This window comes from Opisthocomus hoazin, chromosome 26 (assembly GCF_030867145.1).
Source record: "Opisthocomus hoazin isolate bOpiHoa1 chromosome 26, bOpiHoa1.hap1, whole genome shotgun sequence".
Lineage (NCBI taxonomy): Eukaryota > Metazoa > Chordata > Aves > Opisthocomiformes > Opisthocomidae > Opisthocomus > Opisthocomus hoazin.
The window spans coordinates 1,019,719-1,141,614 of record NC_134439.1 but is presented as its reverse complement, the minus strand read 5'-3'; the positions used below and the strand labels follow the sequence as shown (position 1 = coordinate 1,141,614).

General features: G+C 54.7%; 4 protein-coding genes, 1 long non-coding RNA gene and 5 other non-coding genes across 12 annotated transcripts; 7 read left to right on the top strand and 3 right to left on the bottom strand.

The window, feature by feature from the left end:
* Positions 1-1,721: 1,721 nt before the first annotated feature.
* On the bottom strand, positions 1,722-1,812 carry TRNAI-UAU (transfer RNA isoleucine (anticodon UAU)). Its single transcript is given in 2 exon segments — positions 1,722-1,757; positions 1,775-1,812. It is a non-coding gene; the product is annotated as a tRNA-Ile (tRNA).
* A 4,020-nt stretch (positions 1,813-5,832) lies between these two features.
* Positions 5,833-5,904, top strand: TRNAC-GCA (transfer RNA cysteine (anticodon GCA)). The gene has a single exon. It is a non-coding gene; the product is annotated as a tRNA-Cys (tRNA).
* Positions 5,905-6,693: 789 nt separating this feature from the next.
* Positions 6,694-28,238, top strand: PLXDC1 (plexin domain containing 1). Of its 2 annotated transcripts, XM_075443630.1 has the most exons (14): positions 6,694-6,888; positions 8,381-8,529; positions 11,330-11,473; positions 11,837-11,906; positions 12,326-12,448; positions 13,503-13,621; positions 13,814-13,913; positions 15,769-15,864; positions 17,987-18,068; positions 20,371-20,431; positions 21,362-21,497; positions 23,115-23,150; positions 24,678-24,838; positions 26,013-28,238. In XM_075443630.1, exons 1-14 carry the CDS (start codon positions 6,834-6,836, stop codon positions 26,130-26,132), a joined length of 1,452 nt encoding a protein of 483 aa, XP_075299745.1. In that variant the 5' UTR covers positions 6,694-6,833; the 3' UTR covers positions 26,133-28,238. The 2 variants fall into 2 exon arrangements, with proteins under 2 accessions (XP_075299745.1, XP_075299746.1); XM_075443631.1 differs by lacking the exons at positions 6,694-6,888; positions 8,381-8,529 and adding an exon at positions 8,538-8,667.
* A 9,276-nt stretch (positions 28,239-37,514) lies between these two features.
* LOC142364347 (uncharacterized) lies at positions 37,515-59,056 on the bottom strand. Of its 2 annotated transcripts, XR_012766248.1 has the most exons (4): positions 58,581-59,056; positions 57,893-58,003; positions 42,134-42,231; positions 37,515-37,939 (listed from the first exon to the last, which is right to left on the bottom strand). It is a non-coding gene; the product is annotated as an uncharacterized LOC142364347 (long non-coding RNA). The 2 variants fall into 2 exon arrangements; XR_012766247.1 differs by lacking the exons at positions 37,515-37,939; positions 42,134-42,231 and having other exon boundaries at positions 57,630-58,003.
* FBXO47 (F-box protein 47) lies at positions 42,388-53,832 on the top strand. The gene is made up of 11 exons (XM_009935952.2): positions 42,388-42,499; positions 44,253-44,459; positions 44,882-45,052; positions 47,934-48,010; positions 48,575-48,652; positions 49,786-49,894; positions 50,812-50,988; positions 51,553-51,699; positions 52,313-52,455; positions 52,855-53,014; positions 53,714-53,832. Exons 2-11 carry the CDS (start codon positions 44,279-44,281, stop codon positions 53,830-53,832), a joined length of 1,362 nt encoding a protein of 453 aa, XP_009934254.1. The 5' UTR covers positions 42,388-42,499; positions 44,253-44,278.
* Positions 59,057-60,666: 1,610 nt separating the features above from the next.
* Positions 60,667-97,033, bottom strand: LASP1 (LIM and SH3 protein 1). The gene is made up of 7 exons (XM_075443648.1): positions 96,871-97,033; positions 91,699-91,793; positions 75,765-75,849; positions 68,070-68,177; positions 64,507-64,657; positions 64,274-64,368; positions 60,667-63,490 (listed from the first exon to the last, which is right to left on the bottom strand). Exons 1-7 carry the CDS (start codon positions 96,937-96,939, stop codon positions 63,317-63,319), a joined length of 777 nt encoding a protein of 258 aa, XP_075299763.1. The 5' UTR covers positions 96,940-97,033; the 3' UTR covers positions 60,667-63,316.
* A 230-nt stretch (positions 97,034-97,263) lies between these two features.
* On the top strand, positions 97,264-97,335 carry TRNAC-GCA (transfer RNA cysteine (anticodon GCA)). The gene has a single exon. It is a non-coding gene; the product is annotated as a tRNA-Cys (tRNA).
* A 2,019-nt stretch (positions 97,336-99,354) lies between these two features.
* On the top strand, positions 99,355-99,426 carry TRNAC-GCA (transfer RNA cysteine (anticodon GCA)). Its single transcript has one exon. It is a non-coding gene; the product is annotated as a tRNA-Cys (tRNA).
* A 240-nt stretch (positions 99,427-99,666) lies between these two features.
* Positions 99,667-101,655, top strand: RPL23 (ribosomal protein L23). The gene is made up of 5 exons (XM_075443726.1): positions 99,667-99,751; positions 100,043-100,126; positions 100,403-100,531; positions 101,183-101,296; positions 101,525-101,655. Exons 1-5 carry the CDS (start codon positions 99,739-99,741, stop codon positions 101,605-101,607), a joined length of 423 nt encoding a protein of 140 aa, XP_075299841.1. The 5' UTR covers positions 99,667-99,738; the 3' UTR covers positions 101,608-101,655.
* LOC142364419 (small nucleolar RNA SNORA21) lies at positions 100,701-100,833 on the top strand. Its single transcript, XR_012766275.1, has one exon. It is a non-coding gene; the product is annotated as a small nucleolar RNA SNORA21 (small nucleolar RNA).
* Positions 101,656-121,896: the final 20,241 nt, after the last annotated feature.

The window sequence follows — 121,896 nt, the reverse complement described above, 5'->3', positions numbered from 1 at the left end:
GGGAGGGGACACGACTCGGTGTCACTGCCTGCCAAGTGCTTTGAGACCCCCCTGCCCCGGTGCTCACCCCCGCTGAGGCCAGGGTCCGGGCGGTGGGACCCCCTCCCGCGGGCAGAGAGACGCCCCGTATTTATGTCACTCCACAAACGTTTAAAGACCCGACAAAGTGTATTTTATTTATTTATTCTCGTTGGTGCGTGGGGGGGACTCGCCCCGCTCGCTTGGTTCTTTGTAATAAACATTTCGGTGAGACCTGGCCCCACGGCCGTGCCTGAGGGGGGCTGTGGGGGGGTCAGCGGGGCAGGGCCACGCTGAGAGCGGGCACAGCTCGGCTCTGCAGTGACCCCGCGCCTCTCCCCAGGGACGGAACCGGGGCCTGCCCGGCTCCTGGGTGGCGGCCAAGGTGCGAAGCCGGCCTCGCCGGGCCTCCCGCCGCCCCGCTGCCGGGGCGATGGTCGCCGGCCGACGCAGCGGGGCTCGCCGTGGCCCTCGGCCCGGTTTATCGCCGCGCAGCCGGCTCTGGACGCGCCGTTCATGGGGGAGAAATCCCGCGGTGCCGGCTCAGGGCTGCCGACACCGCCACGCGCTCCTCTCCGGCTGGTGCTCCAACGCCTTCCTGTGGAGAGGGCACGGGGACGTCGGTGGGACCTCGGTCCCATTCCCGCATTCCCCAAGCCGGGGTGGGACCCCAGTGTCCCCTGCTGTCCCCCAGTGTCCCTCGCTGTCCCCCCACCTCGGGGTCCCCCGGCAGGCCCATACTCACTCTGGCCCAGGCGTGGGGGGCCGGCAGACCAGCCCAACCTGGCAGGGGCAGACCTGGTTGATGCTGAAGGCGAGACCCCCGGGGGGGACGTGGCAGCTCTGCGCCAGCGCCAGCCGCCGTTGGCAGACCAACTCGCCGTGCCGACGCGCGCAGCAGCCACCCACGCCGCAGTCCTCGTCCCGCTGGCACCGGGCTCCTGGCGGGGCGGAAAGCGGGGTTAGGGGAGCGGGGACCCCCTGCCCCCATCCCCAGGCTGGGGACAGAGCTGCTGGGAGCTATGGGGGTGGGTGCCCCCAGCACCCATTGGCTTTGCACCATCGGGGGCTGATGCCGGAGTTTGGGTATCGCGTTGGGCATTGTGTTGGGCGTCGTGTTGGGCGTCGCATTGGGCGTCGCGTCCCCAGGCTCCCAGGGTTGGGGCTGGGTGGGGTGTCTGTCCCTCGTGTCCCCCCCTCCCCAATGCCATTGCAGCCCCCTGCTCACCCTCCTGCCCGTCGGGCACGGGCTGCTGGCACTTCCCGAAGAGGCAGAGCAGGCCGCGGGCACAGTGGGTGTCGCGGCGGCAGTACTGTCCGGCGGGGCGTGCGGGCAGGCACAGCCCGAAGTGCTCGTCGCAGAAGTGCCCGTGGGCACAGGGGGTGGCCGGGCCACACTCTACCACCTGTAGGGGGGGGACGCAGCACCTCAGGGGACCAGACCCCAGCCCCGACCCCAACCCTTGACCCCGGGACAGGCCAGAAACCGCAGCAGGGGGCAAAATCTGTCTGGGGTGGAAAGCGATGCGGGGCTGTGCCTGGGTGCGTGGGTGCGTTTTGGGGGGGGCGAAGGCCGGGGGCCGCTCAGCTGCCCTCGGCGACCCATCCCCGCGGGAAATTCCCCCCCCCGGCTCCAGGGTTTTTTTTTTCATCTCGGGAAAAGAAATCCCGGCGGGGGCGGCGGCTGGAGCCGGTAAAAGCGCTGCTCCAGGTGAGGCTCGAACTCACAACCTCGGCATTGCTCCGCGGACTGCCCTATAAGTACCGCGCGCTGACCGATGGCGCCACTGGAGCGCCCGGCGCCGCCCGCTCCGCGCGCGCTCCCTCCCGACCCCGCCGCCCCGGCACCCACCCCGCTGCAGACCCCGGTCCCACCCCGGCGCCCACCCCTGCTCCCACCCTTGCTGCAACCCTGGCTGCAAATTCTGCTCCCACCTTGGCTGCAGACCCAGCTCCCACCTTGGCTGCAGACCCCAATCCCACCCCTGCACCCACCCCAGCCACAAACACAGCTCCCACCCCTGCTCCCACCCTGCTGCAGACCCCGATCCCACCTGTTCATCCACCCCTACACCCACTCTCGTTGCAACCCTGCAAATTCAGCAACCACCCCCCTTCATCCATTCCTGCACCCACCCTGCTGCAGACCCAGCTCCCACCCCTGCTCCCACCTTGGCTGCAGACCCCAGTCCCACCCCAGCCACAAACACAGCTCCCAGCCCTGTGCCCACCTGGGCTGCAGACCCAGCTCCCACCCTGCTGCAGACCCCAATCCCACCCCTTCATCCATCCCTGCACGCACCCTTGCTGCAACCCTGGCTGCAAATTCTGCACCCACCCCTGCTCCCACCGTGCTGCAGACCCTGATCCTACCCCTGCGCCCACCCCAGCCACAAACCCAGCTCCCACCCCTGCTCCCGCCCTGCTGCAGACCCCTGTTCCCACCTTGGCTGCAGACCCTGATCCCACCCCTGCACCCACCCTTGCTGCAACCCTGGCTGCAAATTCTGCACCCACCCCTGATCCCACCTTGGCTGCAGACCCTGATCCCACCCCTTCATCCATTCCTGCACCCATCCTGGCTGCAGACCCCAATCCCATCCCTGCTCCCACCTCTGCTGCAGACCCTGATCCCACCCCTTCATCCATTCCTGCACCCACCCTTGCTGCAGACCCAGCTCCCACCCCTGCACCAACCCTTGCTGCAGCCCTGGCTGCAAATCAAATTCTGCACCCCTCTCCCCCCGGACCCCCCCCCCGGGGGGGGCACCCCCCACTCACCCCCTCCGGGTTGTCCCCGGGGGCGGCGTGGCTGGGCGGGTGCTGGGGCAGGGCATACATCCAGGCCCAGAGGTAGCCGGCGGTGGCGGGCAGCAGCGAGGCGATGAGGCAGAGGATGGCGGCGGCCGGCGGCATGCTGCTGGCTGGCGGCGATGGCTGCCGGGGCCTGGGCCGCGGGGTTTATGTAGCCCACTGCCTATCTTGGCCCCTGCTGCTAAAACTGTTTGCCCACCTGATGGGGAAGGAGGAGGCCATCAGGGGTTAAGGGATTAACATAATTGCCAGCCTTCCCCTCGCTGGGCGCAACAGCCCCAAAGCAAACGCTCCCCTCGGAGCAGTCTGGCTCCGGCGTCTGCTCGGCTCCAGCGCCGGCCCCGCAGGGCTTGGGGTGCAGCCCTGGGTCCCCGCTGGCCCCTCGGGTCCCCCCACGGCTGGGGGTGACGGTAGGTGCCAGCACCCGGCCGAGCGCCGAGTGGCTCTGTGTGATGGCGGGCTTCGGTTCTGGGGTTCGTCCCCCGCTTTGGGGCGGTGGGACGTGGTGGGACATGGTGGGGCGCGATAGGACGTGGTGGGATGCAGGGATAAGGGGAAGGCGGAAGGAGAGAGCAGGGGACAAACGCTGTGACCCCCGGGAAGGGCAGCGGTGGGCACATGCTTGGCATCTGACCTGTGTTTTGTCCATGTCCCCCCCTCCCCGGCCGTGCCCAGCTGGCACCCCCCGTGCGCACACAGCCCCCCGGGGGGGTGACGGGCTTTGCGCCTTCGCTGATGGCTTTTGCAAACGAGGTGTTTGCGCGTCCTGGCCCTTATCTGAGCTGGCACCGGCGCTGGGCAAACCCGTGAATGGCCTCCCCTGAGCAGATCCCCTGGACAATGCCACTGCCGTGCCCCCAGACCCGGCGGGGGGGGGGCCAAGCCAGGGCCACCCCGTGCTCCCCAAGACCGCAGGTCGAGGGAGGTTCTCCTGCCCCTCTACTCTGCCCTGGTGAGGCCCCATCTGCAGTGCTGTGTCCAGTGCTGGGCTCCCCACTCCAAGAAAGATGAGGAGCTACTGGAGAGAGTCCAGCGCAGGGCTACGAGGATGAGGAGGGGACTGGAGCATCTCTGCTACGAGGAGAGGCTGAGGGAGCTGGGCTTGTTCAGCCTGGAGAAGAGAAGGCTGAGAGGGGACCTTAGAAATGCCTCTAAATATCTGCAGGGTGGGGGTCAGGAGGATGGGGCCAGACTCTTTCCAGTGGTGCCCAGCGACAGGACAAGGGGCAACAGGCACAAACTGAAGCAGAGGAAGCTCCATCTGAACCCGAGGAAGAACTTCTTCCCTCTGAGGGTGATGGAGCCCTGGCCCAGGCTGCCCAGGGAGGCTGGGGAGTCTCCTTCTCTGGAGATATTCCAGCCCCCCTGGCCGCGGTGCTGTGCCCCCTGCTCTGGGTGACCCTGCTTGGGCAGGGGGTTGGGCTGGGTGACCCACAGAGGTCCCTGCCAACCCCCACCATGCTGGGATTCTGTGATTCTGTGGGAAGAGCCCAGAAAGCCACCCATGCCCTGGGCTGTGTCAAGGGAAGCGTGGGCACAGGGCGAGGGGTGGGATTCTGCCCCTTTGCTCCGCTCTCATGAGACCCCCCCTAGGAGTCCTGCGTCCAGCTCCGGAGCCCCCAGTTTAGGAAGCACATGGAGGTGTTGGAGCGGGGCCACGGAGATGATCCGAGGGCTGGAGCACCTCTCCTACGAGGACAGGCTGAGGGAGCTGGGGCTGTTCAGCCTGGAGAAGGCTCCAGAGCGACCTCAGAGCAGATACTGGAAGTATCTGGAGGGGCTGACAGGAAGGGTGGAGAGGGGTTTTTCACAAGGGGGTGCAGTGACAGGACAAGGGGGGACGGCTCTAAACGACAAGAGGGCAGATTTAGACGAGATATGAGGAAGAAATTCTTCTCCGTGAGGGTGGTGAGGCCCTGGCCCTGGCTGCCCAGGGAAGCTGTGGCCACCCCCTCCCTGGCAGGGTTCAAGGCCAAGTTGGACGGAGCTCTGAGCACCCTGGGCTGGTGGAAGATGTCCCTGCCCATGGCAGGGGGGTTGGAACCAGATGGTCTTCAAGGTCCCTTCCAACCCAAACCACTCTATGGTTCCCAGTTGCCAGACTGGGGCACCGGGGCTGCGGCAGCGCTCCGGGTGGGTTTTGTCCCCGGGTGGGTTTTGTCCCCAAGGGCTGTGGGAGAAGGACGGGAGCCGGTGGGCTCGCTGGGAGCGGGGTGCACCGGGGTCTCCCCTCCTTCGGGCTCTGGGGATGTGTGGGGGATGTCCCCCTCCCTCGGGGGTCCCCGCTTTGGGACTCTGCTCCCTCGACCTGCGTGCCTCAGTTTCCCCATACGGCTGAAGGGAGGTGGGGGGACGCAGGGGCAGCGAGGCGAGGGGACCGTTGGCAGGATGACCACAGAGGGCGATGCTCTGGGGTGACCCCAACCCCCCCCCTTGCCCCCCGTGGCTCAGGGGGTACCAGTGCCCAGGGCAGGCTGTGGGCCAGGGTGCAGGGATCGGGCCCCCCCCCTTGCCGCCCCCCCCGCTCCCCCCCCCCGCGCGTTTGCAGAGCGGCTTAGGGAGCAAATATTGACCCCGCTGGGTGGGCGCGACCACCATCCGACCCCCGCTGGCTGCTGCCGCCTCCGGATAATCCCCCCCCGCTCCCCGACCCCCGGGGGTCCCCCAGCCCCGGCAGCTCGGTGAGGGGGGCGCGGGGGGGGGGCTATGGGCTATCCCGGGGTTCGGCTCCGTCCTGCTCCCCGCACATGGTGGGGGGGGGAGATGCTGCCGGTGCCGCGACCCCCGCGACTGAGGACAGCGGGGACGAGCGCGGGGGACAGGTCCTGCCCCTGCCCCCCCCGCGCTGTGCGGGGAGCGCCGTGCGTGGGGGCTGTGCGGGGCAGGCGACACTGGGGGGGGTGCGGGGGCGGTGGGGGGCTCGGGGCCGCGCGGGGGGCGCAGGATCACGCGGGGGTGCTCAGAAGTCCCGCACCACGGACAAATACGCGTGAGCGCTGCGGGGGTATAGCTCAGTGGTAGAGCATTTGACTGCAGATCAAGAGGTCCCCGGTTCAAATCCGGGTGCCCCCTTACCTTTTTTCTTCTCGCGGAGGGGGGAGAAATCCCCATTTTTGCCCCCCCAGGGTTTTATTTGCCCCCCAGCCCCGCGGCAGCGAGGGGGGGGTCTCGTCCTGCCCCCCACAGCAGCCCCGCTGCCCGCCGCTGTCTCTCGCAGAAGGACGGATCCAGCTCCCCGGCTGCACCCCCAAGCAGGGCCCCCCCAAAGCTCCCCCCCCCCAGTTTCCTCTGTCCCGAGGGTCGCAGGGCCCCGCGTTGCGTTTTGGGGCGCAGGGCTGGGGGGCGGGGGGGCCGGCATCTTGCCCGGGGGTCCCCGGGGGGAGAGGGGGTGGGAGGGGGCGCTGGACACCCCCCCCCAGCACGGGGGGTGCCATTGCCGGGCACCCGCTCCGGCCCCTGGGCAGCGTGCGGGGACGCGCACGGCCACGCATCCCCGCGGGGGGGGGCTCGGTGAGGCTGGGGGGGGGGCTCAGCCAAGCAACCCCCCCCCCCGCAGCCCACCGCAGGGGCAGCGGCCCCGGGCTCCCCGCAGTGGGCACAGCCCGGCGGGACCCCCAGCCTCGCTGGTGCCCCCCCCCCACCTCGCCGGGGTCCGGGGGAGGGGGGGGCTCAGCACATGGAGCCCCGTTTCCCTCCGGGGAGCCGGGGGAGAGCGGGCTCGGGGCAGCTGCCCGGCGATGGGGGGGTCCTGCCCGAGACCCCCGGGCGCGGAGGGGGTCCTGCTCCGGCCCCGCTGCCCGCCCCCCCCGGCTCCATCCCCACCCCCGGCCCCACCCCCGGCCCCACCCCCGGCTCCCACCCGGGCTCCGGCTCCGCTCCCGCTCCGGCTCCGTGCGCGGCTCCCCGGGGGTGCGGGCCCATGGCCCCCCCCATAATCCCCCCTTAACCCTCCCGACCCGAGCCGGGGCCGAGCGGGGCCCGCCGCCCTTCCCCCCCCCACCATGCGCTGGGGGGGCCTGATCCTGCTCTGCCTGCTGCGCGGGGCGCTGGGCGCAGGTAGGGGGGCCGGGGGGGGCGAGGGGGTGTCCCGGCAGTGCGGGGCCGGGGGGGTGACCCGGGTGCGCCGGAGGTCGCGGTCCCGCGTGGCCGTGGGCAGGGGGAGCGGAGCCGGAGCCCGGGGCCATTGGTGGGCTCCTCGGCTCCCCGGAGCGGGCTGCGCTTTGAGGGTGTCTTTGTGGCCCCCCCCCCCCGTCCCCCCAGAGCACGCAGGTGGGTGTCACGCTGCACCCCCCAGCCGGCTGCAGCCCCCTGCGGCGTGGGACCTGCCGTGGGGGGGGGTCCCCCTCCCCGCCCCGCCACCCCCCCCTGCAGCCCTGGCATCTCCGTGGCGAAGGTGCCCAGACTCGCCCCCAGCCGTGTGGGGCAGCCCTGGGGCGGAGGGAGGGCTGCAACCCCACCCGGGGTACCCCCACCCACGGCACCCCGTGCCGGCCTGGCTGTGGGTGCAGCCGCCCGGTGAGATTTTGGGGAGGACGCCGGACCCTGCAGGAGGAGCTCTGCTCCCCACGGCCCCCCAGGCCTCCTACAGTGGCGGGGGGCCGGGCCCCACCAGTTCCCCCAGTGAAGGCCAGTGCTACCCCCAACCACAGAGCCCCTTCCCCGGGGCATCCCGCTGGCTGCCAGCTCAGCCCCGCTCCCCCCTGCCTCAGTTTCCCCTCCCGGAGGTGCTGGTGATGGAAACCAGCCCCACAGGACGGCTCCGGAGGGGACCGGGAGCTCGTTAGGCACCAATTAGCTCCCTGTCCCCAGAGGACCCGGAGGTGGGAGCCCTCCCCAGGGCGAGTGGAGCAGCCTTCGGCCTCGCCGCGTGTCTTTGCCGTCCCACTCGCTGGGGACGGATGTGCTGGCTCTGTCCCTGCCCGTGGGCGAGCGTGTGCCGGCCGCGCCGCCTCCGCCCGCGCTGAGCTGCCAGGAAATCGCACGAATCTTGGCGGATTTGGTCCTGAATGGCTTCTTCATCCCCTCCCCAAGGCTGTGCTGGGTTTGCAGCCTCCGCTCCCTCCCTGGGGCTGGAGCCGGGCAGGAGGGGACGAGGGACGCGTTTCTTTCGGAGACGGATGCTTGGCGTCTGCCCCGACACCCCGACCCCACGCTGGCGTGGAGGAGGGGACTGATGGCTGGGGACACGGAGGACACGGCCACGCTGGTGCCCCATTGCTGAAGCCGCATCTTCCCCATCCCCGGGGCCTCGCACTCCTCGCCGTGCATGAGCCGAGCCGGGGGGGGGGGGGGTTGTGGGTGTTTTGCCTTCTTTCACCCCCCCATCGCAGCTCTCCTCCCCTGGCCGTGGGTGTCTGTCACCCGTCCCTGCACCCCGGGGCCATCCCTGACCCAAGACGGGGGTCTCCATCGTTGTGGCGATGCTGCTTATCCAGGCTGACACCCCACAAACTTGTGACACCCCAGCAGAAGCTGCTTTGCTGGGGGAGGGGGCTGATCCCAGCCCATGGGTGGGACCCCACTGACCCATTCCTGTGCCCCCCCCCAGGACGCCCACCTGGGAGCCCAGCGACGGGCGAAGGGCGACGGAGAGCTCGGGAGACCTCGCCGCGGCCGGAGGGGACCCGCATCAGCCAGGACCTGGTAGGGGGTAGCCTGGCCATCGACACGCTGCCGGCCAATGAGACGCGGATCGTGGTGAGCCGGGCCCCCCCCCCTGCTGCCCCCCGGATGGGATCCGACCAGCGCCTGACCGCCGGGAGCTATTTCCAGGCTGGGCAGGGCACTGGTGGGGACGCTGGCTCTGATTTAATGCGCAGTGCTGGATCCCGAACGGTAATTACTGCCCAGCGCCGAGGCGGCCGTGCCCTGGGGATTGCTCCCAGCCCTGCAGCCGTCTCTGCCCACCGGCCCTGCCAGGTCCCAGGGGTGCACCCTGGCCAGCCTGGGCCAAAAAACCGGGGTTGCTCTGCTTGCCGCGATGCCACGCGCGCGGTGGGGACGCGGCTGCCGAGGTTGTTGAGGCCGTGGCGGGGCGAGGGGCTGTGCAGCTCCGGCAGCGGCAGTGTCACCTCCCGGGAGATCTTGCTTGGTTCTCACACCCCGGCTGTGCCTAATTACCCACCCTCAATTAGCTCCTGGTTATTTGTGGTGGGGCCGTGGGTTCTTTGGCAGCTGGAGAGGTTTGCCGGTCTCTGAGGTCTTCAGGATGGTGGGGGATGCGTGGCCGTGGCCGGTTTCTGGAGGACGTGCTGGCAGCAGTGATGCATCCTGGCGTCTCTGCTGGCAGTGGGTGCGGTGGAATCGGTGCCGCTGTGGCATGGCGCGCAGCGGAGCAGCAGTGGTGGCTGTTCCCACCCTGCTTGAGCTCCAGCTTGGCCTTGCGCGTTGACCATCGGGGACGGAGACAGACCAGAAGACTCCCTGATGTGGAAGGGTTTTAAAAAAAAACCCTGAACCAGCCCAAAACCGCTGACGGCCACCATGGCATGTGGAGACGCTGGGGAGCCACGGGGAGGGTGCGATGGTGCTTGTGGTTCCCAGGAGGAAAAGGCAGCAATTTCTTGGGGTTCGGTGCTGTCGGGGGGCATGGAGGGTCCCCCTGAGAGCGGGGCCACGTTTGAGCCCGGGGATGCTGCTCCCCTGCGCCTCGCTGTGTCTCGCTGTGTCCGACCCGCAGAAGGTGCGATCCTGCCACGGGGTCTGGAGGGGTTTCCCCTCTCCCCCCGCAAAGTGTTCCAGGTTTGGGGTGCGGGGGGGGCTGCTCTGGACCCAAAGGATGAAGGGGGCGTGGGATGCCGGGCAGCACCGCCGTCCCTCCCCGAGCTCTGCTGCTTGTTCGTGTGTCCAGAACTTCCCCTCTCGTACCTCCTGCTGTAACCAAAGCGAGGGGACGGACTGGGACCTCCTAACGAGGTCGGGAGCTTGGTAGCAGCCCCCCTGCGCTCCCGGCCCTGCTTATCCACCCCCCAGTTTATCTGGCACAGAGGGGATGAGGGCAGGGGGGGTTTTGCCATTTGTCACCCAGCAGTGGCCTGGTGGCCTGTCCCTTCACGCAGGTGGCGTGTGCTGGGGTGCTGCAGGTACCGACACGGCCTTCCCCGTGCCTCAGTTTCCCCATCCGTAGGGATGCAGCAATCCCTCTGAGCTCCAGAAGTGAGAAGGGGCTACGACTGGGAAGAGCTAGGAAAGCTTTCCTGGGAGTCGGAGCTCATGCAGGAGGCAGAGGAGCGCAGCGGCTCTCCCCGAACTTCGCTGAAGCAGAAAAAGTGACGCGTTACGGGGTTTCTCTAAGGGCATTTTATTCCCGCCGACTCCCGCTGATGGGCACTGCCTCTCTGGGGAGCCGCACGGGGCTGTTCAAAGCGGGGGGCTCTGCTTTCTCCCTTTCACCCTTCCCTGCCTCCAGCACCTGGGCTCGTGTGCAGGGAGCGGGTCTGGGTGCCAGTCCCGGGGACAGCTGGGGTCTGGGGGAAGAGGCTGGGGGTCCCGGGGGTGAGCAGCAGAAGCGCAGCAGCTGGGGACGAGTGGTGAGCGTGGTGGCACACTGGGAGCTGGCATGGAGCGCTGGAACAGCGCTTTCCCACGGAAAATTGAGATGTTTCCTGTCCCCCCTGGCACGAACCGTCCTCCCCTGACAGGCGACGGTTCCCGGCTGGGTCCCCGGCCGACCGCATCGCCCAAGACGTTGCCTGCTCTGCCACGGTCCCCAGAGCTGCCGCAGAGCCACACGCAGGTCCCCGGCCAGGATGTGCATCCTTCAGTAGATCCTTGACCAGTTTGAGATCCAGTTTGAGATGGCTCTTGAAGTAGCTGCCCGGTGGTCCTGTGGTCTGCCAGGGCTCGGGGAGTCTGGGGGGGATGCTGGTGGCTCGGGGAGTCTGGGGGGGATGCTCAGGGTCCCGCTCCGTGCTCTGGGTGAGAGCAGCAAGGGGGTCTGATGGCTCGTGCAGAGCTGTGCCCCGTCCCGTGCTCCGGGGATGGCACCCGGAGAGCAGCCCGTGCCCCACAGAGCCCCGCTCCCCCCTGGTGACCTCCAGCCCCTCGCCCCTGCTCGGCTGGCAGCAGCGGCTCGGCCGCCTTCCTGGAGCTGCCTGTTCCAAGGTCAATCATTTCCTCCGGGCTGCCGCGTCTCCAGTTGTTTGCTTCGCTTCTTCGGGGTCGCTTCAGCTGCAGCTTCCAGCCCCTGGCTCTAGAGCAGGAGATTTTCTTCCCAGGAAGGTTGCGTCTGCTGCGCTGCAGTCTCTCGTGACTCACGTCTCTCGCCAGCCAGCCCGTCCTCTCCGCGCTGAATCGGTCTCGTGGGTCTTCTCTGCACCTTCCCCAACTGCTCAGCATCCTTTGCTGGCTTCGCACGGGGGTTTTTTGTGCTGATTTTGTTGCCGCTTTGTGCTGAGATCAGGTCCCGGCCGCTCTGAGCCGTGCCTGGGGGTTTGCGTCTCCACGGAGCGAGCTGGGTAACGCTGTCCCCTGTCACCCCCTCCCTCCCCAACTGCAGGAGGACAACCACAGCTACTACGTCTCGCGGATCTACGGGCCGGGGGATGCCCGTCTGAGGGGGCTGTGGGTCGACATGGCGGCGGCCAACAGGAACCAAGTGAAGATCCACGGGATCCTCTCCAACACGCACCGGCAGGCCTCGGTGAGCCCAGGGGCTGTTCCGCAGCCTGGGGTGTCCCCCGGGGCTCCTCTCCCAGCAGGGATTTCCCAGCGGGGGTCCTTGCCTGGGGAGCAGCAGCCCCTCCACGTCCCTGTGACAGCTGAGTGGAGACTAAGGAAGCGTTTGGTCTCCCAAGTCCAGGGCTGAAGGGGATGAGCCGTGGGGACCGGGCACCTGCAGGACCCCCGCTCCCATCCCTCTCCCACCCCTCCATCCACCAGCCCGGGGAGCTTGCTCCGAGCCCGGGCAGAGCCGGTGCTGGAGAGCACGAAGCCGGCCCCCCGCATCCCTAGCCGGTGTTTCCCAAGGGCTGAGTGTGGTTCTCACCCCGTCTCCCTCCCGCAGAGAATCATCCTCTCCTTTGACTTCCCTTTCTACGGGCACCTCCTGCGGCAGGTCACGATAGCGACGGGCGGTGAGTTGGGATGGGACCGGGTGCCCGTGCTGGGTCGGCGTTCCAGTGGTGGAGGGCTGGACATGGCTCTGGCGCAGGCTCCAACCTCACCCTGCGTCCCAGAGCCCAGGGAGCTCTGATGGAGAAGTGGCTGCAGCCCTTCTCGCTTTCTCCCTGCGCCCCAAGCCGAGCCCCTGCCCTGCTGCTGGTGCTCAGCGAGCCGGGTGCTGCTGGTGCCTCGGCTTCTACAGCAGCTGAGGAGCTGCAGGGGACGCAGGGGGGTCCCATGGGCTTGGGAGAAGTCTGGGAGGGGATGCTGGGGGTAAAAAAAAGGGATGGGTGAGCCAGGGCAGGGTGGTGGGAGGTCGGGAAGAGGAAGGGAGCATCCCGGGGCGGCGGAGGGGAGCATGCGCTGCTTCAAACCTGCTCTGCTCGCTCAGGTTTTATCTTCATGGGGGACGTCATCCACCGGATGCTGACAGCCACGCAGTACGTCGCACCCCTCATGGCCAACTTCAACCCCAGCTACTCCCGCAACTCCACCGTCCAGTACTTGGACAATGGTGAGCCCTGCTCCGGCCGTCCCGGCTGCATTTTTACCCCCAGCGTCCCCTCCCAGACTTCCTCGTCCAAATGGGCCAAGCTCAGCTCTCTGGAGCTCACAGAGGGGCCGGAGCTGGGTGAGGGTGTGGGGAAGGGGAGCCCAGGGCAGCAGGGGCTGCTCAGCCCCCGGGGGGACTTTGGGTAGGGGCAGCGGGGCTGTTTGGCAGGGGCTTGTTCATGGGTCAGCCCAGAGCAAAGTGCTGGAGGTCGGGGGGGTGAGGTGGCTTGGAGCTTCACCGACAGAAGAGGACAGAATCCCAGAATCCCAGCATGGCAGGGGTTGGCAGGGCCCTCTGTGGGTCACCCAGCCCAACCCCCTGCCCAAGCAGGGTCACCCAGAGCAGGCTGCACAGCACCGCGGCCAGGCGGGGCTGGAATATCTCCAGAGAAGGAGACTCCCCAGCCTCCCTGGGCAGCCTGGGCCAGGGCTCCATCACCCTCAGAGGGAAGAAGTTCTTCCTCGGGTTCAGATGGAGCTTCCTCTGCTTCAGTTTGTGCCCGTTGCCCCTTGTCCTGTCGCTGGGCACCACTGGAAAGAGTCTGGCCCCGTCCTCCTGACACCCACCCTGCAGATATTTAGAGGCATTTCTAAGGTCCCCTCTCAGCCTTCTCTTCTCCAGGCTGAACAAGCCCAGCTCCCTCAGCCTCTCCTCGTAGGAGAGATGCTCCAGTCCCCTCCTTATCCTCGTAGCCCTGCGCTGGACTCTCTCCAGTAGCTCCTCATCTCTCTTGGAGTGGGGAGCCCAGCACTGGACACAGCACTGCAGATGGGGCCTCACCAGGGCAGAGTAGAGGGGCAGGAGAACCTCCCTCGACCTGCTGGCCACACTCCTCTTGATGCACCCCAGGATCCCATTGGCCTTCTTGGCACCGAGGGCACACTGCTGGCTCATGGTCAACCTGTTGTCCACCAGGACACCCAGGTCCCTCTCCGCAGAGCTGTGACCAGTCAGGCTGTCGAGGCGTGGGGCGAGGAGAGATGAGAGGGCTGATCTGCTCTGGTCTCTCCCCCAGGGACAGTTTTTGTGGTGCAGTGGGACAAGGTCTACCTTCAGGGGAAGGAGGACATGGGCAGCTTCACCTTCCAGGCGGCCCTGCACAGCTCCGGGAGAATCGTCTTTGGGTACCAGGAGGTGAGGGGTGTTTCTGCTGGGGAAGGCACGGCAGGAGGGTCCCTGCGGGGGATCCCTGTGGGTCTGGGGGCGGGGGGAGGGTTTGCTGTTACAACCGTTCACACGCTGGGTCTGGGCATTCCCAGTGCCGCCAAAGCACTGGAGACCTGGGGCAGAGCTGGGCTCCATCACGCCCTCTCTTCCCGGCCGCAGATCCCTGTGCCGGTGCTGCAGATCAGTGCCTCCCAGCACCCCGTGAAAGCCGGCCTCTCCGATGCCTTCATGATCCTCAACCCCTCTCCCGACGTGCCTGGTGAGTCCTGCACTTGTGGGGTGGGGGGAGGCGGCTGCTGGGGCAGGGGAGCGGTGGATCCCTCCCTCGGGGATGCCAAGGCTCCCCTGGCATCGCGGCTGGGAGCGGGGGCAGTTGCGGGGGGAGAGATGAGATGTCCTCATCTTTGGGTGCTTGATCCCACGAGGATGCGCTGCTTGGATTCACGGTGGGGAGCAACGGAGCGAGCGGAGATGTGCGGGGCTCGGCCGCACGGATGCCCCTCGTGTCCCACCTCCCCTGGCGCATCTCTCGCCGTGGCCCAGACCATCGTGCAGCTCTGGGTGGCCCCATGGGTTGGGGGTGGCCCCAGGCCACGGACGCTGTGTGCTTTGGCGATGCGCTGCTTGCCCAGTGTGTTTGGAATAGCTGTGAGCAGCCAAGCTATCGCTTCCCCGATCTCCAGCTGATGAGGAGGAGGGGAGGAACGCTTGCAGATGAGACTGCAGACGGGCGAGAGGCTCGGGGGGGTGCTGGATGCCACGTTCTCATAGGCATGAGGGTTTAGGAGAGCCTACAAGCCCCACCGCTGCTGCTCGGGGCTGTCCTTGAGCACGCAGCGTGGCACGGGTGCTGCGGGCAGGGCTGGGGTCCGCACCGGTGTCGGCAGGACATGGGGATGGCTGCATACGTGTCCACACGCTTATTCCACATGTGTCGTGAGCTGCGGGCATGGGGTGAGCTGGCTGAAAGGGTCTTCCAGCCTCTCCCATCCCTTCTTGTCCTAGGAACCCAACCTCGCTCCAGCCTCCCCGCGCTGCACCCGGCGTGGTAGCTTTTGCTCGTTATTTATGAAGCTCGCCATCTGGCCCTTGTTTATTGCCCGTTTACAGCAGTTCGTGTAAAATCCTCGGGCAGGCTGGATGGTGCCTGCCCTCCCCGCCCCGCCAGGCTGGTGCCCTCCATCCTCGGGGGCTTGCTGACCCCTGCCTGGACCCCCCCCCACCTGCCGTGGGGCGCGAGGGGAGGTGGCGGGACAAGAAGTGCCAGAACTGGGCACGAAAAACCCCAATGAGGTGAAGGAAGAAGGCTTGAAGGGGAGGAGAGGAGGGGTAGGAGGGGAGAGCGTGTTGTCCTGCTTGTCTGCTGGGCTCCAGGCGTGGAGCAGAGCCGCGAGGAGCCGCGGCCACGCGGCGAGGACAGATCTGATTATCCTTGTGGGGCACCACGCCAGAGAAGCCTCTTGGCTGGTGTCACTGCGGCAATTAGTGGCAGAGGCCGGGAGAAAATCTGGGAGAAGCCTGAATCCTGGATAGACCCGTCTGGTCCCCAGGATGAGGGGGACGGAGGAGATGGGGGGCAAGGCATGGGGGCTGGGGGAAGGAGGAGGCTTTGGGGGGGAAGGCGGCTGCAGAGCGGGAGCCCGGGGAGCGGTGGGGAGCTGCGGGCGAGCGCTGCGCACGGGGGAGGCTCGCAGCCCCGTGAGTCACTGACGAGCAATGCACTGTGCAGCTTCGTGTTTGTTTAAGAGCGATGCATGGCTGGACCGCGTCCACGTCGGGAGCCTCTGGTTGGGGAGAGGGGGGCAGAGAGCTCCAAGCTCCTTCTAGCAAAACGCAGAAGAGGCGATCTGTGCCCTGAGACCCCCCCTCTGTCCCCGCCAGCACCTCCTGCGCTGCTGCTCCTGCAGCCCGACAGCCGCCCTGCGCTGTCCTCTCCCACAGGAACCAACCCCAGGAGCTGGGGCCACCTTTCCCTTTCTGGGAGTCAGCAGCAGCCCCACAAGCCCTCCCCGCCCAGGCTGGGATTGATGCGTGGGGCAGACCCCTTTGCTGGGTGGGGAAGGGCCAGCAGGGTGGGCTTGTGCCCAGTCTGAAGCCACGGCCACGTGTTTCAGAGTCCCGCCGTCGGACCATCTACGAGTATCACCGCGTGGAGCTGGACACCAGCAAGATCACCAACATGTCGGCCGTGGAGTTCACCCCGCTGCCCAGTAAGTGGGACAGGCTGGTGTGGTGCCCCAGCGCCTGCTTCCCTCCCGTGCTTCCACCTAGCAGCCACAGCAGCCCCCCGTTTACAGGCAGAGGGGGAAGCCAAGGCGGGGGGAGGCAGGTTCAGCGGGTGCTGGCGGGGGGGGTGGCTTCCATCCGTCGCCCGACGGCTGGGATGCCCGCGGAGGGAGGGTGGGCTGTCAGCCAGCTCGCCCCTGCTCGGAGGTCCCCCAGCCATTCTGCCTCTGTGAGAAGGTCTGCGCATGGCTGGTGCCCAGCATCTCGTACGGACAGCCCTGGCTGGATTGAGCAGCTCGGAGGCAACCTCGGCCAACAGCAAGCTCCAAGCGTGTGCCCGGCTGGCTGCACCGTGGCTGGGTGCCGGGGATGCAGCGAAGCTCCGCTGGCACGGGAGAAGTTGGTAAAGGCAGGATCCACAGGCGATGACGCCTTACCCGACCCGCTCAGCACTCCCCAGCTGCGTGATGAGAGCGGTGGTGCCCGCCCCGACGTCCTGGGGAGCGATGTGCTATGAATCACGGAATCATGGAGTCATTCAGGTTGGAAAAGACCTCTGAGATCATGAACCACCCCATCACCACCCTGCCTGCTGAACCGTGTCTCAAAGTGCCACATCTAGATGTTCTTTGAACACCTCCAGGGATGGTGACGCCTGGTCCAATGCCTGACCGCTCTTTCAGTAAAGAATTTTTTCCTAATATCCAATTTAAACCTCCCCTGGCGCAACTTGAGGCCCAAGCTGCGCTCCGGGCTGCTCTGCCAGCACCCTTCCTCGCGCGCAGCCAAGCTGAGGGCTCCCATTGCTCACCAGTAGATCCCCAGTAGATCCCCCTCTTGCCCCAGTACTTTAATTCCTCGTTCCTGCGCCGACAGCAATTCCCACCTCTCCAGCCGCTGAAGCTCCCTCTCTTTGCTCCATAAGCTGCAGCTGATTTTGCTGGATGCTGGTTCACTTCAGGTCTGTCTACAAGACATTTTCGACGCCTCCACACTCAGATAAATTTCTTAAGGATCCTGTTAAACAGATACATTTTTAGTATTTGGATCCAAGGGCACATGCGCACGAGGGAAAGTCGTCATGCAGTCCATAAATACAGAGCGGAGAGTAAATCTGTCATGAAGATACCAAGGTTATACATTTAAACGGTCTCCCCGGGGTATTTTATGACAATTTTAACAGCAGGCAGGGTTACTGCAAAGCAGATCATAAAGAAGCATTCTGTAATAATTCTATTTTTTCCCCTTAAGACTTGCTATTTTGTTTTTGCCCAGCAGCTAGGGTAGCCGAGAGCAATATCTTCAGAGGAGCCACAGAACTAGAGAGAACTAGACTCCACTTTTTCCCTGGGGGTTCAGTTTGGAGCCTTGTGCAGGTCAGAAGGGGATGAGAAGGGTTGGCCTCTGCCTCTTCTCCAGAGGTCTTGCGTCCGCGTGGCAATCCGCTCAGAAAGAGCTCGGGACGGGAGAGCGGAGGAGATCAGGGCTGGAGGAGGCCAGCAGAGCGTGGGCAGCCCGGGGTCGGGCGCAGGACGGGGGGTGCCCAGCGTCCCCGTGGGATGGGGATGCTGCTGCCTGCCAGGCTCCTGGGCCCTGAGGCAGGATGTGAGCCTCTGGTGTTCTGCCTTCATCACTTGGTGCTTCGCGGCACCAGGTCACCTCTTGGCTCTGTCATCGCCGGGACTCCCGAAGGGCTTGTTAAAACTGCTGGTTTCCTTGACTTTTTTTTTGCAGACAAGCCCTGTCGGCCAGCTTTTCTAGACAGGGTGACAAGCTAATGATGGGTCTTTACAAGCAGCTCGTCCTCTCTAGTGCAGAGATGCTCTTGCAGAACTACTTAGTGTGGGCATAGCAACGGAGGGTTAAACTGCCTGCACTGCCTCCTCTGTACAAGAAGTGTTTTAATTCCCAGCTAAACAGACTGGGAAGAGATTTACAGGTGGACTGGGAGTCCGCTCCTGCTAGAAGGGTGCTGCCTCGTCCTGCATGGTCCATTGCAGAGAGGCTGGGTTAGAGCCCCACCGGCTGCTGCGGGTGCTGCCTGTGCTGGCAGCCTGCAGCCGATGCTGACGTGTCGCTGGTAAAGCTCTCCTCTCTCTGTTACAGCTTGTCTCCAGCACCAGAGCTGTGAAACCTGTGTGACCTCGGAGCTGACCTTCAACTGCAGCTGGTGCCACGTCCTGCAGAGGTAGCTGGGATGAGTTTCCTTCCCACCTCTTCTCTTGCTAGTGTTTCTGTAGCGGGGAGAGCAAGCGCAACTCCAGGTCTGATGCTTGTGTCAGTGTTGCTGGGTTTTTATTGCTATTTTCTTTTTTTGTTTGTGGGATTTTCTGTTGCTTTTTGGTTTTGGGGTGGGTTTTTTTTGGGTGTTGCTCTCATAGTCTCATAGCCATGGTTAAGAGGTGATCTCCGGTTACAGGCCACTGAAAGGAGACATCTCCTAAGGTTCTTGGTCCTCATGTTTTGCTGCCGCAGCTGGAACAAGTTGAGACCAGAAGCAAGGCTCACGTTTTTGTCAGTGAGACTGAAACAAGGGGGAAACTTGTCCTGACTTCAGCTGTGATCTCAGACCGACGCGCAGGGCGGGGGGGCTGGGACACGCTGGGGTCTGCAGGACGGCGGGTCGGCCAGAGAGCCAGGGATGCTCAGCAGCCGCTGCAGGGTCAGGCCCTCTCTGCCAGGGATGAGACCCGCTGCAGGTGGGGGGCACTTGATGCTTTTGTGGCGGTAAATGGAGGATCTGGGGCGACGGGGCTGGCCCTGCTGCAGTCCCAGCCATGCAGCAGCCCTGCTCTGCGCCCTCCTTCAGCTCAAGCAGCGCGATACGGAGCGTGAGAGAGTTTAATGAGATTTTACTGAAGTATTTATTTCGAGCTAGTGGCAGGGGAGAGGACCCAATAACACAGATACTCACACGTGGCGCAGGGGTGGCTGCGCCTGGGAAGTGCCCGGCTCTCCCACGCTGGCTGGCCCCTTCCCCAGCCGCCCCGGCATCGCTTGCGGGGCACCTTCACTCCTCCTTTCGGCAGCCTTTCCCTTGCTGCGCTTGAGACCTGCACCCTTGCCTTACAGGCAGCAATTTCAGCAAGGTATGAGTGGGGCAGCTGGGACAGGGAACGATCCTGAGGCATCAGCAAAGCTGCCTGATAAATCAGCGTTGATTCACGGCCTTCTGGTGGGCTGGAACACCACCCGAGCCAGGGGAACATCATTTTTCAATGACAGTTGCTCAGGGGTGGCTTCAGATCAGAGAATGTTACGTTCTGGCAGCTGAGATGTGTGAAACCAGATGTGGCTTTGGGAGCAAAACCAAGCCCAGGATACAGTGGCTTAGTCTGGATCTTGTTGGGGCTGAAACCCCAGGGTTCAAGGACTTTGTTGTTCTGCTTATTCCAAACTCACGGTGTTTGCCAACCCGATCTTCCGGAATCCAGGTCGCTGTTGCTGATGTTTATCACTTATATAGTACGGTGACTTCTTGATGTGTTGGCTAAAATCCATGCTCCCTGGAGCCGTGACTGCGCATCGGCAGCTCAGTCCTGAAGAGCTTAGGTTACAAATGGAAAGTACAAATGACAAGCGTGGTGGAAATTGCAAGCTAGAGCAAGCCTACCGCTATCTTGTTGGCTTTCAACCCGGCTGGTTTTGCAAAGCCAACATGATCTTCCCCAGGGAAGATGGGAGGGTGGCTTCAAGGGTTTGAACTGGTATCCTGAGTCCAGCTCAGTGATTTAACCCCAGAGCCCTCTTAGTTCTCTTCTGGACAGTGGAGTTTGTATTTTTGCTTTTACTGAGCCCATAATCATTACAGGAACGGTACTTTAAGCAAAGATCTCAGTGACTGAGCAGGACCTGCACTTCTTTGTGGCTTCTCCTCTTTTACTGGTTGGTAGTTGGGTAGACTGCGCTTGTAGGAGCTGAACCCCGATTCGTGTGTTGGCGGTCCCTAGAGACTTCCCAAAGGTCAGAGTGCTATTTCATTCCCTCTGTTTCTGTAGAGGTTTCTCTCGCAGGCGTTTTCCTGATGCCGTTTATAATTTCTTTAATATGTTTTTCCTGTGCAGATGTTGCTGGAAAAGAAAAACAAACCAAACATCGTGGAGATTATGGCCTTGCCCTGGCACAGAGTCCAGGGAGTGGAAATTCAAACTCAGTCTATATATTTTTCCTATTTCTCTGCTTCTCCGTTTCCCTTGGAGAAGTAGTTTTGACCCTTTTCCTCCTCTGTGAAGAGGAACATTTGGGTCCTTCCGGCACAGCTGTACTGGAAACCCCATGTCTTTGGAGACCAGCTTGTGTACAGTCTTTCCAGTCCTCAGTTGTTTGTCTGAGTATCTGGATGCAGCGCCCATCGGGGCAGCATTTGGGGCTCTGAGGCAGCCCAGAAATCGTGAGCAATGCCGCCCACATCGAGCGGGCGAATGAGCGTTATTGCTGCTGTGTCTCTCGGGAATTCATCTGTCACAGGTTAACGCTGCTCTTCTCCGCAGATGTTCCAGTGGCTTTGACCGATACCGTGAGGAGTGGCTGTCCTACGGCTGTGGCCAGGAGGTGAGACCAAGAGTCACTTCGCTTAGGTCCTCTGTGAGGAATGATGCTGAACTACCGAAAGAACTGTGGGCATCTCCCGGCTCAGAAAATTCACTCTCGGCCCCACTTTGGCCCATGCTGTTCTGGAACAGGCTGAATATCCCCTTAGACAGCCCCTTCCCGTTGCAGCAGGACCGCTGGTCCACTTACCGCCGGGTGTCCCTACTGGGACAGTTAAAAGGTGGTCCATCTCATCCAGCGTTGCCTGTCCTTGCTTTGCTGGTGTCTTGTTTCTGTGCTGGTTGGTGCTGGCATTCGGTAACGATGCAGAGACCTCCGTAAATTACCAGATGATGCAATCTGAGCACGCTGGGTTATTTTTTTCTTCACCTTCTGAAGCATGACTCTTACTCACTCTCAAGCATGAAGAAATTAGCCCTTGTGATTTTTTTTTTTTGTCCTTGTTAGCACAATTGTCTCCACATTGGATGAACTAGTTTCTTTGTCTCAGAAAGATCAGCTCTAATGAAACATCTGTTTCTGCTTTGGGTTTTTATTTTGTTGTTTTTTTTTTTTCCCTCACTGAAAACTCAGCTTTGTTCCCTGTTAACCAAAAGGGCTGAGTGAGGGAAAAGGAGGTCACAGGACCTATGCAAGGTCATCCAGTGATGCCGGAAGGTCAGACTGTAGGACCTTGACAGATCATTGTCATTTGTCCTACTTGAGTGGTTCTCAGACTTTCCCTCCTCTTCTCCAACCTCCAGGTCACCACCACCCCCCTCCCTACTTCTTCTGGCTCTTCTGGACCATGTCCCCTGCTTCCACTCCAGTGCTTGAGCCCCAAGGGCTTGGCAGTCCGAAGCCTGGGAAGCGCAGTCCTCACCCCTGGCTCCCTGGCACTCTTGCTGGAGGAGGGCTAGGAGAAGTAGCTGTTCTTCATTTTCTTTCCAGTCAGATGAGAAGACTTGTGAGGATTTAGCAGAAGGCGACCGCTATTCGGCGTCTCCTGGCAGCTCTTTCTCGCCGCTGGATGAGGACGTCACCACCTCCACGTCCTCGCTCTTCATCGACAGCCTCACTACAGAAGGTAGGGACGAGCAGCTGGGGCAGGGACAGCCCCTACTCGACGCTTATCCCTGGAGAGGTCTTTCGCTCCAATGCCTCGTAAAGCCAATTCCTATACAAACAAATACAATAACCAACCCAGCGTTGAAGCAGAAGGGCAGGGGTGCGTACGGGAGGCAGTGGAAAGGAGAAGGAAGGGCAGCCTGAGCGGTGGGACTCGGAGTGATGATGTGAGGGGAGAGCTGACCCTCCAGTGTGAGGAGTTCTGCAGGAGCATCGCAGCCTTTTTACCCATTTGTGAAGGTCAACAAGCAACTGGTCCCTGTGGGACAGACTCCTGGCATCATAACAGAGGTTAATACTGTACGTAGGGGCTCATGCTTGTACCGTGCTTGGTGCTAGCTGGTGGCTCAGGGCTGCTGGTGCTCTCAGGCTGGCAGGAAGACAGCACAGGCTTGCGATTGCCCTCTGCTTGGGAATAGCGTTCATTCCAGCATAGGAAAGCTCCACATAAGGACCTGAGTTTCCCTCGAGACACCCATGTTCTAAAGCTTGATAATCCCATTAACACAGGGCCAGCTCCTCAGATCCTAGCGGCAGGTATCACTTCAATTTTGCTGCTTAATAGTCCCTAACGCAAACTGCTAATTAGAATAAATAGAAAGGAACATTAGTAATTGTCCTTCAGCAATGGGAAGGAGCTGGGGGGAGGAACGGAGCGCCTGGCTGACAGAGTTGACTTTGAAAGGAGCAATTAAAGGAAGGGGGAGTGTAACACCACCACTGAGATTATTTTCCAACTCATCGCCAGTTCTTGGAAAAAGAACAAGAGGCTTTCTGTGACATAGTCAAGCATGAAGTTAGTTTGTAATCTTGGAAGGAAACAAACAGCCAGCTGCATCAGGCAGTGAACTTCATCTGGAGGAGCACAGCAAAGGAAAAAGCAAAGCAAAGGAGGGGACCCACCCCTCTGCGTCCTCCCCAGCCAGCCCAGCTTGCTGGATCTGCTCGTGGAGATGTCTGTGAACGTGTCTGACTAGCCGGTCGTGTGTCAGCGCTGCGGCGAGGAAACGTGTAAGCCAAGCAGAGAGAATTCTGGATCAGGGTTTCAGCTGGACTCGCGAAGGTGGTGGGAGTCCAGATGAAAAGACCCATACGATACAGCCTGGTACTTCCAGAATGAGATGAAGAATGGAACTGGATTTTGGGCCCCCAAGGAAGACATCTACAGCATATCCCATCGATTTATTCGGGATGTGTTAGTGGCGTATCACTGCAAATGCCATCGTCTGAACACAGACACCCATAAGGGCTGGGGCCCCATCCAGCATTCATTTATTATCTTGCCTTGCACACTGAGCATGTTTAATGACCTCAGATGTTTGTGCTCCAGGTGGCACCTTTGTGAAGGCAGACAGTAAACCACAAGCCACATGCTTCCACCCTTGTTCTTTTCTAGGTGCCTTCCTCTTCCTCCAAACTCAGAGCTTTAGAGCTGTCACCGGCCACGTAAACGCTGTGCAAAGAGATGTGTTGGGTCAGCGGCCCCGTTACAGAGGGGTGAAAGTGGGTGGGAAACATGCAGACTATCAGAGAAGGCTCCTAACTTTATTGTTTTTGCCTTTGTTTCTTCTTTTAGATGATACGAAGCTCAATCAGTATGCAGGAAGCGAAGGTAAGCCCTTAATCTTCCCTTCGCCTGCTCGCAGGCGTTCCGAGTGAAAACATGTTCCGCTGAAATGAAATGCACCGGAGAGCTGCGCTCAGTTAGCGGAGTGGACAGGGGAAACTGAGACGGGAGGGATGGCGTCACGGCGAGACTCCTGTTGTCCTTACCCTGATTAATGCCCTTGCAGGTAGTGAAAAGTGAGAGTCGGGACCAAGCTGTTTCACCCTGCTGCTGTTTGTCTGCTTTTCCCACTTAGTCCTGCTGTGCAAAGAAAGATGATGGTTTTTTCTCTTCCCGTGTAATTCCCTTTCTTTGCGGTTTTTGCATAGACACACGGTCCTTTTTCCCTTTGAATTTCCCCAACTGTGCCAAAGAGCAGTGTTAAATCCAAATTTAGGAGGTATCCTTATCCCAGCTCTGCCTTCTTCATCTCTGTTCCCGTGAACCCTTTCTCAGTCCGAGTTTGTTTGGCAGCCCCAAGGGCAGGGTAACGCTCTTACTGATTCCAGAGTATGGGAAGGAGCTGAGCCCTCTTCACCTGACGTCAGATTTGCAAGAACCGCGGTCGTATGCAAACCATGAGCCTATCCCTCTTACCTGAAAGCAGCTCAGGGAAGTTAAACTGGCTAAACTGGGTGCAGGATCAGTTCCTCTGCAGGCATGGGGCCTTTGAAATGCACAATCCTCCCAGTTTCAGCCCAATTGCTCCCCAAATGGCTGGCAGTGTCACAGTGAATATATGCCGCGTACACCCTCCGTAGCTCTGTGCGATTGCATATTCATAGCCGAGGACCAAGGGCAAGCCGGAGGGCTGTGGGTGAGGCAGGCTGAGGACCCCGCTTAGCATATGGCTAGTGGCTTTCTGCAGGCGCCAGCAGCCCATCGATAACGAATATGGATTGGAGGGGGGGGTTACTGCGTGGTGGTGGTTTAATCTTCTCTCAAACCAGCTACTGCTATCATCTGAGAGAGACGCTGGAGCTCACGCAGCAGCTCTCTGGTGCATCTTCCCTTGTTCAGCCTGAAGAAGATAAGACACAGAGAGGACCTAATATGTGCTTACAAATATCTCAAGGGTGGGTGTCAGGAGGACGGGGCCAGACTCTGTTCAGTGGTGCCCAGCGACAGGACAACGGGCAACGGGCACAAACTGAAGCAGAGGAAGCTCCAGCTGAACAGGAGGAAGAACTTCCCTCTGAGGGTGACGGAGCCCTGGCCCAGGCTGCCCAGGGAGGCTGTGGAGTCTCCTTCTCTGGAGATATTCCAGCCCCACCTGGCCGCGGTGCTGTGCAGCCTGCTCTGGGTGACCCTGCTTGGGCAGGGGGTTGGGCTGGGTGACCCACAGAGGTCTCTGCCAACCCCTACCATTCTGTGATTCTGTGATCCCCCTCGTGTTGAGCCCGCCAGTAGCAGGCTAAGCCGCTCGGTCGAACGTGCGGAGCTCTGAAAGGTCTTGCTTTGCTTTGCTCTTCTGTCCTTTCTTTCGCTGAGGTCTCAGCGCGGTTCGTGACTCAGCTGAACCCTTTGTTGCAGGTGTGGGAAGCAGGCTTCCTTCCAAGAAAGCGGGTGCCCCGATTCACACTGGCACTATCGTGGGGATCGTTCTGGCTGTGGTGCTCATTGCAGCTATAATCCTTGCTGGAATTTACGTTAACAGCCACCCCACCTCCAACGCTGCCCTCTTCTTCATTGAGGTGAGTGGAGACCCTTGGTGCTGGGCAGTTCTATCTTTTTTATCTCTGCTACCAACACAAATCCTAACCTTCTAGAGAAGAACAGGGAGCAAAGAGAAGAGCAGCTTCGACAGAGTTCGTAGCTGAGTTTCTTTTCACGGTCCTACAGTCACAGCTAATCTCCCAACCTCCAGTAGGTGACGGTTTAAACTTGGGCTCTCTCCCTCCCACACTGTTTTATTTTGCTCCCTTTCACGCGCTCCCTTTCACAAGTTGCCTTTTCGTTCCCCCGTGCGACGTTAGGCTCTTCTACCTGCTTGCACGAGCAGTCGACATGCAGCCTGGTCGGAGGGCTCAGCTGGAGCCATGACATAATTGAGATTGCTGCTTTTTTGAATTGCCCAGCTGGATTTTGTTGACTGAAATTGTCAGACTTCATTGATGGATGTCATGCCATCAGCTACTGTGGAAGTGGTGGCGTGAATGCTCTAAATGGAAGATTTTAATTCTCGGGAAGACAGGGGGTCCAACAATCTCCATCTGCTGTTAAAAGCCAGAAGACCGCTTGGTGTAGGGTCCCGAGGCAGTCAGAAGTGGGCTGAATCCCGGCACAGGATCTGCTGCGGAGGGAGCGAGCAACAATTAGCCCTCAGCCTTTCCTTAGTGCTCGCTGGCTTTTTCCGAGAGCGCTTCTCTTTCCTCCATCTGTCCTGTTTGCAGAGACAGGCTTCGGAGAACTGGTCGTGGCCTCGACTGGTTTAGTACCCAAGCACCTGGCAACGTCTGATGCATTTATCCACACCCAGCTGCCAAGGGGCAATGCACTTGTCCCCGTTGTGCAGATGAGAGGAGACGCAGAGCTGGCATATGTGGGCGCACGGGAAGCCCGTGGCCGTCCTCGGCTGCACAGACCACCCTTGTTCTGAGGTCGATGTGAGATTTCACTTAGACTTTCCATTTCCTCCCCGTTCCCCATTTTAACCTTATTAGTGGGTCAGCTCGGTGAGATCGATGCATTGTAATGAACTCTTCTAGGCATGCAGCGATTCTTAAAAATTTATTTTTATTAATAAAAAGTCAAACTTTCACAAAGACAGCGTTGCTTTTGTTTCAGGACAGAGTTTCCAATTTCCCTGCAGGCTTGGCAGGAGAGGCTCTGTCGTAGCTTCTGACGGGTCTTTGTTTCTGTCCACAGCGAAGGCCACATCACTGGCCTGCCATGAAATTCCGAAATCACACCAACCACGCGACGTACTCAGAGGTGGAGCCAGCCAGCCAGGAGAAGGAGGGCTTTGTCGAAGCAGAACAGTGCTGAGCGCTTCTCCCCCTGTGCCGCCAGCCTCCCATGTCTCAAGTGTTGGAGTCTTCTGTTATTCTATTGCAAAGTCTTTCCCCTCTTGGAAAAGAAACAGCAAGTGGAGGCGAACGACCCAATGGAGGATCTGAAAGGAAGGAGCCAGGGTGATGTGAGGGTGGGACTCGCCCGGGTTCCTCTCGGGCAGCAGAGCCTGCAGCGGCGGCAGTCGGTTGCAACACTGGACTCTGCCTGCAGCCCGGCACAGAAGCCCTGGATGTGGCGGTAGAAAAAAGTGCAGTCAAAGTTTTAGTTTGGCGTGGGGTTTTTTTGGTTTGTGGTTGGGTTTCACCCCTCTGTGTGTGGCTGACCTCTTCCCTGCTCCACCGGGAGTCTTAACAGGGCCAGCAAAGGGGGGCAAACCTCCACAGAGGCAAAACACACAATTGCCTCAAGCAGCAGGCTCTTGGGGGCAGCAAAATGGTTGATTTCTGCTGCACCTGGCTCTGCCTGCACTCAGGAAGGCTGGGCTGGTTGGCTCTTCGCCTCTCCAGGGAGAGCCTGGGTGGCTGGGGGTAGGTGCTAGTGGTGGCCCCGGAGAGGTCAGGCTGGCTCTCCAGGGCTCACCTCCCTCTCCCATCCCCTCTCCCCCAGCTCTGTGCTTTTCTCTGCTCTCCCCTTTGCCTTCTTTTGGGGCAGGTGACGTTTAATTTTTGTCTTCATGGCTGAGAAGCCTCGAGCCCTTGTCTTTTCATCCTGCAGTTGGTCTGCCACCACCATGGCTTCAACTCCCTGCCCTCCTCTCCTTTCAAAGCAGCAGCTTCTGCCCCCTGCTCCGGAGAAGGGGAAACCTGATCTATTTTAAGGGCAAAACGCTGCGGAGGATTCACCTCCAGGATGTTTGTGAGCACTTTCTGGCATCTAATTAGTTTGCTAAATTACTGACTATGACCCTTACCCCAAAGGAGCCAGAGCATGGAAGAAAAAAAAATCTTAGATTCCTTCAAAATACGTCCTTGTGGCGTGGCCACTAATCCCGCAGGAACAGAGTAGGTTGTGACTGAAGAGGAAGGGGACAGAGCAGGAGCAAAAGCAGTGTTCTCCACTGGGCTAAATCCGGATGTAAATCCGAATCCATTCATGGGCATTTCACATAGATAAGGAGTGAAGGCATACGTGCCTTGATGCCATTGAAAATCTAAGAATCACCTGGTTAGCATCATCATTTTTCGAGCCTACTCAAGTCAGTGGAACTTTTTCCATTTCTTAATTTTATTATGTCTGTGATAGGCCCCTGGTCTGGATTTGTGCAGATATCACAATTCTGGAATCTGTCCCTAGCTAAGGGCTCGGCACTAGACCTCTCAGGGCTTTCTACTCCTTCTCTGCAATCAGAACTCAAGACTAATCTGCAGAAACGCTCTACCCTACTTCCACAGACACCAGCTCTAGGATTGGGCCCTAAACCGAGGACAGCTTGTATAAAAAACCAGAGTCCAAAGTCCAGTGTAAGGGAAAGTTTTCCTTCCTCCACCAAAAGGTGTTGGTTGTATGGGGCTTTTTTCCTTTTTTTTTTTTTTTTTTAATTTTCTCCTGATCCTCAGTTATTTATTCCGATAATCATGTTTGGTGCATATTTTATCCACTGGCTGGTTCAGCTGTCGCTGGTGGTGATTACTGCCAAAGGCAGGGTCTGTCTAATTAATGTTTTCCTTCTCATCTGCTGAATTTATATAGCCATTAAGATAAATATGGATGCTTTGTGGCATTTAGACCCCAGATTATACTTTCTCACACACAACCACTAGGGAGACTTTTGCTGCATCTTATTACGGCATGAAGGCACCAAAATGCTTCAGCAGGGTAAGTCAGTCGGAGTCGTGCCAAGTTGTTATGGCCCAGACAGTCTCTCTTCAGACAGATTTTGAAGATAAACTTTATTCCCAAATAAAGCTTTCAGCTGGAAGGTTGGTTTTTTCCCCTGTTTCCCTGCAGTAGAAGGAATTCAAAGGGATGCTGTCATCTAGTTTTCACCCAGGATCTGATCTCCTTTGAAATGGTTATGAGCTGGTAAAGAATTTTCTCTGGATTTAACTCTCTTCAAATAAAGCCCTTGTTTTTACTGTTTTTCTGAACGTGCATACACAACAACAGCGAGATTTGGGTACTCCTCTTCCCCTACAACCCCTAGAAATGCTAGGCAACATCCAACAGTTCTGAAATGCTGCAAATTTAAAAGAGAACAGACTTTAAACAGAGTGCAGTTGAACTGTATAAATCACTGCTACATTACTGCAGCCAGGATCTGGGAAGGGTTCAGAAGAGGATCAGCCACTCAGATGGAGAATAACAACATCAAGTGCACAGCACAGAGAGAGCTGAGTTTGTAAAATACCTATATGTCAGGGGAGATGCCAAGTGCTGAGTACCTGGAGTGAAAAAGGCTTTTTTTTTTTCTTCCTTTAAGGAAAGAAACAAAACAAGCCAGGCTATTCTGTATTCTGCAGCTGTGTAACAGCTGTTTGGTCTCCCTCCTACTGAAGAATGTGGTTTGGGGTATTGTCAGGTAAAGCATTAACGGCTCAAATTCATCAACTCTAAGAGCTCGTGGTAGAGTAGATGGAGAAGTTGCTGCCCGTAGTCCTGTGCGTGCTCTGAGGTGAAGGCTGGGATGCAGGCGGCATCTCCCACTGCCTAGCCTGGAGAAGCAAGGCACCTGCATGCTGTGTCTCAAAGGAGGAGGAGGAAAGAAAAACAAATTCTGTCCTACCTTTCGACATGAGGTCTAGCTCTGGGCACTGGCGTTCACATCTGGGAAGCTCACCAGTCAGCAGGGAGCAATTCTTCCGAAGGTTCTCTGCACATGGCTTTGTAGCGGAAGAGAAGAGGCTGTCTATTAAATTCCAGAAATCCCAACGGTGATGTTGCTGATGCCTAGAAGAAAGAGAAAAATGTCTTTGCCATCAACAAGTACTGCTCGAACGTTGAAGCGAACAGGAGAGTCTGGGCTCGAGCACAATGCTGGCTGCACCACGTCAAACGCGTCAGCTCCTCTCTTCTCTGTGTAACTCTGACTTCGAGGTGCCGGCTAATCTTGCTAGTCTCGAGTGCCGAAGCCAGAACGTAATGATGGCGACCATGACGTTAAAAGAGTTTGATTTTGCTTTTATTCATGTGGCTTCTCTGGCCACCTTCTGAGGTTTTCCTCAGGATTCTGATGAAGCCAGCGTTCGGGCTTGCTTCCAGTCAGGCTGCCTGATGTCCGTGTACCTTGGCCCGGATATTTGATAGCTACGGAATGGGCTGGGGCTGTTAGCTCTGCTCAGCTGGTTACGAGGGGATGCAAACCACAAATGACTGCTCCGGCTCCTCGTTTGTCTCCCCGAGCACCGTGCCCTGGCAGCCTGCGGCCACTGCCCAGCGTGTCGTTCGGGCGCGAGGCAGCTGCCTGTCATCAGGCACCGAATGACACCGAACGACACCGAACGACACCACGCGTCTGCTCCCGGGCTGCTCCTCTGTGCTCGGCAGTTGGGAAAACACAGCGCAGGGTTTATGGGAGACCAAGGCCAGGTTGCTTCTGCTCCTACAAAAGCGGGCGGGCTAACCCCCCCATTTTTTACATCCATGGGAGCAGGACCCAGATCAAAAAAATATTCTCTTGATAACTAAAAGCCTACTTTCCACATACTTGAATTTACAGCACAGTTGGACTATTTCGGGGGACTAAAGGCACTTTAACTGTCTTTTAATGCAATGTATTTACTATGGATTATCTGCATGGAATACAGTCTTAATATTAAAAAAAAAAATCTTCCTTTTGGACTGCTTTGTTTTCAGAATAAAACATGCAAAGGATTATTGGTCATGTTATGTGAACGTCTAAGCAGGATGGGAATTATTTCCATCTTGTATTCTTTTAATTGACGCTGTAAGAATACAAGCATTTTTTTTTTGAAGCCATCCTTTTCTGTCTCAGTAATAACACATCATTATCAGGAGGTCTTCCCAGGACATATCTAGGATAAGAACTAATGTAATTGAGGTTTGAATCACGACTATAGTTTTTCTCTAATTTTATTCTGCTCAGCTTGCTTAGATGTTTTTGGGGTTTTTTTCAAGTTTCTAAGCTCGAACAATGACGTTTGCTTGGCCTGTCTGACTTTTTTACAGGAGTCAGGTTTAGTGTTTTGATCTCTGAAATGATTTAAAACATGTAAATCACTTTAAAGGTCATTACCCGAGATGTCTAGGCAGCACCTCCAGGTTTAGGCTTCCTTCGCTCTCCTACGTTAAATGTATGAATGGATCGGCGTGATGCAGAAACTGCGAGGAGATGATGAGCTGTAGAAAGAGGCCCATCTTGCAATTAGCTACGGATATCAATAGATTAATTCCCATGGGAGCTTTGGTAACACTTGGACAACTACTACTACCTGTTACACCGTGAGTAGCTGATAAGGGCACAGGCAGAACATGGACTTGCCCGTCACCCCTGCCGTGCACTCACCTTGCGGCTGCTGTACCTGGCAGAGACACCCAAGGCAGCACGGAGACTGGAGTGGTTCAGTGCTGCTTCCCACCCTGCGAGAGGGAAGCACGGGCTCGTCAGACGCCGAGCTGGAAGGACGTCCGCAGAGGCAGGAGGGAGCTGTAGTGGAGGTACCGGCTTGCGGTCCGGGAGACTCAAGGCTCCGGTAGTAAAAGATCTCCCGGTATCGCCTCTGCCCGTCTGTGATACAGGAGCAATTACGCACCGTGTGGTGCCCGGGGCCATTTAAATTGTAAACCCCCCAGCCTGGGGCGCTTCGTAGCACGTTTGCGTACTCTTCCTCGCCTAGATTCTGCTCGAGGAGCTAAATGCCTAATTTTCTAAGCATAACTTTGTCCCTGCTGCCCTTCTGAAGTGAATGTCACCATATTTCGTACCTCCTTTCAATGGCCATGACCACGTTGCAATATTGGCAAAAGAAGTACTACATCAGCTTCTTCTCATTTTCCCTTTCACCCTCACAAGCCCCTCATGCTCTGTTCTTCGCCTCTTCCCCAGGAGTCTTTTCCAGGTTGGGAGAAACTGTGCTAACAGTACAAGCAGCTATAAGTTTATTTAAACATGAGAAAAGAATTCTATTCTCCCAATGCCTAGTTCTATTTTTCTGAGCAGAGATGTAGCAGATATATAATCAGAATATATAGATTCTCCCTATTTATATACACACACACACACACAAATTTATAATATATCAATATGAAAAAATGTCAGCTCTCCTGAACAGTTTTCATACTAAATAACATCCCAGAAACAAGGGGAAAAATATTTTAGCCATTATGCAAATAAACAAGGGTTTGCAACTGCACCTCAGGTACAACAGCATGCTGAACCCTAATTAATAGCTCTGAAAGCAAGCAGGGAGCAGATTGCTCCAAAAGGGCCCGTGGGTGGTGGAATAAAATCTCAACTCGATGCACAGCTCCGAAGGTGCGTTTTACAAGTGCTGTGGAATTCAGCTTTGGGTACGACTGGGAGTAGGGAATTACGGCTCCTGAAGCCCTCGCCTGGTTATGTATTAAGTGTCTTTATGCCTTGGGTTGCCTCACCTAGAAAGGAAGGATGGGAATAATTTCCTTTCTCACAAACACATTGTAAATTTGCTACTATTTGTAAGGTACTTACGGAGGGGAAGGGTGTTTTCAAGGTGGGGTGGCATCACTTGCCAAGGTGACTGCAAGCATCATACACATGCCCAGCTCAGAAGCTGTTTTTTCATCTCTTCTGCTCACTAAAAGAATTTAGAAATCTTCTATAGTCGGCTTTAGGGATGAGGAACTGGTGCTGCTCTGGTCAACCAGCCTGACTAGAATCCCGAGAGTTCATGCTTGCCGCAGCCGGGGAGTGGGGCTGCAGAACTCGCCTGAAGCTTGTAGAGAGCCTGGAGCAGGTCTGGGGGATGCCACGGAGCTGATTATCATGCTGGGATTTTCATTAGCTTTACGAGACAATTTTATTAGTTTGCATAAAATACATTTCTGGCCCGTGGATGTGAGAAACAGATTTTTTGTTGTTGTATTCAGCAAAGGGAAGTGCATTTTCATGCAGACGAACACACCCTTTGCTATGTGACAGCCCAGCTCTTTGCTGTAGCGGTTGCTCATCCACCTTGCCCAGGAGGCCGCATCTGCCTCCCCATCCCTGGGGTCCACGAAGAGCCAGCCACTGCCCTCAGCATCTGCACCATCTGCCGATGAACCTGCCGGGTGCTCACCAGGACAAAATCCAGCTGGCACCTGCAGCAAGGGCCATCAGTATTGCAGGCAGGTAGTTCCATAGAAAACTCACAGCACAACTCCTTCCTCTTCTCTCTTCTCTTCTCTTCTCTTCTCTTCTCTTCTCTTCTCTTCTCTTCTCTTCTCTTCTCTTCTCTTCTCTTCTCTTCTCTTCTCTTCTCTTCTCTTCTCTTCTCTTCTCTTCTCTTCTCTTCTCTTCTCTTCTCTTCTCTTCTCTTCTCTTCTCTTCTCTTTTCTCTTCTCTTCTCTTCCCTTCTCTTTTCTCTCTTCTCCTCTTTTCTCTCCTCTCCTCTCTCTTCCCTTTCCACCCTGCATACTGGCATGCTTCTGCCAGCCGGGTTTCGAATGGCTCCAGCGACGTTTCTGCCCCCACCAGTTGCTATCTCAGGCTCTGCACCACCCTCCCAAGCAGCAGACAGGGGAAGATTAGAGGGTGGCATCCTGCAGCGCGATAATTATCAGCGCAGCTCCCAAAAAAGCCTTGACGAACAGGCTGGATCTAAGGGAGCATAAAACACCTGCACATTTCCATTCAGCTACCACGAGAGGATCTCGGCAATAACCTTCATCTCCTCCCACAACTTTCTCATTACCAAAGGATGAGGAAGAATCTGTGCACCCAATTCACATGCTGAAAATTTTCCAGAGGCTGGGGTTTATTTTTCTTTTCTTTTTTACACAACAAATACTGATTGTTTAGCCAGTAGGTCAGAGCTGGCAGCAATTTTCCTTTTTCTCAGGAAAACTGAGCTAAATTTTGTTGGTCCCCTCCTCAATGTGAACTAAAGTTATAAAAACTGATGGGTGGTTTTGTTACATTTTTTAAAACCTGGCAAAATCTTCAGCATGTGCTGCCAGAATGCATGTGAAGCCCTTTTCCTCTGCACAAAATACATAGCTAATAACATTTCAGGATTACTGTCATAAGGAAAAAAGAAAGACTTTTATATTTTTTTCCTTTTTTTTTTTTTGTTTTAAGTACTGAAAAGAGTGGGTTCACTATTCTTCTAAGAATAATAGTGGGTTTCATGCTCTGTGCACTCAAGTGCCTCCTGGCTTGCTGGTGCCTGCTCGCGAGGGTTATTTCGATGACTCTGCTCCACTGCTGAAGGATTTTTCCCTCTGCCAGCCCACAAACCTGCAGAATCATAGGAAAACCCAGGGTGAGAGTTTCTGAACTCCTTCGCCCTTGCTAGCTGATGAAGGTGGGGATAGCTCGCCGTGCCTGAGAGTCCACAGAGAAATGAAGATCTGCGAGTGCTCCCGCTGTTGGCAAAGGAGTGAGTGATGCCCAGAGGTGTCTGACAGCAGCAGTACGGACGCACCTGTTTGGACGTGAACCTCCAAGACACCGGCCTGTGCCACGACTGCTGGGAACACAGGACTGCTCGACGCCCAGCGGTGAAGAGTAAGGCAGAAGCCTGAAGCAAACATCAGGTTAATCTCTTTAACATTTGTGCTGTCCCTTGTCATTGAGCTTTCTTGCTGTTTCCACACCGCTGTTCAGGCCAGCTTGTTCTCCCTCCGCAGACGGGGTGGCTGACTTGGCTTCTGCGGAGCTGCTCTGCCACTTTGAAGAGAATCTGCATCCCTACGGAAACAAGGTTTTTCTTGGTGTTTCTTCAAAGGAATAATAGGGCTTAGCAATATGCTCAGCCTGAGAAAACTGATCAGCTCATAAAGCAGAGTGGTACTGGCTGCAATAACTTCCTATCTGTTATGAAGCTTCCCATGGCTCCAATGGGTAATTATCTCCATGTTGCGCTGACAGGTTCCCATCTGTTGAGGGCTGAACATTGCATCTTAAAAAGAAGCAGAAAGGAAGAGCACCAGTTACACTCTGACAGGTTTGCTCAGCTCCTCAGAAAACCAGAGGAACTTGATTTGAGATGCTAATGAATTCTTAGTAATCCACTTCTTTTTTTGTGCTGGGCTCTATTTCTGTGCAACACTGGAAGGTGGAGAAAACCTGAAGACAGGAAAAGTATGAGGAATATTTGTACGGAAGGAGCAGGCTGGAAAACCTAGAGGGCAGATCCTCAGCTAGGATTGAGGAACTGTGGAGGAATGACTGCAATGTGAGGTAAACCCTTAAAATCCGATGGCGGATGAACAAGGTACAGAGGGCACAGACCTGCATCACCTTTGCACCCACCTCACCCAGCAGCTTCCCTGCATTGCCTCTGTCAACCTCACATTTCCTCCATCCAAGGCTTTAGCACCATTGTCAGAGGAGGGAAGCAAGAGCAAAGACTCTGGATTCCACCTCCGGTGTCTTGGGACAGCCTGGAGGAAGCCCCTCAGCTCGCGCTGCTCCGGCGTGTTCAGCCAAGGCTCACCTCCTCCACAGGGCAGGCTGGGGTGCACGTCCTGGGGTGCATTAGGAATAGTGTGGCCAGTAGGTCGAGGGAGGTTCTCCTTCCCCTCTACTCTGCCCTGGTGAGGCCCCATCTGCAGTGCTGTGTCCAGTGCTGGGCTCCCCAGTTCAAGAAAGATGAGGAGTTACTGGAGAGAGTCCAGTGGAGGACTACGAGGATGATGAGGGGAGTTGAACATCTCTCCTGTGAGGAAAGTCTGAGGGAGCTGGGCTTGTTCAGCCTGGAGAAGAGAAGGCTGAGAGGGGACCTAATATATGCTTACAAATATCTCAAGGGTGGGTGTCCGGAGGACGGGGCCAGACTCTGTTCAGTGGTGCCCAGCGACAGGACAAGGGCCAACGGGCACAAACTGAAGCAGAGGAAGCTCCAGCTGAACAGGAGGAAGAACTTCTTCCCTCTGAGGGTGACGGAGCCCTGGCCCAGGCTGCCCAGGGTGGTTGTGGAGTCTCCTTCTCTGGAGATATTCAAGACCCACCTGGACAAGGTCCTCTGCGGCCTGCTGTAGGTGACCCTGCTTCGGCGGGAGGGTTGGGCTGGGTGACCCACAGAGGTCCCTTCCAACCCGTAACATTCTGTGATTCTGTGATTCTGTTGCACTGCTCTCTGGTTTAATGCATGCAAAGCGTTTGAAGATCCTTGGCTGAAAGGCACAGTAGAAGGACTGACCCTCAGCCACGACCAAAATGAGGTGGAGAAGGCAACGAGAAAATGACAAATCCTGGCATTTAAACCGCTTCTGCCCCACACCAAGACTCTTACGATTCTAAGAGGAATGAGGACACCTGGAAATTCTGTGTGTTAGTGAAGATCCTGCCACGGTTTTCTGCAGTCCCACGTTTCAACAGGATGCCACTTTGGCTTGATATTGCAGTGAGGACAGGGATGATGCAGCATCACAGAGCTGCAGTGAGGGTCACAGCAGCCAGGCCATGTGTTAACCCCAGTCCTTCAGTGCACAGAAAGTATTAAATAATTACCTCTTAATTTTTTTCCCTGTTTACCTATTTTTTGTTAGATTTTCCATCACCTTTTTTTTCCTCTTTTAATTCCTCCAGCTGTGCCTCATCCGTATTGCTGCACAGTTCCGCAAGCAAAATAAGATGAAAATTGGACTTTGCGCTATCAAAATTCTGACCAGCTTCTCAGCAGATCAAACCACCCCCGAGGTCTGGGCCAGGACGCCGGACGTACCCACTCCTGCCCCCGCGTAGCCCTGTGCCACCCGTCAGCCCTTCCCCGCTCTGCCAGCAGTCCTTGAATAGGAACGCCAGCCAAGGGGGGCATGGCGATTTATCCTGAGAATTCATTCAGAAGGACGATCCAAACCAGCGCCTTCATTCGCTCCATGTCTTCGCACAATGCACGGCAGCGCCTGTGCTGGATGGGTCAACAATCCCCCCCCTAATTGTATACTTTTACCATTTTGTAACCAGCTTTAAACTGCTTTCTTGAACTACAAACGAAAGGCTGCATCTAAGCTCCTTAATAACATTTCAGAGTTTCAATGAAACCTTGGGAGAGAATAAACATTTGGCAAACGAGGAAAAATTTGATTTAAACTGAGTAAGTATGGAAGAAGTTTTACTGCTGAAGACTGCATACAAAGTGACATGGAACTTGGAAGCATTATGTCTTTCTTCTGCAGTTTATGATTATTATTTCCATTTTGTAATGTTTATAGCACACTGGATGCTGTTCTTGTTAGTGCTGGTCCTAGCGGTGCAGTTTTTTCAGCACTCTCTTTTGACTCCCACCAGACTCGCTGTTTCTTTTTAACACCCCAGCTCAATTCAGGAAACCACAGTAGAACACCAGCTTTCAGCCGGTTGCTCAATAGCTTTCTCGTTATTTACAGCTAGCCCTCGTGGTGGTAGGGCATGTCTGAAGACGTGAAGAATGTGTATTCTAAAATAAAGGCTGAAAGAACAGCTCAAGTAATATCAGTAATATATAAGGCCACTTTTGGGAGGCTGAACACACTGCCTCGGCGCACACCTCCTGCCCCCCGAGCCCAAAATGCAACCAGGCTCGCCTGAGCAGGACGGAGGAGAGCAGGACACAACCCTCCCCTTGCAAAACCAGGCGCGACAGGCTGCAGAGCCCCTCCGCTGGCCCTGGGACCGCCTGGGCTGGAAGGGGCCTCCGGGGGCTTCTCCGGTTCCCCACCCCAACACTCAGAGCTTCCTTGGTGCCCTGCTCAGGTATTCCCATCCAATGGCTCTTATTTCCCATCGGCACCTAGCGCTGCGTTTGTAGATGCTGCTGCCGTCACAGAGCTCTCCCATGTTTGTCCTGAAAATCAGGCATGCAGTCAGAGAAACAACGGCTGAGAACGGCGCTGGCTTTATAGCACGAAAGATTCAGATCTTGCCTACACAGCCGTTGCAGAGGAATTTAATGACATGCTTAAACACAGCTTCGGCGCGTTTGCGGCTACCTCCCAGCTTCCTACGGGGTTTAGATGCCTAACGTGCTTGGGTGCTTCGGAAAAATCTCACTAGCAACTGTCTGCCGCCTAAACCCTGGGTATGAGAAAAGCTGACTCCGTCGCAGTCCGGCTCTTGTCGTTTAAACTTTGCGACCGCTTCCGACGCTGCCAGTAGCAGAGCACCAGAGACACAACTGATATTTTTACCAGAGTTACATAATGTTGCTCACACGCTCGGCGTAGGCAGGGCGAAGATAAATCCGGTACACAAGACAAGGCCACTCCTGCATAGAATAAGAAGTTAGCGCTCTCGCAGAACCATCACCACAGTTTATTACAACTCAATTGTACTTTCTTCCTTATTAGCTTTCATCCTGTCATCTCGGAACAGTTTACAAACATTGACTAGATTACAGAGCCTCAAATGAAAAAAAACCCCAACTGTGACTCATTCAAACAATTTAAAACAAACACGAGATAATACTTTTACCCCACAAGGCAATTAAATTGCAGAACTCGGTGTCAGTGTTGCTGTCATTAATTACTCCCATCATTATGTAGTGAGACATATTTATGTAGGTGCACCGCTGCATATTAAACACGGGAGCCTGGATGTAGCTTCCGATTCAGGAAACCCTTCAAGCACTGTCAGGCTCCAGAAAGCTGCACCAGCAGGAGGATGCTCCATAGCCGCCGCATTTTATCATCTGCTGTCCCCAAGCAGTGGTATCTGGTAACTGTTAGAAACATTGAGATTGTAAATGTACGAGTGTAAATGAATGAGTACCGCAGAATCCCAGCATGGTGGGGGTTGGCAGGGCCCTCTGTGGGTCACCCAGCCCAGCCCCCTGCCCAAGCAGGGTCACCCAGAGCAGGCTGCACAGCACCGCGGCCAGGCGGGGCTGGAATATCTCCAGAGAAGGAGACTCCCCAGCCTCCCTGGGCAGCCTGGGCCAGGGCTCCGTCACCCTCAGAAGGAAGAGGTTCTTCCTCGTGTTCAGCTGGAGCTTCCTCTGCTTCAGTTTGTGCCTGTTGCCCCTTGTCCTGTCGCTGGGCACCACTGCAAGAGTCTGGCCCCGTCCTCCTGACACCCACCCTGCAGATATTTATGCGCATTTCTAAGGTCCCCTCTCAGCCTTCTCTTCTCCAGGCTGAACAAGCCCAGCTCCCTCAGCCTCTCCTCGTAGGAGAGATGCTCCAGTCCCTTCATCATCCTTGTAGCCCTCCACTGGACTCTCTCCAGTAGCTCCTCATCTTTCTTGGAGTGGGGAGCTCAGCACTGGACACAGCACTGCAGATGGGGCCTCACCAGGGCAGAGCAGAGGGGGAGGAGAACCTCCCTCGATCTGCTGGCCACACTCCTCTTGATGCACCCCAGGCAGTCTGAAACTATTCGGGCATTCCTGAAATGCAGCTTTTTTGTGGCGGAACGCAGAGGGGCAAACCAGCAAAGCGGCGATGGGGATGAGGAGAACGGTCCCTTACTGTCTGCGCCAGAGTTGCTGAGGGATTTACAGCGGCAGAACGCGACTGTGTGAGGAGACACTCAGCCAGGCGCTGCCAGCTGCCTCCCAGCTGGAAACAGGGCCACCTCAAGTCTCCAGGCTCTGCCTAGCTGGTGCTGCTCGCCTGTACAGCCAGACCATGCTGAAATGCCTTGGAGGCACATTATTTTTGCACCCTTGTCTAATTTACCTCTTCAGCAAAAACATTGCAATCATGGTCACATCGTCAAGGCATCCCCACTCTCCTCGTCATTAACTGAAGCAGCAGTGATCAGACAATGCTGTATCGTTGGGTTTGGGGTTGATTCCTGGTTTGCTTCTATTTCCGTTTCGCTAAGGGAAGTTTTTCTTTCAATAAAGTTCCAGAAGGAAAACCCAAACAACTGTCTTTGGGGGGAAAGAGCCTACAGGGGAGAAGTCTTTTAAAGCAGTTGCAGTCCTCTGCTGCCATCGTATGGGAGCTTCCTTCGGAGCAGCGAGGAAACCTCTCCCCAGGGCTGCCGTCACTGCCCCCAGGAGAAGCAGTTACTCAGAGTCCGCTGCTTCGGAAGCGGAATTTGTAAAAAGAAACGGTTATTTTAAAACCCAGTTTGTTAGTGAACGCGAACTGTTCACTGCTCTAAGAAGGGCCGCAGTGCGCCGTGGTTTTCCCGCAATCACCGCGCCGTGGCACAGCACCATTTCACAGCGTGACGCAACAGCATCTAACGGCTGCGCGGCAATTCGTAACCACGTGTCGTAGCGCAGGCTCCACTGACAACGTCTGCGGCTGGTATCGTGCCACGTTTGTGTTTTACAACGCCACAGCTTTGCTCCAAAACATACGTTATGGCATGCTGTGTGTTGTGCCATCTTTCCACTGCAGCGTAATTAATTTGATGCGGGGTTCACGGTCCTGCGTCAGCTTGTCCCGCAGCATCGCGTCGCAGGAGCCGTGCAGAACTACATGGCAAAAGTCTGCTCTGATGTTAGCAGATGCCAGGGCCTGGCGCTGTTGTCCGGGGTCGTGTTTTTCCCTCCGGAGATGGAGTTTGGTGGGCCCGGTCTCACAGCTTTGCAGGACTCAGGGGTTGTGCTGCACTGGTAAGCTGAGGTCTGGTCACGGCAACACCCAACAGCGCAGAGCTGTGGCTGGAGGGGGTTCTGCCCCTCTGCCCTGCTCTGGTGAGACCCTGGGGGTCCTGCGTCCAGCTCTGGAGCCCCCAACATAGGAAGGACATGGAGCTGTTGGAGAGGGGCCAGAGGAGGGCACGGAGATGATCCGAGGGCTGGAGCACCTCTGCTGGGATGAAAGGCTGGGAGAGCTGGGGCTGGGCAGCCTGGGGAAGAGAAGGCTGCGGGGAGACCTTAGAGCAGCCTGGCAGTGCCTGGAGGGGCTGCGAGAGAGCTGGAGAGGGGCTGTGACAAGGGCATGGGGTGACAGGACAAGGGGTGATGGCTTCAAGCCGAAAGAGGGGAGATTTAGGTGGGATGTAAGAAGGAAATTCTTCACCGTGAGGGTGGTGAGGCCCTGGCCCAGGCTGCCCAGAGCAGCTATGGCCTCCCCCTCCCTGGCAGGGTTCAAGGCCAGGTTGGACGGGGCTGGGAGCAGCCTGGGCTGGTGGGAGGGGTCCCTGCCCATGGCGGGGGGACACCGAGATGCTCCACAAGGTCCCTTCCAACCCAGACCATTCCGTGATTCTCTAACACTCGGGAGCCGAGCGATGCTGCTCGTGGTGCCCCACGCCAGGCCGTGTGCCCCCCGGCCTTGCTCCCACGCCAGCTGCCCACCCACGGCGGGGCACGGCGATCCCAGCCCCAGACCCCAAACCCCGCCACCCCCCACCCCCCCCCGGCACCGCCCGGGCCCCGCAGCCGCCCCGCGCTCCGAAACGGAAGCCTCAAGGTCGCTATCGTTAATTATTCATGAGGAGGAGGGGCCACGCCGCGCTTCCGGGACTCATGGGGCTGGAGGTGATTAAATATTCATCAGGAGGGCGGAGACAAGAGGGGGGAACGCCACGCGCGAGGCCCTCCCTTCCCGGCCTCCCCCCCTCCCCCCCCACCCGGGGCGGCGGGCGAAAAAGCGGGAAAATAATTATTGCAAACAAACTAGCACCAAAATCCACGCAGAGCGGCGGAATCATTAATAACGCTAATTAAACACCGCTGGAATGAAGCGCCTCTGCTGCCTGGAGTAAGGTCTTCCCGTCAGCTGCCATCGGCCCCCTTGGCCGATTAGAAAAATAATTTAAAGTCATAACTGAAAAAAAAAAGAAGCATTTTTCCTTCCCCCCCCCCCCCCCCCCCTCAGGGAGCCGGGGTGAGGCGCTCAGCGGGGGCGGCCCCCCCTGAGTCCCCGCTCCCCTCAGGGGCAGCCTGGCAGGCGCCCGGCCGGGAGGTGTCGGGAGCGAGGGAGGGAGCTTCCCTGAGGTAAAACACAGCTCCTAAGAGTTTGCCTGAGGTAAAACACAGCTCGTAAGGTGTTGTCTGTGAGTAGGCACCGACCGCGAGGCCTCCTCCGTCACCCTGGTGCGGGCTGGGGGGCGCAGGGTCCCCGTTTTCTGCCTCCCCACCTCAATTTTGGCGGGCTGCGGGAGAGAGGGGCTGTGGCCTGGCCAGTCCTTTAGGCTGAAGTCTGCCACAGCCCAGCTAAATCCGACCCCAAAACGCAGGTAAAAGCCCAAATATACCCCATTCCCTCAAATACTGCAGCGTGAGGGGCAAACCCAGCCGGGCGGAGGGGAAAAAGCAGCTGCTGGCGTTTCCCCTCTGTCCGGACCCTGAAGGGACGGGGCCAAAGCAGCCCCTCCTCACAACACCGAGCACCCACTCGCCATCCGCAGTGGGGTCTGGGTTCCCCAGGATTTGCTTTCCACTCACGGTTATTCACCGATTTAGATGCTTACTGGACCGGTTTGCACTACCAATGTGGTGTAGAGCCTTCAACATTAATAAAAATATGCTTTTTGTAAACTGTCAGTGTAGGCCAGGGGGTAACAAGTACTGACATAAGTCATGGCTGTGCTCGGAGCTCTAAGGTTTGTCATCCCCTTACTCCAACTCATATTTTTTTATTTGCACCGACAAGGAAAAAAACAAAAATGAAAAAAAAAAAGAAAAAAACCCTGTTGAGTTAATATTTGAAGCAATTCGGTTTATGCTCTGTGACGAGGCAGGGAGACGGAAACCGTCCAAACCAATCTCCAAAGTAAACAACCTCTTGCAATAAACGTTTGCCAAATGCTAACACAGGCTCAGAGAAATACCAGGACAAAAGTGGGTCCATTAGCAGGAGTTTAGCGACTGCTTAAGGACAAGAAACATCCTAGAGCCATTGACAGTTGATGCTTTCTGACTTGTAAACAAATTACCTTATAGCAACAAACAAGATGACCCTTCCAGGATAATATTATGAGTTTAGCTTGTTAAATATTTAACATTTACCTTTCAATTTCCAGTCTGGATTAAGCAGTTCTCTAAACAAGTGGTATCCCAGCAGCAGATGGAGATGCACAGACCATTGCTCCGCTCTGGCTGAACTCCTTAAGAAATAAAAAACACGTTAAGTCGAAGAGGAAGCAAATGGGAGCTTTCACTAAAGTCTCTAAGCTTTGGCTTTGAAACTCACTGCTTGTACTCATTTTTATTTACATTAATTTTATCTAGCTCTGCTCTAAGTTAAAGTAGTGGTAGTCAATTCAACTTCAATCAGGTTGAATAGAAGCAGACTGGAACTGGCTGAGTGCTCCTGAAAACCTCCCTTGTGACGAAGTATTTTTTTCTTCCATATAACACAATTGCAGACCCAAGGTAAGATTTTCAAAAAACACTTCAAGATACCATAAATCCTTACAGCACAGTCCTGCTAAAGACAGTAAGGGGAGCAGGGGAGGAAAAGGAAGTGTCGTAGGATTGCAACTTTATTTCTGAAGTATGAAATATGTATCAGACTTCGCCTCTCTTGAACAAACTTCAGTGGTGCTCTGTTTATAAACAGGAGGGGAGCTGCTTTGTACATTGCACACAAGCAGTTTAAGTTGTCTTGAATCCACAGTTCTGTGTATAAAATTTCCACTGACTTCAGACTTTGCTTTTTTTGCCTTTAGAAGATAAACATTTTTTCATATTACTGTATGTTTATCCGTAGGTGGTTTCTTGATTGTTGCTGAAGCCATTACTTCCATTTTCTGTCTCATGCTTGAGCAGTGTAAAAGCCTAATGAAACACTGATTTTAGGAGCAGTTACATTTGCTCATGAGCGCTGTGAATGTTTATATTATAGGCTTCTTTAGCTAGCTAGAATTATACCATACCTAAATTAAAAATGCTCCCAGTGAAGTACAGCTTCCTTAAACGTACAATGCAAACTCTATCCAGCACACAAGCCCAAGTCAGCCAAACCCATTTGTAACACTTTTAATGAAATGCCCCGTATTCTTGCAGTTGTCAGGACAAACAGTCCTTCCATTGTGGATGTGGTAATTTTGCTCAGTGGCATATTAGAGAGGTCTGGCTTGCGTGCTTTCGTAATAAATATGCAGGATGTTTGGAACTTGTTTTCTGTAATTTTTGTAAATTTTTAATCTTTGAAACAATGAGGTCTATTCTCTGAGTGTATTTCCCACTGATGGTAACTGGGATGTTGCACTGCAGCTTGGACAGGTTCCAGTTGTGTTACTAGCAGTGCTGCCAGCTCTTGTAGTTATACTGCAGCACTCATTCTCTTTGGCAATTTCCCTGAAGCCTCAGCTGCTAGAATCAAGAAATAATGTGGAAAATCTCAGTTAAAAATTATTTTAAGAGGTAGTGAGTCACTAACTCTCATTGTTGCCTGACAAAGTGAAGTGTACCTATTCTAGAGACTCAGAAACCAGAAGGCAAATCAGAAGAACATATTTATTGATCTTTTAAAATGTGTTACTTTTCAGACCCTCAAGATTTGGGAAAGCCTGGGTGACTGAATTTTTTCGCATAGCGATACTGTATCATTTATTTGTACATCACACTTACAGTCATTCTATGAAATTAAGCCACATATCAACTTAAATGCTGCAAGAAAAAAATTGTTTGAAGCATCACCTGGTTACTTTTAATCTTTTTTTCAGTCATATCCAAGCACGCATATAGGTAGTTATCACTCTAGAGGAATCAACTAATTTGACAATCATTTCAATAACATCCCTATAACTTTTTCATATTCTGGTGAATAGTTAGTGTAACAAGGTAAAAGAATGCTGTTAATTACTGCAGCTTGTACCATCGCAATAATTCCTCAAGAGTTTTCCTTTCAGAACTAGTTTCCTAACTTCTGATGTCTTGCTGTCCCCCACCGCTTTTATCTTTTCCTCCTCTAAGATCAGCTGAATACTCCATTCCCTGAGACGTGGCATTAGAAAATTACTTAGTAAATTGCATGTCATTGCACTAAATTCAAACAAAAATTTCTCCTATGCACATTTCACACTCCGTTGCTGTGTCTACAATGGAGTGATTTCCTCTTAGCCTAGTTTTGCATATAGTATTTTCCTCCTCTGAAAACAGGACTTCCATATTTTCTCTCCAGGTTAAATTTATGGGACTAAGAGAACAATGACGTCCACTGCAGGGACGAGCTACACCTTGATTCCTAACCGGAAATACAGACGCAGTAACCGGCGCTCCAGACAGCGCTGCAACACCTTGGACACAGATTCCCAAACTCTGTCAGCACTTGGCTCTTTTAAAACCCTTCCACTGGAGATCTTTCAAATGGTATTGAACTATCTTTCAGGTAAGAATCTGCGAAGACAGGTATTACTTCCAATATCTGAAAAATTACCACTGAAGTTTCCATTTAGAAAAAGCCACTATTATTTGATATGTTACCTTTTAGCTAGTTGAAGTCCTTTAATGTGACTTATTCTCTGAATTTTCAGCTTTTATGTATGAAGAACCAAATGACCAAAATTTAAACGATAATTACAAACTATTTGAAGTGGGTTTTGCCTACTGTGTGTGAAAAATGTTCCTTAGACCTATGCACTTCTAATTATTACAGTTTGTTGGCAAAGGAGATAACCAGTAATTAAATTTTTGTTTATTTCTAAATCTTATTTCTTGGCCTATTTTTGAATAAGATGAAGTTATTGACTAGTGATCAGCTTTTTTCTTGCAGTAAAGATTTACAAGTACACTGGGTTTTGCTGTTTTCAGTGAAGGATATCAGCATGCTGAGCATGGTGTCGAAAACCATCAGCAACCGCCTTATTAATTACATCTCAACCCCATCAGGAAACCGAAGGCTCTTACTGCAAGACTTTCATAACCTTGAGCTACCTGGCAAGAGAGAAGGATCCTATATCTTAGAGCACTACAAATCTCTAGGTGATCCTTTAATGCAAATGGTAACAATTAGAGGAGAGCTAAACTCAGCTAAAAGGTTTCTTCTGTTATGTGCATTTATCGGTAAAATGTTGAGGACATGGCCCAAATCATTGACGTAGCTCCCTCTGAACGTGAAGCACCTCCCCATGCCTAATACCCCACTCAAATCCCATTAACTGGCGGGGGGGGGAGGTGGGAGGAATTACCTGAAATGATTCCAAAGCCTCTCAGTTATGGAAAAAATAATGTATGTTCTGCCTCCCCTACGTTTATTTTTTTCCTGTTAAATGGCAAGCAGGACTTTGGCAGAGGATCAGTTCTCAGTAGTAGGTGTTTCCAAATTTAGTTTGTTTGAACACCACCGCTGGAAACTGCAGCAGAGACCAAGACTCCCAGGCCCCACGCTGGCTGCAAGATCTGGCTGCTCAGGCTGCCTTCATGCATCGCTTTGGAGTGAACTCGCATTCCTCAGTCTGGGAAATGTAGCTGCAGTACTTAAACCCAGCCTAATTCTAAAGAGACCAACAACAGTTGCCATCAGAAAGCCTGCTTGAAGGTGTACTTGAGATGGATTGCAGATCACATTCCGCTGCTTAGAAAAGAAGTATGGTCATCACAAAAACGTTATCACAGTTGTCGGTGACTAGCATGCTCCTTGGTAGCTTTGTATCAGAGTTCAAAGACTGAAATGGGCATGAAGAACACGTTTTCCTCTCACCCTTAGCTTCAGGGCAATGTGAAAATGGCTGCACTTTGGCTGTCATGGCATACCGTGTGCGAACCAAATCCTTTCTGGGTGAAAAGATTCACTTGTTCTGTCTTTCAGCTGCTCAGACTTCTATTGGCATAGCGTAATAGAAATCTAAATCAAAATAATGTGGGTTCGATGGTCACGGGGAGTGCTGTACATCCTTATATTAAAAAATGTTTGCTTTTTAACTTTCCTGCTAATCTTTAAAACACATGGATTCTAAGTCATTCAGCCTGTCACTCAGAAATGAAGCAGTCCTCCTTATGCTCTTTGAACACGGAAACTTTTCTTCACCCACTCACTATCAGTGTTCTTCTATCAGAGAAGCAAATTAAATTAAATCCTAATTTGACCCATATCAATTTACTGTTACCTAGTAAAAAACCTGACAGAGAAATAAAGTAATGCCATGGTTAGATGCAGATTTGTAAGTGTGGTCTGAACCTCAGAAATTAAAGGCATACACAAGGTAAAGGAATACTGTTAAAGTCATTTAGACCAAAGACCTCCTATTGTAAGCAATCCATGTAGGTTTTGTGGTATCTTAAAATAATCTTAGGGTCTTATTTTTAAAATGAAGCCTGAAACCCTACAATTATTTAAAAAATAATTGGAATTACTTTGGGCTTTGTAGTAACCACATACAAAATGCAACTTCTTATTCAAATGTAGGTGTCAACCCAATGCTATAGCAGGCCTAGTAGTAAAAACATGACATATTCAAAATATAAAGATCATGGGCAATATCTGTGTCACTGGTGGAAGGCTCAAGAGAACGTTTTTGTTAAGAGGTCGGTTGTAAAATCCATATTTACTTTACAGCAGGAAAGACTGGACTCAATGGAAAAAATTCATTCCTGTTCAGAGAGCCTGAACAGGGTCTACATATTACACAAATCTGACTTCAACTCAGAGGGGTCTGGCTCCACTCAGGTCCATGGTAAAATCTTCCAGTACTTGCAGTGGGGTCAGAATTTCAGTCATTGTTTATAATGGACTTGAATTACAAATGATGTGGCACTGTCCTTCTGCACGGGGGGATTTTGCTGTACAGATCCAGGAGCAGTACCTTCTGCTCAACCCTTTTTACTCAGCGTGATTTTTCCCCATGCTGATGCCTGTATTCTGATTTGCAGCTGCACTGTCTTAACAGTTTCAACTCTTTTTCAGGGAGTTCTCGCCTAATCTAGTCAATAAAAAATTGACTCGACTGAGCTTTGGACCATGTCCTAGGCTGATGAATAAATTATGTCTGTCATGTAGGAATGCTAACACACTTCTAAATAAGGAAGGAGTCAATTCAGAACCACTGTAAATACATGAAGTACTTTTTGACATTGGAGAAGATATGTATTTTTTGGGAGACTGACAAATCAGAAAAAAAAAAAAAGATTCTCTCACCCTCCCCCTGAAAAGTACATGCTTTTCTGTGAATTTCCTGATTAGTTAACAAACAAGATTTTATTCTGGTAGAAGTTTGTGAAGGGCAAGCTGTTAACTCATTTTCTATCAGTAGTGTAGAAAAAAATGCTGCTTTACAAACAGCTGTTCCATACCATAATGAACTCCAGACTTTGACAGCCTAAATACATACCATTTCGGTCCTGTATAGGAAAATAATTTTACCTCTCAGCTATGTTTTACATTAACACAGTTTAGAATATTTTCTTTTGAGAGCATGTGGCTATCTTGAAAAAATTTTGGAAGCTCGACTTTCCATGATGCAAGGGGAAAAGCAGCGTTCCCCAGGGTGCTGGTAAAAGAGGTGCAACACATCACATTTATTTCCAATATTTTTAGCAGCTGTAATTCTAAAACCAATATAGTAATTTTAATAGAGCTCCAACTGTGGCTAACAGGGACTTTAAAACAACACAACAAACAAGTTATGGCATAGGAAGCCTACGTCCTCCCCGACAACATCTCTTTAGTGAAAGATGACCCCGCTACAAAAGCATACACCCCTTCTCCAGCGCTCAGTGTCCTGCTTTGTGCTGCTCTTTTCGCCTTGCAGTAGCAGCTTTTTCTCACTAGTGTGTGCATGTGTGCGTTGTGACTGCTTGAGCTAATTCAGGAATGTATGTGCCACGTACGTACACTCAGTCATGTAAGTATTTGTTTTGTTGACAGGATTGTTGCTTAAACGATGCACGCTTCTGTTGCCTACAAAAGACAGGCTGAAGTATATACACAAGATTCTCTCGGAAGTAAGTTCGTGTTCCTTTCACTAGTGTTTCAAATTGTCCCTTGCACTCACATTCCCATTTCCAAAAGCAATCGTCAGTGAAATTATGCCTTCTACTGTTCCTTTGCTGGAGTTTATTTCTACAGTGTAATGAATGTATTGATTTGAAATCGGTCTCTTTTTAATAATAATAGAACAGCCTAAGGCAGCATATCGAACACAGGGCTGTTCTACTGAGATTTCGCAAAGTGAGATTTCATATTCTGAGATCAGTAGTTTTCAACTTCTCTTCGGTTTGTGGACTACCAGAAATTTTGCAGCGGAAGAGCACAGCTCTGCAGAGAAATCTTACTCTCCTGAAAACCGGGCTGCTCTTCTTCAAAATCTTTTGCACTCCCATTTGACCACAGTTTTAAAAATAATGCTAAGCCGTAACATAGGCACTAGGACACCTTTCCTTATACAAAAAGGGAAGGGAATCCTTCTGAATCTCTCTAATCAGTACACAAATAGTACAGAGAATGTTCAATCACAGGAATTAGCTTATGGTTAGTTAAGATAAATTACTAGTGTTTTGCACTTGCAGGTTTCCTGTTTTAAACTTAATGGTTGTCAGAGTCCTTTACATTGTTTAGGATTACAGTGCTATGGGATATTTTTACAGGTAGAGTATCTTGATGGAGAGAAGGCAAGTATCACAAATACTAAAGAAAATTAAGGTAGTTTTCTAAATTAATCTGTGTTTTTCCAAGATATTGAGAAATAGAAGATGGTTTTGGGCCTTGTGGGGGAGGGAGGGTAGGTGTTTATTCACACAGTTCTCTGAATTTGCTTTCTGGTTGTTAAAGTTGCTGATTTGACTCTTGAGAATTCCTTGGTCTGGATTTCACTACCAACTAGTCTGGATTTTGGTTAGTGATTTATTATCGAAGACGACATGGGAGAAGGGGAGTGTTTTATTACACAGCTTCAACTTCACAAATGAAGAGCAGAGATGGTTTAAAGTAAATGGCTATACACATCATATGCCAGGATATTTTTGTTCGCTTGTGGTAACTTTAAAATTAATAAGAAAAAAAATCAGTGTCAAATGAATTGGTTCAGCAATCCACAGCTTATTTACTGTAATGACTACTGTGACTGCAAATATTCAGTAAACTGCTAATGGCAGGACCTTCTTAACACTACTCGAGATGTTTGATTGTGAAGAGTTAAAATTGCCATAATGGAGGCTTTACTGGAGAGTAATTTTTTTTTTTAAAAAATGCAGAAACAAATTATCTCTTAGAAGAACAGGTATTTTCAGCACATTTTAAATGCATTTAAGTCTTAGAAACTTGTGCATACAGGTGCTGTATGCGTATGCAGCATTACAACATTTGATAATACAAAAAAAAAGTAGTTATCTTTCTGTGCTTAAGAGTTACAGGTAATTATATGTGCTGGGACATTTGTCTTTGTAGCAAACACCTTTGTGTACTTTTCCACATAAGGCTCAAAAATAAGATCTTGCCCCTGAATGTGGAACACCATGAGCAGCTTTTGATTCTGGGCTGCATTAAGCTTAAGCACAACCTCTGCCATAACACACAGCACCTCTGTAGCAGGTAATGGTTTCCCTACACTCATCAGGGAGACGCAGTGCAGGCACCACATTCCAGGTACGACACCTTCCCTCTGTGTTCTTCTGATAAATTGCAGGACAGATCGTATTTATCTAATGTGAGAAATGGTGTTGTGATCTAAATCTATGGCTCAATCTCTTCATTTTTACCCCCTTTCTTTCGTAATCTTCAGATCCTAACTGCAGGCTGGGATGAACTAGAGTGTCACCGGGTTTTTAACTTCCTCTGTGAGCTGAGCAATTTACCCCGGAAAGTACAGACAGTTGTCAGCAGTAAACCGGGTAATCATCAAAGCAGACACAAGTCCTACAAAATCAAAATGCGCTACCATGGAGAAGTGAGAAAATGGATCTTGATTACTGCAAACAAAATGCATCTAGAATTGAGAATGTTTTAGCTAAGCCTTGTAGCACCAATCCTTTCCTGACTCTCACGTATGTTCTGTTAGCTCCAATGTTACGCAGAAAACGGGCGTTTTAAAGCAAATACTTGGCCTTCATATAGACGAATACAGCTATTGGTTCTTCACCAAGCGCAAAGATAAGTGCCTTTGTCTTTGACACATATCCTGTAGTGAAGAGAGTTGTCCTGAAAGGCATTTAGGTTTTTTTGAATCATTCCATTATCAAAACAATGCAAAAGTTTTGTATATACATAAACAGTAACATGGACTTGAATCTTTCCTACTGTACACTGATGTAGGTGAAATCAATGGGAAAGGAACCAACATAGAAATAAAGTGATGCAGTAAAAAGTTAGGTTTAGTATTTCTGAAACACAACACTGACGTGACACAAGCCTCTCAAATAATTCTCACGTTGCCCAGCACAGAACTGGGTATTTCTGTGAAACACTTCATACGCAGCCATATGCACACTTCCTCCTATTTCCACTTACTGATGCCATCAGACAGAAGAGATCAGAGTAAGAAAAACCAGAGCTGAGAACCCTTGAAGACATGCATGAGTAGCTGCAGAAAGGTACCAGAGGGGGCATTGATAGATTCTATGGCCTGAAGTAGTGCAACGTATCCAAAAGAGCCAAACTCAGGAAGTAACACCTAAGAATTTCATTAAATCCCCCTAGATGTTCTTGGGCAGCTTTAAGAAAACCCTTCCTTCTCTTCCTATAAAACAAGTGACCATCTGTATTGCATCAGGGTTAATGGATTTATAGTATCTACGTTCTTTTACCCCAGGAAGTGCCCGAAAGCTAGAGCTGCGGATAAGGTTATACTGTCGCAGCGTCTTGTTGAACCACTGGATTCATCGAAGTGATTCTGCATTTTGGTTGAGTCGTATTTTAAAGCCGTGGCCCATGGTCAATCAAGCTCGCCTGCTGTATATCATCTTTGGGCCAGTGTCCTCTCTTGATGGCAAGTAGTCTGGGGGTTAATTGTCAAAGTTTGTTCCTTGAGAATGAGATTTCCTTGCAGGATGCAGCATTTCTGAAAACCAAGCTTTATGCAAATAAAATGCAGTTGTATTGCCTAGAAAAAATTGTTCTTCTTAACCAGACCTCACTAACACATATAAAATACAATCATAATATATATGTGAGTATACATACATCCATATATAGATAAAAGTTACAATTCAAGTGAAGAAATTGCACTTCCATTCCTCTGTTCTCCCCTGCTTAGGGCAGAGTTGGCCCAAGTGCACCTCAAAGTAGCCTCTGTTTCCCTGAAGAAAAGCGTGCTTTCTCTCTTAGCTATTAGACCGGGGTTTCCTTAAATTGCCCTGTGATTCATGCTGCAGCTACCACTGTCCCTACAAAAATGACAGATGGAAAAAATATCACTGTCACAAAGGCTGACTGGTGTTACCTGAATCCCCCCTCTTCCGACTCTGCTGTGAGGCCCAGTTTAGCACCTTCCTTGTTTTAAAATGAACTTACTTTGTCACTTAATAGCAGTTGTGATTAATATATTGCTCAGGACATGTGGTTTGGCAGAAAATGATAGAAGGACCAACAGATGAGACCAGTCTAAAAGGTCTAGCAGATGCAATTAAGCTGCTGTATGATACAGAAGCTAGAGAATGGACAGCGGATGATGTTATCAGTCTTGTGGACGAGCTGTCAGGTGTGTTTTTGCCTTTATCATTAATCCATAGGATTACATGCTCACGTCCTCCAAATCTGTCAATAAGCGTGTTTCAGATGCACAGGTGCCTTGGGAAGCTGACGGTAATATTCCTCGCCGTAGCTGTGCCGTAACTGCAAAAGTCATCATGCTTGGACGCCAGGCAGTAGCTGGGGATGAGAGAAACCCAGCGCTGCTTACAAATTCAGGCTGTCTTCTCCCATTGTGAAATATTTCAAGAGTCCACACAGACCTTTACAATTCACGTCTTGTTTAGCCACTATTGAGGGAACATGGTCCAAGCTGTGTAAGCTGAAAACATAATGTTTGTTCAGTAGAATTTTGGCTTGGGCAATGTTATTGCCCACACTGAAAGTTAGTTTGGGGTGAGATTATATCACAGATGCTATCGTGAAGAGCTCTAGCTGCGTTGCTGGTAGGAATTGCTTATATGACTTTATTACTGCAATTGTATTCTAGAGGGTATCCCCTCACAAATTCTGGTTAGCTATCAAAGCCAACAACTCATAAATTCAGATCTTCCAGAATAGTTTTTGTAGTAGTTCTTTCTTTATCTCCAAATATAATGAAAATTCTCTATTTTATTACAAAGTTGTTCCCCGGGAGTGGCTCATGGAGAACAATGCTCGGCTGCTTATTCTGAGTGGAAACAACATCTGCTTCACTTTCATGGCCAGTAAAGCTGTGAATGGAAGAGCCGTTGAGTTAGCCAGGCTCGTGGTCTTCCTGGCTCTGGTGAGTACTACACCACAGAGCAGGCTCGGCCTTTTGTCGCTCTACCCCCAGATTTGCTTTCTCAGACTTGAAAACTGTTTCCCCATCTAATCCTACAAACCAGGAGTAAGTCTGGAAAGAGGCTTGGTACTCTTGCACCCTCCGGTCCCTGTGCAGCACATCTCTGCAAGGTAGCAAGCCTGTCCTGAAGGAGAAGTACCCCTAGCAGAATGTTGAGAATTTCCTCCCTTAGCACAACAAGAACATGTCCTCATAACTAACCCTGATTTTCCAGGCCATGGCTGCAGCCGATCCAGTCATTCACTAGACTCAATCATTAATGCTAAGATTTAGTCTTGCCTTTCCTAGCATTGTACTCATCATCAAGGGTGTGTTTCTAATATTTCCTCTCTCTGTCAGGTCTGTGAGAAGGACCTGTACTGCATGGACTGGGCAGTAAAAATGATGCAGAAGGTCTGCAAAATTTTCAGCACGCCGGCAGAGAGAAACCACTTCCTGCAGTGCGTGGAGAACGCCTTTGCTCACATGATCATGGACATGCTACAGGCAGTGCTGGCCGGTAAGCCCACGGGTCTGTGAGCCCAGATGAGCACTGCAGCAGGGAGCTAGCACTGACCGAGGCATCAAGCAACACCGTTAGCGTGGCATCGCAGCCCCTCCTCCTTCCCTCCCTCACCAGGCAGAGCAGTACTGGAGTGCCTGAAGTTTTCTGATAACATAAAACAATCAAGTGTCATAACTGAGGGAGACATTAATTTTAACCAGTCTCCCTTGTCTAAGAGATTCCTAGTGCCATGGATGGCGAAACTAACAGGCTTTTAGAACATGTCCCATTGGGGCTGAGGTCCTTCTGGGCTGCATCTAAACACAGGCTCTGAGCAGCTGCCAGCCAGCCTGTTCAACTCAACGAGCTGCAGTTGCTCCCTGTCCACAGCTTGTCAGCCTTGATAAAACCTCCAGACTGATTATGATAGCAAGCTGTAAAGACAAACGGCCTGCTCAGCTGGGGCAGATTTTTGTCTTAATGCGCAATTGTTCTTGTCCGTCTTTGGACAAGCCAGTGAAGGAATTTTGGAGTGAGCCTCCTGTGTTATTTCACAGCTGTCCTGCCGTCAGGTGCAGGAGCTGATGCCTCATAAATCTATGCAGAAGCTGCTGATTCAGCCTCTGCTGAGAACACTGAATGAGTAAGATTTATCTTGAAAGAAGTTATTTAGTTCCACTAATCATTTTTAAATGGTTTTCTTTGCCCTGGTAGGGGATCGTGATGAAGAGGACAGCAGCTTTTTGAATTTGTTTCACCTTGTAAATGCACAAGCAAACTTCCATAAAGAAATCCTGTACCTGGCCATGAGAAACAACAGCAACACCGCTTGATGCTCCGAGTTTTACAGTCTCTTGCTCCACTCCTGCTGGATTTTTCTATATTTTCTTTCAAACATTTGCAAAGCAATTATTTCTTAAATTTCCATTCCAGTAAGAGCTGGAGTAGCTGTGGGAGAAGCTGGTGACATACATGTCAGACCAGCTGAATGAGCTCATGGAACTATTGGGGACCTCTCAGTGTTCGCAGCGGAGTTCTGTGCGGTTTGCTCCTCGGAGGCTGCATTAAGACACGCTGAGGAAGTGGGCCAGGGGCCTCTCGTTTGGGAACATAAACCGCATTCTTTTCCCACTGTGTATGTTTGCATACACAATAAAAATGACATGGTTTTCGTATTTGATGTGCGTACACAAGTTGAAGAATGTTATCTTAGTTCAGAAGCAAAACCATTTTGATCTTTTAATTTTGTTTTCTCTTGGGAATCGGAGGACAAAAAGACAGGCATAGTTAGAGAAGCACAACTACATTTCTCCACTTTGCCAGGGTCTCTCTCGCTAATCTGTTCTCCAACAGAAGCGCTCCATAGATTGTACCTTCGGTTTTAGCAGAAAGAGGTGATGCCTGAAAGCAATTTACCTGCTGTGATCAGGCAAAGCAATTTTTTTCCCCCAAAACTACAGGTGCCTTTTAACCATAAAGCAGAAGAAACTTCAAATCCCTCTCCGGTGTGAAAACTGAACTGTTACAGTGTGTTTGCCTTTACGGGACTTAGCTAAGTTGAAGACAGACGTTAAACACATGTAGGCTAAGATCGCTGTTTCATGAAAGTATGTAAATGTTTGCTGCTTACAGAAGGTTTTAATTTTCTGATACATTGCCTTCAAAATAAAAACATGTAATGTATAATAAAAAGCACTTACTTTACTCTGCATTGTTTACAACATGGCTGTTTTCTTAGCCGCCCTCTCCACTCACTTCCCAGCCGCTGCAGTGTTCCTTCAGGAGCAGCTCTTAGCTGCAGGGACCCTCGTTCAGCCTCCAAAGCCAGTCAGCAACTGCTGGCAGCAACGAGAGCGGTGCCAATTTATCTCAGCTGCCTCCACTTGGTTTTATCAGTGGTGAGCCGACAGCAGCCCTGTGATGATCTGCTTGGAAGTTCGCATGTTAAAAATTCTTGCGACAAATGTTGAATACACAGTTAGAGCCAGGCTTGGATGACATTACGGGGTACCGATTTGCTGAGGGTCTTTGTGGCGTGCCAGTAGATGGCAGAGGAGAAACCTTCCCTGCGAGGAGTGTGACTGCTATCAACGGCTTCCAGCACCCCTGTTTTCTGGCTGTTTGAAGGCTGTGTTTAAGAGCACGCTGCAATCCTACAATCGTGCTGCGACTGCGTATTATTTCTGGAGTAAGCAAAACGCAAGACTCTCTGGTAGCTAGTCAGTGAACAGAATGTCACCAAACTGGTCACTAACGAACTCAAAATACGAGGAGAAAACAGACTTGCAGCGCGCACAGCGACAGGGAAACGCAGCCAAGAGGCCGCTGAGGCGGAATGCTCCAGCCCGAGTCGCTCTCTGTTCTCTCCCTCTGCAAGCGGGAAGCGCTACCAAGAAATCACCTCGACAGGTGGAATCCAGAATGGTGGAGCGGGGCCATGAACCACGGTGTGGCCTCGCTCCCTTGTGTCGCTGCTGCGTAACACTGCTTCGCCGGGCTGCAACACAAAGCACCGCAGGGCTGCCGTAGCTCCTCTGCTGGTGCCTGCCTCGTCTCCCGGGACCAAGGACACAGCGGCAATAAATGACAGCCCGTCACAAGGGATGCCATTGTGCGAGCACAGCCATACAGGAAAAGTAAGTTCTTTGATTCACTGGCAGCAGTCGGCAAAGATGAAATGTCAGCTCTGCCTCTCGCAGCAGATCCTCTGAGAACGCAAGTTTTATGCGGCTGCCAAATGTGAAATATTGATGGCATTATTAATTATTATTAACTGCTCTCTTTCTTACACGCACAATAGCTCAGCGAGTGTTTGGCGTGAGTTTTTGCAGCGTTCATACGCACGCCAGCATCTCCACCAGACAAGGACTTTCCTCCTCAAAGGCTCAAAGCTCAAACCCACCGAAGCGGTATTTCCCAAACCAGTTTTGTTTGAACTGGAAAATTACACCAGCCTTGCAGCCTCGTTTTCCGATATCACTGGCTTGCAATTAAACGCCGCTGGGCTAATGGCATCCAGGTGGCGAGGCCCTGGGCCGCCCCCTGCGCCAGAGGAGCTGGGCCTGTGATACTTGAGAAAATGGTGCTTTTTTCTTCTGCGGACAAATTTTAACCGCTGCTGTGGGCAGTCTATAAAACTCTCCCAGAAGGACAAGTAAAATTCCCCCTGTGCCAGTGTAGCCCTTTGCAGCGCAGGGCTGCACCCGGCTGCAGTCTGAGCTGCGGAGCACCGTATCCCGTCTGCTAAAGAGCTACGCCTGCCCGCCGCGGCCGTCTGTCCATCTGCAAACCCCTCTCCTGCCTGGCGGTCCCAACCCCTGCGCAGCCCTCAGCCGCTGGGCAGGGGCGCTTCACCTCCCAGTGTCGCGCTGGCCGGCGTGGGGCAGGGAGGAAGGGACGGCTGTGCATCGCTGGTGGGTTCCTAAGCCCCTCCGAGGGGAGCGGAGCACTCGGAGGCAGAGAAAATGATTGTTCCTGGTTTCACACTCAGCTGAGTTTCCATTCCACGCATTCCTCGTTACTCACTCTCTCTTAATCACCGCAGATGTTGACATCAGATACAGACTCACGAAGCAGAGGTTATTGAGAACATGACTTATACTTGGAGAAATTCCTCCCAGAATATTTCCAGCTTCTGATTTTCGACTATATTTGGTGGTGGAGCGAGGAGAAGCTTTTCCGTGTCTCCAGGACTCCGGTGATGAGGGACCACCCTGGTCAGCTCGGGCTGAGGCTGGTGCCCTGGGAACACGCTCCGGAGCAAAGTCACCAACTCTGGGATTCTCTCGGGAGTTTTACTAACAGGAAATTGCAGCGTCGAGTATTCAGCTGGCAACCCCGACCGCATCCAGCATTCCCAGACTCTGAAATCCCTCTGCTTCCTGTAAACACTGAGAGTCTGCTCAGCCCACCCCGGCGCACCCTGGCAGCGCCTGCGCAGCCCCTGCTCTCCCCGGAGCCCATTCTCTCACACCCACCCGTGTGATGGTGCCCCAGTTAACTAACGGGGCATGAACTGGCCTTCCCATTCTCAAGTGTTTATTGCTTACTGAAAAAAAAACATTCCTGAAAGAGACCAAGCGTATGAAAATTTTGTCTTCCAGGAGGATGAGACTTTCAGTCCGCAAATAGCATCGCTTGTGACTGGCAGTGCAAGGGCAGGGATCGATGCAGGGCTTCATATAAGGACAGGAAAAATCCTCCTGATGCCCCGAATACCTTCCCAGACCTCTCCAAGCTGGGAGAAATTAAGCTCTGCAATGTTCTTTCCAACCCACAGAAATTTCCATCGTATTAAAAATATTCCTTTTTCTATGCTGAGACGAACTGAGACCTCCCGGAGCTTCCCTGAACACCGGAGCGGACCGGAGTGAGCACGAGCTCAGGCACCCTCCAAGCTGGGGAGAGCCTGGTTCGGACACCCGGACCCCTCCCCAGCAGCTGCCCCTCACGCCAGGGGACACGGAGGTGTCTCGGCATGGTTTGCTGCTCTCTCGTCCCTCTCAGGGCTCGCAGCGTGCCCCCGCATCTCTCCGCGGAAGCGGGGTTTGCGCCCGGAGCCAGGCGTGCCCCAACCCTGCGGTCGATGCACGGGGATGCGTTTCGGCAGAGCCAACACCGGCGGATATGCTCGCTCTCCTGTGGCATTCCTCTTTATTTAATTTCCTTGAACGTTTTTCATTAAAAATAGAAGTGCTTTCTAAAATTAAACCCAAACGACCGACCTCGGAAGCGCTCATCCCAAGGGGCTAAGCTGCATGGAGGGCGCAGGACCCTTCGCATCCCCCCGGGACACCACGTGCGTCACCAGGAACAACCCACGCCTTGGCAGCAGGACGTCACCTCGCAGCCCTCTCCCCCGCCACCCCATTTCCCTCCTTCGCCCCACTTTGCCTGCTCGGCCCCTCCGTAACTCCAGCTCCACGCTCCACGTGGGGCAGCCGGTTGCTGGCACAGCGTTAACGCTTTTCCAGAAGGCTCCGAGGGAGACGGATCAGGCGGCGGCTGTGGAAGAGAAAGAGGAGGCTTGTCTGAGCCGGGCTGAGAGCTGCCGGAGGCCCCGAGACGCTGCAGGGTGGGAACGGCAGCGTCTGCGAGCACGGGCAGCGGCAGCAGCCCCCCCTTTGCCTGGCACGGGGGAGGCAGAGGCACTGGGACCCCCCACCCCCCTTTGCCTCCTTTAAAAGGATGCAACCGGGATCCCTTCTTGCCTCTCCCCCGAGCTGTTTTATTTCTCTCCCTCACGGGAACAAAGCCACGGGTTCATGCCGCAGACAGCAGCTTCTCCAAGGGGGAAGGGGCCGATAAATCCAGCAGGGAGAAACCAGCAGCCGCACAACAGTCAGGGCACGTCACGGCGGGCAAGGTGGCTGTGATTTGTAAAACAAACCCTGGTGTTCTCCTTCCAGCCCTGAGCAGGAATCTGCTGTGCTGCTGCTGTCGGCTCGGCCGCCTCGGCCAGGTGGAGGGAGCAGAGCCAGAGACGACAGTGTTCAAACCAAAACTGCCCCCTCTCCCCCCTCCCCGGACACGTTTCTTACCCAAAATTAAAGGCTGGTGGGAGGAGGAGCAGCCGGCTCACCTGGACGATGCTGCGCTGGCCAGGCTGGTGCTGAGCCCCATCTTCCCCAGCATCGCTCTAGAGCATGTAAATGATGTAGGAGAGGATCACCAGGCCGATGATGGCAAAAAACATCAGGATGAAAATATCCAGCATGGCGAGTGAGGAGCTGGGGCTGCGGGGCTCCCCGCGGCGTGGGAAGGGGGTGCTCGGCTGAGAGCTGCCGCTTTGCTCGCCGGCCCTCGCGGCTCGGCCGCCACGTCCTCCCCTCGCAGCCGGAGCACGGCTCGCTCTGCTCAGGGTGCGCAGATGATGCCGGCGCTGACGGAGCCGCTTTCCAGCAGGCAGGCGGAAAATAAAGGGATAAGCACAGGCGGTCAGATGGGGCTTCAAGCTCGCCCGGGCAGAGGAGCGCTGGCTCAGCCTGGAGCTGCGAGCTGGCTCCCGGGGGGCACCGTCTGCCTGCGCGAGGGGGGCTTTGCCCTGCTTCTGCCTACCCAAGCTGCTGCCTGCTTTATGGGGGTGCTTGCGGTGAAGCAACGCCCTGTTTGCAGCTGGGGAAGGGCTCATCCTTCGGGGAAACGAGCCAAAATGAGCTTTGGACGTTGCAAAGCTGTGTTGATCAGCCGGGACCACTCTGAACCCTCACCTCTGGGAGCCCGGGACCCCTGGGTACTGCAGCACCCTGTGCTTTCCGTGTCACCCCACCTGCTCCAGCACGGTTCGAAGTGAGCAGCAACAGCCAGGGAGCCTTTCAATTTTAGTTTTTTTTGGCTAGTGCTGTAGATGCGAATAACACCTTTCGCCACGCACCTCCAAGGTTTTCTTTCCCTGCTGCTGAACACTGTAGCTGTTGGACATCACAGAATCCCAGCATGGTGGGGGTTGGAAGGGACCTCTGTGGGTCACCCAGCCCAACCCCCTGCCCAAGCAGGGTCACCCAGAGCAGGCTGCACAGCACCGCGTCCAGGTGGGGCTGGAATATCTCCAGAGAAGGAGACTCCACAACCACCCTGGGCAGCCTGGGCCAGGGCTCCGTCACCCTCAGAGGGAAGAAGTTCTTCCTCATGTTCAGCTGGAACTTCCCAGGCTTCAGTTTGTGCCCGTTGCCCCTTGTCCTGTCGCTGGGCACCACTGCAAGAGTCTGGCCCCGTCCTCCTGACCCCCACCCTGCAGATATTTATCGGCATTTCTAAGGTCCCCTCGCAGCCTTCTCTTCTCCAGGCTGAACAAGCCCAGCTTCTTCAGCCTCTCCTCATAGGAGAGATGCTCCAGTCCCCTCCTCATCCTCATAGCCCTGCGCTGGGCTCTCTCGAGTAGCTCATCTTTCTGGAACTGGAGAGCCCAGCACTGGACACAGCACTGCAGATGGGCTGCTGGCCCAGCCGGCGCAGGACCCGTGCGTTGGCGTGGGGCTGCTCTGCCTGCAGACCCACCTTGAGAGGCTGCAGCGGCCAAGCGAAGCCGTCGCCAGCTGCTCTCTGAGCACAGGGGCTGGCTGGGGCAGGAGGACCTGGCTGTCTCAGTGCTGCATTCCCAGACAGATCAGGCATCACCGGGCCCCGGTGCCCTTCCTGTGCTGCCCACCGCAAAGCCTACCATTTCCCTGGGTGGGTCGGGTCTCCGGAGCAGCCACCGGCCTGCCTGAACCTCACCAGATCCCAAACCCACATTGTAACCAGCGTTTGGCCTCTCAGCAAGACCCTGAAGTGGGTCAGCACATGGGGAGGCATCGCCCGCGCCTCCACCCCGCTCCCTGCGAGGGTTTCTCCGGCTCACGGCCGAGTCCTGAGGCTGATTTCCCGCGGCTCCGTGGTACCCGACCAGCGGCTGCAGCCCATTGGCCAGACAAGCTGCGGCGGGGCTCCGGACACCTCAGGAGCATCGCTTGGCTTCAAGCCACGCTGAGAGCAAGGGACGAGGCAAGCAGCTGCGTCCCAGGTCGGTTCCCAGGGACGCCGGCGCTTCCCGCTCCCAGGGGAGCCAGGCAGGGACGAGGACCCCAGCTCCAGCAGCCGCCCCCGGCCCCGCGATCCCCACTGCGCCCCAGGGCAGCGGCAAAACGGCCAGAGGAGGAACCGCAATCAAACCCAGCACAATCAGCAGGTAAAAATTATACTTTTAATTCGAGTAAACCGGGAAGAGAATCGGTTGGGGTGTTCCATTCGATGGTTCAGTTAAAAAGGCCAAATCACATTTTTTTATTGGTGGGTGCTCAACCCGGCGGGAAGTACACAAGGACAAACCCCAATCAAGCGACGGATCCGGAAGAAAACACGTTCTAAGCTCAGCACTGAAATGCAACCGGGGAAGCTGGGACGGACGAGGTCTATTTTACACGTGACGAGAAGCAATTTAGCTTTTTTCTTTTTTTTTTACTATTTTATTTATTTCTTTATTTTAAATACAGGTTTAGGTGCTTTTCAGCTATGAAAAAAGGCAAAAAAGTGCATAAGTTGAGAGAAAAGGCAGAAATCAAGCAGTAAGAGGTTTGTTCCCCACAGCAGGGGAGCAGGGGCAGGGCGTGGGAGGGGAGAATTAGGACAATGGTTTCAAGGTAGCATTAAAAAAAGGTTTGTATACCAAAACGTAATCGCCTGTGTTATTTGGTCCATTAAAAAACGGTTTATTCACATTGATACTCCCCTCATTGCCAGACAAGAACGTGATTAAGAGGATTAGCAGGGAGACGCAGACTGCCCCCCCCTGCCCAGCTGCCCCCTCTCCCCTCCTCCTGTGCTCGCTCATTTTAGCACCAACCGGGATTCCCATCCCGTAAAGCCCATCCTGGCTGCTTCGGGGGTCCCTTTTCCACCCGGAGGGGAGGACGGTGCCAGGAGTCCCCGTCCTGCTCCCCCTTCCTGTTGCGGCCGGCTGGGGACGGAGCCAGGAGCCCCCTCCCCACCAGAGCAGCTCCTGGTCCAGCAGCCCCCGACGCCGCTGACCCCAGCCCTGGCACCACGACCTGGCCCCGCAGCCCCGTGTGCTTTGAGAAAAGGGACCGCAAGCGCGAGGCGGCGGCATCCTCTCCCCCTCCGCGAGACCGTCCCCAAGGACACGTCCCCAGGGACAGCCAAGGAATGTCTCAACTCATCCATTTTGGTCCCTAGATTCCCTCTTTTCCTTTGGGAATAGCAAAGGTGGCAGCTTCCCTTCGGAAGCATCCCGGCCCTGTGGATGCAGCCAAAGCCCCGAGCAGACGGGCAAGGGGCTGATCTCCTCCAGCCGCCCGGGGCCGAGCTGGGGCTGGGAGCAGGCGTGGGGCAGCGGCAGCGCCGGAGCCAGCGCAAAGGCATCGCCGCTGCCCTGATGCTTGGCTCCTCCGAGCCAGGAGAAGAGCAACCCGCTCCCTGCCCGCCCTACCCAGGCTTCCAGTTCTACCTGCCCCTGCCCAGCTCCAGCACCTTCGGAGCCCAGAAGAGAAGGGGACGGGGATGCGCTTTGAGATTTTGGTCCATGATGCGATCCCAAGTCAGCGGTGGCCCCAAAAGCCACCACGGCTGGAGACCAACGAGAGGTGGGGGGTGGCTCAGGATGCCAAACCCCAGTCTCTGCCACTCCAGACCGAGCTGCCGGAGGGGACAGTCACCCAGGACGGTCCCCAGCGTGGCGGCAGAGCGGGAGGATCTTTCACATACGGCTCAGGAGAGGCCCAGGGATGGTGGCTGATCCTGCCGGCTCCCCAGACCATCTACCCAGCGGGCGGAGGGCTCAGGAGGGTCCCAAAAGCCCAGCAGCAGCAGCAAGCGAGAAGCAGGAAGATTCTGTGTCAATCTGAGGAGCAACCACTGGAAGAGAGGAAGAGGCTGCCCCGGCACGTGGGGCCCAGGGACCCCCCGACCCCGGCCCACAGAGAAAGCCAGAGCTGCAGGGGGGACGGGAGGTCTTGGTGTCGCAGTGTTCCCCCCCGTACAGAGGAGAGGGGAGAGCCTGGCCCCCCTCCAGCCCTCGAGCGGAAGCAGCAGCCTCCGGGCGAAGCAACACCCTGGCGACTCCTCTACCCACACCGGCACAGCCCTGGCTCGGCCCCGGCGGGATCGGGGAGGCAGAAGAAGGCAGCCGGAGCCCGAGGCAGAAGCAGCAGGAGCCGCTTCCAGGGCTATCCAGAGCAGCCGCTCGGAAACCCAAGGAGAAAGAAAGATTTTGTTAAACGACTTCAACTGTGAATTTTTTCTGCTTCAAGGACTGAAGGGAGCGAAGGCGGAATGGAAACCCTGCGCAGCGCAGCCAGGGGAAGCAATGGGATGAGCCAGAGCGGTGCAGGGTGGAGGTTGCCAGCTCAGCCCTCCCGCCAGCCCTGGGGACGAGCATCCCTCACCTCGTCCACGCAGGCGTCACCACCTTCGGCCCAGCCCTGCCAGAGCAGGGGGAATTTGGTCCTAACAGACGGTCTCCGGGGTCCCGGCGACTCCAGCTGCTTCCCCCAGCCAGCAGTGCCGGAGCGCCCGGGAGGGCTCGAGGAAGGAGACTGGAGGAGAAGGAAAGCTGTGGTGGTTTGGTCTCTCGAGCCCCCAGCGTCCCTTGCAGACAGTCCCACAGCCCCGACAGAGCTAGAACAAAGCTAAATTGGCAAGAGAAACCGGAGGCGGCTGCAGAAACACAGAGTAACCGAGATGTCAGGACATGGCTCCGGCGGGCGACGGCAGAGCACATGGGAGAAGGGATGTTGGGGCAGAGAGAGAAACGCACACACACAGAGAGGGGCCGGCACAGGCCGGGGGCTCGGCTGCCAGCCCTGGCCCCGGCCACTCCGCGGCTCAGATGGCCTCCACGTAGTTGGCGGGGAGCATGCCCGTGTCACCCGTGCGCTCCACCGTGCCGTACATCCACCCGTCGTCGATCTGCTGCACGTTGATGATGGTGTCGCCATCCTGGAAGGAGACTTCGTCTTCATCAGCCGCGTTGTAGTCGTAGACAGCGCGGAAACGCTTCTGCGGGGAGAGAGGGGTCAGCGGGCACAGACCCTCCCCATGCCCTGCCCCAGGTGGGCAGAGCCGCCATCTGTGGGGGGTCCCAGGGCAAGGGGGGGTGAAGGGCCTGGGGAGGGGTCTGGAGCACGAGTCTGATGAGGAGCGGCTGGGGCAACTGGGGTTGTTCAGTCTGGAAAAGAGGAGGCTGAGGGGGGACCTTATCGCTCTCTACAGCTCCCTGACAGGAGGGTGTAGTGAGGCAGGTGTTGCTCTCTTCTCCCAAGTAACCAGCGATAGGATGAGAGGCAATGGCCTCAAGCTGCATCAGGGGAGGTTTAGACTGGATATTGGGAAAAATTCCTTTACTGAAAGAGTTGTGAAGCATTGGACCAGGCTGCGCAGGGCAGTGGTGGAGTCCCCATCCCTGGACGGGTTCAAAAACAGCGTAGATGTGGCACTTTGGGACACGGTTTAGCAGGCACGGTGGTGTTGGGGTGAGAGTTAGGCTGGATGATCTTAGAGGTCTTTTCCAACCTCAGTGATTTTATGATTCTACGAAGGGGCCGTGCTGAGCCCCACACAAGAGCTGTGCCGGATCCGGGAGGTTTTCACTCAACACAGGGATGCTGGTGCCAGTGACAGCCGTGGCAAGCAGCAGCCAGGCACCCCGCGTTCCACCCGCCAGCCCCCCTCAAACCTGCTCTTCCCCTGCGCAGCAGCAAGCGGAGCAAACGCTGACCCCGGGGGTGGGAACCAGGGGGCTGGTGCTGGGGTGGGTGCTGCAAGCCCATGGGCTGTACTCACCCCCCCTCCGGAAGGAGCATTGCGCTGCGTGGAGGCTAGCGCCGTGGCCTCCTTGTAGCCGTAGGACTGAGATGACGGCGGCTGCTGCTGGTAGACTGGGGGGGAAAGACGGGTCCGTCAGCCGGAGCTGGTGCTGGGACCGGGGGGACACACGCAAAGCCCCTCAAAAGGAGCCTGCGAGTGCAGGGCCATGCACCAGGGCAGGCGGCAGCACCCGCAGCCCCCTGCTGTACCTGGGTTACTGGGTTGGATGTGGTGAGACAGCTGCTGGTCTGCGGGTCTCCGGTAACCGGTGCTCTCCTGGGAGTTCCTGCGCTCCAGCTCAGCGCCCTCGCTGGGACTCGGGCCCATCCTGCTCCTCTCGAACTCTTCATGGTATTTTATCTGCAGCACCAGGGGAGGAAGGAGAGGTCAGAGCGCAGCTGCGACAGCCCCGCAGCGCCGGCCCCAGCAACAGCAGCAGCTCCTGCAGCCCCAGCATCGTCCTTCGCCTCGTCCCGGCTCGTTCCTTTTGGCCACCAAGGACTCAGCCTCAGCCATCTCGCACCCTCCCCAGCAGTCCCAGGGGCTGCTCCAACCCCGTCTGCCCCGGGACATTTCCTCAGACCCGTCTGTGGCACGGAAAGGAGGAGGTTTAAGTGTCCTGTGGGCGGGATATGCAATTTTTTCAGGCATGGGTGAGGTTCAAGACCAGACTCCCAAGCCTGCAGGAACGCCGAGCAAAAGCACCTTTAGGAAGAGCCCCCTGCAACTCCCCAGCCCATGGCTGCGCACAGCAGGAGCCGTGGAGCTGCCGCTCCAACCTCTACCCCCAGATTTCTCCGTAACTGAAGCGTGAGAGGGCTGCAGGGTTTTTTGCTGAAGGAGACTCAAAGCAGATAGCACCAAACACACCGGCTGCATCGGACTGAGCCTCCCCCGGGAGCAGGCAGGAGGGAAGTGTTAACCCAACTGCCCCAGTGTGGGTGTAAAAATTAATAGCCGCTCGTGCTAATGAATGTGTTGCCATCGGAAAGCACCTGGAGCCCATCTGCCTGCTGGTTAAACAGTTCTTCACTGCAGGGCACCAAGCAGGCTCCCGGCACAGGCAGAGCCTGGAGCAGAGCCGCTCTCCCTGAAGGAGAACACGTGAGGGGAGCACCCTTCTCCCCTGCCGCCGCCGGGAGCCTGAGCAAGGGACGGCCCCAGGACAGCATTTCCCGGCGGCCAGAGGCTCAGGCTCCGCAGAGCTCCATCGCCGGGGGGGTTCCCTACATGCAGGATCCCGTGGGCACCCTCCAGCTGGGTGCTGCGGAGGTGGTCGCACCCCAGCGAGCGCTGCCGTGCCGGGCAACTCCCTTTGCCGCTGCACCACTGGGAGTGAAACCCTCACCACTGAGCTGGGCTTTTGGCAGGGAGCAAAACCCTTGCCACTGAGCTGGGCTCTCGGCAGGGAGCGGGCCTGTTTCTGCCTCTTTATTAAGCGGGTCACTGCAACCCCAGGCTGGCGGCCAGATGCCATGGGGGAACCTGCTGCAAACCGCTCCCGTGGCTGGGAGAGGGTGAAAAGGGCCAAGGGGAGGGACATAGGCTGGTCTTGGCGCTCCGCCGCATGATTTAACTCCCCAAAACCTCCACCGCGTGTCTCAAAAAGGAGAGGTGTCTTCCACAATGGAAAGACAGCAGGGAAGCCGTGCTCGTCTCCTGCCAGCTCAGACCCCACCAAGAAAAATCTTCCAGCCAGGTCCGTTTCCCAAAGCCTTCCCCAGCCCTCGCTGTCCCGGGGTCTGCTGTGCTGGCAATATCCTGCAGCTCGCCCAGGAGGGACCAGAGAACCGCACAACGGGACCAGAAGATGGAATCAACAGGCTCCCCCTGCCCCGCTGGGCATTCTCGTGTTTGTGGCTGCATGCAAGCTCCTGCGTGCGTGCCAGCTCCCACCGCGGGCAGCAGCACCTGCCCCCCTGTCCCTGCACACCCAGACCCTCCTCCCTGGGGGAGCAGCCAGCAGCTCCCACCCCGGGGCTCTGTCCCCAGTGCAGGGATGCTTAAGGAAGGAAAGGACAGAGCAGCTCGGGGCGCTGCAGAGCTGGAAGAAGCTCCCAGAAGGCGAGCGGATGCCCAAGAGCTTTCCCACTCAAAACTGCGCTCCGGGGGAGGGTTTACTCGTCAGGGAGAAACCTGCCTTCCCAGCCCTGCCGGGGTTGCGCAACAGCTCCTGGGCTTTGATAAGGAGCACGCATGACTTTCACTAACGGCTAAAGGTTAATTAACTCCCCGCATTCTCCTGAAGGCAGATGCTACCACAGGCTCCTGTGCCACGACGCCTGGGAGCGCAGGGTGGAGTTTGGGCAGGGGACGGCGAGACCCCCACGTCTGCCACGCGCAGAGCCGCAGCTCTCCGTGCGAGCATGCATCCTCCTCGCTCGCCATGGCAATGCACAGCCGCCCGCGCTGGCCCCGTGGATGGGGCTGAAGGTGGTGGGAGAAGCGCAAGTCACCAGGCTAACAGCCGCCCAGCTTGGGCACAGTTTTAATGTAATTTTAGGAAATGGAAGAGCTGAGCCTCTCGCAGACAGAATCACAGAATGTTGGGGGTTGGCAGGGACCTCTGTGGGTCACCCAGCCCAAGCCCCTGCCCAAGCAGGGTCACCCAGAGCAGGCTGCACAGCACCACGTCCAGGCGGGGCTGGAATATCTCCAGAGAAGGAGACTCCACAACCACCCTGGGCAGCCTGGGCCAGGGCTCCATCACCCTCAGAGGGAAGAAGTTCTTCCTCCTGTTCAGCTGAAGCTTCCTCTGCTTCAGTTTGTGCCCGTTGCCCCTTGTCCTGTCGCTGGGCACCACTGCAAAGAGTCTGGCCCCGTCCTCCTGACCCCCACCCTGCAGATATTTATCGGCATTTCTAAGGTCCCCTCAGCCTTCTCTTCTCCAGGCTGAACAAGCCCAGCTCCCTCAGCCTCTCCTCGTAGGAGAGATGCTCCAGTCCCCTCGTCATTCTCGTAGCCCTGCACTGGACTCTCTCCAGAAGCTCCTCATCTTTCTTGAGCTGGGGAACCCAGCACTGGACACAGCACTGCAGGTGGGGCCTCACCAGGGCAGAGCAGAGGGGAAGGAGAACCTCCCTTGACCTTCTGCCCACACTCTCGTGATGCACCCCAGGATCTCATTGGCCTTCTTGGCAGCCAGGGCACACTGCTGGCTCATGGTCACCCTGTCATCCCCCAGCACTCCCAGTCCCTCTCCACAGAGCGGCTGTGCAGGAGAGCAGAGGGGTGGAGGCAAGTGGAGCCTGGCAGAGGACAGTCACAGCTGCACAGGGACGGGAGGAAGAGGTGTGCCTTCGGCCAGGGTTTCCACACACAAATGTCAGCCAGAGAGAGCAGAAGAGGGACTGGAGTCCCTCAGCAGCAGCAGCACCAGGCTGGCCCCAGCAAGCCCGGACCCCGCAGTGGGTTACGGTGACAACCAGGACCCCTGGGCCACATTTGCCCCCATCAAATACCACTCTGCCGCTCCCCTTCTTGCTTCTCACACTCCACGTGGACTTGAGCATCTCGGGAGAAGCGAAGGACTCGGATACCTCTCTGGATCCGGCTGCAGCGTCTGCCAGCGCGGAGGAGCCAGGAGAGGTGTACGAGGATCACCAGACGCCCCGGCAAACGGGCTGGAGAATGAACGCTGCCAGGCTGTCGAGACCCCGCAGCCTCGCCAGCAGCGATCGGTGTGCAGGTCGGCTCGGGCAGAGCCCTGCAGCCTCCCCCGGTGGGAGGAAGGTCACGGCAACCCCACATGCGGAGACTGCAAGCTACTCACGTTGCTGATCTGATCCTGAGTCTTCTTGATTCTCTGCAGCTCCGGGGTGTCAGCCACCACGCTGAAGCCTTTCCCCTTGTTTTTCTCAAACTCTTCCTTGTAGCGAATCTGCATACAAGCGAAAAAACCAAAACAGATTTAGACCCACGTGCTTCCTGAGACGCAGCAGCTTTCTAACAGGGCCTTTGCCCTGCTCAGGGGACCCACCAGTGTACCCAGTAAGAGCAGAATGGGGTATTGCCAAGAGCCAGAACACACAAACAGCTTCCCCCCCATCTGCTGATCTTGTTTCTCTTTCAGCGGACTCGGATTTACTTTGAGTTTCCTGTGAGCTACCAGCGCACTCTAGTCACGTACCGCGGAGCAGCGGACCCACGGCGAGCTGCCTGCTCGAGAAACCCAGGACTTTCTGAGCTACGCCCGTACAGATGCGTGTCCACGTCAGAGGACTTTTTGCCACCTCTGGGAAGGAATACACCCAGAAGACTGTCGTGACACCAGAGGGTGGGGGCTGGCAACACACAAGCACACTTATTTCTGTTTGCCAAACACTGACATCAGCATCCCTTCCCATCACACCCTGGAGCTGAAAAGTCCCAGTTTTCTTTGCCCTTTTATTTAAACAAAAAAAAAAAAAAAAGCTCTCTACAGCTTTAAGACTGGAGCTTGCAGCTCTCCCAGGCGGGAGCCAACACAGCACACAGCCGCAGCCCAGATGTGCTCCCCAACGCCTCGGCTCCGGGCGTTACTGGTCCCAGTCCCCACTGCTCCCACCCACATCACCCAGAAGCAGTTTCTGCAGAGGCTGAAACCCAACGGCTGGCTCGATGGCTCCGACAGGGAAGGAAACAGTGCCCAGCTGCCCTGCCCGCCCCGGCACAGCTGCTTTGCTGGCTTTCAGATCCGAGCAGCCAGAATGACGACGCACATTCATAGAGGGGGGGGAAGCAGATGTGCAGAGAGACACCCTGACCTCCCCCATCCTCTCCGCGAGGACCTGGCCCTGCACCCATGGCTGTCAGCAGCCACCTCTGCCCATCGTGGGGGGAAAGAGCCTTAGGGGCTTGGTCTTGCTGCAGCCAAAGCTGCCCTTTCCCAGGGATTCACCTCCCCGGAGCTCACCCTCTGTGCTGGGGACAGCTGTGTGCTGCTACTAAAATGAAAAGGTCACCACTGCTTCTCACGCGAGCAGATCAAACCTCCGAGCCCCTGTGTAACCGGCACAGCCTGGAGCAGGCTGGGGGAGCCACCGACGCTTCGCTCCCCGAGAAGGGAAACGCTAGCCCAAGCACTGGGGCCAGACGCTGCCTGTCCAACCAGCGCAGGCAGTGTCCTCTAACCCTTCCCGCCCCGCAGCCGGACGGCCAGGAAGCCAGGCTGGCCCCGCAAAGAAAGAGCTTGCAGGATGAGGGCTGTGCTTGCAAAGCGTCGCCGCGCTCACGTGCCGCGCCAAGATAAAGCTCAGAGGCAGAGAGCCAGCAGCACGGCAGGATAAAACCGCTTTCTCCAAAACACAGACTCCTACGGAGACACTCACAGAATCCCAGCATGGCAGGGGTTGGCAGGGCCCTCTGTGGGTCACCCAGCCCAGCCCCCTGCCCAAGCAGGGTCACCCAGAGCAGGCTGCACAGCACCGCGGCCAGGCGGGGCTGGAATATCTCCAGAGAAGGAGACTCCACAACCACCCTGGGCAGCCTGGGCCAGGGCTCCGTCACCCTCAGAGGGAAGAAGTTCTTTCTCCTATTCAGCTGAAGCTTCCTCTGCTTCAGTTTGTGCCTGTTGGCCCTTGTCCTGTCGCTGGGCACCACTGCAAAGAGTCTGGCCCCATCCTCCTGACCCCCACCCTGCAGATATTTATCGGCATTTCTAAGGTCCCCTCTCAGCCTTCTCTTCTCCAGGCTGAACAAGCCCAGCTCCCTCAGCCTCTCCTCATAGGAGAGATGCTCCAGTCCCCTCCTCATTCTCGTAGCCCTGTGCTGGACTCTCTCCAGTAGCTCCTCATCCTTCTTGAACTGGGGAGCCCAGCACTGGACACAGCACTGCAGATGGGGCCTCACCAGGGCAGTGTAGAGGGGAAGGAGAACCTCCCTCGACCTGCTGGCCACACTCCTCCTAATGCACGCCAGGATCCCATCGGCTTTCTTGGCAGTCAGGGCACGCTGCTGGCTCATGGTCATCCTGTCGTCCACCAGGACACCCAGGTCCCTCTCCACAGAGCTGCTCTCCAGCAGGTCCGCCCCAAGCCCTTCAGACCTCCCATCGCCACCTCCCACCCAGACGGTGCGTCCAGCTGGGCCTGGAAGCGCCTTTCAGGAGAGGCTGCCAAACATTCAGCAATGTCTTCTGGGGAAGCCAAGGCACCTCTGCTGCCATCCAGGCTCTCCCGTGGCTTTGCCTGGCTCCGGTGTGGGACCTGGCACCGCGGGCAGGGGCTGGCAACACCCAGACCACGCTGATGCGCCCAGCTCAGCCCCCTCCAGTGCTGGGGCCAGGCAGGGCTGCGGGCACGCAGCTCGTCACAGAGCAGGTCCCGCCCCCGCTCCAGGAGAAACGCGAGCTTTGAAAGCACGTCAGAGCCCCTACCCCTTCTTCACAGCCATGGGGTATCACCAAAACCCTTCGACAGATGGTATGATCTATCATACAGCAGATTTCCAACTCTAACGTGACATTAGAAAGCAAACACTTAATGAACCTGCTGCAGAGTCCACCTGGGGAGGAGATCACTACAACCAAGATGCCAAAGCACATCAGAGGAACAGCAGAGCCCATTTTCAAGGCCGGTCTCCTTTTGCTTGAAGCAATAAAAGGGAGAAGAAAAAAAAAAACACAACACTTTTTCTAGTCGAGTTAAAGAATGTATCTTGAACATCACTGATGAGGAAGGAGCAGTGCCAAGGTGTTAACCATCAGGCACGAGGAACCCAAGGTTAACAGCGCTGTGACATCAAACCTATGACACAGCCAGACAGGGCATCAGGAGGGGGTGAGTCACCCCCAGGAGCTGCTCTGCAGAGCCCCAGCGCCAGGCGGGCAGAGGCATGCGTTTGTCCCTTATCAGCAATAAAGGCTGTTCTGCTTCAGAGCTCTGCAGCCCGAGCAGGGGATGCTGGCTCCACCATGCTCAGAAGAGGGTTTATCCCGCAGCCTCCTGCTCACCCAGCCATGAGGACGGGGCATCAGGCACCGGCTGCAAATGCACAAGCTGCCAAGCTGCAAGAAATCTGGGCTAGAAAGGTAAGAGTCACCAAGCGAGAAGCTAGTCACAAGGCTGAGCAGTTCCTTTGATAAGCTCTGTATTTTTACCTTCTTAAATCACTCCCCTCCATCTTCCTCCTTTTTTTTTTTTTCCACCACTCTAACTTTCAGAATAGAGGAACTTGGCCCAAAAACCCCCTGTACAGGGATGCCCGACTGCAAGGGACACCCAGTCCGGGAGTCGGGGGGGAGATGCTGGGGTCTGAGGACAGATCTAACCCCAACCATGCACCCCAGGCTGATGCTCCCAGCTAGCTGGGGGTCCTGCACCCCAGCACACTTTGCCATGGAAATCCGCACATGGCACAAGCGTCAGGGCAATGCTGGGAGGCCACCAGGCACCCACCATCCCCACGCTCAGCACAGGGGAACCGCAGTTGAACAGGGTCCGTGGCCCTTCCCAGCTTCGGCACAGGAGTGGCCAGGTCTTGCTGGGCTGCAGCCATGGCCGGGGCTGAGCAAAAGGCCGGAAAGGAGGGAGGAAGCGTGCAGACAAGGCGCCTTTCAGCTTCTGCCTGCCCTTATATGGGCACCGGGTCACGCAGGCAGGAGTCTGGCAGGCAGCGCCGGGAGGAGAGAGGTGACCTGGGACCCCTGGCCATGGAGGAATCCCCCTTGCAGCACAGGCTGCCCTTAGAGACGCACGAATCCTCACTCCAGCCACGCTCCCGAGGCCCTGCTCCCTTTGCTCCCTCAGGAACTGAGGTGCAGGTGACCCCGGGCGATACAGAGGGACAGAAATGCTCGGTTCGGTGCATCCCGCTGCGCTGGCACAGGAGCACAGCCGGGAACCAGCTCCGTGCTGAGCAAGGGACTGCAGAGCCATCACTCCCACCAACCCAGCTCTGGCTCGCAGCTGCCTCCCGTCCACAGACTGCGTGAAAGATGCAGCCAGTGCCATAGCCACCCCCCATCCCCTCAGAATAATAAAATGGGATCTATAATTAATTTCCCCTGAGGAATTGTTCCCTCTGTGATCAGGGCAGCAGTAACTTGTGCATCCACATGCTGTCTGCAGGGAGCTGGAGAACGGCCCCTCGCAGCTCCAGCACGTTAAACCCTGCCGGCACCCATGCCCAACACAGCGAGCGGCTCCCCGAGGGGATGGGCACAGGACTCCAGGAGGGATGGGAGCTGGGCGCCTGCCTCCCACGCCCCGCGAGCCCCCCACCCTCCGGCAGGAAGGGCTGCGCCCAAAAACACCCATTTTAAGAGTCTGAAAGAGAAGCCACGGGACAGGAACCTGCAATTTTCTTGCCACAGGTGGGCTGTAAGGGAAGGCTGCAGGCATCGAAGCCGCCACTTTGGAGACTTGTTTAGCCACACAGGACACCATTATCCAGTGTCTGGCAGCGAGCCGAACAGGAGACGCCTTCTCAGCAGACACAAATAGCAGAGGCATCGGGAGCGACATGAAACTGCTCCAGCTTGGCACGCAGCTGCCCCATCGCTGTGTCCCTGTGCACGGCTCAGCCGTCAGCAGCGGCTCCGGTGAACCACCGGCTTTTCCAGTTGCACCAGGGTGGACAGGCAGTGGATTTTCAGTGGGAGGAAATGGAGGATCAGCCTCCTCAGGGTCATCCACAAGGACAGCAGCTCTCCAGTCCTGCAGGAGCCTGGCTCCAGAGGAACAGGCATCACTCCCATCACCAGGGAACAACTCCCCACCAGTCAGAAATCCCTTGCAGAGGACACAGCCCCAGTGATCTCCCTTATCCTCCTGCAGCTCCCAGCCACAGCTTCTCCAGAGGGATGCACACTCAGGGAAGCCTCGCACCAAGGACCAAAGGTTCGGCCACAGCTGAGTCCAGCTGGCAAACACAAGCTTGAAGGGAGATGACCCTGACTGTACTCCACAAGGAATTTTACTACTTGGTCCATGTGCAGAGCTCTGCCTGTCCCTGCAGTGCGAGCCAGGATGCGCTTTGTAGGTGGCACCTGAACTGGCAAGCGGCAGTGCCGAAGCCCTCCTGCCAGGCTGTGCCCACCGCAGAACGGAGCCAGCCAGCCCTTCGCCACAAGCCTGTCTCAGCAAACAGCTCCAGCTCATCTGCAGGACCGGGAGCCCTTCTGACTGCTCTGGCAGGGCTGAAGTGACCTGTTACCGTCCCCGGGGCTTTGCTCAGCTCCTGCAATTAGTAAGAGGGGATCGTTAATAAACCCGAGCCTCTGCTAGCTGCTTCAGCTAAGAGTGCTTCAAGAAATACAAACGCTTGGAAAATAGGAGACTCCCTTTGTAGGCAGAACAAAGGCAGAGAGGAATTAAGATCTTATCTGAAGCATGTTTAGGATCTACCCTCCCCAGGGCTCTGGGCGCTTCAGCCTGGCAGTTTCCACCTGGTTCAGCTTTGCTGCGTCCCTCCCCCTGCTCCTGCATCCCTCTCCAGCCCCTCTCCACAGGGGCCCTGCCAAGCACCGAGACAGCCAGCACCCCCCAGCAGCCTCTTCTCCCCCCGCTCAGAGAAATCCTACTTCGCAGCTCATTCTGGGGTGAAACCAGCACTGAAAAGGCGGGGTGCTGATGCCTGGCAGACTGGAGAACCCTGCCTGCACCCCAGCCCCTCTAACAAGTTCTCGTGCAACCAAGAGCGCAGAAGGCTCTTACGGCTCTGTACTGTCCCAGCTCAAGCTCCCAGAGCCCAGACTGCCGGGAGCTGGGCATGGCTGCTTCCCCCCTAGGGACAGAGGTCCTGCCAGCATTCGGCTTGCAGCGACCAACTTCTGGAGGTGCCGGCTTGAAAGAATAAAGCCACCCCCTCCTCTGCAAGGCTTTGCCTCCAGCCACCTCCTGCACACCACCAGCAGCTCAAAGTCCCAACCAGCGACAAAAAAGCCCAGGCAGCAGAACACGCTCCCTCCCCAGCGTCTCCTTTAATAAACAAGAACTAATGAAGAGCCTGAATTCACTGTCAAAACTGCGCTGGAGACTCCCGTGCACTCGGTACAGCGTTATCTCAATTGTTACCATGGAAAAGCAACCGTGTCCCCTTAACGGCTCCATGAGACACAAAGCCAGCCCCAGGCTGAGCTCTAGCTCTAAGCTTGAGCCAAGCTGCGCTTGTGCAAGCCAAGGAGCTATTGAGCAAATCGCTCTGAGGAAAGGAAGAGGCCTTGCAAAAGCAGAGCTTTCAAAACTTGAGGCTGGCTGCAGAGGCACCACCAGCTCTAACAGGTGAGGTCCTGAGGCTCCCCCTGCTCCTCCTCCAGCGGGATGCATTCCCAGGCAATCTGCTTTCCAGCTCCCGACGCTCTCGGGCTCATGGGGAGAGAAGGAAGGTCGGTCATCGCATCCTTCACAGCACAGCAGGGAGAGGAGTGCACTGATCCGGAAAAATCACTACTCACCCTCAAAACACTATGGGAAATCCCATGCTGCCCTCCCTCTGCCCACAACCAGCTCTGCTATGATGCTGAGCCAAGCCAACACACCTTGCTGACCATGCTCTGGGCAGTCTTTGTGCCCCCTTTTCAAAGGGAAAAAGAAATTAAATAGATTCCCAGAAGAGTTGCCACATCCTGTGCTCTCCTGCAAGACGCTGACTCAAGCCAAAATTGCCGCTGGATGCACTTCCCTCCAGCGCAGCGTACTCCAAGCACACGCCTGCAGCTCTGCAGCATCAAAGCTCATGACAACGGTCCAGGGTATCGTCTCACAATTCTTCGACGCAGCCTCTCAGCAGAGCAAAGTCCCATGACGAAGGGTCACCCACCACAGCTGCCCGTTTCCACGCTACCCTTGTCCTTCCCACTGTTTGTGTGCAAAACTGACGCTCACATTTCTGTTCTCAGTGTTTCGGAGTAAGAGAAGGAAACCAGGGTTGCTCCCTGGCCCACCCAAGGGACCGAAAGCCAAGCAGTTCCCGCTGCACCGTCAGCAGATATCGGTGCAAGAACCCAGCCCGCAGCCACGCACCAAGGCTAGGGACTTTTGCTGATCCAGGGACACCTTCAGGGTACAAAACGGGGCACGTCTGCACAACACCCTTCTCAAACAGGCTCTGCTCTTCCCACCAGAGAAAGAAATTCTTATCTGTGCCAGTCGTTATCCCTTCTATCTGTTTATTTCTGTCTGCCAGAGCTTTCAAGCCCTGCAAGATTTGGGTTTACCTGAAATACTCGCCTAGAGAGTCAACACCTGTCCAGATGAGGCTGTTTGCGTGGCTGGATGGCAGCTGGGAAAAGCCAAACTGGTGCAAGGCATGGACTGGGAGAAGCAGCCTGCCTGCTGGACCCTTCCCACCTCAGGGAGGTCACAGCCACCACAGATGAAGAGCAAACACAGCTGCGATGGGCGAGACCTGAAAGCAGGGACCCACACCCCAAACTCGCCTCTCCTGCCTTGGTGCGAGGGCAGAGGAAAGCACCAGAGCACAGGAGACCGCAGGGCGATGGGGTAAAGTACGGCGGCCCCGGGTGAGGAGGGACCGGCGCGCTCACCTGGCTCTGGAGCTCGCTCTGCTGCTTCAGGCGCAGGTTCTCGGGAGTGTCTGCCACCATGGTGAAGGACTGCTTCGGGTAGTGTCTGCGGAGAGACTGAAGACTGTTAGTCACAGCGTTCCCATCACCATGCTTGCTGCCCTCTCCCACCCCGTCTGCCACCAGCCCCCAGCAGAGCCCAGCGCTCCAGCCCCGCTCCCGAGGATCCCAGCGAGCGGCAGCAGCACAGAGCGGGCTGCGCACACGACAACACGCAGGTTCACAGAATCCCAGCATGTTGGGGGTGGGAAGGGACCTCTGTGGGTCACCCAGCCCAGCCCCCTGCCCAAGCAGGGTCACCCAGAGCAGGCTGCACAGCACCGCGGCCAGGCGGGGCTGGAATATCTCCAGAGAAGGAGACTCCCCAGCCTCCCTGGGCAGCCTGGGCCAGGGCTCCATCACCCTCAGAGGGAAGAGGTTCTTCCTCGTGTTCAGCTGGAGCTTCCTCTGCTTCAGTTTGTGCCTGTTGGCCCTTGTCCTGTCGCTGGGCACCACTGCAAAGAGTCTGGCCCTGTCCTCCTGACCCCCACCCTGCAGATATTTATCGGCATTTCTAAGGTCCCCTCTCAGCCTTCTCTTCTCCAGGCTGAACAAGCCCAGCTCCCTCAGCCTCTCCTCGTAGGAGAGATGCTCCAGTCCCCTCCTCATTCTCGTAGCCCTGTGCTGGACTCTCTCCAGTAGCTCCTCATCCTTCTTGAACTGGGGAGCCCAGCACTGGACACAGCACTGCAGGTGGGGCCTCACCAGGGCAGTGTAGAGGGGAAGGAGAACCTCCCTTGACCTGCTGGCCACACTGCTCTTGATGCACCCCAGAATCCCATTGGCCTTCTTGGCACCCAGGGCACACTGCTGGCTCATGGTCCACCTGTCGTCCACCAGGACACTCAGGTCCCTCTCCACAGAGCTGCTCTCCAGCAGGTCAGCCCCAAGCCTGTACTGGTGCCTGGGGTTGTTCCTCCCCAGGTGCAGGACCCTGCCCTTGCCCTTATTGAACCTCATCCGGTTCCTCTGTCCAACTCTCCAGCCTGTCCAGGTCACACTGAATGGCAGCACAGCCTGCCAGTGTATCCACCACTCCTCCCAGTTTGGTGTCATCAGCAAACTTGCTGAGGGTACATTCTAACTCTTCATCCAGGTCGTTCAGCAGCAGCCAGTTGGGACAAGGGGATTCCTCACTGCACACACTCACCTGCGCCAGCAGATCGCATTTCTCACTGGGTTCTCTCCCCGTCTCCATACAGTAACCACAGCTAAACCTCAGCTTTATCACAAAGGGGAGATTTTTTTTTCCCCAGAGGACAAAGCCCTTCCAGGTTTCTGCCCATCTGATTTCTGGAGACCTTAACACGTCTTCAATGCACCATTAAACAGTCCTCAGGGTGACATCAGTCCAAGCAAATGCTGCTAATGCTCTGGTTTACAATGACTTTGCCTGTTTCAGCTGTGCAGGGTCAGAGGGGACCGGGGTGGTTTTACTTGCTTATTTTACTGAAGTTTCAGCCACACAAGCTGTTATGTTATGGTTTCCTGGTACGGCCAAATATCATGACCCTGGTGTAAAACATGGCAGCATAACCGTGCCCGTCGTGGGGCACAGGCTGCGTTACTTATCTGCACCAGTTCAACGTGTTTAGAGAATCCTTAGGACATGCCCAGAACGGGAGCGTGAAGCAGGAGACCTCCGCTGTGGTCTGGCTACACGCCAGCAGCTATCATTCTGAAGAGCCACACAGCAGTTTCTGAAAGCACACGCAGCCTTTGCTACAGACAACGTAAATTAACAGTTGGAAGAACGCAGATACTGTCAGAGAGTAAATATCTAATCCTGAAGCTGGAGGCTGCTACCAGCCCCGTCCCAGCAGACGGGTGAACTTCACACGGCCATGTCCACCTCCCGGCGACACCACGAGGCACACCACTGCCGTACCAGGGGTGTTCAGCGTGCAGGTGTCTCCAGCTGGGCTTGGCCAGACCCCGACAGCAGTCATGGCTGGAGCCTCTCCCACTGCCAAGCAGCAGCAGGGTCAGTCCCAACCCTGTGACGCTTTACCACTTGGGTCCCAGTGCTGGTCCTTTACGTGGGGTCTGCTACGCCCCGCATCACAGGGAATGCTCTCACCATGGCCAGAGTCAGTGTCACTGTACCTGGAGGACTGCAAGTGGTGCAGAGGAAACCATTTGCCAGAGGAACATTTCCAGACTGCTCAGCACTGGCCGCTGTGGAGGCAAAGCCCTCTGTGCACAACGCTCCCCAGGAAATGCCCGGAGAGGAAACCTGACGCTGAGCAGATGGTAAGCGCTCTCACAGGACGGCAGAGAAACCGAAGCCATCCCATGGAAGCGCTTGGGGTATATCATGCAGATAAAGAACAGGAAGGGGAAAACTGCCTTTTGAAAGGGTCAGAGGTTTCTCTTTCACAAGAGCTGAGCAGGGCTCCCAAACCAGGGGGGCAGAAAGACCGCAGGATTTTAGAGAAGTTACTGCCCAGTGCAGGAGAGCAGGTGGGAGGCAGCGACAGCACCGGCATCAGCCCTTCTTCACACTGAACACGCACATGGCACCAGGGCAGCACGTCATGCTGCAGCTCGGTTTCACTTTCAAATACATGCAGGAACTTGGATAAATTCTTCTGCAAAGCCAGGCAATCTGACTGTCCCTCCACCCCAGCTCTTCAGAGGCGAGCGGGGCCAAGTGTTCCATTGAAAGCAGACCGCAGCTCCTCAGAGGACAACTGGGAGGTCTCGCTCACTCTTGGGGATCTGCAGGCTTTGAGCACAATGCTGATCCCAGTTTCATGGCTGTAACTCAGACTGCAGCCTCCAGTTCCCACAGCTCCATCGCCATAGCCCAGCTGGTGGCTGCATCAGCCCGAGGGCTACGCAGCAAGCTACGGGGTAGCTGCAGCTCCCGTCCCTTCCCAGACCACATGAAACGGGTCTTTGCAGGTCTCAAGCAGCCTCTGGGCTGTGCTTTAGGAGCTTGTGTGCTCCAGCATTAGCTATAATCTATCTACAGAATCAGCGTAAACACCTCTGCCCACGGCTAATCGAAGCATGGTCAAATGAGGGTAAGGGAGCAGCAAGTCAGCTGCATGTGGAGGAGGCTGGTGGAAAGCCACTGCCTTAGAGCAGGACAGCAACAGACAGGCAACCGCAGCCCTGCAAGAGCAGCACATACCTCAGCAAAGTAGCAATGCAGGAAACTCAAGAACAAAAATAGCTTCCTCAGCCTCACTGGAAAAAAAAAAGAGACACCCCCCCCCCCCCACGAGAAACCAAACAATGCAGATGTGGTTTGCAGAAAGGAGAAAAGATAACTCAGCAAGCATCAGCTCGCTGCCTGCTCCCCTCCCCAGCCCTGAGGTGCAGAGCACGGCAGGGAACCCACCCTCCAGCTTCCCCCAAAATACACCACCGCCTCCCTGCTGCAGGGCTTGTCCTGCTGGGCATCGCCTGCTGCCACAGCCCATCCCCACCATCCCCGCTGTCTGCTGCGCTGGGGGGAGGTGGGAATTCACACCGGGCTCCCAGAGGGATGGGAAATCTTCTGCCTGCCTGAGGACGGCCAGCCCACGAGCATCTGATGGGTATCAGCCATGAGACCCCAGCCAGCCCCCACTCTTCACCAGCACGCAGGGGAAGCAGAGGACACCACTGCACCCACACCAAATAAACCTCAAGGAACCCTCCACAGCCCGCTAAACATCCAGCGGTAAGATCAAAAAGGAAAAGAATCAGTTCTCAGACAAACAGATCACCAGCTGCTTGAAGGATATAGTTTAATCTCTGGTTAGATTAATCTGATTAGAGGGGATATAATTCTGTGTGTTCAGGCTCCCTTCCCACTACCTTCAGGCACTGGTACGTCCAAGCTTCACACCGGGATATGATACCAGGGCAGATATTTCACCAAGCCTCTCTGCAGCAAGCCGCAGGCAGCAGCTTCTGCATTACGACTCCAATAACGGTAAAATCGGATTCTCGAGCAGGATCCTGCGCTCACCAGCAGCAGCGGATGCTGGGGGGACACTGCACTGCCGAACGGGGCACGGCTTTGCTGTTTCAGCGCTCTGGCCAGTATGGCTGCAGTCTGTGTTCTCACAGCAGCCAGTGGCACTGGGTGTGGGTGTCTGGTGGGTGCCATTCCAACCCACCTCTCTGCCAGGCACCGCAGCAGCAGCCGAGCCTTTGCATGGAGCGGAACCAGCGAGTGACACTTTAGAAGCAGGAAAACAGCAGAAAGACACCTTGGGACCAAGCCCACCCCAGGTGCTGTCTGCAGGGTTGACCAGCCCAGGGGGCTGGAGAGGGACAGGCAACCTTACATCAGCCTTGGCCTCTGGTTAGCAAAGACGGTGGCTGTAAAGGCTGCTGCAATCACACTAGTTACTGGGTTAACGCATTCATACTTTGAAGACACAACCTGGGCCCTTTTGTCATCGCAGAGGTGACCGAAACCCTTCCCCGTCGCCCACAGGCTGTGGCAGTCACGGCAGCGCACAAAGGGGGCTGCGTTTACAGCCCCTGCTCAAAGGGTGCTGCACCACAGCCGCTCCTGGGGCCGGCTCCTGCCCCCTTCTGAAGAGGCAGCTGGCATTACGGCCACAGAGAGCCTGGTACCTGCTGGGCAGAGCCAGGAGTAAACCCCATCAGCAGGAGACGGGCATTTTTTTTGTCCAAGCCCAGGTGCTGTCAGGCAGCTGCTGGGGAGCTGGGGCTTAATTAACAACAGTGCTAATCCAGTAAGTGCACTACCTCATCTTACAGGGGCACGAGGGGACAGTCCTGAGACTTGTCTCTTGTTTTACCTGAGTCACCGCTCACCGCCCAGAGCCCTTTCCCGAGTTTCTTGGAAGTCACCGCCTGACTCATACCAAGGTCAAAGGAAACAAAGCCACCTTTTAAAGCACAAACAGCTCGGAACCCAAACGGCCTCCCAGATCGCTGATTCTCCATTTGCAGGTGAGATCTGGAAGGCAACAGGCTATGCAGATCAGTCCCAGACCCGCCGCCAGGATGGGAACAGAGCCCTGTCCCAGTCCGAGGAGAGCCACGTGCCATCGCCACTGCCCAGGGTCTATCCAAACCCAGAAGATTTTTCCTGCTGCTCAGCAGCAGCTTTCACAGAGATGCCCAGTTTTCACCGCCCCATCCCCTGCAGGGCTGCACGCAGCCCCCAGGCTGGCAGGAAAGCCCCGCAGCGAGACACACGGCTCCCGTGAAGGACAAATGCAATTTGTGAGTTGTGTGCTCTGCCAGTCAGAGCTGCATTTACAGCTCAGCCACGGCCCAGGAGCTCCCGTACTATCTGCTGGTGCTGCCAGCAGAAATCATCACGTTGCCATGGCAACCGCATCCCATGCCCCGGGCATGCTAATAACACTTGGGAGAAGACAAATCCCCAGCAGCAGCCTCCCCGGATGCAGGGAGCAGGGAAGCCCCAGTCACTGCAAGGGCTGCAGACAGAGAAATCCATCCCCGTGGAGCTCAGAGGAACTGAAAAGCCACCAAAAAAATTAAAAATAATCTGAAAGACAGCTAACAGCCCTGCTCCTTGCATTTAGAGGAACACTGTACACGCAGCGTGCTGTGCCCTGCTAAACCCGTAGCCTGGGGAGGGAGAGGAAGAAATCACCATAGACCGCACAGACTCAGCTAGAATTTGGTTTCCACTTCTGTTAGATTTTGCGGAAACCTCCCAAGGATTCGAGGCAGCTTTTTACTCAGCCTCGAGCCCCTCCAGACTGTTGTCGGGAGGCAGGAGTAATCTGTCCGTCTGCGCTAGGCGTGGGATGAAACACACAAGTCGAGGGTCTTCCCCTCAGATTGGGCATCGCTTTCCCCCCCAGCTTGCGGGATCTGCCCGATGAAGAAAAGGAATTTCAGTCCTTGGGGAATTTCAGGCCAGGGGTTCCTGATGCCGAAGGCAGCGCTTCCCCCTGCCCAGCCAGTACAGAGACGCCCAGATCCCTGCTACACACCCAAGAGAGGAAAACCATCTCCTGCGCATGAGAATCAGCCACAGCAACAGTCAGCAATAAATTAAATCTTAATGAGCAGGCAACGAGTGAATCGCCTTGGGTTGGGAGCACGGGAGGCAGCCCGTGCGTGGGAACAGCGCGGCTGCGGGATCTGCAGCAAAGCAGGCTCATCCCTCCTCGCATGGGGGGGGTCTCATGGGGGAGCAGAGCCTCCTCTCCCCCTTTTCCCCATCAGAGCTGAGGAAGGAGTGGAGCTGTGGGTCCTCGCCGCCCTCCCCCAGCTGTCACCACAAACAGGGCTTGGCTGGGGAAGCAGCGGAGGGGGAGGGTGTTTGTTGCTCAACCTGCCTCACGCTCTTGGAAGCGGCGTGAGCAACACACACAAAACCCACCCGTGTGATCACCCAACAGCCACCCTCACCACGGGGACCAGAGCCAAAGGCTTCCAGAACTGGAACCAGCAGGAATTTTGGCACCTGGCGCAGCAGCCTCCAGTCAGTGCTGAGCCCAAAGCCAGGGAGGAAGAGGCTGTTTGGTGGTAGCTGCAGAAGGGGTCACAGAATCCCAGAATGGCTGGGGTTGGCAGAGACCTCTGTGGGTCACCCAGCCCAAGCCCCTGCCCAAGCAGGGTCACCCAGAGCAGGCTGCACAGCACCACGGCCAGGCGGGGCTGGAATATCTCCAGAGAAGGAGACTCCACAGCCTCCCTGGGCAGCCTGGGCCAGGGCTCCATCACCCTCAGAGGGAAGAAGTTCTTTCTCCTGTTCAGCTGGAGCTTCCTCTGCTTCAGTTTGTGCCTGTTGCCCCTTGTCCTGTCGCTGGGCACCACTGCAAGAGTCTGGCCCCGTCCTCCTGACCCCCACCCTGCAGATATTTATCAGCATTTCTAAGGTCCCCTCGCAGCCTTCTCTTCTCCAGGCTGAACAAGCCCAGCTCCCTCAGCCTCTCCTCATAGGAGAGATGCTCCAGTCCCCTCCTCATCCTCGTAGCCCTCCGCTTTACTCTCTCCAGTAGCTCCTCATCTTTCTTGAACTGGGGAGCCCAGCACTGGACACAGCACTGCAGATGGGGCCTCAGTCACGCTGTGGAGCTCATCTGGCCACTGCCAGCGGGTCCCCGGCCAGTGTCACGCTCGTGTGCACTCTGCTAACAGAAACACTCGCTTCCTAAGTTAGTGCAACAGGTAGAGGACTGTGGGGTAACAAGAGTCACCTGAAGGGAAGACGGAGCCCTGAAGGGCTGTTAGAAAAACCCTCCAGGCTCCACAGGCTTCAGGCACAAGCGGCTGAGAAAAACCCGGGGGAAGCCGCTTCAAGCCATCCCTCTTCTGAGAAACTGCAAGGAAATCATTAGTCCCACGCACCCTTAGACGTGACATTTGTGTAAAGTCTGCCGCTAAGTAATAGCTGTTCAGGCAAAACCAGTAATCTTCCACCAACAAATGGGAGCCAGGGAAAAAGCACCCGTGCCAGCTACCTGTGGGGAGGGGCCCTGGGTTCCTACAACAGGATCTTTTCTCCCATTTTGGTAGGAGCATTGCAGTGTTCTCCCTGCCCGAGGGTACAGGGATGCAGGAGGGTGAAGCAGGACAGGAGCCAAGTTTCGGTGGGTCTCGGGGACTGGTCAGTGCTCCATGGCTTTGATGATGCTGAGCCCTCAGCACCCCCACAGCCACTCCATCAGCCAGGCAGACACGGATTATTTTAACAACGGATGGAGAGGAGCCTGCTGGTCTCAGGGCAGAGCCGCCAGATAGCCAGTGGATTGGCCTCGCATTTCGGGGTCTCTCCTTGCAGATGCTGCCGGCATCCATCCTCTGCCCGATTAGAGTCTAACGAATGGGACACGTGGGATCCCTCCCCCTGCCCGATCCCCCGCCGCGGGGGGCTGCGGTCAGATTAAGCCAAGCGGCACGCGAATATGTGGGGCAGAGGGACACGTGATAAAGTAAAGGCTCGGCACTCAGAGCGGCAGCATCGCAGCCTCACTCGAGGCTGGCAGAAAAAATACCCGCTTTAATCTGCCACTCCACAGGACCCCAGGTGATTGCACCCGTCAGGAGAGATGCTAAGAAAAGCCACCCCAGATTTCACATGCTGCAAGAGTCATTGAACAGCCAGCTCAGCATGGAAGGAGCACGGCGATGGCAGAGACAGCCCCACTTTCCAGAGGTCGCTTGCCCTGCGCAGGCAGCCAGCCCCTGGCTCAGCACAGGGCATCTGACCCCCCCCAAGACCACCAGCCCTGAGCCATTTGCTTTCTGCACCCCAGCAGCTCCTCCAGCCAGGCCAGTGCCATCCATGGAGGAGGTAGCTGCTCCCCACCCTCGATAACCCACACAAACCCCAGGCACACAGTTCCTCCAACAAGAGGAGCTTTCTGGCCCGCAGCGAGACCCTGCGGACAAGCCCTTGGCAAGACCCCCCAGTGAGGCTGCGCCACTCCGGCCACCCCACCAGAAATGAGGCATTTTCTGTTGTGTTGCTACATCAGGTCAAGCGAGTCTCCTCTGGCTACACAGAGCCCATCTGGCTCCCGCACAAGGAGTTGTCCGAGTGCGGCAACTGCGAGGCAGATGAAGTTTATCCCGCTGTTAACAGCAAGCAGCAGGGTTCCCATGGGATAACGGTCTGTCTGCTCTGTGCTGATCACAGCCCTTCCCCGAGCAGCTCTGCCTTCTCCCCAGCATCGCTACGGACACGCTCGCACAGCCACGGCAGAAAGAGCTCACCAAGCTCACTTGAAGGGCCACCAGCAATAGCTGCGCAACCAAAGGCAAGGCGAAGGTAGGAACCTCCTTCAGCAGGGACATTAGAAAGCACACACAGACCCCTCCTCCCATATACCAACCAGAAACGGCCCCACACCAGCATCTCAGTCTCAGCTTCTCGTGACCCATGAGTTAGATGAGACCCAGGCAGCACTTTCACCTTCCCAGACACAGAGCAGCAATGAAAAAGGTTTGCCAGCAATCTCACCTCCAGATCAACGTGAATCTCCAAGCACTCACACCCCATCATGTCCCACTCCTGCCCTACAAGCAGCATTTGCTCCCAAGAACTGCCTTCCCAGGAAGCCACATTAACTGGCAGCACTTGAACCTCAGCCTTTGGAGCTTTGCACAAACTGGAAACCAAGTTAAACTCCTGAAATAGAGAGCACGGTGGGACACATCTGTGAAAACCTCATTTAAGTGCATCATGGCACTGTCCAGCGGTTCCACATAGAGCGAACGGATGCAGGTGTTAGCTATGGACACAGACTCGGTGTCTTCAGCACGACTCAAACACATACCTGTTCCTGCAGCAAGGCTAGTTTACACCACAAATCACGCGTGAGCTGAGTCTTTGGAAGAACCTCTCTAGCTCAAAGCATCACTTGCATTCAATACAGGCCGCTGTAAAGCACATGTTTTTGGGAGACTTGCCCAGCAAGCAGCAGCACAGACTTTAGCACTGGATGTAAACACATCATGTCCCTTCCCCACCCACCAGCCTGCGCCTCTGAGAGGTGACAGTCACCTTCGTGCAGCTGTATCGGGGTTTCAGGAAAGAAGAGTTAAAGGAAGCAATAGGCTCTGCTCTGGCAGAAGGCTCCCAAGTTCACATCCTGCCTTTCAAAGAGCTGCTGATTCTTGGGGACAAGCTTAAAAAAATAAGCTGCTCTTTTTAATAAGAAAAGCAGCACCACACTGCTTTATGGAGGGCTTGCAAACATCCTACTATAAGAGTGCAGGCTGCGGAGAAAGACTTCAGTTCCAGCATTTTCAAGGGAGAGGCTGTCAAAATGGCTGGTCCAGCCCTCCACATGTGTAGCTGCTGCTTTCTCCTGGCATCTGCTCACAGCCCACCCAAAAACCGGCTCTGCACAGCTTAGCTCTGAGCACGACTTTGCAGGATGCCACTTCTCAAAGACTCTCCCATTGCCCACCCAGTGTCCCGGAGCCAGGCCAGCACGGGGCTAGGGGAGGCAGGAGCAGCAAACCCCATCACCACCAGCTCCACCATGGCTGTCGGCACAGGACAGCTGCGAGAAGCAGGGTTTTGCTCAGACAGCTCCACTCTGCGCGCGGGGAGCATCCATCTCACCCCCGACCCCAAGGGCTCTGCCAGCGCTTGCTGAGGGTGTTGCAGAGTGGCAAGCTGCCGAAGTGAAAAAACAGCCTGTTTTCATAAGCCTGCTTTAACCCTTCATGGAAAGATCTCAAGTGAACATAGGAGGACAGGGGTTGCCACGCTGTGAAGTCAGAAGTCACTTCTGCAGAGGGCTCTGCTTGTCACACTGCTCCCCCCTCCCATTGCCAACTCCCCAAAACAGAGCGGTGCCTGTCCCATCCTCCCCCCGCTGCTGTTGATGGGAACAGAGCAGGCATCGCAACGGAGCTGGGTTTTTCCACAAGTTTTTCTGGCTCCAGGCATGGATCAGCAAGTTTAGGAAAGTCAACATTCATCTGCAGCCTGACCTCCCAGCCAGGTCAATGCCAGGCAGCCGTCACTGCAGCCTCAGCCCCCACCCCACGCTCCCGGCTCTGAGGACACTGCGGGCTGATGCCCTCTCCCCAGGCAGGGCTGCGGGCAGCTACCCAGCCCTGGAGCTCAGCCTGAGCCCACAAACCCCCCCCAAGCAGGGCGAGCGGTGCTGCTGCCTGCCAGCCCAGGGTGGGAGGAGCAGGAAGCCAGTGCCGCGTTGCTGCACCCATGCACAGCAGGACAGTGACAGCAGACAGACCATCACCCACCGACACCCAGACTGCAGGGTATGGTGTTTCTCAGAGAACAAGTTCACTTACCATCAGCTCTGCTAGGGTTAGATTGATTCAGTCTTTTACCAACAAGCAGGCACCAAACACCTGAAGCAGGAGCACATGTTCTCCTTGTCCTAACTGCAGGAGCAGTTGGGCAATACCTCCCAGCTGGGTGGAGAACACCTGGGGCTACTGGGAAGGAGCAGGGTGGCAAAGCAGGGTGAGGAATAACCTGCAAAGAGTCACAGTGGGCTCTCCCCTCACCCTGTCTCCCACCTCTGCAGAGGCTTCACCCACAAACGCTTTGGGTTGTGCACACTGGGGCATCACCAATTTAAACGGAGCTCCAGTAGCATCCACTGCAGGTAGAAACCAGCCACAGAGAAGGTAGCAGCTGCAGATGGGCTGGAGGGAGGGTGGCAGAGCCCTGCAGCAGGGTTTGGGATTTCCAAGAGGAACAGTGTCCGCTGCGAGAGGTCCAGGGTACAGACAGTGCGTGGAATAAGCCCTTCCCATGCACTTCAGCAGCAGACTCTCCACCCCAAGGAAGATTCACCAACACTCACGGCCTTCCAGCCATTAAATCACAGCATTACTCAGGAGAGCTCACCCATACACCACATTCCCTCTCCCCAGCGGGCAACACATCAGAAAACCCCTCCCCAAACACAGCAGAGGTGAAGCAGAAGCCCCCCTGCTCCTCAAAGCCTTGTGTCAGGGTCCTCCCCCCCGGCAGCATATGGGGAGGACAGCTTTCATTTACACCCAGACAAGAAGCAGAGTCTGTTCAGAGCTCCACAGCACGTAAAAGTGTGCACACCAAGGCAGCAAGGCAGCTCTTCTCATCCAGAAACTTGGCACAAATAAAGCATGGGATAAACACCTGGACTCCGTCCCAGCAACACAGTTGTTCCCCTTTCCCTTCCTGCCCTCCCCAAACTTGGAAGATCACTTTATTGATGTAGTAGGCTGCTACCAGATGGAGCAGAGAGGAATGCCAAGAACGGATCACTGGCTCCTTGTGAAGCTCAGAGCCGCTCACTAACTTTTTCCAAGCAAGGAGTTCACCCAGAGGTATTGGGCTGCTTGCTCTGCGTGGAAAGGCAAGGATTTGAACAGCGAAAAATCTGCCAGGGAGGTTTTTCGGGTCATCACCAGGAGTTAAACGTTTCACAGCTGCCGTTCAGAGTCGCTGTGCCCCAGTAACACTAGGTGCTAAGTCTAGGTAAACTGGGCACGGCAGCTGCAGAGCCGGGAGCCGCTTGCCCTGACTCAGCGAAGAGGAATGTCAGTCCCGAGATCACCGATCCCCTGGGCCACATCGCACACCACCGCCACGCCAGGCATGCTTTCTCTGCAAGAAAAGCCAGCGCCTTGACAGCAAGCTGAAGTCACACAAGCGCAGCAGATGAAGGGAGCGGGGACCCTGCCGACACGCCTACATAAGATATTTTTGGCAGTCTCACTTAGCCTTTAGCCCCTTTTTGAGGAGACAAAAATGCAGTTCAGCAAGGGAGATGTGGAGATGGAGCAGCAGCGTGGTTTCCTCGTGCTCTGCGCTGGCAGGGCAGCCCAAGCCAGGACAGCAAAGGTGAGCAGAAGGTCTTGGCCAGCAGCAGCATTTCCCCGTGCACATTCAGACAAAGGATGCTGCGCTGATCAGACCAGGCTGTCTCGCCATGCTGGAGGAGGAGGGACCGCTGAGCAAGGAGGCCATTAACTTCCTGCCAGCTAGTCTGCAGCAGTGAGGAAATGAAAAAAAAAAAAAATCCAGCACTGTGGGGTGCGCAGGCAGCAGCAACAGCCCCTCTGATCAGCCATGCTCCAGCAGCAAGATGCCAGCACAGAGGATGCACACCTGCAGCCAGAGCGGAGATGCAGCCAACAGGGCAACTGTTTGTATCTCAGCACAAATTCAGGCAAACCCACAGCTCGAGATAAAGCCCAGCCTCAGGTCTCATCTAGATGTCCTCAAAGGAGATGAGCAGAACAACCTCGCAGCCAAGAGAACCAAAAAAAGGAGCCTTTCACCCATGACACTGCTCCTTCTCCCCACCTCGGCACAGCTCCGCATCCAGGCGTACGCGAGCTCCTCTCTGCATTTCAAGCAGCGGCGCTGCCCAGCGATGGCTCTGAAGACGCCGGCCCCCCAGACCAAACACGCAGCTTTGAACTCTGAGGGGATTTTCGAGGCACAGATTCGTGCCGCGTGCTGAGCCACTGCCGAGGCACAGCGCTGTCCGGCACCAGGGCTGTCTGGAATGGGGGGACCAGGGACCTGCTGCTGCAGGTACCACCCCCATTGGGGCTCACAGCCCTGATCCCCCAGCCTCAGCCCTGCCAGCTACTGCACAGAGCTCCGTTACCCCTTCAGCACAAGCAGTAAGGAATTAAAGCCTATATACAGTGCATATTTGGGAGCTGCTGGTCCCCTTGAACAGTCTTGCCTGTCCTTTGCAGCCAGGCTCTCCCCCACCCTTCATTTGCAGAAGCCTCAAACTTTGCCTAGATATTGCCCTTCCTCCACTTCTAACCCTTTCAGTTTGAAGCGCTCGTGTAAAGAGCTGAGCCCAGCCTTGAACGCTGCTTCCACTGAACAACCAGTCACCCCAGTACCCAGCTGAAATCAAAAGAGGAACAGCAAGGAGGGCAGAGACGGTCACATCTGCCACCAAGCAAGTTCCCAACCCTGACGAGCATGGGGAGGGCAGAGGGCAGAGTTAACCAGCCACCTTCACACAGCTTTATTGCTGGGGTAATGTCAGATAGGGAGGAAGCCCAGCCCTCTTCCTCCTGCTCTCTTGAAGAAAGAGACTCAGGAATTTGGCAGAAGGCCACGGCTCAAACAGAGGAGACCCTGTGCTAAGGCATGTTCAGAAAAGCAGTCTCTTCCCTGCCAGGATAAACGTTGCTTTTCCACCCCCTTCTCAGGGGACAGAAGATGTTGCCCCTCAATTCCAACATCAGCAAAAGCTGTTCGGAAAGGGTGGGCTCCCTCTGTGCTGTCTGTTGCCAGACACACTCACCTTGCCTGGGCATTTCTTCCTCCTCAGGACGCTCTGGGGGCACTGGCTGAGAAGGAACGAAACCCCCATCCTCTGGCTGCCCCTTCCCTTCACCCCACGCCTGGGCATTGCCAACACGCAGCCTCCACCCCCGGGAACAAGGGGCTGGCAGCCACCAGAGGCAAAGCCGCATGCACCAGCAGCTTTCGGCTGCTCTCACATCCCTGCGCTTTAAGGCATAGCCAGGCAAGGGAGGAAGAACAAGGCATTTAACGCAGGTTTCTGGGCACAGCTTGAGCATCCAGGGCTGCCCTGGGGTAGGGGCAGAACTGCCTTTCTTCAGGGAGGCTGTTAAAGGGTTAAGACAGCAAGCCAGCATCAAAGGCAGCTCTTGAGCAGAGGGGGTTGAGAAACTGAGATGGGTCGAGGTTGCGCAGACTCCTTGGAATCTCAGGAATTTCCCATTATTATCCCACTTCCCTTCCAGCAGTCTGGAGGGAGAGAGCACAAGAACAAGACCCCAGGCCCACCCCTGCAGCCAGAAGCAGGAGCACCAGGGACAGGCATGCCCCAGCGCTGTGTGCTGGGCAAGGATCTCTGCCAGAGCTAGCAGCAATGTACTCAGATCCAGAGAAGAAAGCTTTGGCTCAGGACACCGAGGAGAGCTCAGGGGCCTTATCTCCTGCAGCTCTCCACAAAGGTCTCAAGCTCACAGATCCCAGGCTGGTTGGACCACCACCACAGTAGGCTGAGACCGGCACAGTCCAAGAACAAGCATCCCTCCAACCACAGTCCACCACACCTCAAAGCACACGTTTGCCCCCAAACTACTCCAGGAAGCTCAGGCTCTGATAGTGCTGGTGGTCCCCATACAACAAGGTAACCAAGAGTTGTTTGCTGCTTCTCACACAGTTGCCACCCAGCATTTCAGGCAAGATTCCAGGATGCAACCACTACCAGCAGAGACTCGAATGCTACGAGTCTCATCCCAGATCAACATCAATTTTCATGGTGACTTGTCCTAGGTCATCACCATCAACACCCAGTATCACAATAACCAGCCTACAACAGAGCTGCAGGCATGCAAAGTTTCTGCTAAGTCATCACACAGCTGATGGTCTTACTGCTTCTTTCTGCTTGTCTTAGACATTAACAGGGTAATACCCATCTTACAAGGATGTTGTCAGGATTAAGATTTTTAAAGCACTCTGAATGGACCATGCTATGCAAGTGCTAAGTAGTATTATGTTATCTAATTTTCTTTCTAAGAGCTCTAAGAAGCAGCTACAAAAACCTCACTGCAAAGCTGCTTTACAGACATTAACAAACATCAGGTATGGAGAGATCAGTGCTCTCCCATGGACTGAGTAGGGACGAACGTTCATTCTGCAACAGCAGAGCTCAAAGCCGTGCACAGTTAAGGGTAAGAAGAAAAAATGGGGGCCAGTGAACATCCACCACTCAGAAGTGGCTTGAAAGATCCAGGAAAGTGAATGAAGGTGGGGTACAGGCAGCTGCTCTCCTGCCCTGCTGTGCCTCCATCTCCCCCACGCTGCTCAGGAGAGGAGGATTTTGCATTCAAGCTGTCTTTCCCCACAGACGCATTTACCTCCACAGCACCCAGGGCCAGCACCCAAAGACCAGGGTGAATGCCCTTGGCCATGAGCCCTGCGGATCACAGGCTGCAATGACAGCCAGGTTCCACACACCCCACTCCCCCCGCACAAAAGGGCATTTCTCCCCTCCTCAAACACCTGTATTCAGCTGGGGTGGTATAAACACCTTTTTATTTCCCCTTCTTTAAGGGGATACAGCTGAAGATCAACTCCATGTAAACACCTGCCTGTATTTGAATTTTATTCACTTTTTGTCTGCCCAAGCTGGAACCAGAAAGCTGTTATCAGATGGCATTTAAGCCTGGAAAACACTGTTTTGTTACTGGCATTAATTGGCCCATACACCACTCAGCCAGGGCTTCACATACACTCCCAGAAAACGCTGCAGAGCAGCGGGGAAGGACATTTTCTGCGGAGGTCAGGGTTTCCCACAATTCATTTCACCATGTAAGGACCTGTGCTCAAGAGACAAGGGTCCAGCAAATTCTGCAGCATCTCCCACGCCCAACACTTTCTCAGTGGCAACGAGAGTAGGTAGCAGAGACTTACGCATTGCAATACGGCTTCTTCTCGTAGCCCTTGTAGTTTTTCATGTTTAGAGTCATCTTGCAGGTCTCGCAGTGGAAACATGCTTTATGCCAGAACTGGAAACAGAGACAAGAGAATAATTAACACGAGTGACTTGCAGAACAGGGCCACGTCCCACTAGAATCACACAGCTCCAGCGCAGCAGCTCCTCCAGCCTAGAGAGGTCAGTGATGGCATCCACAACCCCTGCAAAACCTAGAGGAGGGACAATATTCCTGCTAGCTTAAGACACAAGCAACACCACCCCCACACCCAACCCTCCCAATGCATCTGATCTGAACAGGGCAGCAACATTTGTGTTTCACATTACAGCAGCATCTTGCTTCCTCATCCACCCCCTCATGAGGGCTGGAGCTAGATGATCCGTAAGGTCCCTTCCCACCCAAACTGTCCTATGATTCTATGACCTCCAGGCCAGGAATTCTTCAGGCTCAGCCAAACACAGGACAGGAGAAGCCTCTTACTATGAAAGAGGCACCACACAAAACCCTGGAGCCGGGAAACTGCCAGCAGAGCTACCACCAGCTGTGGTCTGCAGGCTTCAAAGTCCCTGCTTTGGGTTTTTTGCTGATGCTAGCCAAGAGATAGCCAGAAGAGCAGGTCAGGTAAGGCTGCACAGACACCGAGCCAAGGAAATGAAGACGAGGAAGAAAGGGTTCTCACGAGAAGCAGACAGCTCAAAGGTCCTCACCACCAATGCCACCCTCCTGCCTGCGACTTCGGTGGACAATCCCCAACCACACAAACCCTACAGCCCCAGAGGATGCCAGATGTCCCCAGGCTCCCCCCAGCTCCCCTCTCCCTGCAGTGGGGCTGTCAAGAGCTATGGCTGCTCTGGCCAGGGCTGCCTCCTAACACAGGGCAGGGCTGGGGAGACAGCAACACAGAAGAGGAGCTGCTAGCTCGGCATTTTGGTGAAGGCAGTTTCTGCCTCCTCTCACCCACAGCCTCAAGTGAGCCCACACCCCGCCGGTGGTCTGTCATCTGAACACAACTGTACAGGACCCCAGCTCCCCTTCCAACCAGCGAGGCACACTGACTCAGGGCTAGAGACAAAAATTCAGATCATGACCCTGCATTATAGGTTCCAACACCTAATGAACTCTAACAAAGTGTTTTAAGTCTTTAGGGCTACTCAAAGAAATTATTCCCACTTGGCATTTAACCAGCCCGAGTAGTTTTCTAGGCAGGAGAAAGCCCTATGAGAACAGCTTGTAGCTGCTACCAAGCAGTTCTGCTGTTCTACCCGCACAGACCACGGCTGACGCCCTGCCAGCCACCAAGTGACCAGACCTTGTGCTTCCTCCGGCAGCCGCAGCCATCGGGACTCGAGGGGTCCAGTGGGACTTCCCAGGGACCAGACTGGGCACCACAGCAAGGAAAGCATGCAGGCAGGAGCCGAGCTGGAGCGGGGCAACAGGGAAAGCACAGCCTGAAGCAACATCTCTACTCACTGGAGGTAAGGCAGTCCTGCCCCAGGGCTGATTCCCCTCCTTCAGCAAGCCCCCCTGCACAGCACACACAGCCCAGCACCACCCTGCAAAACCAGGGAGGGAACAAGCCGAAAGCCACAGCAGCAGCTGAAGACACCAAGGAGATTAGAGTCAACAAGCCAGCAGCGTGACACCTGGGACTCGGAGCCAGCCACACATTTAACAGGCAGTGAGCAAGCCCAGGGAGAACAGCTGGCAGTTGTTGCTATGATTTCCACCTTTCAGCTTTACAAAAAACCTCATTTCCACCACTGCAGCTCCTGGCTCGGTCTGTGTTCCTGCGAGGAGAGCCAAGCCTAAGCCCTTTTGCCACCTACCCGCAGGTACCACACCCCGGTGCACAAACACGGCACAGCTCTCCCAGGCTGACTCAGCCCAGAAGGACAATTCGCCTCCTTGCAGTTGCTCAGAGCAACATATTTGTTCTTTTCCCCTGGTTACACGCGTTCCTCCAGAGCTTGCTAACAGCGAGCTGGTCTTCTCGTGGCACCACGCACTGCTCAGTATCAACACCTTTGTTCACATCCAGCCTGCACAGGATTTCCCCCCATCCCAGCTTCCAGACCCTAAGGACAGGCAGATCAACAGCCGAGTCCAGAAATTTTCTGGCATCTTGAAAGTTACAGTTTTGGTTGAGTTCCTGCCACATTAGAGGTAATTAACAGACCCCTCCAAGCTTGTCACCCGGCCACAGGGCTGCAACAGCTGGGCATAAACACCAGAGATTTCACTGCCACATATTTATCATGGCAGTGAACTGACAGCCAAAGCAACTTCAGAGCCTCTTCCTCCAAGGAGCACCCAGGGTCCCGAGAGCCATGGAGTATCTGGCAAGGCCAGCTGTCCCCCCGCCCGCGGCAGCCTCCACGACAAGCGCAGCAGAAAGGATGCACTCAGGCAGCCTCCACCCCCCGCCAGAGAGCAATTAGTGCTTATTCCTGCCTCGGTTCGCATTAGGCACTGTTCAGCAGAGGTGTTTCTGTCCTGTGGCTCTTACAAAGGACTCTCTGCAGCCTGAGCGGGTAGCTGAGCTACCTGGAGAGCATTACCCCTAAGCCTCACTGCCCCTGAACTCTCACCGCTGACAGCATTAACACCACATCCACAAATCAAAACCAGCACTTGAAGGAGGGCTGCAATGCAGAACTGACACAGGGGAACTGCCGCTATGTAGGCTTCCAGTAACGCCGCCGCTCACCCTCCAGCACAGCTGCAGAGAAAGAGGACAAGTTTCAAAGAGGTTTTTCGAGAAGCACTAATGCCTGTGCTCTTCAATTCCAGAGTGTGGAACACTCCAAACCACAGCACGGCTCACCCCACATCCCAGCAGGCCGTACTGGACAAGACGCACTCTGGCTGCAGCCCGGGCAGGCTGCTCCTGCAGAGATGGGGCCCTCCCCGCAACTTCACCACCCACAGCAAACCAGGTCCGGGGACAGAGCTGGCAGCCACAGGACAGGCTGGTGTGTCCGTTTATAACTCACACTACAGCTGCGCAACATCCCAGCACCAAGCAAAGCCACCACTCCACACCTGGAGCAAGAATCACCGGAGACTGAAGGGTTAGAGGACAACACAAGGAGAGACTCCTTGGGCTGAAGGCAAAGCCTTGATTGGGTTTAATGCACTGTAACAGCCAGTTCTAACTTCTACTCATTCTAGAAAAAAAGCCATCTGACATCAGCTTTGCACGGGCTCAGCAGCTGCAAGCACTGAGCCCTGCAACAGGCAGCGCAGGAGATGCCACTTCCCCAGCAGAAGCCAGCCCCATTGCCTAGCACCTTATCCGGAGGCAGGAGAGGTGCTGGGGGGGAGAGCCGGTGGGGAGGTGAGGGGGAAGGGAACAACACCCCTTTCCCCAAGCCCCAGCAGGGTGTTTGCCTCTTGCCAGGTGACAAAGTGAGAAGTCCACAGGCAGAACTCGCAGACTGAGCTCTGCCCAAGCCGGACCCTACAGTCTCACTTCACCGCCACGCTGCACTTGTGAAGCCTGACAAAGCAGTAAGTTTTCCTCCTTTTGCCATCAATCTCAGAAGGAAGAGAGGCTTTCCCGATTTCACTACCAGGAGAGAACCAAGAACATCTGGTTGTCAACACATCAGCACAGGCACCGAGCTTAAAGGCAGCGACATGCAGACCTTTCCTCCCAGCAGCCTTCCATTACTGCTGCCTGCGGTTCAACTTCAGCGCTTATGCAAACACCCCCCCAGCCGCCCTTTCGACTTTGCTCAGGGTAGTGAGAAAACAGAGGAACAGCCACAGAAACAACGCCACGCTCACCCTGCACCTTCATGGGAATTGGGAGGCTCTTCCACCACCCCCTCAACAGCCAGAAAGCCCAGGAAAAACTAACAGAGGGGAGCCAGCTGGGGGAGCTGCTCCATTAGGGGCCAACCACACAATAATTTGTGACAAGATAAAGCTAGTAAGACCCCTAAAAGTCTGAGGGAACGACTGCAGCCTCCTGCCCGCTCCCGAACAGCTAGAGAACATGGTCTCAGGGCACACATCAGTCATGCCCGCGCTGCCCGAGCCCCAGACACCAGCTGCACAGGAGGAAGCAATGGGTCATCCCCCACTTCCCTCCCAGTTACCCATAATTTGGTTCGTGGCAGCTACTGGAGGCCAGCACATGCCCCAAAAGACTGAGCCACCTCCCTGCTCCCAGTAGCCCGAGGAGCCCCCGGACACAGCACTGACAGTTCAGCTTCAAGCCATTCCCAGCTTAAGGAAGCAACATCATCCATTAAAAATGCGAGCAACGGGGTCTGCTGCAGCTCAGGAATGCCGCTGCCGAGATCCCCGCATTCTTCCAGTTACTTTTTTTAGTCCCCAAATTGGTCATCCCAGGTGAGGGGGAGGAGGGTGGCTCTACTCCCCAAGAGTGGTTGGTTGGGAGGCAAATCCCACCAGAGCCACGCAGGGATGGGGACACCATCATCGCCTCCATCACAGAGCACAGGCAACAACGGGTTTCATGGAAGCTTTATTTTTGATGGGAAAACACTCAGGAAACGACACTGGAAGCCCTCACGCACCACGTTAAGGCAGGCAGCGCAAACGGCAAAGCCCAAATTCTGGAACAGAGAAGTATCAATTGGGATGGAAGATCTCAAAAAAAAAAAAGCTCAGCTAATGGAAACCAGATGAGGCTCCCGGTGCCGGGGGAAGCGTTAACTGTTGCTTTCCACCCGTCTCTGCAGGCTGCAGCTTCCCGCCATGCTGCTGCTGCTTTTTAATTATATATAAAGAAAAAAAAATCTCTAGGAGCGATCACTTGGGCAAAGGGCTCCCCCCATCCACATTCCCCAGCACCCCATGGGTGGAAGGAGCACAGGTGGGAGCCGACGGGAGAGCCCGGTGACCCCCCCCCAGCACCCCATGGGGGGAAGGAGGGCGGGTGGGAGCCGACAGGAGTGCCAATGGGAGAGCCGGGTGCCCCCCCCCTCCCCCCAGCACCCCATGGGTGGAAGGAGCACGGCTGAACCCCCCCAGGACCCTAAGATGGGGTGGGCAGCGCGGAAATATGCCCCTGGAGAGAGAACCAACCCACCCATGGGCACAGAGCCCGACCACCCCCCACGAGGACCCCCCCTCCCCTCAACCCCACGAAGGACCCCCCCACAAGCGCGACACCCACCTTATCCAAGCAGTTCACCTTCTCCGTGGGGTAAACGATCTTGCCGCAGCGAGCACAGTTGGGGTTCATTGCGGGAGGGGGAACTTGGAAGACGGGGGTGTCCGCTCCCTCCCGCCGCTGCCTTAGCCTCTGAGTCTCCGCCCGCCAAGCCGCGACCCTAAATAGGCGGGGGGGGGGGGAGGGGGGGGGGAGGGGGGGAAAGGGAGGGGCTTCGGGGGCGCGCGTGGGCGGGGCGCTCACCCACGCGCGCATGCACGCACAGGTCCACCGCACCCCCCCCGCAGCGCAAAGGGCGGCGTGGGCGGGTGTGCGCTTTCCTTCTCCCCCTCCCCTCAATCCGTTTGCACGCGTGGAGTCGCAGTAAGTGATCACGCAGCAATACAAAAAGTACATGGGGGTATAGCTCAGTGGTAGAGCATTTGACTGCAGATCAAGAGGTCCCCGGTTCAAATCCGGGTGCCCCCTGAGATCGGATTTTCAGCTTTTTTTCCTGTTATTTCCACCCCCCCCCGCGTGATTTCACCTTATGATTTCAAATAATACAGCGTTGTGATGAATTACGGCGGGGTTTTTTAAGCGGGAATTGATGCACAAAGGCAAGGTGCTGACCCCCACGAGCGAGAGGGAGCACTCTCCTCTCCAGCGCTGGTTTTGACCAAATCCGATTCCCAAGAGGGTTTAAATTTGTCAATTTTATTTAAATATATCAGTGGGAGCAGAAGCGGCTCTGCCAGGCCGGCCCCGGCCCCGTGGGGTGACCCACAGCCCCGCTGCGAGCAGGGTTTTCCTGCGTGTTTTCCTTCCGTGACGTCAGGTGGGCAGCGTCGATTTGGGTTCTTACTTGACAAAAGCCTCATTAATTCGATTTCTATCAGGAGATAATGACACCTTAATTCCCCCCAATGTTCTCCCTTCCCAGAGCTTGATATAAAAGCACGAGCCTCGGCAATCGCTGTTTGCAGGCAGGCTTTAATAACGCACACCCACACCCAGCGAGGCTGCGCTCGGCTCTCTTCCCCCTTATTCGTTTCAGGATACGGCTTAAAATTGGCTTCCTTCGTTTTAAAAGCAGCTTATCTGCTCCTCTCACAAAGGTGCCCACTCCTTCCCCTTCTGATCACCTCATCCAACGCTTCCCAGCCCCTCGAACCAGCCTCCCACCCTTTCCTGGCCCATCGTGGCTTAAAATAAGCCGAGCTTTTCTGCTGATCCAGCTCTTTGGGATGCTGCGCGTGGCTTTTCCTCTCTTGGCTCGGGAGATGCTGCCGGCGGAGGGAGGCTCTCCGTCACCCAGACGTTCTGGGTGCGCAGCACCAGTGCTGCTTCCCGAGGGCATCACTCCACTGAGGCCCGGTGCCAGCTGCAGCTTTTCTTCATCTTTTTTCTTTCCCTGAGCTGCATTGTGCCTAGTGCCTGTGGCATCCGGCCCCTCAGCGGGGTGGATGCTGTGGCGTGGCCTGCGCTTTCCTCCTGCTGACTCTGCAGGGCTGACGGATGGCCGGTGACATCCTGGGACCCCGCTCGACGCGATGTGCGGGGTGCCACTGCGTTGCAGTATGTTTACATTCTTAGGCCTGAGAGTGCTTTGGTGCCTGTCTCTCATTAGCTGCAAACCACGTGTTTACCGTTAGCAGTCGATTTTATAGCCGTGAAATAACAGGATCCTTCTCTGCTTTCTGAAGTTATTGTCTTAAATATGTATTTCCCGTTATTTGCTCTCAAGCTGACGAGATGCTTTCGTTGCTCTACGCAGAGCGCCCAGAGGGCTCAGCAGATGCAGTATTCCAAGCAGCACTGCTCGTGCTTTCTTTCCTCCTGAAATCAGATTCAGGCAACCCTTGGGTAAATAAGAAATCACTTATTGCCACAAGGCAAAAAACTCTTTCATTTGTGGTTAAATTGCAGTGGAATTTGCAGAATCGCAGGGCTGAAAAGTTCCTGCAGAGGCAAACCCCAGAGTGGGGTGATTCCTTCTGATCGTAGAATCATGGAATCGTTAAGGTTGGAAAAGACCGCTAAGGTCACCAAGGCCAACATCACCCCAACCCCACCGTGCCTGCTAAACCACATCCGAAAGTGCCACATCCACACGCGGTTTTGAACCCCTCCAGGGATGGGGATACCCCCACGTCCCTGGGCAACCTGGTCCAACGCCTGACCGCTCTCGCAGTAAGAAAATTTTTCCCAACCTCCAATGTAAACCTTCCCTGACGCAGCTGGAGGCCATCGCCTCTTGTTCGGTCTCTTGTTACTTGGGAGAAGTGTGCACCCCCCGCCTCGCTACTCCCTCTTTACGGGCGGTTGTAGGGAGCGAGAAGGTCTCACCCCAGCCTGCACACAACACGGCCCATCCCGCTTCTCGCCCCGCAGCCCCCGCAGCCCGCGCGGTGCGGGCAGCCTCGGGCCCGCGGGGAGTCGCGCTGGCCAGGCCCTCGCGGGCGGTGGCGTGGCGGAAGGGGGCGCGACGCTAAACAGTGAGCCGACGGGGGTATAGCTCAGTGGTAGAGCATTTGACTGCAGATCAAGAGGTCCCCGGTTCAAATCCGGGTGCCCCCTCTTTCTTTTTCTATTTTATTTATTTTTTTTTATTTCCCACCCGGGCGGGGCCGAGTCGCCCCGTGGCTCGCGGTGGGGGGTGGGGTTCCAGCCGGGCCGCGGCTGCGCCCGTCCCCTCCCTCCGCTACGGGAGGGGGTGCCGCTCCCCGCCGCCTCTAGGGGGCGCGGCGGGGACCCGTGCCTAGCGCCACGTGATTTTCCCCGCTGCCACGTGAAGCGGCGCTCGCCACGTGACGTCCGCCGGAGCGGGGTGGGCGGGGCTTCCTGTTATCCCGGCGTGCTCCGCGCGCCTGCGTCTCTTCCGGCGCGAAGATGTCGAAGCGAGGTGAGGGGGGGAGTGTGGGTATCCGGCTCCATCCGTTGTCCCACCGCGTCCCGGGGCGGGCGGCTCTGGGGTCGCCGCTCGGGTGGGGTCTGGCGGAGCGGGACGCGGGGAGCGGTGCTCGGTCCCGGCTTGGAGCGGCGGCCGCAGCCGGTGTCGCTGATCCCATCCCGGGAGGCGCAGGCCGGGCTGGAGGGGCCGCGGGAGGCCGGGCCGGGCCAGGCTGGCTCCCCGCTGCCTGGGCCCCGTTTGTGCTCCGTCGCCGCGGTCGTTAACTTTCTTCTCCCCCCGCAGGACGCGGCGGTTCCTCGGGGGCGAAGTTCCGCATCTCCCTCGGTCTTCCGGTGGGAGCGGTGATCAACTGCGCCGACAACACGGGTGAGCGCGGCCGCCGCAGGGTTCCTGCCTGGGCGGGGGGGTCCCTTGGGGCGGCAGAGGCCAACCGGCTGCTGGATGGGTTCCTAAAAACTGATTTTTCCTTCCGCAAAGCTCTCCCTGGGTCTGTGCTCGCGGCTCAATGAGATGTCAGGGATGGAGATAGCAAAACCTCGCTGCTGGGTGAAGCAGCAGCCTGCACTGTTCGCTTCAGCCGGTGATTTGATGTGGGAGGCGGCTGCCGCAGCAGCCCAGGTAATGCCATGCTTCTCTCGGCAGGGGCCAAGAACCTGTACATCATCTCGGTGAAGGGCATCAAGGGGCGCCTGAACAGGCTGCCGGCGGCCGGCGTGGGTGACATGGTGATGGCGACTGTCAAGAAGGGCAAGCCGGAGCTGAGGAAGAAGGGTGAGTGCGGGAGGGGTGGGGAGTCCCGCTGTGCCAGGGCAGAGCCCGCCTGCGCTGCAGTGTCCCTCCTTCGGGGATCGAGAGGCAGAGGCCGCTCGTCGAAGTGAAAGACGATTCCTTCCTCAAACTGATGCGGAAGGCGAGCACGAATCTCTGGAGCATCGTCTCCACCCTTCTGAAAAGCACTCGTTGGGTCTATGCGCAGTGGCTCAGCGAGCTGTCGTGGAAGGGCAGAGCAAAGGCACCGCTTTTGGGTGAAGTGGCAGCCTGTGCTGCTCATTTCAATCAGCGGTGTCATATTCGACCTCGGAAAAGAAGGTTCGCTGCTGTGCTGGAGGGGAAGGGAGTTCTCATTGAGTATTGTCTGTGAATTGATGGTACGTTTAGAAATAAAGGTGGGAAGTGGAAAAACACTGAATTGGCTGTGTGTAGGTGCAGCCATAAGTCTTACGTGATCAGTTTGAAGCGTGCTATTGGCTACAAACTGTAGCTGCTCCTAGCAAAGCGCTGCAAATACGAGACCCAAAAAAACCCAACCCCAAACCCGCGCGTTGAGTTCGGTGCTGCAGCAGAACAGTTCCTCTGGGGCGGCTGTTGCTGGACCGTGTAATGTGATGTTTGCGATACCAAGGCGCTCGTTTCTCTTTGCAGTCCACCCGGCAGTGGTCATTCGGCAGCGGAAATCGTACAGGAGAAAAGATGGTGTGTTCCTCTACTTTGAAGACAATGCGGGAGTGATAGTAAATAATAAAGGTGAAATGAAAGGTGCGGACAAGAACCCCGTTGCACTGGGTGAAGGGGAACGTGGAGAGGGGTGGTAGGGTGGCGTTGCCGGGCAGGGGGGCTGCGCTCTCCGGGGCAGAAGGAGCCAGATTCTCCTTGGACTCAGGAGAGCACAGTTGGCTGCACCAGTTGTTGTGTGAAACACTGCCCTGCGCCATCTCTGCCCCTGCTCCGGCCTCTGATGCGCTGTCATCTCTGTCTCTCTTCCAGGCTCTGCCATCACAGGCCCCGTGGCTAAGGAGTGTGCGGATCTGTGGCCCAGGATAGCCTCCAATGCAGGAAGCATCGCGTGAGTGCGTTCGTCTTTGGAGAGATAAAATAAAAGTCCTTGTACCAAAGAAGTAGTGTCTTTCTTGCCCAAGCGCCCTCCTCTGCCGAGCAGGACGGTGTTAGGTGAGGGAGCTCGTTCTGGGAAGCCTTTTTACAGAACAGATGTGCACTTCAGCAGGAGAATGTGATTTGGAGTTTTAATATCCAGTGGTGTCTCGGGCAGGTTCCCGTACTGATGGAATGACTTAGGTCAATACTGACCGAATTGATCCAATTTATGTATCCACGGGTAGAAACAGGGAGGTGTAAGTGTGTTTTTTGTGGGGTGGGTTTTTTTTGTTGTTTTGGTTTGGTTTCCTTTTTTTTGCAGGGGGTGTTAGGGAAGAGGGAAGGGATTTTGTTTTCTCGCCTATGTACTGTCTGTCGAAATATCCTTCGCAGTCGCAGTCTTCTGTAAATTAAAAAGCGGGGGGGGGGGGAGGGAAGGGGAAGGGCACAGGAGAAAGCTTTTCTAACGCAAGTATTAATAATACAAAAAATTATTTGCCTTGGCTAGTGGTTTATATTTTAAAAAATCCCTGATGTCGATGTTGCATAAGAGAATTTTACATCTCGCTATTTATGGTTCCCAGAATTTAAGCTCTTCAGCATTCATTACATTTGATCAGTACTGCTGATAAAAGTATAATATTCAGACTTCAGTAAAAAAGAAGATTCCGCAAACATGGAGCTTTTTCAATGTATGACTATATAAATGGGTATGACTGTGTAAGAATATTGCCTGAAAGGGAATCAAGAGATGACTGAAATATGCTTACTAGTTCTTTATTAAAAAGGTAAAGACTTTTTTCATATGCATACATGTAAAATAACATGCAAATCTATGTCAAAAAAGCCAACCTCCCTCCTCAAATTACAACTACCCCCAAGGCCCTTAGAAGTGGGCACAAAAAAATCATGATACTTAGCTGCAGAACATTAAACTGCTATCGTAAGACAAATACCGAGTTCTCATACTTCCTGAAAGAGGGCTACCTGGCTTGTTAAAATTCAGGCACCTGTGCCCTGCAATATCCATAGAACTCATTTTAAGAAGGAGGTGTGTGGCTCTGGGACAAGCCCAACGAGAGGCAAAAATATATGCAGCTTAAACCTTTGACAAAATGTGCCAATCCACAGAAAGAGCTTTGTCTTCTCATGAATAGTTCCAGGCAGATATGCAATCAAGCAATCCCAAAGTATACTCATAAAACATTATGTCTACATTAACAGAAGATACTTGCAGCAATATATGCCTATCCATAACTAAGATCAGCACTATTTTCTGTTGTTGACGGTAGGGTCTAGTTCCACAGTCACGCTTCAACAGGGTATACCAGTCATGACCAGCTAATTACAGAATAGGATCAGTACTTTCACTGAAGTTGATGGAATACTGATACTTAAAATATTATTCTCAAGAAGCATGTGCAATGTCAAAAAAATCACAGCATGCAGTATTCAACGGGAAACACCTCGTATTTGGAAAGGCATGTGTACAGTGATTATATATAAAGTGCATGAGCCCAACACAGTTCATAATGAAAATAACACAGAAAACAGTCCACATGAACAGTGACGAAAAAACAATTTGGATTGATACAGGTACTTTAAAATGTTAAACCACAATATTTCTTTATATTTTTAAAAATACCAGATACAAAGACTGCATTTGAATTGCAGCTCTTTCAGCCTCACTCAGAAACCTACAGAACGTGTAAACGCGTACCAGAAGACAAAGCTTTTCTCCTGAATCAGGAGTAAATTTGGAAGTTATCATTACTTGAGCCATCAATCCGAATTAAATTAGTTTAAAAAATAGTAACTTAGGAAGAAACTGCCGTAGGACTAAGCTGTATCTGCTACGCCCTTTGCTTGGGGGGGTAGCAAGTATTTTAGAAAATGCATTGGTGGTTTACATTCAGACAGAAAACGAGTTAGGAGAGTACCTGCCTTTATCAGAAGACTGATCATCTGTAGTTAGCATGAAAGGCAGAGTTGGTATGATATTAAAAGACTGGCGAATGATTGAGAAAAATTTTGTCCTTTGTCCTTCTTACCATCTCTGGCTCTCTGATGACCCTATTTTAGATTCCCCCCCTTCTTTCTGTATGCATTGCTGTTCATTTTGCTCTCCAGCTCTTTTGTTTCCAGCTCCTGGTCCCCATTTCTTAATTCTTCCCTCTCTGCCCTGTAGCGTGTAGCTATGTGGTTTGTGTCGTGTTGTTCCCCCCACCCTCGGCCCTTCTCTCTGTCATTCACTGTCCTGGCTCCCTGTCCATGTTTGTCTCATTCCTCCCTTTCTGCCCTGTTCTTTGTAGCTTTTTTTTTTTTTTTTGTCTTTCCCCATCTCTCTCGGTCTGGGTCCCTGCCCCATTCTTTTTTCCTCCCTCTCTGTCATGCTGCCTGTTGCAGGTTTTCTTCTGCATCTCTATCCTGCTCCCCCGTCCTTCTTTTCCAGTCTCTGTCCTGCTCCCTCTCCTTCTTTCTGCTGCCACTCTTCCTCTCTCCATACTGCTTCTTTCTCCATCTCTGTGGGACTGCCTGTCCCTGTCCTTCTCTCGCTGTCCTTTCCCTGATTTGTGCTTTCTCGTTACACCGCCGCTGTCCAGCCATCTGTCATTTTTCTCCGTCTTGTAGCGTCCTGCACCCTGCTCCTCATTTTTGGCAGCCCCTGCCCAGCAGCGCGTCGCTCCGGGAGCCGACTGACCGACTGTTCCCCGCTGGAGCAACGGGCGCAGCTGCGGGAAGGACTGCCGAAGTGTCGCAGGGGCAGGGGGAGTGTCGGGGGCCCCGAGCCCCGGAGCAAACCGGCTCCCGGGACCGGCTGGGTGCGTGACTGATTAAACACCTGCAGTCCCCTTTGCCCTCCTGGCTGCGTTTGTGCTTCGATTGCACGGGACGAGGGGCTGCGCCAGAGCCCAGGGGAGGAGGGGACGGGCTGTGGGGCTGGGGCGATGGCCCCCTGTTCCTGCTGGGCTCCAGCCGTGGGCCAGGGCTGAAGGAGCCCCAGGTGCGGGCAGTGGGGCTGAAGGCGACAGCCCCTCCCTCTGCCGGGGTGACTGCTGGTGGAGGGGCCGGTGCTGCCGTGCCCCGGGTGGCCGTGGAGGGGCCGGTGCGAGCCGAGGGAGGAGCAGAGCCGTGGCCGGGCTGCAGCGAGGGAGAAGGTGAGCGCGGGGTTGGGGGGGTGGATGGAGCGGCGGGTCCCGGGGAAAAGCCCCCAGGAGGGCGGGGTCCGTGTCGGAGGCAAGGAGGGGCGGGGGTGCGGCGCTGTGTTGGAGCCGCGAGCTGCCCGGAGCCGGGCGTGGGCGCCGCGCCGTGCCCGCTGGCGCCGTCCCCTGGCCGCAATGCGGTACTGCACCCCGGCGTTCGGCTCAGAGTCTGGCCCCTCCGGCGCGCCGTCGGCGCGTGGCGCATGCGCGATGCGGCGGAGCAGCATGGCGGCGGTCTGGTGTCGGGTGCTGGGGCGGCGGGGGAGCAGAGAGGCCAGCGGTGAGGCGCGGGCTCCCCTCCGGCGGGTGCGGGGGTGCGTGGTGGCTGCCCGAGGGTGGTGGGACGGAAAACTTAGAGCCGCCCGCTGCGGCAGGCTGCCGGTGCGCTGGAGGCGAGCCGGGTGCGGGCAGCCCCGGGGCCAGAGGCGGGAGGTGACGGAAGGGAAGGGGGGAAGGAGGCGGGCACCCCCCCCAACTCGGCAGCGCTCCCCCGGCCCCGCTCGCCCCGCGCAGCCGCCCCCAGCTCCAGCATGTCCCCTGAAGCCTGTCCTGGAGCCCCCGGCCTCCCCCAAGGCCCGTGGTGCGGGCGGCACGCTGGCCTTCGAGTGTGCCTCAGTCTCTCTTAACGCGGTTGCCGTTGCTTCTTTCTGTGTGGCAGGGGCCGCGCTGAGGACGCATTTGTCCGTTCCTGCCCTGGAGATGCCGTTGGCTGCGCCCGCTCTAGGCTTGTGTGGGCTGTGTCTGCTAGGCCTCACTCTCCTGGCGGCGTGGGGGCGAAAAGGGAGAGGTGGAGTGCTGAGCGGCTGTGGACAGGAGCTGGCGCGGCTGAAGCTGGAGAGGCCATAGAAGAGTGAAGAATAAGAAACCGAAGGCCATCTGGGTGGCAGCTGCCTCACACTGCAGGCAGGAGAGAGCCTGCCTGTCTGGGTGAGGAAGGATCCTTCTTCGTAGCCTGCAGCAGGCCAGGCCGCCAGCGTGCCCTGCAGGGTCCGTATGTGTCACCAGCAGCACGGTACGGCTGTGCAGCCCGCGATTGAGGCTGCATGTCTGGGGAGCCTTGTCTCCTAAGAGCTGCAAGAAACACGTTTTCTCTTAGGCGGAGGACAGCCAAGCGACCAGAGTTATGGAAGAGGAAGGTAGGAGAGAAGGAGAGAGAAGCGTCTGAAGTGGCAGAGTCTCCTAGCAGTGCCGAGATCTGGGAGGATGCTGTGGGAAACAGCATCAAATGCTTTACTGAAGTCCAGGTGGACAACATCCACAGCCTTTCCCTCATCCACTAGGTGGGTCACCTGGTCATAGAAGATCAGGTTGGTCAAGCAGGACCTGCATTTCATGTACCAATGCTGGCTGGGCCTGATCCCCAGATTATCCTGCACGTGACCGGTGAGTGCACTCAAGATGAACCGCTGCATAATCTTCCTTGGCACCAGGGTCAGGCTGACAGGCCTGTAGCTCCCTGGATCCTCCTTCCAGCCCTTCTTGTAGATGGGCGTCACAATGGCAAGGCTTGTCCTTCTCTTTCCCCTCTTTATCATTCCCCATCCTTCTTCTTGCCTTTCTTCTTTCTCTTTTTATCCTTCTGCCCCAATGCTGCTTTCGTCACCTCTGCCCTGCTCCCTGCCCCTTGTTTCCTCTCGCCATCCCTCTGTCTTGCTTCCTGTCCCGGTTTTCCTATCTTTTCTAAGTCTCGTTACCTGTCCAGTCGTTTCTTGGTGTATGTCCCTGTCAAGCTGGCTCTCCCTTTTTTCCTTTCTCTCTTCCTCTGTCCTGCTTCCTGACACTTTCTTCTCTTCCTCTGTCTGCTCTGTAGCCCCTTGCTGCTCTCCTCCTCCCCCCTAAAGAGACCCCTCTGGTCTCTTTGTACAGATCTGACCCTTTCTTTATTTCTCGGTCCCTTTGTTCTGTTCCCTGTACTTTTTCTCTCTCTTGTCTGTGTGTCCTGTGCCCTGTCACCATCTTTGTCTCTCCTTTCTTCATCCTTTCCTCCCACTGCCCCATCTCGCTCTCCCTCTGTCCTGCTCGTCAGCCCTGCATTTTCTTGCTCCATCTCCTATTCTCTATCGCTCCTTGTACCTATTTTTCTTGATTTCTCTACCTCTCCGACCTTTTCTTTTGACCTTTCTTTCTCTCTCTGCTCCTCGGTCTTCTCCCTTGTCTTATTTTTCTCTTTCTAGTCCTCTGTCCTGCTCCCCAGGCGGGACGGACTTGTACTCGTTTGCTATTTAAATTTGATTTCTACATTTCCTGTTATCAAGCCGTCTATCCCTATTTTTTCTCATTTGTCACATACTCTGTTGCTTTTTAAGTTTTCTTTGTATCTATTCCACCCCCTCTTCCCTTTTCTCTCCGTTCATCCCGAGGCTTTAGAGGGTCTCGTTGGCATACTTTTATCTCTGAAGTGTCATTCGTACCCCTCTCGGTTTGCTGGAACGTTCCCTCTTCTTCAGAGCGGTCTTTTTGTCCTCTCCTCCATCTCGCTCATCTCCAGTGGGTCAGCGCCTCCCTCGGAACATCCGTAGTCTGTTCAGATCCCCTCCCGAGTACCTTTGTGCCCTCAAGGCGCCATTCTTGTCTCTGGCCATGCCTGCACCCCTCTATTTCCATCATGATGCTTCCTGTGAGCATCCTTGCATTGCATAGCCATTCTTTAGGTCTGCAGCGGGCTTTGTACCTTTCTTACTGGAAAGCAAATCTTCCTCAGGCTTTCATTTCACCCCAGAACACGTTTACATTGTCTTCCGCCATGTCAGATGCCTCTGTTTGGTCCTCAGTCCCTCAGGACATCTGTCCTCCATTCAGATCCCTTCCTGAGTTCCTCATTGTGTTGGTGATCCCCCGTTTGGATGCATGTCCGCATTCCTCTCGCTCCCATCACGACGCTTCCCGAGACGGTCCTCGTGCCCCTCGGCACCCTTTGAGCTCTGCCGCCCTCATTGTGTCTCCCCAATTTAGACAGAATCCTTCCTCAGGCTGTCTCTGCACCCCAGAGCTCTCTTACCTTATTCGCTGCCATCTAGGATGTCTCTATTTGGGCGCTCGTCCCCCGAGGACATCTGTACATTGCTGGAACACCCTGCGGAGTTTTGCATCGTGTCCGCTTGCCGCATCCTGGAGACTTTGTCAATCTCTCTGGCCCCCTTGGGACTGCTCTGATCCCTGTGACGATGCCTCCCATTCTACCAGATTGTTTTTCAAAGCCATCTTTGTGCCCCAGAGTGGTATTTTTCTTTTCTGTCTTATCATATGCTTCTATTTGGTAGCTGACGCCATAAAGATGTCTGTCGTCAGCTCCTATCTCCTCTTTGGTTTTTCAGAGAAAGCAATAGCCTTCATCTGTTTTTATCGACATGTCTCCTGTGGAGTTTTTTTTGTTGAGTTTTGCAACTTTTTTTTCTTCTATCTACTTAGGTGTTAATCAGGCCACTTTCGTACAGTTTCTGATGTTTCTTGTATTTCCACCTTTTTTTTTTTTCCATTTTCTGTTCTTTGGAACTCACCTAGCTGTCTTAAGGGAGTCAGCCAGAGAGACCTTCGAAGCAGCTCTGAATTATCAGCCATTGACGGCAAATAATTCCCTTTGTGACCCGAGATACTTTTGAGAAAAGATTATTATGGAATCAAATTCTGCTTTGTTATTCAATCCTATCCAGAAAATAGTTCTGGCAGAAGTTAGGTCATATGCCTGGTCTTGCTAGAAACAAAGAGTAAACCTGTAGCATTTTTGGGTTTTTTTTATAGGAAGCCAACAAAGTCTAAGTTTTGGTAATAATATTGTTACTGCATTTAGCAAACTACTTTCTTACATAGCTTAGTAGGACCTCTTCTTTTATCCACACTGCGGAAAAATTAAGTCTAATTACTTACTTGGTCACATCACTGCTGTAATAGATGTAGTTATAGTAGAAGACCAGGCATTGTTGTTTCCAGTAAGGATCACCATCTCCAGTCAGTGCTTTGCTTAATGTAAATTTAAGGCAGATAAGAGAACTTGCTGCTGCTCTTCCCGCTGGCTTTATACCTTTTGGTGGTTCACCCCTCCCCTTTCCCAGGGGAGCGTGGGAAGGGTGGTGGGCGAGGCAGGGAGTATATGAGCCGCAGCTGCCAGGAGGGGAGCTCATTCCACTCATGGCTTTCTTTGGTCTTAGAGCTCTATTCTTCCTTCAGTCAGTTATAGCTTTTGAGCTAAGCTACTCAGGAAGATGCATTTTGATATTTAGAGAAGCAGAGACCTCTGTTTGAGGTAGGACTCTAAGGATGAGTCAAGTTTTGGCAGCAGATCTAGTACAGAGTATATTTAACCATAGCCTTTTTCTTCGGGTCAGTAATTTTTTATTCAGAGTTTGTGGGTGGTGAGATTGTTTAATAGTATGTGTCGTTCTCTTTATTCTAGGTGCATTGCACTTTCCTGGAACTCCTGACTTGATTGAAGATGGAACATTGTGGTTTTTTCACTAGCGATGCTGTCTAGCGTGTAACTTGCTGGCACCGCATCTCTTAATCAGATTGATGACATCATTGTCTGGCAGGGGTTAAGGTGAGCATCTTCTGTACATTTGTGCAGAGATCGAGCGTTTCTCAAGCGAGCGGCAGGGTTGTGACATGTAGTGTCTTCCAGAGCATGGGATAGCTCGTCAGCTTTACCAATTGCTCAGTGGACTGTGTCACCCCTGGAAACTTGGTGGCTCGTGGCAGGCCTCTCATAGATTATAAGCATTAGGGCTTTGCTTACTTTGTGGTCCTGTAGCCGATCTCTGAGGCTGTGGGAAGGCGTAACGTGGGAGATGCCCACAGAACACAGGGCATGGTTCGGAAGAACAGCTCCCGAGGAGCAGCTGATGTGGGGGATTCAGGGGTGCGAATACAGGGAAGCGGCTGTTGGGAGGGGGCGTGCGGTTCCTTCCTTGCCAGTTCAGGAGAAAAGAAGGGGTTTCTAAAGCTTTGAGACAAGGGGACGGTTGAGGAAGGGAGGAGGGTTTATCGGCTTCTCTTAGTTTAGTTTTGCAGTCGCAATGGGACGTCAACGAGGTTCGTTTGGTTTGAGTCTCTCTGCGGCTGACGGGGAGCTATGACAAAGACAAGAGATGAAGCGTAAACCCTCCGGGCCTCTGCATCTGAAGACGGAGGGCTGAACGTCAGGCCTTTGAACCTCAAAGGTGTGAAGGCTAGTATGTGAAAAGCTTCATGTTCTTTTGCATTTGATTTTGTTTTTTTCTAACGGCAGGCTGTAGTTGGAATCTAGGTGGTATTTCTGAACGGAAATAAGACCTCTGGAATTCCTAAGCTATTGGTCAGCATTGGAGTGACTTCTACAATATGTCTTTTGCAGATGCAGAGGAATGAGCCGTGCGCCAAAGGGTGATGGAGGAGAGGCGAGCGGAGTGTCATAAGAAGGTGGGATCGCATGTGATGTCGGAGGGAAGATGTGACCGGTGGTTATAGGACTAGCTTTAAGGTTTCGATTTGTGGGTGGTGTTTTTTTTTTATATTTTGAAGGCGCAAAGCGGGTTTATGGGCAGCGGAGGTGACTTGGGCAAGGTGAGCCGTGACTAGTGGCCTGCAGTAGCAGTTAATGTTCAGGTGTCTTGTTGTCGGCGAAGCTACAAGCTTTTGCAGGGGACTATGGCATTGGACTGGTGTTTGAGGTGAGCCAGGGCGTTAGCGAGGAGGAGCATGGGGCAGATGATTTCTCAGCAGCACAACGGTAATTTTGTGTCTCTTGGTATCTTGGGTTATCAAGAGCGATGAGGACCGCAGCGTCCCATTCTGGACCCAGCAGGTGAGCAGAGAATCCCGGTGCTTCTGAGGACAGGGATGTTGTGGAAGGTGTTGCGTTGGCCAGCGTGATGCTTTCTGTCAGAACTGCTTGTGGGTTTTCTTTTTTTGCAGACGAGGAAGCGGAACCTGGTGACTGCAGGAGCATCCCAGATATCGATGCATTTTCTGACATAGATGGGTTTAGAGCCATGTTCCTCTGAAAGCGAAGTAGAGGGATCGGGGCCCAGGGAGGGTCTGGAGGGAGGGGAGCATGGTTGGGCATCATGGGGAGGGCTTTTGAAGTCAGCATAGGGGAGCGCGTCGTCCCGGAACAGGCCCCTTTGGGTCAGTAAAGGGAAGGGGATTCTCTTAAGCCCCGGCGGGCAGGGCAGCTCCAGCCTGTGTCTGTGGTGTTGTGTTGTTTGTGTGGTCCATCTTACGTGTCTTAAAACTTACCTGGGTCTCCAGTTCTTCGTTGGTCTCTGTGCTCAACGAGCACCTTAGGCACATCAGGTGCCGTCCCTAGAGTCTCAAGTGCCTGTGGTCAGTGGCATACTGTCAATTTGGCAATTCTTTCATTTCCTTGTGAGCATAAAGTGTGGATTGGTGTCACATTTCGCAAGTTTCCGGTCGGTTCTTATTTGCGACGTCATTCCTGGCTGTGTCAGCCGCTCTTCTCTGTACCGGTCCATTTTCACGGACGGTGGGACTTCTTCCTTGCATCCTTACATTCTTAGGTCTAGAAGCCGGGCTTCTCGTGCATCCATCATCTCTGTGTTGACCGTAACTTCTTGTGAGGGCCTCTTGCGTTATCTTTTTTTCTGGGGCTGCCATAGCGTCTCCTTGCTCTGGGCCGTCGTGGCCCCGTAGGTCTTCTTGCCTGACAGCGTCTCCCATCAGGGAGTCTTTCTTCTTGCGGAAAGTTTTTCTCTTTTCTTTGAACCACTTTGTTTGTGGTGGTGTGCGTACCGTTGGTCTGTGCCTGTGTGTTGGCCTGGAGCTGCTCTGTCCAGGGGTGTAAAGTCAGGGGTAGAAGGAATAGCTACAGGAAGCTGCAGTTAATATGTCGATAGGTCTAGACTGTTGCAGCAGAGGTTGGGCAGCGAGCTCGCAGGGAACAAGCCATCGGCAGGCTGTGTGGTCTGTCATTTGAACAGTGGTTAGAGGAGGTGCTGGGAGCTGCGTAGGAGGGGTCAATTGGCGGCAGCAAAGGAGCTTGAATCTGGACAGCATTCTGGCTTGTATGTGTGGGGCTTGAAGTCTGGCCCTTTTTTTCATGTATTTAGTGGCAGGCTGCAGTTGCACTGCAGATAGTATTCCAACATGGAATCAATACATCTGGAACAGGTAATGGTTTGAGCAGCATCCAAGTGACTTTTTCAATGTTTTTTTCCAGATGTCGGGGAACAAGATGGGCACAGAGGACCAACGGAGGCATTGAGCAGACCGCTCTATGAAGGCGGATGGGTGCATAGCGTCAGAGGGAGGATGCGTTCGGTGGCTATGTGACTGCATTATGGTTGGTGGGTTATTTCCCCAATGTTGCAGGTGCAAAGAAACAAGCGAAGCAGGATATGGGCACCAGGGGTACCTCGGTCAAGGAGAACAATGAGTAGTAGGCTACAGTAGCAGTTATTGTTCTGGTAGGGTGTTGTCATTGAAGTTATCAACATCCCTTATTTTTGGTTTTTCAGGTGGTACCAGAGCCTTGAGGTGGCAACATGTAAACGGCAGGGGTGACATGGGCAAGCAGCCAAGGTGCAGGAGAAGGAGATGGGAATCGCTGCGGGCAGGCTGCAATTTTGGCAATATCTCAGCATGTGTCTTCTGCTCTGTTTTCTTTGCAGGTGTCACACTGTCTCGGATGCGCAAAGCGGCGTGCTGACAAGAGATCTGACAAGGTGAGGCGGTCGTGGGTCGGATCAGTGTCTTGGATCAAAGTGTCATACGGCACCTCAATGACGCGTATCTGTCTTGGCTTTGCAGGGGCTGTGCGGATCGCCTTTGGCATTGGACTGGCATTTGAGGTGAGCTGGGGTGGCAGCGAGGAGGCATCTGGGGCAGGTGATTTCTCAGCAGCGCAATGGTAACTGTGTGTCTCTTGGTATCTTAGGTTAGCAAGAGCGATGAGGGCTGCAGCGTCCCATTGTGGACCCAGTAGGTGAGTGGAGAATCCCAGTGCTTCTGAGGGGGATGCTGTGGATGATGTTGGTGTTGGCCAGCATGATGCTTACCATCAGAACTGTTTGTGGGTTTTCTTTTTTTGCAGACGAAGAAGCGGAACTGGACGACTGCAGGAGCTTCCCAGTTAGCCAATGTGCGTTCATGTTGAGCATGGATTCAGACCCTCAACCCTCTTAAAGCTAAGCTGAGGGATTGGGGAGGGTCTGGAGGGAGGGGACCACGGTTGGGCATTGCAGGGAGGGTTTGTGAAGTTAGTGTAGGGGAGAGGGCTGTGCAGGAGCAGGCCCCTTTGGGCATGTAAAGGGAAGGAAGGGGTTTGTCTTCAGCCCAAGTGGGCAGGGCAGTTCCAGCCCGTGTCTGTGGTGCTGTGTTGTTTGTGTTGACTGCCTTCTGTTTCTTAGACCTTACCAGGGTCTCAACATCCTCATTGTTCCTCATGGTCAAGGAGCACATTATGCACATCAGGCACCACCCCTGGGGTCTTGAATGCCCATACTCATCAGCATAGTGCCAATTGGGTGTGTCTCTTCTTGCCTTAGAAGCGTAAAGCATGGATCGATCTCACGCCTTAGAAGTTTCTAGTTGGTTCTCTTTTGCAGTGTTCCAGGCTGTGCCAGCAGCTCTTCTTTCTAGCGGTCCATTTTCATGGACTGTGGGACTTGTTCCCTGCATCCTTACCATCTTAGGTCTTGAAGCTGGGCTTCTTGCTCATCCATCGTCTCCATGTTGACTGTAACTTCTAAGGGACCATTGGGTTCTCCTGTTTTTCTGGGGCTGCCGTGGAGTCTCCTCGCTTGGGGCCGTTGCGGCCCTGTCGGTCTCCTTGTCCGACAGCTTCTCTCATCCAGCAGTCATTGCTCTTGCAGAGTTTTCTCTTCTTTGTATCCAGTTGTTTGTGGTGTTATGTGTAATGTTGGTCTGTGCCTATGTGTGTTTTGGCTTGGATCTGCTCTGCCCAGAGGTGTAGAGTCAGGGGTAGGTGGCATAGCGATAAGAGGCTGCAGTTAACAGGTCAACAGGCCTAGACTGTTTAGGCAGGGGCTGGGCAGTCAGCTTGGATGGAGCAGCCATCAGCAGGCAGTGTAGACTTTCATTTAAACAGTGTTTTACAGAGGTGACTGGAGTTGTGTGGGAGGGGCTGATTGGTGGCAGCAAAGCGGATTGAATATCAACAGTATTCAGGTTTCTATGTGTGGGGTCTAAAGTTTTGTCCTTTTTTCCATTGTTTTTTCTTAATGGCAGTCTAGAGTTGGCCTCTAGATGGTATTCTGAAATCAAGCAATAGAGCTGGACTCTAAGCTCTTGGTCAGCCTTTGGGTGACACATTTATTACTTTTTTGCAGTTGCCTGTGGACAAGATGGGCACCAAAGAGCCATGGAGGTGGCGAGACGTGCGCCAAAAGAAGGTGGGTTGGTGCGTGACGTCGAGGGAAGATGTGACCAGTGGCTACATGACTCCACTTAGCTGGTGGTTTGTGTGTTATTTTGAAGGTGTGAAAGAATAAGCGCAGTGAGATATCGGCACCAGCGGTGACTTCAACAAGGTGAGCTATGACCAGTGGACTGAAGTATCAGTTACTTTTCAGGAGTCATATTGTTGGTGAAGCTATAAGCGTCCTTTGTGTTTTGTAGGTGGTACCTAATCTGCAGCATGGCAACACGTAAATGGCAGAGACAACACGGGTGAACAGCCAAGGTGTAAAGGCTGGGAGATGGCAGTTGGTGTGGGTAGACTGTGTGGTTTTGGGCAGTATCTCAGCATGTGTCTCTTTGCTGTGATTGTTGCAGATACCGCATGCAGACTCGGAGGGGCATGACAACATGCTGACCAGAGGTCTGAGAAGGTGAGACAATTGTGTGCTGGGTCAGTGTGCAAGAGCAAATTATTGTGCAGCAACTCAGTGAAGCGTATCTCTTTTGGTTTTGCAGGGGCTGTGTGGGTTGATTTTGGCATTGGACAAGCTCTTGAGGTGAGCCAGAGTGGCAGTGTGGGGTGGGTGACTTCTCACGGGCGCAAAAGTAATTTTGTCTCTCGGTATCTGAGCTAGCAGAAACCATGATGGCTGCAGTGTCTGACTCTGGAACGAGCAGGTGAGCAGAGCACCCGGGTGCTTCAGAGAAGGGGGTTGTTGTGGAAGAGGTTGGTCTTGGCCAGTGTGATGCTTCCCGTCAGCACTGTTTCTGCGCTTTTGCCTTTTCAGATAACAAAGCAGAACCAGGCGAGTGCAGGAGCTTCCCAATTAGCCAATGTGCTTTTTGTTGAGGATGGATTCAGACTGCTGACCCTCCAAAAGCTAGGTCGAGGGACTGGGGCTGGAAGAATCTGGAGGGAGGGGAACACAGTTGGGCAATGCTGGCAGGGCTTATAAAGTTAGTGTAGGGGAGAGCTGTGCAGGAGCGGGCCTCTCTAGGCATGTAAAGCGAAGGGGGTTCCCTTCATCCTTGGACTAGTATGGGCAGGGCAGTTCCAGCCTGCGTCTGTGGTGCTATGTTGTTTTTGTGGTGTCTTCTGTGTTGTAGACCTTCCGCTGTTCTTGATGTCCTTGTTTCTGTTTGCACTCAAGAAGCTCATCAGGTGCCTTGGATGCCATTTCTAGGCCCTCAAATGCCTGTACTCATTGGATAGTGCCAACTGGGAGGTTCTCTTCTTGACTTACAAATGTAAAGCATGGATCAGTCTTGTGTCTTGAAAACTTCTGGTCAGTTCTCTTTGGCGGTGTCGTTCCAGGCTGTGTCAGCAGCTCTTCTCTCTACTGGTCCATTGTCATGGACTGTGGGAGTTTTTCCTGGAATCGTTATGCTCTTAGGTCTTGAAGACAGGTTTCTTACACATCCATCATCTCCATTTTGACCATAACTTCTTGTAAGGGACCATTTGGTTCTACTGTTTCTCTGGGGCTGCCATGGAGGCTCCTCATTCTTGGCTGTTGCGGCCATGTCGGTCTCCTTGTCCGACAGCTTCTCTCGTCCGGCAGTCATTGTTCTTGCAGAGAGTTTTCTCTCTTATTTGAATCCAATTGTTTGTGGTGCTGTGTGTAATGTTGGTCTGTGCCTGTGTGTGTGTTTTGGCTTGGAGCTGCCCTGCCCAGGGGTATAGTCAGGGGTAGGTGTCATAGCGACAAGAGGCTGTGGTTAATAGGTTGCCAGGCCTAGACTGTTTAGGCAGAGGCTGGGAAGTGAGCTCGGATGGAGCGGCCGTTGGCAGACAGTGTGGACTGTCATTTCAACAGTGTTTTACAGAGGTGATGGGAGTCATGTGGGAGGGGCTGATCATCAGCAGCAAAGCAGATTGAATGTTGACGGTGGTAAGGCTTATGCATGGGGGGGGGCTTTAACTTTTGCCTTTTATTCCTTTATGTAATGGCAGGCTGTATTTTGGACTCTAGGTGCTATTCCAAAATCAAATCAATACATCTGGAATTGTTAATGACTTAAGCAGCATATGGGTGACTTGTTCAATACTTATTTCAGGTGCCAGGGAACAAGATGGGCACCAAAGACCAATGGAGGCGCTGAGCAGAGCGTCATTAGGAGGTGGGTTGGCGCGTGGTGTTGAAGGGAAGACATGATTAGTGGCTATACGACTGCCTTACAGTTGGTGGTTTGTTTTTTTTTCCAATATTGTAGGTTCAAAGCGACGAGTGAAGCATGATATCGGCACCAGGGGTGACTCGGGCAAGGTGAGCAATGAATAGTAGGCTGAAGTAGCAGTTATTTTTCTGGAGTGCTGTTGTAGGTGAAATTACCATCCCTGTTTGTGTTTCCCAGGTGGTACCTGAGCCTCAGCATGGCAACATGTAAGTGTCAGGGGCAACACGGGTGAGCAGCCAAGGTAAAGGAGCAGGAGGTGGGAATCGGTGTGGCAGGTGGCAGTTTTGGGCGGTATCTCAGCATGTGTCTTCTGTTTTCTTTTTGTAGGTGCCACACATAGTCCTGAAGGGGCAAAGCAGCATGCTGACAAGAGGTCCGAGAAGGTGAGGCGGTTGTGGACCGGGTCAGTGTGTAAGAGCAAAGCACTGTGCAGCAACTCAGTGAGATGTCTCTGTCTTGGTTTTGCAGGGGCCGTGCGGGCCGCCGTTGGCATTGGACAAGCTCTTGAGGTGAGTCAGGGTGGCAGCGAGGAGTGTAGGGCAGGTGACTTCTCACGGGTGCAATGATCATTTTGCGTGTCTTGGCATCTTAGGTTGCAGAGGCGATTATGGCTGCAGTGTCCGACTCCGGAAAGAACAAGTGAGCAGCGGAGCATCCTGGTCCTTCTGAGGAGGGGATTGTTGTGGAAGAGGTTGGTCTTGGTCAGTGTGATGCTTACTGTCAGCACCATGTGTGGTCTGTGATGTCCTCATCTTTTTTTCTTTTTCAGATGACGAAGCGGACCTATTGACTGCAGGAGCATCCCAGTTAGCCAACATGCTTGTTGTCGAGGATGGATTCAGACTCCTGGCCCTCCAAAAGCTAAGTCGAGGGACTGGGGCTGGGAAGGGTTTGGAGGGAGGGGACCACAGTTGGGCATTGCAGGCAGGGCTTGTAACATTAGTGCAGGGGAGAGGGCTGTGCAGGAGCGGGCCCCTCTGGGCACAGAAACGGACTGAGTTTCCCTGCATCCTAGGACTAGCATGGGCAGGGCAGTTCCAGCCTGTGTCATCAGTGCTATGTTGTTGTTGTGGTGTGTCTTGTGTCGCAGACCTTCCTCTGGTCTCGATATCCTTGTTTCTCTTTGCACTCACAAAGCTCATCATATGCCTCTGTGCCATACCTGGGGTCTCGAATGCATGTACTCATTGGCATAGTGCCAATTCAGATCTTGTCTTCTTGCCTTACAAGCGTAAAGCGTGGATCAGTCTTGCATCTTTCTGTTGCGGCATCGTTCCAGGCTGTGTCAGCAGCAGCTCTTCTCTCTTCCGGTCCATTTTTATGGACTGTGGGACTTCTTCCCTGCATCCTTATGCTCTTAGGTCTTGAAGCCGGGCTTCTTGCACATCCATCGTCTCCATTTTGACCGTAACTTCTTGTAACGGACCATTCTGTTCTAATGCGGTTTTCTGGGGCTGCCGTGGAGCCTCCTCGCTCTGGGCCATTGCGGCCCTGTCGGTCTCCTTGTCCAACAGCATCTCCCGTCAGAGTCGTCATTCTTGTGGAGGAGCGTTTTCTCTCTTGAATCCCATTGTTTTTGGTGTTGTGTGTAATGTTGGTCTGTGCCTGTGTGTGCTTGCCTTGGAACTGCTCTGCTCAGGGAAACCAGGGAATGCGTAAATGGCAGGGGCAGGGTGGATGACCAGCTAAGGTACAGGAGCAGGAGAATGGAATTGATGCAGGCAAGCTTTGTTTTTGGGCAGTATCTCAGCATGTGCCGTTTGCTTTGATTTTATTGCAGGTGCCGCACATATCCTCGGAGGAGGAAAGCAGCATGCTGACATGAAGTCCGAGAAGGTGAGGCAGTTGTGGGCCCGGTGAGCGTGTGAGAGCAAATTATTGTGCAGCAACTAAGTGAGGGGTGTCTCTCTTGGTTTTGCAGGGGCTGTGCTGGCCGCCTTTGGCCTTGGACAACTGTTTGAGGTGAGCTGGGGCGGTAGCAAGGAGGAGTGTGGGTCGGGTGACTTCTCACGGGTGCAATGATCATTTTGTGTCTCTTGGTATCTCAGGTATCGCAAGCAACGACGGCTGCAGCGTCCGACTCTGGAATGAGCAGGTGAGCAGAGCACCCCAGTTCTTCTGAGGAGGGGGTTTTTGTGGAAGAGGTTGGTCTTGGCCAGTGTGATGCTTACTGTCAGCAGTGTTTCTGGGTTTTCTCTTTTTCAGTGGTGAAGTGCAACCTGGTGACTGCAGGAGCATCCCAGATACCTAATGCATTTTTGGTCGAGGTTGGATTTAGAGCCCACGTCCCTCTGAAAGCTAAGTCCAGGGGCTTGGAAGGGTCTGGAGGGAGGGGACTACAGTTGGGCAGTTCAGGGAGAGCTTGTGAAGCTAGTGTAGGGGAGAGGGCTGTCCAGGAACAGGCTGCTTTGGGCGGATCAAGGGAAGGGGTTTCTCTGTAGCCCAAGGGGGCAGGGTAGTTCCAGAACTGTGTCTGTGGTGGTGTCATCTGTGTGGTCTGTGTTTTGTGTCTTGGATTTTACCTGTGTCTCAACATCGTCATTGCTCTCTGTGCTCAATGAGCACATTATGCATATCAGGTGCCATTCCTAGGGTCTGGAATGCCTGTACTCTTTGGCATAGTGTCCATTGGGCGCTTCTCATCTTACGTTTTGCACATAAAGCATGGAGCGGTGTCACATCTTGGAAGTTTCCCATCAGTTCTGTTTTGCGGTGTCATCTCAGGCTGTGTCAGCAGCTCTTCTCTCTTCTGGTCCATTTTCATGGACTGTGGGACTTCTTCCCTGCGATCTTGTGTTCTTAGGTCTTGAAGCCAGCTTCTTGCAGATCCATCGTCTCTGTTTAGAGCGTAACTTCTTGTAACGGACCATTCTGTTCAACTCTGCTCTTCTGGGGCTGCCGTAGAGCCTCCTTGTTCTGGGCCATTGTGGCCCTGCTGGTCATCTTGCTGGACAGCATCTCCCGTTGGGGAGTCATTCTTGTCGCCGAGAGTTTTCTCTGTTCTTTGAATCCCATTGTTGGTGGTGGTGTGTGTAATGCTGGTCTGTGTCTCTGTGTGTGTTTTGTTTCGTGCTTCTCTGCCCAGAGGTGCAGAGCGAGGGTTACGTGGCATAGCGATAGGAGATCATGCTTAATCTGTTGATAGGCCTCGACTGTTCAGGCAGCGGTTGGGTAGTGAGCTTGCATGGAGTTGCTCCTTGGCAGGCTGTGCAGTCTGTCATTTCAATGGTGTTTTGAACTGATGATGGGAGCTATGTGGGAGGGGATGATCAGCAGTGGCAAAGACGACTGAATGTTGACAGTGTTCAGGCTTGTAGGTGTGGGGCCTCAAGTTTGGGTTTTTTGGGGGGTTTGTTTTTAATTGCAATCTTTTGTTGGACTCTAGACGGTATTCCAAAATGCTACCAATATTGCTGGCCTTCCTAAGTTACATATCGGCAACTGGGTATCTTGTGGAAGGGAGCGGTCTTTGCTAATGTGATGCTTCCAGTCAGTAATGTTAGTGAGGCGTGTGTGTTTATATATGTTATGCAGATACTGACGTAGAACACGTGGAATGCAGGAGCATCTGATTTTATGATGTGCTCAATGAGGATGGATTCTGCATCCTTCCCTCAAAGGTAAGTCCAGGGCCAAAGCTGTGGGTGGGGTGAGGCCAGCAGGAGGTGTAACACCAGGGTTGCGGAGGGAGCTATTTAGAGTCTGTTAAGTTTGGGGCGGACAGAGGTCCTGGCATCTGTCCTTTAGGGTGTGACTGTTCTGACCTGTGTGTCTTTCCCAGTGTCATTTGTGTTGTGTGATTAGTCTTGTATGTGATGCTTTGTACAGGTATCTACCTTCTGCACTCTTGTGCACTTTGGTCGGTGTGCACTGGGTGTCTCAAGCTTCGCTGCTTTGGCCTAGAGCCTTGGTCAAGCGTTCCTCATCTTGTGACTGGAGCTTAAGGTGCGGTTTTCATCAGAGGTCTTTCTGGAGAGTCCCCTTTGCGGAGGTGATCTAGGCCACCGTGAAAGCTCTGCTCGCGGCAGTTCTGCTACCATAGAGTTCCCCTGCAGCATTTCATCTCTGCCTCGTTACGGGCTCAGGTCTTACATCCTGGCTTCTCAGAACTCCGTATTGGTTTTGACCACCATCTGCGACTGCATCGTTTTGCAGCGTTTTGTGTTCTTTTCAACTGTATTATTATGCCTCGTATCGTATGCCATGTGAGTGTCTCGCACCGAATAGTCCTTTATTGTGTGTTGTATTGCCGTGCTCCATTTCTATTGAATTGTACGGCCCTGTATTTCTTTCTCGTAGCACTGTATTTTGTTTTGTATTGCCTTGTATTGCTCTGTATTGTTGTTGTGTCGTAGTGCTCTATATTTGATTTTTTATTTCAATGTTTGGGCGTGTTGCACTGCAGCACTCGCTACTTGCGTGGACTGCTATCGGAGACTGTATTGCCTTGTATGAACTTGTATTGTGTTTTGTAATGTGGAGCTCTGTATTTGAATATGTATAGGCTTGTATAGCCGTGTATTGTTTTTTTTCTTGTGGATCTCTGTATTTGATCTAGCATTGCATTGTTTGTGTCTGTACCGGTCTTGAATTGCAGCGCTCTGTACTTGTAGCGAGCGATACCTGGGACCGTCTTGCATTGCATGGCTCTGTACTGTGTTTTGTATTGCATTGCATCAATCTGTACTTGTATCGAATGTTACCTGAGAGCGTCCCGCTTTGTATGATGCTGTATTGCGTTTTTTTACTGCAGCACTCTGTACTTGATTTTGCATTGCAGTGCTTGTGTGTGTATCGATCTGGCATTGCAGTGTTCCGTATTTGTATTCTCTGTTCTTGGAGACTGTCTTGCCTTGTAATGAGGGCCGTGTTGCGTTTTGTAACGTGGAGCTCTGTATTTATTGGATTTTGCATTGCACTGTATATCTCTGTGTCAGTCTTGCATTGCAGCGCTCTTTATGGACGCTCTCTGAGACGGTTAAGCATTGTATGGGTCCGTGTTGCGGTTTGTCTGGTCGGTTACGTAAGAGTGCGTTGCATCGTATGGCATTAATCTTGCCAGTGTTCTCTGGTTCTGCGTTGAAGTCCACACGGTATGGCATTGCGGTGTCAGGGTAGATAGAGGCTGGGAGCGACTCGAAGGTCTTTACGCATGTGAGATGGAGTCAAGCCGATCGCAATTGGATCGAGAGCTAGCATGAGGTAAATTTGTAACTCGGCAATGTCTTTCCTATTGGCTTTGCAGGCACTTTGCAGCAAGCCTCCAGAAACAGTCGAGACGAGGTCTGAGGTGCAGCGTGACGGGCCTCAGCAGTCGGTTGCTTTGGTGCTCATCAGTTATTAGGATGCTCTGGAATTCTTAATTGTCACAGAGGACTCTGACTGTTAATCTTGGTTTTGGAGCGGAGCTGCAGAGGGCCATCTTATATTCTGGGTGCGGTGTCTGTGAAGGAGGCTCGTGTTCTGTTTTCGCATGTGACAGAGCAGCACAAGGTGCTTGTAGAGCATCAGGCATATTGTCATCGTACTGCA

Coding starts and splice junctions, on each gene's coding strand:
- PLXDC1 (XM_075443630.1), top strand. CDS start 6,834: ATGCGCTGGGGGGGCCTGATCCTGCTCTGCCTGCTGCGCGGGGCGCTG. Junction 18,069..20,370: donor TGGTGCCACGTCCTGCAGAG/GTAGCTGGGATG, acceptor TCTTCTCCGCAG/ATGTTCCAGTGGCTTTGACC. Junction 23,151..24,677: donor TCAGTATGCAGGAAGCGAAG/GTAAGCCCTTAA, acceptor CCTTTGTTGCAG/GTGTGGGAAGCAGGCTTCCT.
- FBXO47 (XM_009935952.2), top strand. CDS start 44,279: ATGACGTCCACTGCAGGGACGAGCTACACCTTGATTCCTAACCGGAAA. Junction 44,460..44,881: donor GGTATTGAACTATCTTTCAG/GTAAGAATCTGC, acceptor TGCTGTTTTCAG/TGAAGGATATCAGCATGCTG. Junction 52,456..52,854: donor TCGTGGTCTTCCTGGCTCTG/GTGAGTACTACA, acceptor TCTCTCTGTCAG/GTCTGTGAGAAGGACCTGTA.
- LASP1 (XM_075443648.1), bottom strand. CDS start 96,939: ATGAACCCCAACTGTGCTCGCTGCGGCAAGATCGTTTACCCCACGGAG. Junction 75,850..91,698: donor AAGAAGCCGTATTGCAATGC/GTAAGTCTCTGC, acceptor GTCTCTCCGCAG/ACACTACCCGAAGCAGTCCT. Junction 68,178..75,764: donor AGAGCGAGCTCCAGAGCCAG/GTGAGCGCGCCG, acceptor GCTTGTATGCAG/ATTCGCTACAAGGAAGAGTT.
- RPL23 (XM_075443726.1), top strand. Junction 100,127..100,402: donor CAACTGCGCCGACAACACGG/GTGAGCGCGGCC, acceptor TTCTCTCGGCAG/GGGCCAAGAACCTGTACATC. Junction 101,297..101,524: donor TAATAAAGGTGAAATGAAAG/GTGCGGACAAGA, acceptor TCTCTCTTCCAG/GCTCTGCCATCACAGGCCCC.